The sequence below is a fragment of the Notolepis coatsorum genome, assembly GCF_963971535.1.
Source record: "Notolepis coatsorum genome assembly, chromosome: 6".
Classification (NCBI taxonomy): Eukaryota; Metazoa; Chordata; class Actinopteri; order Aulopiformes; family Paralepididae; genus Notolepis; species Notolepis coatsorum.
The window spans coordinates 74105880-74230788 of record NC_140170.1 but is presented as its reverse complement, the minus strand read 5'-3'; the positions used below and the strand labels follow the sequence as shown (position 1 = coordinate 74230788).

Genomic DNA, 124909 nt, shown 5'->3' with positions numbered 1-124909 from the left:
AAGCTTTGAATTATTAAAAAATTTTAAACATTACAATTTAAAGGTTCATCGTCTGTAATGTGGTAGTGAAAGGGTTAACCTTCTGTAGTGTGGTAGTGAAAGGGTTAACATTCTGTAGTGTGGTAGTGAAAGGGTTAACCCTTTGTAGTGTGGTAGTGAAATGGTTAACCTTATGTAGTGAAAGTGTTAACCCTAGTGTGGTAGTGAAAGGGTTAACCTTATGTAGTGTGGTAGTGAAAGGGTTAACCATTTGTAGTATGGTAGTGAAAGGGTTAACCTTCTGTAGTGTGGTAGTGAACGGTTAACCTTCTCCTTCTGTAGTGTGGTAGTGAAAGTGTTAACCCTTTTTTAGTGTGGTAGTGAAAGGGTTAACCTTCTGTAGTGTGGTAGTGAAATGGTAACTTAACCATTTGTAGTGTGGTAGTGAAAGAGTTAACCTTCTGTAGTGTGGTAGTGAAAGGGTTACCCCTTTGTAGTGTGGTAGTGAAAGGGTTAACATTATGTAGTGTGGCAGTGAAACCCTTTGTAGTGTGGTAGTGAAAGGGTTAACATTATGTAGTGTGGCAGTGAAACCCTTTGTAGTGTGGTAGTGACCGTGTGGTATTTTCAAGGATATTTGTCTGCGGTCTATCCTAGCAACTATAATGAAATACCAGTCATGTTTCTCTTTTTCATTCGGCACATTGAGGTTCAGACGGAGTAGCAGAGAGGATTATGGGGAAGACTTTTGACACAGGAAGCAGGAAATGATTCGTGAACGAGGGCGGTGTGCTACCGATTCCACTCATATGGGACATTAAGCTCCTGGGCTTTGAAAGACGCTGACGCTCCGCTTAACGTGGCGTTTCCAGGTTCAAAGAGAAAATATGAATCATCACCCTCCTGTCACTGTAAGGGAAAGTGCAGATATGTGCTATTTCAGTGCTTTTTCTGTGTCCAATTTTGACAAAGTCAATGGAGAAATCAGACAGGGAAAAGTCAGTGAAATTGGACCTGTGTGCACTTTCACTTATAGTAGCAGGAAGGTGATGATTTATATTTTTCTTAAAACCATCAGGAACTGGACAACATAACACTCAGAAGTCAACTACATATCCCATAATGTGTTTGAGTCCACAGTCCACTTTTTTCTTTATTGAGACAGTAGGAAGGCCGAGAGGGAGACAGTAGGGGAGACACAGGAGAGATGGTTCTTTATTGAGAGAGTATAGGAAGGCTGAGAGGGAGACAGAGTAGGGGAGACATAGGAGAGGTTCTGCAGGGTCTCGATCACATTTAAAAAAAAATATATATATATATATATAAAGGCCATAATGTTTTCATTTTCACAATTTCACTGAACTGTATTCAGTACTTTCTGGAATATGTTAACATCATAATGACATCAATCACACATCCCAACTCTTTTAACTTGATAAATCTCAATCCAAGTCATTTCTGGGATATACATGAGATTATATAATAACAAACAATACATCTGCTTTATTATTTTTAAGTAATACTTTTTGAGTGTTCCTTTAACCGTCATCCGTTGTTTGATTCCCGTTGTCTCCCAGGTCAGTGTTGCCATGGGCTGCGCTGCGCGCGAGAGGAACATCGTGTACGCCAGCACCCTGGCCTACCTGTTCAGCCGCGCCTTCGACCAGCTCCGCATGGCCGCCATCTCAGAGAGCAACATCAACCTCTGTGGCTCCCACTGCGGCCTGTCTATCGGTTCGTATCCGGCCCCGCCCCTGGCCCGTCCCCCTCTCCGCCCCACACCAACCACCCCACCTCCACACACCCCCTCATACTTTAACCACATCTAGTCCCATGATGCACTCGAGCCTCACCTGCCTGTTGACTCAGTCCTCTCCTACTTACTGCATTAGCCAAAGTGATTCCTCTGTGAGTGGTTTGTTCCAATCCTTTCTTTCTCTCCCTCTAATGCTGTGTTCTCCCGACCCTTCACCTCCTCCTCCTCCTCCTCCTAGCCCTCAACCCCTCCTCCCTCTTTCACCTTCCCTGTCTGTCCCGGAAGCTGTCACCATGGGAACCAGGTGTTCCTCTATTAGTGCAGGTACCCTGCTTGCCGCTCTCTCTGTCCGTCTGTCTGTCTGTCACTTTTATGTCTGTGAAAACTAACAAAGAAAAGAAAACCTATATGCATGAATCCCTCGAGTCTGTTAATTCTTTTGAATCTTTGAGACAAAGAACCGTCCAGGTTTTTAGGTTATCGAGATGAATGACGCTTTCAGATCTAAGTATGTGACCGTGAATTGGAGTGACGTGTAAAAGTTAACCGTCTGTAGTGTGGTAGTGAAAGGGTTAACCTCTGTAGTGTGGTAGTGAAAGGGTTAACCCTTTGTAGTGTGGCAGTGAAAGGGTTAACATTATGTAGTGTGGTAGTGAAATGGTTAAAGGCAGGAGAAGTTGTGGTTACTTTTTGTCAGTTTACAACAATAAATACACTTCCAAGATCTTCAGAACAGACTGCTACACTACGCTGGGACATATTAGCTGAAAAACACAATGGGACCATAGCCTGAAGCCTTACCTAGTTCAAGTTCAAAGTATATAACAATACCATAGAAAATGAATGGTTTACACAGGTTTTTGTATATGTCTAGGCGTGTAAACACACAGATGTGGTGAAAATGTGTGACACTGTATTAATATGTTGTGGGTCGGAGTGCAGGGTTCTTCGTCTCAAGGGTTCAATTGTAATGTGGGGAGAATGGGATCATGTCACAGTCTGTGTGTGTGTATCTGTATTCCAGGAGAGGATGGACCCTCTCAGATGGCTCTAGAAGACATAGCCATGTTCAGGGCAATCCCCACGGCGACCATCTTCTATCCCAGCGACGGTGTCGCCACTGAGAAGGCTGTGGAGCTGGCTGCCAGCACAAAGGTACTTCAAAACCTAAAAACACAAGTGTCTTGGTCCCTCAACATATTGTGACCGAGTGGATTTGAACCTGGGACCATAGGATCCACAAGCAGCCACATTAACCAGCTGAGCTAAAGGGTCCGACCCATTTAGCAGGTGCTGGTTGACTGTGACCAACTTCTCAGTTGTTTACAATACCAATGAAATGTAATGTACTGTATATTATTTTATTTGTAAAATTGTCTTTTCCCATTGGAAATGTGTTTCATTTCTGTTTTTCTGTTTTAAGGGTATTTGCTATATCAGAACTGGACGCTCAGAGAGCACCATTATCTATAACAGCAATGAGGACTTCCACGTTGGCCAGGCTAAGGTGAGAACACCAACATGTGTGCTTCATTGAGGTATAAACTACTGTAAAACGGACTCCTTGTGACCATAAATATGTGCGTAAGACAAATTAAACGTTTGTCCTGTGAGCAAACTTTGATTGCCTAAAATGTAACCATTGCAACAAAGAACCATATACATGTAAGTCTATTTTAGTTTTTTTGATGAACAATATTTTCAAAGCTAAAATCTACAGTTTGTACATCAGAGTGTTGTGTTCATTCATAGTTAAAGACAGTAGAGGTTGAGTACTTTATTTTCTAAAGATGGTAAGTTAGAGTGTTGTGTTCATTCATAGTTTAAAGACAGTAGAGAAGTACTTCATTATCTAAAGATGGTAACTACCCACTCTACCAGCACTTTACTCCCCTTCCTTCTGGTCGAAGGTCTAGACTACCCATGTGCAGAAAGACCTTCCTTCTGATCAAAGGTATAGACTAACCATGTACAGAAAGACCTGTTTTAGCAAGAGCTTTGTTCCCACAACCATACAAGCTTTAAATAAGTTATGTGAAATCCTGTCTATAAACTGAACTCTCACATTTTATGAGGTATTTAGCAGATGCCTTGCACCACTAAATGACAACACAAAGTGCTGTGTTACCTTATGGTATATAGTGTCAGGCCATGTCTCTACTGTGTGAAATCTTTATGTTCCTGTAAATTCTGTATTTTGTATAATTATTAATTATATTTAAATTAAATTTAAGAATTTCCTAAATAAATGTGTGACTTTGACAAATTCTCCCATTTAGCAGATGCCTTGCACCACTGAAAGACAACACAAAGTGCCTTCTAGCCACTTCATACCTGACTGTTAACATGGACTCTCCCTCACCAGGTTGTGCACCAGAGCAAGGAGGACCAGGTGACGGTGGTGGCTGCTGGCATCACCCTGCATGAGGCCCTGGCAGCCGCTGAGCACCTAAAGAAAGGTACAGACACAGTAACTCACCGCCCACTAGCATGTGGTACAGACACAGTAACTCACCCCCCTCTAGCATGTGGTACAGACACAGTAACTCACCCCCCTCTAGCATGTGGTACAGACACAGTAACTCACCCCCCTCTAGCATGTGGTACAGACACAGTAACTCACCCCCCTCTAGCATGTGGTACAGACACAGTAACTCCTCCCCCTCTAGCATGTGGTACAGACACAGTAACTCATCCCCCTCTAGCATGTGGTACAGACACAGTAACTCACCCCCCTCTAGCATGTGGTACAGACACAGTAACTCACCCCCCTCTAGCATGTGGTACAGACACAGTAACTCACCCCCCTCTAGCATGTGGTACAGACACAGTAACTCATCCCCCTCTAGCATGTGGTACAGACACAGTAACTCACCCCCCTCTAGCATGTGGTACAGACACAGTAACTCACCCCCCTCTAGCATGTGGTACAGACACTGTAACTCACCCCCATCTAGCATGTGACCAGTGAGAACATTGGAAGGTACAGACACAGTAACTCCTCCCCCTCTAGCATGTGGTACAGACACAGTAACTCCTCCCCCTCTAGCATGTGGTACAGACACAGTAACTCCTCCCCCTCTAGCATGTGGTACAGACACAGTAACTCCTCCCCCTCTAGCATGTGGTACAGACACAGTAACTCACCCCCCTCTAGCATGTGGTACAGACACAGTAACTCCTCCCCCTCTAGCATGTGGTACAGACACAGTAACTCACCCCCCTCTAGCATGTGGTACAGACACAGTAACTCATCCCCCTCTAGCATGTGGTACAGACACTGTAACTCCTCCCCCTCTAGCATGTGGTACAGACACTGTAACTCCTCCCCCTCTAGCATGTGGTACAGACACTGTAACTCACCCCCCTCTAGCATGTGACCAGTGAGAACATTGGAAGGTACAGACACAGTAACTCACCCCCCTCTAGCATGTGGTACAGACACAGTAACTCCTCCCCCTCTAGCATGTGGTACAGACACTGTAACTCCTCCCCCTCTAGCATGTGGTACAGACACAGTAACTCCTCCCCCTCTAGCATGTGGTACAGACACAGTAACTCCTCCCCCTCTAGCATGTGGTACAGACACAGTAACTCATCCCCCTCTAGCATGTGGTACAGACACAGTAACTCCTCCCCCTCTAGCATGTGACCAGTGAGAACATTGGAAGGTACAGACACAGTAACTCACCCCCCTCTAGCATGTGGTACAGACACTGTAACTCCTCCCCCTCTAGCATGTGACCAGTGAGAACATTGGAAGGTACAGACACTGTAACTCCTCCCCCTCTAGCATGTGGTACAGACACAGTAACTCATCCCCCTCTAGCATGTGACAGTGAGGATATTGGAAGGCTACCAAAACAATTTTTTTGGTACAGTAGCGACAGTAGTAGACAGTAGTGACCAAGAAATTATGTAAATGCCAAAAATAAAATAGGTAAGACACAAGATATGCATGGTAAAAAAAAAGGCAGCGGACATGACCGGTTAGCCTTCGGGAGAGGTGTTAGTTGGACAATGCCTATTAGGCTAACCGGTCATGTCCGCTTCCATTCATTGTGCTAAGCTAGGCTAACATGCAGCCAGATAGCTTTCTACTGAACGCACAGAGAGGAAACTGGTATCTATCCTCTCGTCTCTCTCTGGAGAAGACGGTAAGTTAATTTCCCAAAATGTTGGCGTGTTCCTGGCTATGCTGACAGACCCATGAGTTTACAATACGCATCCAAGTCCTGTAGCCGCTACGCTGATTTCCCTCAAGTCGACTATGTTTAATCCAGTCAATTCATTAGCGGAGACACTGGAGCTTAGGTTCCACGTGTGACTTGTGTCTAAGCTCCTTCCTGTCTGGTATCAGCCCTGAGCTGCACGTCTTGCTTCACATCCACCCGTTATCCAGGATATAATGATCCCAGTGACGCTCCCAGCTCACTTCATTCATGTCGGCCTCGTTGACCCACAGCTTAGTATGATCAATACATCTATGCCCTGAAACTACCCAGTGCTCATACAGTATATCTGACTCTTGCATAATGCATATTTTTTTGTCTACAATAGTGCTGTGAAGCACTTTGGGGTGCCGTTTTTGTGTGAAAAGTATACAAATAAAGATGACATTTATTACCGGCTATGACATTTACAGTGAAATATATACACGTTTTGTCTTGTGATTTGATCATATCCGGAGGTTCATGCTAAATATTACCCGGCCTCTTAGCTGTTCCAAACTGAAAACACGTGCCATTGCTTTTCCAGAGAGGATCTACATCAGGGTGATTGACCCCTTCACCATCAAACCGCTGGACGCTAAAACCATCATCGACCACGCCCGCTCCACCAGGGGCCGCCTCATCACCGTGGAGGACCACTACAACGAGGGTAGGCTCTCGCTATTTTAAGAGCGTTTTTTGCATAATGCATGCCCGCGAACCAACCCGACGACCTGCATATCTCAGCGTCATACAGTTGAAGGGCTCCGCTCATTGGTCCAGATGCCATGGCGTCTTCCTATTGGTTCTGTGACAGGGACGTTGGTACGGTGGCATGTCCTCATTGGACCACGGAGAGCACTTTTCGCTGTTCGTTTGTGGCGCATTCCGTTTGCCGGGGAGGGCGCGTGTGTGAGGGCCACAGAGTGCTGTCAGATTCCCTTAGCTTAGCATGTGCCCATGGGGCTCACTGTGACCTAGATAACACAGACGGCCCTGCCCATGTGGGGGGGGGGGGGGGGGGCTGGCCCAAAGATGGCATCTGTAATCAGTCACACACAAGCCTGACTGCCATGTACCAATAGGGACTAGTATAGAGGGACACATGGTATACAAAGATAATATTAGGATAGGAAGGGCAGCACTGTACAGCACTGTACAGGGTTTGTGTGTGTAAATATAATGACGTGAATAGTCTACATGCTGCATGCTTTGGTACCAAATGAGGACTCAGATATTTTTAGATGCAAACACCTCACAGAATGGCACTGTCACTCACTCATATTCAGTCAGTCAGTCACTCTGGGGGTCTGGGGGACAGGTAGAGCGGCCATCTGGTAATCTGAAGTTTCCCGGTTCGATCCCAGCTCCTCCTGGCAGCGAGTCGAAGTGTCCTTGAGCAAAAACACTTAACCCCTAACTGCTCCCAATGAGCAGGTCGGCACCTTGCACGGTCGCCTCCGCCGTCGATGTGTGAATGTGTGTGAGAGGCATAAATTGTAAAGCGCTTTGGATAAAAGTGCGTATATAAATGCAGTCCATTTACCATTTACTCACGGTTAGCCAAGCTGCCCCTAGTGGCGGCTCACAGGTATTAACAGGTATCCTTGTTAAAGCATTTGTTCATCTCCTCATCCTCTCATTCTCTCTCCCTTTCTCTCTCATTCTCTCTCTCTCACTCTCTCTCTTTCTCTCTCCCTCCCTCTCACTCTCTGTCTATCTCTCTCCCTTTCTCTCCCATTCTCACTCTCTCTCTCTCTCTCCCCCTCTCTCTCTCTCTCTCTCTCTCTCTCTCCGCGACACGGTAATTGTTCCACAGGTGGCCTGGGGGAGGCGGTGTGCTCAGCAACCATCAACGAGTCGGGCTTCAACCTGCAGCGCCTGGCCGTGTCGCACGTCCCGCGCAGCGGCAAGCAACACGACCTGCTCAAGGTCTACGGCATCGACCGCGAATCCATCGCCCAGGCTGTCCGCAAGATGCTCAGCGCGTCCGCCAACGCCAAGTAACTCTCTCGTCCTCCCGCCCCTCTTCAAATCAACAGGAAGTGTTTATGTTTGAAGTCACATGACACCCACCCATGTTCAGTAAAATAATTATAATAAAGCTCCCCACTCACTGTGAACCAACCCCCCTATGTGTTTCAACTAAAGTGATGTGAGTTTGTGATGTACATTTTTAAGTAAAACTCCCACATTGTACCTTTCTGTCACTCATCCACGACAATACACACACCGGAACAAGTCATACACGGATACAAGAAACACCCATATCTCCACACACCCCTTGTACTCCCTGCATCACCGTGGGTTCATTACAAATCTCAGAAATCACAAGTGCGTTCGCGGCCGCCCGGTTACAAGTGGGACATTCACCATAATACAAAGAAAAAACAATACTAAGTTATGCTTTCCTGTATTTGTTGCTCTCCTGCGTGTGTTATTTTTGTTTTTAAATGTTATTTGATAATGTTCAACCTAATGCAACTTACAACAGTCTATTTTAATACTTTTTATATTGTTCTGATGTAGCTCTGAAAGCCGGGGCGGGGGGCACTGTAGTGAAAGTAGTCTCTCATGACAACAGTCCGATTGATTTGATGTTTGTAGAAGATAGTCTTGGGAAAAGAAAAATGAAAAGAGATCAAACTGAAATGTAGTAGGTAGGCCAAAAACAAAAGACCAGTCATGCTCAAAGTCCACTAATGCTCGACCAAAATGTCCACCGTACCACAATTTCACCATGACCGGTTTGTTTCGGTTAGCACAAGGTTGTAGCATTTCTTTTTCCAACACAATTGTCTTTTGTCAACAGCCTTGTATGAAAAGTACCACCTCACAATGAATTTGCGCTAACTAACCATGCAGTGTGGGACATTCCGGTATAGTGTGACAGCCTTCGTGTGAGTAGTGGCATATATAGTCTCTTTAACATGACAGGTGAGGCCTGTTAGGAGGACTATGGAAGAATGTGCTCATTGTGGCTGTGAAGGTGTTAATGCTGCATTCATTTATGGTGGGAAGTTGGACACAGGAAACACGTCATCTCCGACCTACGCATGCAGTTTATGACAACATGTAGCTAATATCCTTACAAATTTACTCTTAAAACAGCAAATAACAACATTAAAGTTTATATTATGTGAGTAGTCGTGTTGAACTGACGTCAAACAACACCAAGGCTTGAGAAATCATACCCGAGTTTGCGACTAGAAACTCCATGTTGATGCACCGTTTTTCTTTTCCAGTAGGAAGTCGGAATTTCCAACCTCTGGCTCTGAGTTATAATTGAATGCAGCATTAGTAGCGTGCAGTTGTGTCTGACTTGTGAAAAAAAACCTAGAACAAAACACCTCCTTTGTTACTTGAACTTTTGTATGTACCTTTACTTTCATGGAATAAAGCCCTCTGCATTTGAGTTTGAGAGTTCATGCGTGTTCAGTGTTGTTTTTCCCCCTCCCCACCAGCTTGTTTTTATGTGTGTAAATTGTATTTATTCAAATCAGTGTATATTTGACTCTGTAAGAGGACATTTCACACACAAGTGTATTTTGGTCCAATGTTTCAAATGTACGATGGTGTCAAATATACATTATGCCTATATATATATAAATATCCTGTATACAAAAAAAGGATTGGAATCATAAAAAAATTTCCTCAATAATAACGGAGACTCCAAGGATACAAAGCAGTGTCGGCAGATATGACGCAAATGTATGTGCACGTTTAATAACTTCTGAAGACCATATGAAGTGATACAATTATATCTGTTTTGTTACCTCATATCCTAGGATGTATTGTAGAGTGTTGGGGGAATAGTTACATGTAATTCAGTCACTAGTTTAACAAAAGATTGCATTAGTTTGGTGGTAGTTTAACTACATTCAAATATTAGTAGTTTGTTGAGAAGTTAACTACTTTTGGTAATGTGGGTAATTAATTAAAAACTACACATTTCCTTAAAGATTTATGCATTTTCCTGATTCCACCTCAAAACCTTTTTCCTGTCCTCTCCTTAACACTTTGATTGCCCAAGGTTAAATTCATGATATACCATCCCTTGCCAGCTCTATTTAACATGGAGAAGTTCCCCTTCTTTGCAGGGCTATAACTTTTTAAATTCTATTGCTAGATTGCCATTATTAGGGCCCATTCAATGTCCTATATGTATTGTTCATGGTGTAGCAACGTTAAACTTTTTCATATTCATACTAAAATATGGTCTAAAGTATAAGTATGTTTTCATCTCTTTCTGCAGCTTTCTCCAGAATGCATTATAACGCAAATGCATTATATTGATGATCAAATACAGTTTGGTAGGAATCTGTGCGAGATCAAAAATTTCAACTGGACGTACTTCTAGAATTTACTACACGTCATCTGATGTTGACCGGATGGGCGAGGGGGCATTTATAATTCCGTGGGCAACGTTATACCATTCATCTAATGTGGGTCATATGTTCATCATAGCAGTTTATATCGAACACGGTAATACTACACGCTAAAACTCACCCCAGTCTCCTCGGGCCGTTGGGCGATCAGCGTGGAGTAGACAGTTTTCGATTATGGGATGTTGAAATGCCCAATCTATTTCCAGGTTGTATAATAGTATATACGTCCAAATCATGTTGTTTTTTCGAGTTATTTCCACCGATCGATGTTCACTGTGTGAAGACAGAGTCTCTCTAACATTAGCGAGTGCCCGGACCCCATATGGAGTGAGGTTGATATCCGGTTTCGATCTGCCGATCGGCCACCAGATGGCGCTTTTGAACCGCTAGAGGGATTGATTGATTGAATTGATTGATTGATTGATTGATTGATTGATTGATTGATTGAAAAGTTTATTAACAGATTGCAGAATGGGTACAGTACAGTACATCTCAATACATACAATTGTTAAGGGGATGCAGACCAGAGAAAGACTTTCGTCTTGTTTCCACCAGGGTCCCCCATTTTCAATTCATCATAACATATATGACATACATGACATACAGATAGACAGTACTGCTACATCTATACATTTATGACATATCAGATTTGCAAATACAGTACTGTTTGTGATACAAAAGTGTCCAGAAAAGGAGTGTATATACATTTGGCGTAGAAACTGTACATTGGAGGAGGTTGGTGGGGTGGGGTTGGGTGGGTTGGGTGAGGGCTGTACATTGGAGGTGGGGGGGGGGGGGGGGGGGGGGGGGTTGGGTAGGGGACACACACACATTTTACACTGTACATTGGAATGTTGACAAAGCCTTACTTGGTCATTTACTGTACAACTAGGTTAGGACATTTGTAGGGGCCAGTTTCGAATTGCAGTCTCACGTAGGTGTTTTTTGAGAGTGTTTTTGAAGGTGGGTAGTGATTCACATTCCTTTACAGCTTTAGGCAGGGCGTTCCACATTGATGTGGCATAATTGCGAAACGTGTTTAGTCCCTTGTTTGAGCCGAATCTGGGTTTTACATGATTTGTGGAGCTCCCTCTGGTGTTGTGATCGTGGTATTCACTGACCTTTGGGAAGTATTTTGACATGTACATGGGTACCTTGGTCGCGTAGTGTATCTTGTAGACCAGGCCCATTGCAAGTTGCTGTACTCTGTCGTCTACTCTAAGCCATCCTAGGTTGTCAAAGTGGGCAGGGGTGAGGTGGGTTCTAGGAGTCAGGTCAAGTAGTAGTCTGACTAGCTTGTTTTGAGATGTTTGTAATTTGTTTTTTAGTGCCTTTGAGGTGCTTTGGTACCATGAGGTGCAAGCATAGTCGTAGTACCCTTGAATGAGTGCTCCTGCTAGAGTCTTCAGGGTATTCTTGTTTACCAGAGAGGAGATCCGGTACAAGAATCGCGTTCGTTGGTTGACTTTTTTTATTACATTGGATGCCATTTTGTCACAGGAAAGATTAGCCTCTAGGATGGAACCCAGGTAGGTAATTTCATCTTTCCTTGTGACAATATTGTCACCCACTGTAACCGAGAAGTCGTCAGTCTTGCTGAGTTTGTTATTTGAACCGAAGAGAATGGACTCTGTTTTGCCCATGTGTAATGATAGTTTGTTGTCGGCGAGCCATATGCAGATTTTGCCTAGTTCCGAGCTGAGGGCTTTTTCAACCTGTAACTTGTTCTTGTCAGAGACCAGCAGGGCTGAGTCGTCCGCAAACAGGAACAAGTTGCAGTCACAAGCTGACGACATGTCATTTGCATAAATTAGGAATAGTAGCGGTCCTAGTATGCTTCCTTGTGGAACACCACAGCTCACTGTGAGGGGGGGGGATAGGGTACCGTTTACTTCCACCATCTGTTCCCTCCCCTCCAGGTAGGATTGTATCCAGCTCACTGATAAACTATCAAAACCAATTGCTTTTAGCTTGTCAATCAGAATGGTGTGATTGACAGTGTCGAAGGCCTTTTGTAGGTCCAGCATGACCATGCCGCAGTATTTGCCCGCGTCCACCTCTTGTTTGATGTGGTCGTTCAAGTAGAGAAGGCATGTGTCAGTGGAGTGGGATGTTCTGAAGCCAGATTGGAATTCGTAGATTAGATTTTTTTCCGCGAGGTATTTTTCGATCTGTTCGTATACTATTTTTTCCATGACTTTCGAGATGGATGTAAGGATAGAAACAGGGCGGTAGTTACCCGGGTCTAATTTGCTGCCCTTTTTGTGCAGGGGTGTTACTCTCGCAATTTTGAAGTCCTTGGGGACGTGTCCCTGTTTTATGGAGAGGTTTATTATGTGTGTGATGACTGGGGTGATGGCTGCTGCTGAGTCTCTGAGGAATTTGGAGGGGATGTTGTCATGGCCAGTGGCCTTGTTTGGTTGGAGGGCGCTCAGTTTTTTGAGTACCTCATCTGTAGTTACTATTTCCAGTTTGAAGTCGTCTTTGTGGACGCCTAGGTTCATGTAGTATGCTACTATGTGTTCTACCCCATACTGCCCTGAGTGGGAGGGTAGTTTGTTTACCAGTGTTGTGGCTATGTTTGTGAAGAAAGTGTTTAAGTAATTGGCTACATCCAGCTTGTCTGTGATGAGCGTGTTGTCCGTCTTTATGTTTATGTTTGAGAACCTGGTTTTGAGTTTTTTACTGCAGCCTAGTTGATTGTTGAGTAATTTCCAAAGTTCACGTGGTTTATTTTTGTTTTCCTCGGTTTTGTCATTGATGAAATTTTTTTTTGCAGTTTTGATCATGGAGTTTACGTCATTTCTTAGTCTGTTTCTTTCTAGTTTGAGTTCAGTCACGTGGTCTTGGAGTTCACTGCTCGTGCTTTTGGTAAGCTTTGACTGACTTTTACGAAACTCAGAGCATTTTTTGTCTCTGGCTTTCATAGCGGTCAGTATTTCAGTGTGCATCCATGGCTCAGCGCGATTTTTTACCCTGGTGGTTCTTAGGGGGGCCATTTTGTTTAGTATTGATGAAAATTTGGTTTTGAAGCCAAGCCAAGTTTCTTCAACCAGTGTACCATTGAGTTCATCTGACCAGTCCAGACTCTCCAGTTCCAGGTTAAAGGCCTCGCTAGAGTAGGTTTTGAGGTCTCTAGATGTGACTGTTTTGTGACAGCCAGCCTTTAGTTTTAGCTTTTTGCGGGTACAGAATATCATGTAATGATCACTTAACCCGCATGCTATAACCCCTTTACTGGAGATCTTGGACTTGTCAGAGGTCAGTATGAGGTCAATGGTAGTCTGAGTTGATTCACATATCCTTGTGGGTTGGGTGATTAGTTGGCTGAGGCCGTGCAGATCACAAAACCTATTGAAGGATTTGAAGACGGGTGCATTTTTTTGTTGCATATCCGTGTTCCAATCCCCAATAAGAATTTTTTCCGCATCCTCAGCTCCAGCTAAGCACACATCCAGAGTATCATAAAAACCAGTCTGTTCTGGTGGTCTATAGATTGTGCCTATTAGTACTGATTTTGCCCTTTCAAATAAGATTTCAATCCATACAGTTTCAATCTCGTCATGGTTAAGGTCAGTACGGTTGCTGAATTTGGTATCTTTGTGTATATACACACAGGAGATCAGCACTGTGTGTCAAGGCTCCAGAACGGAAATATGATTTCGATCACAGATTTTTGAAATATTGATATCAAAGACGAGTTACGGCGTCCTCGGCAACTTGAGCATGGCGGGGAATGACGAGTTCCGGCGTTTTCGGCAGTTAAAGTGTTAAAACACACCTTCAGGTACACCCAGGTGAGGATTGGTCTGTGCTGGCCACTAAATGGAACATACCCACACTTTACTCTGCTTCAGTCTAGTTGTTGTTCCATGTAGGCCTATATGACATGCCAGATGCAGATTATGATAATATTACACAATGTACAGTAGTTTGGATCAAGGCAAGTCAAGTCAGGTGTAGTTGAACTACCTTTTCAAAGTAGTATTAATTTAGTACTTGAACTACTTTCATTGTGAAGTAGCTTGTCGTTTTAGAGTAGTTTCCCCAACACTGGTATTGTATAGCTTCACAAAATATAGCATTTTATTTTATTTCATAATTATGTCATAATTAAATGTTTCAGTCAAAAATACATTCTGCTCCATCTCTGATTTAGTTACTGAGCCACCCCGCAATTATTTACATAATTCCAAAATGTTTGAGATATCTCAATTATATATCCAACATGGCTACCTGTAACAGCAACTATTGTTTTGTACATGGCAATATATAGCAATATAATTGATATATGAGAAATGTATCAACAAAAACATTATAATTTGTTGTCTTATTACTGGATCTTGTAAACAACTCACAATGGTACAGTAATGCCATGCTTTCAGTGTTTACCTACTCTACCACCTCACAAAAATGAGGTATTTTCTTTTGAAAGTGGTTACCAATGGTTACAGGCAGCCATATTGGAAGAAAGAGAACTACAGTACACAAACATTCCATGCAAGGCCTCTATTAAGCACATACAGTATTAGTTTCTGTCTGTCTTGCTTTATGATGCTAAAGGCACTTTCTATACATCTCTAAGGTAACCGTTTGAGTACCTCAGACAAAGAACCATACATCACATTCACACTACCAAATGATTTAGATTAACTTCACAACTGCAAATACACAGGCTGTCCCAATAATCTCAAAACGGACTTGGTTCTTCAGTGTGAGGGTTAAATTGTAGACTATACCTGTTCTATTTGATAAACACAACAAAACCCACCAAAACCGCCCAGGCTTTGATGATAAAAGGCTCCGACAGATGACCGTATAAAGATTCCATTGGTCTCCATGGTTACGTAGAGTACAATGAGACGGTATGTGCCTGAAAAAAGGATGAGGTCTAAAGTTCAGTCCACCGCTTTATGACATTGCACCCATAACACATGTCACTGCCCGTTTATTCAGTCCTGTGTGCCAACAACCTCTCAGCAACCTCGCTTTACCACCTACCAGGTCTCAGTCTCATCTCCCTGGATTAAAAATAAAATAGACATCTTTTGATGAAATAATTTGTAGAATAATCAGTTACAACTGTTTCTATTCAACATGTTTCTTATCTCAATCCAAATAAATTATCTTTAGAAACCATGTTGGCCAACATTAACCCTTTCACTACCACACCACAAAGGGTTAACCCTTTCACTACCACACTACAGAAGGTTAACCTTTCACTACCACACTACAGCAGGTTAACCTTTCACTACCACACTGAATGAATGAATGAATGAATGAAAACTTTATTTAACAGATTGCAGAATGGGTACAATACAGTACGGCTAAATACACACAATTGTTAAGGGGATGCAGACCAGAGAAAGACGTTTGTCTTGTTTACATCAGGGTCCCCCATTTTCAATTCATAGTGACATTTATGACATACACAACATACATGACATCATGACATTTATGGCATAGGGACATACATGACATACAGGTATATAGTACTGTTACATTTGTGACATATATGATATGCAAATATACAGTACTGTTACCCATAGATCCTGACAGAGCGTATATACATATGATGGGGAGGAGACTGTACATTAGGAGGGGGTGGGTGGGTGGGAGAGAAATATACATACGATGGGGAGAGAATATATACATACAGTGGGGAGGAGACTGTACGTTAGGAGGGGGTGGGTGGGTGGGAGAGAAATATACATACGGTGGGGAGAGAATATATACATACGGTATGGGGAGGAGACTGTCTATTAGGAGGGGGTGGGGGGTTTGGACATTTACGGTGGCCAGTTTCTAATTGCAGCCTCCCGTAGGTGCTCTTTTAGAGCGGTTTTGAATGTGGGTAGGGATTCACATTCCTTTACAGCTTTGGGCAGGTTAACCTTCTATAGTGTGGTAGTGAAAGGGTTAATCTGCTATAGTGTGGTAGTGAAATGGTTAACCTTAGAAGACGTGTGTTTGTATTATGGATGTGGGGGAGGGCAGGACACCACAGGCAACAAGATCATTTCTAGCTTCATAGAGTGTTCCAGGGATTCCGTTTTCTCTCCTCTTGAGACATATTATTAATTCAGCTCTAGAAATGTGACTTTTCAAGAGCTTAAGATTTCTATGTCAAAACCACATAGTGCAGAGGTCATATATTTTGACCTCAGCCAATGTCAAACATAGGCGCCTAGTAGGCTATATAGTTACACCAGATGAGACGGTTTTACAATTCTGTTCACCTGTACAGAATCAATGCGCCCACTCTGGGCTTGTCTGAACATGTCTGAACATGTCTAGAAAACATGTCTAGGGGGCGCGTCTCTGGCGCCTAGTCGTTAAGGATGGGATCTACCATAAGCGAATGGAGAATACTGTTAGGCAAACAGATGACGTAAAGATATATATCTTATATATATAAACAATATATAAGTTATACAAAATAATAAACGCAGACTTTCAGTGTTAATCTGGACCTTCAGAACAGCCGCCCCCTAATTAGTCCGAACCTAATTAGTAAATAAATGTGGGGCACAGATTAATATTAGGGGTCAAGTCAACTTCCCCATAATGGGCTGAGGGGGGTTGTAAGTGATCTACAAAGTCGGTGGGTTATCGTCGTCGTCAGGGGGGTCAGGGAACGCAGGAAGCTCTATCAACTTGGCTACTGGTCTGGTATAAGTCCGCCCTTGGACGATGACTTCTGCCGCTCTGACCTTCCCATCTGAACCATTAATCACTCTGCTCACACGGCCGGCTGGCCACGTAGCTCGGGGTAGTGACTGGTCTATTATCATCACGACGGTACCCACGGTCAGGTTGTCCCTGTCTTTAACCCACTTCTGACGGGCTTGAAGGGAGGGTAGGTAGTGTAGGAGGAAGCGGGCCCAAAACTGGTCGGCCAGTACTTGGCTGTGTTTCCACATCCTCCATCCGTTCATCTCGTCCTGTCTGTACACCGTCTGAGGAAGGGCAGGGTCCAGCCGCCCCATCAAGAGGTAGTTTGGGGTGATGGGGTCGATGTCAGCTACGTCGCTTGAAACGTAGCCGAGGGGTTCAGAACTCCCTCAATCTCTGTGAGGACCGTAGCCAGGACTTCATCGCCCACGGTCTGGGCTCCAAGTACGGTGTACATAGCAGTCTTTATGGATCGGACCTCTCTCTCCCACGTTCCCCCGAAATGGGGGGCATTCGGGGGGTTGAACTGGAAGGTGACCTGAGCAGGAGCGAGGCGGATCTTGAGTTCTTCATCCATTGTCAGGAAGCTGATGGAGTCCCTCTCCTCGCTTGGAACCTCCGGAATGACATGAGGAACGAGTCTGTACTCATCGACTGGAGGAGCTCAATGTGAACAGCTCGGGTGGTCATGCACTTGTACACGATGCCCCACCTCTTCTCTGTTCCTCTTCCCTTCTTGACGTTGAATGGGCCGAAGCAGTCCACGCCCGTGGAATGGAAGGCCCGCTCACCAAGTCGGAGGCGGCAGGGGAGCAGGTCTGCCATCTTCGGAATACTAGGCTGTGCCCTCCACTTGCGACAGGTCGGGCAAGTCCGCTGGAATCGACGTACAGCTTTTCTCCCTTGGAGTATCCAGAAGCGCCGTCGGATTCTGAATTCTCACAGAGTGCCGTGCTAGCTTCAGTAGTGTTGTTGTTGACATCAGTGCCCACTAGGGCTGTCCCCGACTAAGGATTTGGATAGTCTACTTTGATTGTCCAAAAAAATTTAAAATTTAAAAAATCTTTTTTTACCAGGGTGGGCACAGCTGACTCAGTGGGCGGGCCCGGCCCCCTAACCGGGTCTGCCTGTACCTTATCTTGACTTCACTGTCCTACCCTCCTCTGCATATGATAGCCTACCTTCCCTTCTCACCTTTTGAACCACTACCTCTCTTTTCATCACCTCACAACCCCTAAACGCTACACTATGCTCCTTTCCACAACTACAACACTTCGGCACCACTCCCTCCCCACACTTCCCACAGTCATGTTCCCCGCCACACCTCGCACACCTCTGCTTCTTCCTACACGTAACGGCTATATGCCCAAACTCCTGGCACCTATAACATCTCAGTGGACTCTGAACAAACTCCCTAACCCTAAACACCATATACCCTACAAACACCTCATTAGGAACAACCTCATCTTCAAACTGAACCACTACTGTCTCTGTCTCTGTCTTATCTGCTCCTCTCTTCATCCTTTCTGCACTTTTAACTTTCCCATTACGTGAGTCCCCCTTTAAATCTCCCACCAGCTGCTCTACGCTAACCTCGACCGGTATCCTAGCTATCACCCCCTTCCTTACACCCACCCTCCCTCTTCTCCCCTACTCTTACTACTCTATACTAACTCCACCAATGCTCCTCATCTTCCTAGCTTTCTCCACCTGCTCCACACTTACACACCCTATGGCCAGATTCCCATCTCCCAAAACTCTTGCAAACTTTACCTCACCCAATTGCTCGCGTATGAGTTTGGACAACTCGAACAGCCTTATCTTTCTCACTCCCCCCTCCCCCTCAAATCTAACCACTACATGAATCACTTCTGCAATATCAATTCCTCTACCCTCACCATCTGATCCACTTGAGCTATCTCCCCTACCCTTCTTCCTCTTAAGCCCCTTCCCCTGCTCCTCTTCTCCACCCTTCTCCCCCGCTCTCACCCCCCACACCACACTCCATACTGTATCTCCGTATCCCAGTAAACAGTTCTCTCGAGGACCAGGCATTTAACTAACTTCCACCAACCAGCCCTGACGGCTTCCAACTCCCAAAACAAAAATGTCCTTCACGCAAGCTGGAGTTTATTACAGCGACAGAGTCCCGGTGTCACAGAAGCAAATAAAGCCACCCTAACTAGACACACCAGGTGCCAATGAAGAATGCAACCAGGGCAGATAGACAGGTCAATTAAACAGCTGGCTGACTGATTCCACGGTCTTACACCTAAGGAATGCAGTGAAATTGTTAAAAGTAAACATAATGTAAATTTGAAAGAAAGGAGAATGTGCTGTTTTTTTTATTTGATAAAGGAATAGATCATATTTTATTATGCCCAGTCAGTTGGTTAGTTTACACATGTTGATCAATTTACCCATAGCATATATATCTACCATAGCATGGGGAAAGTTGAGCCAGAGGACCAACTGTATCCCTTTAATGCAGATGCATCTTATGATTTCCGTATTTAGTAAACACCCTCAAATAGATGTACTTGTTTTACTTCTGTCTCATTCCTTGCTGAGAGGTCATTTAATTTAACTCTTGACTTGACTAGGATGCAGGTTACAGCTCAGACTGCATTAAGCCCTCTGGCATCTGAACATTCAAGAGGGGATGTGTCTAAAACTGAACACTTAAATGGATGGAATATTGTAGTGACGATGCTGCTCAGAGTTGTAGCTAACAACACTTTTGCGTGACACTATTTAACAGTCGGGGCACATGGTCAAGTTTAGACCATTGGAAGGGCACCAATGGGCACATCCTCTGATGAATGAATAATTGAAAATGGGGGACCCTGATGTAAACAAGACGAAAGTCTTTCTCTGGTCTGCATCCCCTTAACAATTGTGTGTATTGAGCTGCACTGTATTGTACCCATCCTGCAATCTGTTAATAAAGTTTTCAATCAATCAATCAATTCAAAACTATTTTTTTCACTCAAAAGGGCATTTTAGCGTGATGTTTTCAACTGTGGGGGCACATGGTCAAGTTTAACCATTGGAGGGGCACGTCCTGCCCCCCTGAGTCCGCCAGTGTGATGCCAGTAGACATGATGATCAAGTGACCATGTAAATATAAACAAAGTTTCACTTCACCTTTCTGGATGTAGATATAGTCTCTGTCATCTCCTTTTATATAAAACCAATAAAGCGGTTTCCACTAAACAAGGTGTTTTTAGTTTGTCTGTCAAGATAGATAGATAACAGTTGAGCTGGAGAGGTTCCAGTGTGACTGGTCTGAAGTCAGATAGATAGATAACAGTTGAGCTGGAGAGGTTCCAGTGTGACTGGTCTGAGGTCAGATAGATAGATAACAGTTGAGCTGGAGAGGTTCCAGTGTGACTGGTCTGAAGTCAGATAGATAGATAACAGTTGAGCTGGAGAGGTTCCAGTGTGACTGGTCTGAGGTCAGATAGATAGATAACAGTTGAGCTGGAGAGGTTCCACTGTGACTGGTCTGAAGTCAGATAGATAGATAACAGTTGAGCTGGAGAGGTTCCAGTGTGACTGGTCTGAGGTCAGATAGATAGATAACAGTTGAGCTGGAGAGGGTCCAGTGTGACTGGTCTGAGGTCAGATAGATAGATAACAGTTGAGCTGGAGAGGTTCCAGTGTGACTGGTCTGAAGTCAGATAGATACTGTAGATAACAGTTGAGCTGGAGGTTCCAGTGTGACTGGTCTGAGGTCCAACCAGTCAGTGAGAACAGTGCAGGAAGAGAAGAGTTACTAGTGTGTTGCACCATAGTGTTCTATATATATCTATGGTTGCACCAGGCTGCTGTAGCTTCTTCTTCTGTATTGGTGGTTGACATCCAGATGTGTTACATTACTACCATCTAGTGGTCAACATCAGTAACTGAAAAACCCCTTTCTTTACAATCATTCTTAGTAAATCTGTATTTTTCAAACATTCAGTTAAAATTACATTATTCCTTCCATCTTCTGCTGGATCCCCTCGACTGTAAACTAATAATAATAAAATTCAATTACAATATCTGTGACAATCTCAAAGCGCTACATGACCTAACGACAGTGTCATAGATGCAAAGCGTGCACTGGTCTCACTTGGCCACTACTAGGGGCAACATGGCTAAGTGTGATTGAATGACTGACTGCTTGAATGACTGAGTGAACGAGTTAGTGACGTCACTGGCAGCACACCGGAATCTGTGACTCATCAGAAATGGTGACCTGACAAAAGCAACTGGTGGCACTTTAACCCCAAATTCAGTATCTGAGACAATTTGAATATTACATAGTTCAAATAAATAACTATATACATTATAGAAATGCCGGCCTACTGAAAAGTATATTATGCACTCAATACTTGGTCAGAGCTCCTTCTGCATGAATCAATGTGGCATGGAGGCAAACAATATACTTCCTCAAGATTCTAATTTATTGAGATGCACCGGTACATCCTGTACAGCAAAGATATTCTTTTAACCCTTTCACTGGCACACTACAGGTTAGCCCTTTACTATCAACTACCCTGCTGTTGTGTGGCAGTGAAAGGGTTAACCTTCTGTGTATTGTCACAGTGAAAGGGTTAAACCCTGCAAACACTGTTGTATTTATTACGCTGCGGTTACTGTATCTTCTGTAAATCACTCTTCAGTCCAATAACACAATACCTCCAAAACATCTTTATATATAATTACACTTGTTTCATGTTTTACATTTTCTATATTTCTCTTCATATTTAATTCTAGTTGTGTTGTTTTTGTGGTATTTGTGTGAGCAGGCACAGAGACCAACGTACTTCAAAAAACACTTTATTTTGCCTTCATAAAAACATGAAGAAAATCGAACCAACCGCAACAAACATAATTAAATAACAAACAATGCATTTGTAACAAACAAAAACTGAATGTTATATATAGCAGCATTAAATATTCCGGTACTTTTAATAAGAGTGGTGTAGTCCTGGGTGCGGTCAGGTGGCGTAGCGGAGATTGCGCTCGTCACCAACACTGGAGACGCTCACAGCTCCGGCGTTGTCACTAGCTTGGCTGGCCGTCTGCACTAATACAATTGGCAGTATTAGAGGGTGGGAAAGCTGGCGGGGTGGGTCTGGGTCGTTGTAAACAGCGACTCCTACAGTTCAGCGCGGATAGGATCTAAGGGGGGGTAGTGTGATCCTTCCACACGCTACGCCCTCTCAGTGAGAGTCCGCGCTGCCAGGTGAAAAGAAGCGGTTGATTGGCTGGACGTGTGTCGGAGGAAGCACGTGATAGCCTCCACTCTCCCAGACCGACTGTGGGGGGTAAGTGCGCAGCGACCAGGAAGGGGATTGGGAATTGGCATAACGACTAACATTGGGATGGGAGAAAATCGGAGGAAAAAGGAGGGGGAAAAAGATCAATAAAAAAAATAAAATAATAAAAGAGTGGTGTAGTCCTCTGACAGGCTGTCAGAATAAGCAGCCCGGAGGTAGAGGCCGTCCGGTAATCGGAAGGTTCCCAGTTTGATTCCGGCTCCTCCCGACGAAGAGACCCTGAAGCTAACTGCTCCAGGTGAAGTGGTGGCTGTAGGCCCCCTGGTGGTCAGGTGGAAGGTAGCTGGATCCTGGTGGTCAGGTGGAAGGTAGCTGGATCCTGGTGGTCAGGTGGAAGTCGTGGCTGTAGGCCCCCTGGTGGTCAGGTGGAAGTTGTGGCTGTAGGCCCCCTGGTGGTCAGGTGGAAGTTGTGGCTGTAGGCCCCCTGGTGGTCAGGTGGAAGGTAGCTGGATCCTGGTGGTCAGGTGGAAGTAGTGGCTGTAGGCCCCCTGGTGGTCAGGTGGAAGGTAGCTGGATCCTGGTGGTCAGGTGGAAGTCGTGGCTGTAGGCCCCCTGGTGGTCAGGTGGAAGTCGTAGCTGTACGCCCCCTGGTGGTCAGGTGGAAGTAGTGGCTGTAGGCCCCCTGGTGGTCAGGTGGAAGGTAGCTGGATCCTGGTGGTCAGGTGGAAGTCGTGGCTGTAGGCCCCCTGGTGGTCAGGTGGAAGTCGTAGCTGTACGCCCCCTGGTGGTCAGGTGGAAGTCGTGGCTGTAGGCCCCCTGGTGGTCAGGTGGAAGTAGTGGCTGTGGGCCCCCTGGTGGTCAGGTGGAAGTAGTGGCTGTAGGCCCCCTGGATCCTGGTGGTCTTGGTCCACAGTCTTCCTCAGGTCCACGTCCTGGATGCACACAAACAAACAAAAACACACACAGAAGCCAGGTGAGTGAGCGACAGGAGGTAGATCCGGAGGTTCGCGGTTCGATTCCCGCACCTCCCGGGCAGTGCGTCGAAGTGTCCTTGAGCAAGACACTTAACCCCTAACCCGATGAGCAGGTTGGCACCTTGCATGGTCGCCTCCGCCATCGGTGTGTGAATGAATGGGTAAAATGTGGGTAAAATGTGAGGAACAAATCGTAAAGCGCTTTGGATAAAAGCTGTTATATAAATGCAGCCATTTACCATTTTAGTAGACATGAAACAGGAAATGCCCTTTGAATGGTTAATAGGAACACGCCAACATTATAGGAAATGCGCTTACAGTCTTCTCCAGAGTCAGACAAGAAGATAGATATACATTTCCTCTCTGTGCGTTCGGTAGAAAGCTATCCGGCTGCAAGCTAGCCTAGCTTAGCACAAATGAATGGAAGCGGATATGGACCAACTAGACCAGCTGTTGGCCAAAACACCTCTCACTGAGTTTTATGCTAGGCTAATGGTCAGTATCTGCTTCTATTCATTTGTGCTAAGCTAGGATAGCTTGCAGCCGGATAGCTTTTAACCCTTGTGCCTCCTTAGCAACTATTTCCTGTATTTAGCCTTTTTGTTGTGTGTGTGTGTGTCATGTGTGTGGCTGTAGGCCCCCTGGTGGTCAGGTGGAAGTCGTGGCTGTAGGCCCCCTGGTGGTCAGGTGGAAGGTAGCTGGATCCTGGTGGTCAGGTGGAAGTTGTGGCTGTAGGCCCCCTGGTGGTCAGGTGGAAGTAGTGGCTGTAGGCCCGCTGGATACTGGTGGTCTTGGTCCACCGTCTTCCTCAGGTCCACACACGTCCTGGATGCACACAAACAAACAAAAACACACACAGAAGCCAGGTGAGTGAGCGACAGTGGGTCAGGAGGTAGATCCGGAGGTTCACGGTTCGATTCCCGCACCTCCCGGGCAGTGTGTCGAAGTGACCACCAGCAACTATTTCCTGTATTTAGCATTTTTGTTGTGTGTGTGTGTGTACAACGGTGGCTGTGTTGATGATTATGTCATGAAATTGGGTCAGTTTGCTTATTTTGTATATATTTACAGAATTTGAGAAGATTATATTTTGAAAACCTCTAAAAAAAAAGGTTACCAATATTAGAGGACAAAACGACCCCAGTGGTTTATTTCATGCATTAGGGGTTAGGGTTAAGGTTAGGGTTACCCTATCCCTAACACAAACGGGAATATAAGGGGTTACAATTCTGAAATCTTTGATAGATATGTTGAGTTAGGTTCATAGTGGTATTCATAAAGAAATTGGAACGAAATATTACAAATTACGTTTTTTGACCTTGAACGTGATGCAATCTTTTCATGCACTGATGTGCCAACTCTGTCAGTTACCCAACAAGGCAGAAGGGTTAAAAAATTCAATTCAAGGGCGGCTAGGTGGCGCAGTGGGCAAGGCGCTCGCCACCAATGCCGGAGATGCTGAGTTCGAGCCAAGCTCTCGGCATTGCTACCAGCTTGGCTGGTCGTTCATACTACTACAATTGGCAGTATTAGGGGGTGGGAAGCTGGTGGGTGGGGATCGGACGTTGTGGACAGCGACTCCTACAGGTCGGTTGGTGCGCCTGCGCAGTAGAATCAGGAAGCGACGAGAGCGCCGTGTCCCTCCCACGCAGACCCCCGCCGCTGAGAGATTGCGCTGTACAGGTGAAAAGATGCGACGGCTGCCTCCTCGAGTACCGGAGGGGACACGTGATGCAAGGCTTCGTCCACATTGCAGCCGGCTTGTGGGAGGCATGGCCTAACAACGTTCGAGACAGGGGAGGGGAGAATTGGACAATGCGAAATTGGGGACGGGAGAAAAATAGAAAAATGGGGAGAAAAAGTAGATTAAAAAAAATTCAATTCAATTAACTTTTAAATGCTGTTTTTCATAGAAAAAAAATCAGATCCAATATGTATGGCTTAAAACCAATTTCTGACAATTAGTTAGACTTTAAATAAAAAAAATATATTTCTTAGGGCCGGCTGGGTGGCGCAACGGACATTGTGCTCATCACCAACGCAAGAGACACCGGGTTTAAATCCGGCTGTCGGCGTTGCCTCCGGCTTGGGCCGGCCGTCATACTGGCTCAATTGGCAGAGTTAGCGGGTGGAAGTCGATGGGTGGTAATCTGGACGTTATGGACAGCGACTCCTAAAGGTCGGTGGGGGATGCCTGCACAGCAGAGACAGGAAATAGCGGGGGTAGTGTGAGCCTTGAAAAATGTTATCATGGATGAACAAAACGTTCAATGTGAATGGTTGATTTGAATTTCAATTACTTTTTAAGCACATCGTTAAAAAATTGTAAAAAAATTGGCTGTTCAAGGAATTCCAGGCCTTGACTTTTTTTTTGGTATCAAGCACTTTAAGCACTTCAAGGACCTTGTGCAAACCCTGCCTACCGTGCCTGCTGGCTGGGAAGACAGGAGCACATGACCACAGCACCATTCAAGACGGCACTAGTCAAACGGTTGGAACACGGCCTTTAGGAACGGCTTTTATGCAGAGTTTCTGCAGGGTCCTAAAGTTTTAAATTTTCAGAATGTTAGGCCTTAAAAAGTATTTAAAAAAGTCTTAAATATGATTCTGATATATATATATATATACATATATATATATATATATATATATATATATATATATATATATATATATATATATATATATATATATATATATATATTAGGGCTGTCAGTTTATCGCGTTAATTAGATTAATTAATTACACAGCAAATAATCGTGTTATGAAAATTAACTCAAAATTAATAACTTTTTTTTTAATAATAATATTTTTTTTGTATCTCATTCATTCCATAAGCATGTAGAATACACATTTACACATTTTTTTTTAATATGGTCCATTTGCATATTCTTGGTATCTGATTCTAGGGACATCTATGAATCTCAGGGAATGTATTCCCAGTGTCAGAAATACTGTGGGCTAGATCCATAAAGAATGGATTGCACGGTGCAAGTTGCACCCTTACTTACAATTCATTATGAATTGAAAATGGGGGACCCTGATGTAAACAAGACGAAAGTCTTTCTCTGGTCTGCATTCCCTTAACAATTGTATGTATTGAGCTGTACTGTATTGTACCCATTCTGCAATCTGTTAATAAAGTTTTCATTCAATCAATCAATCTGCGCGGTGATTGATTGAATGAAAATTTTATTTTGAGTAAATTGTAATGAACCAAATGAGAATATCAATACATTTTTTTTTTTTTATCTTTGACTGTGAATAACACCATGCTCAAATTGACCAGACCTGAAAAATCTAAGCAAATTAATAGATGGAAGATGATTAAACAGAAGGTTTTGTAGATACAGTACTGAATTCTGCCATCCGGACACATGCAATTTGAAATATGATTATAGAATATAGAATACGAGGCATAAAATGGTAATGCGATTAAAATGCGATTAATTAGATTAATTAATTACAAATCCTGTAATTAATTAGATTAATTTTTTTAATCGCCTGACAGCACTAATATATATACATACAGAACCTAGAGGTGTGAGAGCTCACCTTCACACTTGTGTTTCTTCAGATTGTTAGACCGGCTGAAGCTCCTCCCACACTGGAGACACTGGTGGGGCTTCTCTCCTGTGTGGATCCGGTGGTGGGCCTTGAGGTTAGACAACACACTGAAGCTCCTCCCACACTGCTCACACTGGTGGGGCTTCTCTCCTGTGTGGGTCCGGCGGTGTTTCTTCAGGTCAGGTAACAGACTGAAGCCCCTCCCACACTGCTCACACTGGTGGGGCTTCGCTCCTGTGTGGGTCAGCATGTGGACCTTCAGGTGACCTACTTGACTGAAGCCCCTCCCACACTGTTTACACTGGTGGGGCTTCTCTCCTGTGTGAGTCCTCCGGTGTCTCTTGAAGTCACCTGACTTACTGAAGCCCCTCCCACACTCTTCACACTGGTGGGGCTTCTCTCCACTGTGGGTCAGCTGGAACAGAAAACAAGGAGGGGTCAGACTGCTAGGAATAGAAAACAAGGAGTGGTTAGACTGCTAGGAGCAGAAAACAATGAGGGGTCAGACTGCTAGGAGCAGAAAACAATGAGGGGCCAGACTTCTAGGAGCAGAAAACAATGAGGGGTCAGACTGCTAGGAGCCGAAAACAAGGAGGGGTCAGACTGCTCGGAGCAGAAAACAATGAGGGGTCAGACTGCTAGGAGTAGAAAACAAGGAGGGTTCAGACTGCTAGGAGCAGAAAACAATGAGGGGTCAGACTGCTAGGAACAGAAAACAATGAGGGGTCAGAGTGCTAGGAGCAGAAAACAATGAGGGGTCAGACTGCTCGGAGCAGAAAACAATGAGGGGTCAGACTGCTAGGAACAGAAAACAATGAGGGGTCAGACTGCTAGGAGCAGAAAACAATGAGGGGTCAGACTGCTAGGAACAGAAAACAATGAGGGGTCAGACTGCTAGGAGCAGAAAACAATGAGGGGTCAGACTGCTAGGAACAGAAAACAATGAGGGGTCAGAGTGCTCGGAGCAGAAGACTATGTCTCCTGGTCACCACTAGGGGCAGAGTGGGTAACATCTTAAAACAACAGGAAAGAAATAGCTCTCTGAAAGAGACTAGTGGACACACATAGTAAAAGTAGCCAGCTGACCGTGTTCCATGTAGAGAAACAAAGCCACAGATGATGGACCTGGACCAGATAACTGCTGGTGATTATGATCAGAATATTTCAGATATTGTCAAGTAAGCTGAAAGTTATACTGGTAAACTAGTCAGATTCCTAGTCATGGTTGTATTGTATTGACCCATGTTGTAAACCACATACCCGGTGCTCCAAACTGGATGAAACAAACACTTTAAATGAATTGCAGATACTATTTGACTAATGACCTTCTTTCATTGAATTACCTTGCAGGGGGGCGGGGCAGACGGGGTCCCAAAGGAAGTGTACTGACACTCTGCAGGACATGGAAACACTGGAGACTGGGTCTTCACTCCTGAGAGAGAGAGAGAGAGAGAGAGAGAGAGAGAGAGAGAGAGAGAGAGAGAGAGAGAGAGAGAGAGAGAGAGAGAGAGAGAGACATACAGGGATATGGAGACAGAGCAGATTAGGAGCGAAGTCAGATGAGTAATGGAAATGATTGTGTAATGAATCAATACAACTACGACAGACATTAGGATTTTTGTTGGTGGGGTCTATATTATTCCAGACTGGCAAATTAATCATGTGATTTACAGATCTCTGATGTGTTACACCCCAAATCAGATGAATGGACGTAAGGATATGTACACGCACACATACAGACAGATTACCTTCAGTAGAACTCTTATTGTCCCAAAGTTCATCGAAGTTGATGGTCAGAAGGTCAGCGTACTCATCTTCATCCCAGACCAGCACCTCCTCTCCCCATTCTGCAATCCACTGCAGGTCCTCCTCCTCCTATATGAACATACATTAGAACAGGTTAGTGTAGTTAGATTCATACATTAGAACAGGTTAGTGTAGTTAGATTCATACATTAGAACAGGTTAGTGTAGTTAGATTCATACATTAGAACAGGTTAGTGTAGTTAGATTCATACATTAGAACAGGTTAGTGTAGTTAGATTCATACATTAGAACAGGTTAGTGTAGTTAGATTCATACATTAGAACAGGTTAGTGTAGTTAGATTCATACATTAGAACAGGTTAGTGTAGTTAGATTCATACATTAGAACAGGTTAGTGTAGTTAGATTCATACATTAGAACAGGTTAGTGTAGTTAGATTCATACATTAGAACAGGTTAGTGTAGTTAGATTCATACATTAGAACAGGTTAGTGTAGTTAGATTCATACATTAGAACAGGTTAGTGTAGTTAGATTCATACATTAGAACAGGTTAGTGTAGTTAGATTCCTTGGTGTGTTATTTGATGAAAAGTTGACCTGGAAAGAGCATATTGATAAAGTAAAAAATAAATGTAAAAAGGTCAATAATCTGTTAAGATGTCTGTCAGGGAGAGATTGGGGAGCAAACAGAGCATCATTGTTTAATGTGCATCAGGCATTGATGAGGGCCTCTTTAGATGATGGATGTTTAGTATGTCAGCAGCAGTAAGTCACCTGAACAAGTTGGATGTGCAGCAAACACAAGGACTTGTCTATTTATTTAACTGTATTAAACTATATAAAACGAATTGGCCATAATTGACTGAGCAAACTAATGCTTACTGCTGTAACCTACAGTATAACACTTAAGTAAATCTGAAGATTATTATATAGCAGACAGATGCCTTGGAGGATAAGTCGTGGACAACTGTAGCGTGTGCTTGTTTATACATAACCCCTTTCATGACTGTGATGCTTGAATACAGGGGCAGGGCTTGCATCACAGTCATGAAAGGGGCTAGTTTATAGGGCTGGTGGTATGACTTGCTGGCTGAAATACGGACAGGGAACTAGGTAGCGGGCTATATTACTTTTAACATGTGCTTAAACCCAGTGTTCTCGACAACGGAGTATGGTCGCAGATCTGCTGCTATAAAAACACCTATGGCGTTTGTTATTGCGTTGGCCCGGTTGCGAGTAATCGATTACTCACGCCCATCCCTAGTATGTGGGTCTTATTTATGGCGGTTACCACAACAGTTTGAATTGCTTCACTAATTTTGCAGCAAGACATTTTTTTATTTCACTCCCTCCCTCCCGGTCAGCTGGTGCTAATAAAGGATTATCGCTGGCTCACGCGTGGGATTCAGTCAGTAATGTCAACTGAACTGGATAACGTTAACTTTGTTTGCAAACGTTAACGGCCGTTAGCATAGTGACGTTAGCTCTTAGGCTAGCTCGTTATTAGCTATCTATAACATTAAACATTATCCAACATGTTTAAAATAGTTTAAAATACCGCGACAGCCCTAATTATTATAAAGTATATTATATTTAGCTCCCAAATGTAAAATAAATGTAACTCACTTTTCCACAGATAAACCACGACATGTTGCTTGAGAAATAATTCAATCTGTTGTCAGTTGGTTCAGTTCTGTTGCAAAAAGCTACTGTATTCAGTTCTGTTAAGTTCTGAATACTCGATGAGTTAACCGGGAACACTTTTATATCTGACTCTTCGCAAAGCCACGCCCCTAAATTCCCGTCATATTCGATCACGTGAGGATGGCTGCGTACCTAACGTCATAGATATCTGTGTTCTATTATATATTATATTATATAATCTATGCCTAACGTAACCTCGTTCACAGCTTTTTTTAAATTCATCAGGAGGGCATCCGAACAGCCAATCACGACACGGTGTTCAAGAAAATCCCCCCAGAAACCTCGTTCACAGCTTTATCTCCTCCGTGACGTCATCCCTTACGTAAAGCATTTTAAATTCATCAGGAGGGCATCCGAACAGCCAATCACGACACGGTGAAAATCATAGATATCTATAGTGAAAATCCCCCCAGAAACAAGCTCGTTATCGCCGCCTCGTCCAGCCTCGCGATACAATTGCTGCAAGAAATCTGCTATTTCTGGATTAATAAAGCATCCGATTCCTATATGACAAGCATGTTCTTGAATTTGTGTTTTTGAAACTCAATGCCTCTTAACACCTCTCTGTGGGGGGTGAGTGGGCTAATCAATTATATTGTGGTGTAGGTATGCTAGCTAAACAGGTGTGAATTGAGTCATTGTTAGTATAAATAAGAATAATACATTTTGTAATGTTGGGCAATAAGGCATAACAATAGAGCCTCTTGAGAGATATTTAGAGAAAGAATATAGATTTGGGGGGGGGGGATTAAGTTAATTCTACTTAAACTTAATGCAACATCTATAATATAGTAAATATAGAGTTATATTCTATTCCTTTTATTACCCTGCCCATACTGCTATGACGCCTGCATTTCTCCAAGGGGATCAATAAAGGAATATCTTAGCATGTCCATCAGAATATGCAGGTAAACTGGGGAAGTAAAAGTGTCAGTCAGCAGTGAAGTCAGACGAGGGAGACTTTTGCCCCCAGTTCTTTGAAAGCCTGTAATACTGGGTGCATGACTGGCAATACTCTATAGTGAACCATATAATGTATGCAGATGATCTTGTGGTCTTTAGTCGAAGTAGCGACAGTGGCTCAGGAGGTAGAGCAGTCGTCTGGTAGTCGGAAGGTTTACCGGTTTGATTCCCGCTCCTCCCAGGCAGCGTGTCGAAGTGTCCCTGAGCAAGACACTTAACCCCTAACTGCTCCTGATGAGCAGGTTGGCACCTTGCGTGGTCGCCTCCGCCGTCGGTGTGTAAATGTGTGATTGAATGGGTGAAGTTTTAAGTTCAAGTTTCAAGTTTCTTTAATAGTTGTCATACAGAAGTACAGAATACTTTCATACAAAATGCTTCTTACTGTTACGCTCCAGAGACTGTGCTAGACAAGATAGTATCAAATAACATAGCATGTAAATTAGAAGTAGAAAATGAGGTCACAGTGTTCAGTATAGACATATGTACAATGTTCGATGCAGAATAGACGTAACTGAGTTACCATATAATATACAATACTATGCAGTGTACTAATGTACAATACTATATAGTGCAAAGCAGAAATGGGATGAGGTACAATTTAGGTACAATTTACAGTAAGGTGTACGAGTTGTAGTGCAATCCTTCATCAATAAATATAAAGTGTGGGGAGTGGGTACTACAGTGTGTTTGTTTAAAGTGAGTGTGTGCTATAAAGTGTGTGGAGTGGGTGCTACAGTGTGTTTGTTTAAAGTGAGTGTGTGCGTGTGGATGTGTGTGCTATGTGCGTTTGATGGTTGTTGTTGTGTAGTGTTTGTTGTGAAGGATCAGATTAAACCGAATATATATATTTATTTATGGATATATATTTAATAGTATTTGTATATCGTTTGATATCCCTTGTATATTCCTTGTACATATACACTGAATATCCCTTTAGTCTACTAACAGCCCATAATAGTTTCATTCTCTCATTGGACAAGAACTTGGCGCCAGCAGCCAAGCCCCTTGGTTCAAGTTCAATCGTGCCGACGAACATGTCGTTACTAGCCCGGTTCCGCGTAGGAATACGTCTGGCGAAATACGAATGGTACTATTTGTTCACAGCGCATATATATATGGCGCAAGTAAAGTAGAACTTTCTTTTTAGTCCCTTAGCCCTTAGTTCTTTACCCTCCAACCTAGTGGCAAGACGTTAAGCCTCACCCACGATACACGTGTGGTGCAGTATGGTCAACTTGGCCTCAGAATGGCATTGAGACATCGTGTGGATTAATAGTTGAATTGTCATAGTTTGGCACTATACCGTCGAGTGGGACGTATTTCTATTAAGTTAATAATAGTCTATTATGTATGGTGCATCGTTCGGTTAGAGTTATAAAGTGAGCAGTACCCCCATCGTTTCCTCGCGTTATCTAGAGTCTTAACCAGGCTGGGCAGACCACGTGTGGTGCTTTCATCCGAGGAGTTCTGGGCTAGGACGAGTGGACCTGCACATTGGATTACCTTACCCGGACGACGGCGAGCCCTACACGGCTTGGATTATCTACTTGCTTTGGGTGCTTTGATTTATGCCATGGATAACAGCCAACACTGGTGAGTGTTGGAACTACCCCCCGAGAGGAGTCTAGGTGAGATGGCGCTCTACCCCGAGTGAGGTCGCCTCACGTCTCTTCGTTGTGGACCGGCAGCTACCGTCTACAAGAGGGCCCAGCTGTATTCATCTGTGGACCAAGGTTCTGTGGGCACCGTGTTCAGCACTCTGAATTCTCCCAAGAAATCGTTGGCCAGATGGGATATCGCCAGCGGCTCTCCTAACCCCCCCCCCCCCCTACTGACTTACAACCAGCGGGACCCCCTTTAGTGTATCCAGCTATAATCATTTAAGTACCATCGCTATAGTTCCCTAAAGAACCAGGTTGTATACTTGCTTCCTGCGTAACCAGAGATTGGACATTCAATGTTGATTTGCCTACGAATACTCATTTGCCTTACAAGTGCATTCAAATCATAAATGTCATTAAGTGAACGTTGTATATACCCTTTGCTATATATTAAATATTCGATTTATACATTTGTGTGGACTTGGTTTCATCAGGTGGGAAAGTGTTCATCATATCTATATCATGTACTGTGTGGCCAGTAGTTAAAGTACATAAAGCGGTAGTGGTTTAATGATACCATACTTATCAATACAGTCAGGGAATTGTACCCCTCAGTTACAATTGGTCCTTCGAGCCGGAGGGTAACTAGTGTAATATTAATATAGTGTTATTAATATTGAAATGGCCTATGATGAACACTCCACGAAACGGTCCTCCTAACGTAGAACGCCCGCGGCGCAGACGACAGACACCTCAGTACTTAGAGGATTACGCTGTCAGTCAACTACCTAGCCTTCTACAAACGGTAAACGCGGTAAAAGTAGAAAGTAAAATTATGTCTGACCTTAACGACCAGGTTACCCCGACCACAGAGGCCCTAGTGGGTTCTAATGTAACTGACCAAGCTCACGGTGGGGACCAGGAGGGAGCTGACATGCCTTTACCCCCCGCCAATACCGAAGAAGTAGTCCCCGACCAGCCCCGGGAGGAAGACAACCCTACAGAGAGAGAACTCTGCACGGAACAAGATGAGGAGAGCGCCGAGGAGATAGAGCTCCAGGACTCCCCAACGAGTACAGCCAGGAGCGGCTCACCTCTACAACCGTCTTCCCCCAGCGAAGCGGAGAGGATGCTATCACAGGCGTTCCTCGTCAGCCTGACAGCCTCTACCGAACGCGATCGACTCCAGGGTGAACGCGATCGACTTCAGGGTGAACGCGATCGACTCCAGACACAGCAACGGAGCGAAGAAGAGCGCATACGCCTGGAGATGAGACGCCTTCAGACGGAAGAGAATATGGCAAGAGACCGAGCAGACACCCAGCGTGCCGCTGCCGGTGCCCAAAGAGAAACAGAGCGCGACCTCGCTCTCATCCAGCGCGAAACAGAGCGCGACCTCGCTCTCATCCAGCGCGAAACCGAGCGCGACAGACTACAGGGCGAGCGCGACAGACTACAAGCCGAGCGCGACAAGTTACAAGCGCAGCTAATGGAGCAGCTGATCACCAAGGCAACACCCTCTCCCTCCGCCAGGGGTTCAAGGAACTCGTCGAGACAACAGTCAAGGGCAGCATCCCCTAACCGAGCAAGCGACCCTGAACTTGACCAACAGACCAAGCCTATACCCCCCGCAGACCCCCTTCCCCGACCGGTCCAAGCGAGACCCAGCTACAAGGAAGGAGCAGCATACACTGCGGAGAAGCTAAATAAACGACTACAGGATCTAGAGGACCTGATAGAAGAAGAAGAGGGAGAGGAGGAGAACCAAGCCCGACGACAGCACAGTACTCCACCGGACCAGGAGGTCCAGTACAGCCCAGGCTATACCCCCGCGGCGCTGCGCTACAGACCCCCGACTCTATTCACGGGTGAGCATGACGCACGACCAGCCCCGAGGAATAGCACCTGGACCAGCGGGCCATGGTACCCTGCCGGTACCAGCCCACAGAGAGGCGCAAGAGGAGACTCGCCTAGGAGGCCTCTCCCCCAACGCTCGCCGATGTATCAGCCATCCACGGCGTCATACATTGGTACACCGACGTTTCCAGACTTCACCTATGAGAATCGAGCACAGTACACGGAGCTCCGGATGTGCTTAGAGACAATGATGGTGGATGTCGCTGATGAACGCCACAAGTATGCAATATTACTGAAGCACCTGAAAGTACCCCGAGCGCACAATATAGCGCTAGCCTATGCCACCTCTATGACCCCATACACCGCGGCTCTAGCATCGCTGGACCAGAGATATGGACGTATATGGGATTACGTAATCCAAGAGATAAGGCATATTGACCGCCTACCCCCAGCAACAGACAATCGCTCATTAGACGACCTGTCTATAAAAGTGCAGTCCCTGGTAGGGATGCTGGGAGCGCAACGAGAAAAGGGTATGCACGAGCTATACGCCAACTCTAACGTCGAGAGGATTTTAGAGAAGCTGCCACCCGCCAGACAGGAGCGCTTCAGGCGGCAGAGAGACCACCGTGATCCTGGCGGCCCCGAACCATCCCTCCTCGATCTAGCCGACTTCCTGGCGAGAGAAGTCAGCAGCTTACGACTGGATACGTTCGTGCGGAGCACACCAAGCTCCAGAGAGGGACCCAGGAGAATAAACGATGGAAGAAGATCGGTGACTGTCATGCACCAATCAGAATCAGTACCGAGCAGTAAGAACCACAGTACCCCCTCGAGGAAAGAGAAGTGGAAGATGGTGTGCCCGTACTGCGAGAAGGAACACTGGCTGTCACAATGTGACCTGTTCACCAAGATGAATGCAGAAGAAGTGAGTCAATGGATAAAGTCCAACAGGCGCTGTTACCGATGTGCGCGCAGTCACATGGCAGCCGAGTGCCGCCTAAAGAAGAGGTGCAGTCGGTGTGACGGAGCCCACCTAGATGTCCTACACGACAGTAACAGAAGAAAGCCTGCACCTGCACCATCGAGCAGCACCAAGGCAAGTGTCATGTACATTGACCCCGCCAGCAGCAGCGGCGCCCAAGTGCTCTTAAAGGTAGTCCGTGTAACATTGAGCTACCAAGATAAAGTCATGGACACTTACGCCGTCCTTGATGACGGGTCAGAGAAGACCCTTCTGCTCGCGTCCGCTGCGGCCCAGCTGGGACTGCGGGGGAGCGAGAACCAAATGACGATTCGGACAATAAGAAGAGATTTAAAGACGATAAAAGGCGAGAATGTCTCCTTCACTATCGCAGCAAGCGGGCAGCCAGAGCGACGGTATAGGATTACAAATGCTTTCACCAGCCAAGAAATAGGACTATCACAGTACACCTACCCCATCGCCAAACTGATGGATAAATATGTGCACCTGCGTCAACTACCTATCCCGCTCATAGACGGCGCCACCCCGACCCTGCTGATAGGCTCCGACCATGCAGACCTCATAGTCCCGATAGACCGGGTCCATACAGGACCCAGAGGCTGTCCTGCAGCAGTCGAGACCCGCCTAGGATGGACACTACAAGGCCCCCTCGCTAAATCTCTCAACCGAACAGCAGCCACTAGCTGCCTCCACTCCAGAGTGACAGAAGAAGACACCACTCTCCTGCAGCATGTCGAGAGGCTATGGACACTAGAGACAATGCCCTTTAAGAACGAAAAGAAAGACATTCGTTCTAAAGAAGACATTTACGCCATAAACCTCCTCGAGCAAGGGACAAAGAGAGTCACAGTCGGCGGAGTGATGAGATACGCAACTCCACTCCTGAGGCGAGAGGGAATGCCCACCTTTCACGCAAAGAAAGACGCTACGGAGCGGTATCTATTGAACACAGAGCGGCGCCTAGCCAAAGACCCCGCTCAAGAGAGTGTGTACCGCGCTGAGATTGAGAAGCTAATCACAGCGGGACACGTGACAAAGATTGACATTAAAGAGGCCGATCAGACGACCGAATCATGGTACGTGCCGCACCACAAGGTCCACCACAACGGCAAGGATCGCATTGTGTTTAACTGCAGCTACCAGATCGGATCCCAGAATCTGAATAAAGAGCTCTTGCCCGGCCCCACACTCGGCCCCTCTCTACTAGGCGTGCTACTACGCTTCCGCCAGGACAAGGTGGCTATCAGCGGGGATATCAAAGGGATGTTCCTGCAGGTGAGACTAGTGGAGGAGGATAAGCCCCTACTGCGGTTCCTATGGAGAGAGAGGATCGGAGATGAGCACCCAGCCATCTACCAATGGGAAGTCCTCCCCTTCGGAACCACATGCAGCCCGTGCTGTGCTACATTTGCACTACAGAAACACGTCGCAGAGGACCCAGCAGCAGATGAAGAGGTCCGACACAGTGTGAAGAACAGTTTCTACGTGGACAACTGTTTACAAAGCGTTTCGACTCAAGAAGAAGCCGAGGCTCTCCTACTCAAGCTACGCGTCTCCCTGATCAAAGGCGGCTTTGATCTCAGGCAGTGGGCCAGCAGCGACCCGCACGTATTGCGCAGCCTCTCCCCCACGGACAAGGCTGCCAGCAGCGAGACCTGGATGGCGACCATCCCAGGAGAAGCCCAAGAAATGACACTAGGACTAGTCTGGCGCTTCAAAACAGACTCGCTCCACTATAGACACAAACCCCTGACCACGGAGCAGGGAAGGTCGACGGCGATACCGACCACCAGACGGAGTGTGTACAGAACACTCGCCAGACAATATGACCCGTTGGGGTGTATTCTACCTTACACCACCAGGGCAAAGATGATTGTACGAGCACTATGGGACAAGGACCAGGGCTGGGACGACCCAATACCCGCACCCCTTGCCTCCACATGGAGAGAGTGGGAGACGGAACTCCGCTCACTCCCAGGCGTCAATATACGCCGCAGCTACTTCCCACCCACAGTGAGGCCAGAGACATGCAAGATGGATCTACACGTCTTCAGTGACGCCTCCGAAGTAGCCTATGGATCGGTGGCCTACTTGCGTGCCCAAGAGAAGGGAAGAGAGATACACACTGCTTTCATCCTGGCTCGCTCAAGAATAGCCCCACGAAAGCAACAATCTATCCCGCGTCTAGAGCTCTGCGCAGCCCTAGCAGGAGCGCATCTAGCCACGTTAATCCAACGTGAACTCACCATTCCGGTGCACAGAACAATCTTGTGGTCAGATTCCACGACAGTACTCACATGGATCAAGTCTGATTCATGCAGATACAAGGTCTTCGTGGGAGTCAGAGTCACCGAGATTCAAGAGTTAACAGAAGCAGCGAGCTGGCGGTATGTGGACACCAAACACAACCCAGCTGACGTCATCACCCGGGGAATGTCCCTAGATGACCTCACCCGTCGCAACATCTACAGTGACGGACCAGAGTTCCTCAAGCTCCCGGAAGAAGAGTGGCCTACGCCCACCCCACGGGAAGCGAGTAAAGAGGAGGCTGAGAACAAGAAACCTATGTTCTGTGGACTGAGCACAGTCGCCTCCACAGACCCCAACATAGATGATTGCATTACCCTACAGAGTGCGCAGCTAAAGACATTCCTGTGGCACCACCCAGAGATTCAGCCCACTGCCGACATTTCAGCAGCTGACTACGAAGAAGCAGAACTTCTTCTACTACAACGAGCCCAGAGAGACTCGTTCCCCGACGAGCTAGACTGTCTACAGGGAGGAAAGCCCGTCCCATCAGACAGCAGATTGCTCCACCTGGCACCCGAGAGCGACGCCCATAATCTCATCAGAGTGGGTGGTCGTCTGCGGAGAGCCCCCGATCTACCGGATGACGTTAAGTACCCGATAGTCTTGAACAGCCGACACAAGGTCACAGAGCTGATCATAAAGAAATACGACGAGGATGTACACCACGCAGGAGCAGAGAGAGAGTCTTCGCGGAGATCAGACGTCGCTATTGGATACTTCAAGGGAGAGAAGCAGTGCGACGCTTCCAGCGAACCTGTCTAGACTGCCGAAAGTGGCGCGCGCAGCCCAGCATACCCCGGATGGCTGACCTACCTCCCTGTCGCCTCCGACTCGGCGACAAGCCATTCCACTCCACAGGCATGGACTGTTTTGGCCCGTTGTATATAAAGAAAGGAAGAGGAACCGAGAAGCGGTGGGGTATTGTATTCAAATGCATGACCACCAGAGCGATACATATCGAACTCCTTCCAACCATGAGCACAGACTCATTCCTTATGACCTTCCGAAGATTCACATCACGGAAAGGAAAACCGTCTACATTGTTGTCTGATCACGGGACAAACTTCAAAGGCGGAGAAAGAGAGCTGAGAGAGAGCTTCCAAGCTATGGGCCCAGAACTTAAGACCCACCTCGCTCCATCCCAGATTGACTTCCAGTTTAACCCCCCGAACGCACCCCACTTTGGTGGAACCTGGGAACGAGAACTACGTTCTATAAAGACAGCCCTGTACGCCGTGCTTGGGGCCCAGACTGTAGCGGAAGAAGTCCTAATGACAGTCCTCACGGAGATCGAGGGAGTATTGAACTCCAAGCCCCTCGGCTACGTCTCCAGTGATATAGCAGATGTCGACCCAGTCACCCCCAACACACTCTTGATGGGGCGGCTGGACCCCGCGCTACCCCAGACAATGTACAGGCCTGAAGAAGCGAACGGCCGAAGAATGTGGAGGTACAGTCAAGTACTAGCTGACAAGTTTTGGAACAGCTTTCTACTCCACTACCTACCGTCTCTACAGACCCGCCAGAAGTGGGTAAAAGAGAGAGACAATTTGACAGAAGGAACAGTCGTCATGATTATCGACCAGTCACTACCCAGAGCTATGTGGCCGGCTGGCCGCGTAAGCAAAGTGATCACCGGTGCCGATGGCAAGGTCCGAGCAGCTGAAGTGCTCGTCCAAGGGCGAACTTACACACGACCCGTGGCGAGGCTGATAGAACTGCCCAGACTCCCAGACACTATCGATGACGACCATGACCCCATGACTTTGTGAGTTGACTGACCCTTACAGCGGACCTTGAGTGGTAGACAGTGCGGTTAATCTGTCTCTGCTTAGCTAATTAGGTGGGACTAATTAGGGGGCGGCTGTTGTGAAGGATCAGATTAAACCGAATATATATATTTATTTATGGATATATATTTAATAGTATTTGTATATCGTTTGATATCCCTTGTATATTCCTTGTACATATACACTGAATATCCCTTTAGTCTACTAACAGCCCATAATAGTTTCATTCTCTCATTGGACAAGAACTTGGCGCCAGCAGCCAAGCCCCTTGGTTCAAGTTCAATCGTGCCGACGAACATGTCGTTACTAGCCCGGTTCCGCGTAGGAATACGTCTGGCGAAATACGAATGGTACTATTTGTTCACAGCGCATATATATATGGCGCAAGTAAAGTAGAACTTTCTTTTTAGTCCCTTAGCCCTTAGTTCTTTACCCTCCAACCTAGTGGCAAGACGTTAAGCCTCACCCACGATACACGTGTGGTGCAGTATGGTCAACTTGGCCTCAGAATGGCATTGAGACATCGTGTGGATTAATAGTTGAATTGTCATAGTTTGGCACTATACCGTCGAGTGGGACGTATTTCTATTAAGTTAATAATAGTCTATTATGTATGGTGCATCGTTCGGTTAGAGTTATAAAGTGAGCAGTACCCCCATCGTTTCCTCGCGTTATCTAGAGTCTTAACCAGGCTGGGCAGACCACGTGTGGTGCTTTCATCCGAGGAGTTCTGGGCTAGGACGAGTGGACCTGCACATTGGATTACCTTACCCGGACGACGGCGAGCCCTACACGGCTTGGATTATCTACTTGCTTTGGGTGCTTTGATTTATGCCATGGATAACAGCCAACACTGGTGAGTGTTGGAACTACCCCCCGAGAGGAGTCTAGGTGAGACGGCGCTCTACCCCGAGTGAGGTCGCCTCACGTCTCTTCGTTGTGGACCGGCAGCTACCGTCTACAAGAGGGCCCAGCTGTATTCATCTGTGGACCAAGGTTCTGTGGGCACCGTGTTCAGCACTCTGAATTCTCCCAAGAAATCGTTGGCCAGATGGGATATCGCCAGCGGCTCTCCTAACCCCCCCCCCCCCCCCCTACTGACTTACAACCAGCGGGACCCCCTTTAGTGTATCCAGCTATAATCATTTAAGTACCATCGCTATAGTTCCCTAAAGAACCAGGTTGTATACTTGCTTCCTGCGTAACCAGAGATTGGACATTCAATGTTGATTTGCCTACGAATACTCATTTGCCTTACAAGTGCATTCAAATCATAAATGTCATTAAGTGAACGTTGTATATACCCTTTGCTATATATTAAATATTCGATTTATACATTTGTGTGGACTTGGTTTCATCAGGTGGGAAAGTGTTCATCATATCTATATCATGTACTGTGTGGCCAGTAGTTAAAGTACATAAAGCGGTAGTGGTTTAATGATACCATACTTATCAATACAGTCAGGGAATTGTACCCCTCAGTTACAGTGTTCATTGTTCGTTTAGCAGCCTGATGGCCTGGGGATAGAAGCTTCTTCTGAGTCTTTCTGTGCTCGCCTTGAGACTCCGGTATCGCTTGCCTGACCGCAGCAGTTCAAAGAGGCAGTTGTTCGGGTGACTGGAGTCTTTAATGATTCTCTTGTTGTAAATGTTCTGGAGGGTGGGGAGCCCCCCTCCAATTGTGCGTTCGGCTGAACGTGTCACTCTTTGTAGTCTGCTTCGGTCTTGTGCAGTGCTATTCCCAAACCAGGAGGTGATGTTGCCAGTCAGGATGCTCTCTATTGTACATGAGTAGAAGTTCTTAAGGATCTTCTGACTGACTTGGAACTTCCTTAGGCGCCTGAGGAAGTAGAGGCGTTGTCGTGCCTTCTTCACAACACTGTCAATGTGTGTGGTCCATGTCAAGTCCTCGGATATGTAGGCTCTGAGGTACTTAAAGCTGTTGACTCTCTCAACCGGTGCCCTGTAGTCCTTGACCCTTGAATGTGAGGAACAGAAATTGTAAAGCGCTTTGGAGAAGAGATATATAAAATGTACCAGCAGCTCCTTACTATAATGTTCTGTGTCTGGCGTAGAACATGACATCAAATTAGGGCTGACCCCTATTAGTCGATTAGTCGACTAATCGGTCGAAAGGAGCCGTAGTCGACTGCCAACCTCTTAGTCGAATAATTTTTTTTTTTTTATAATATATATTTTTAAATCATTCTTTCCAAAATAAAAGAGGCCTGAAAAGTGGCTAACGCTAATGGCACGCATACCAGAGGCTAACTGCCTAAGAGAACGTTCACAGAGGCACTGAAAGAGGATTTCACCCATCTAATGAACACACTAGACTAGACAAATATCAAGATGTATCCATCAGTGGACCAATTGCATGCTTTTGCAGAGGACAAGAAGCCTTCAGTCGACTCCTTCAGACATTAAGCACCCCCCACCAGACCAGGCTGCAGAAACAAATGAGTGGGGGGGCATAAAATGTTCTCGGGGGGGCACAATGGTTTTTCAACACAGGTTCCCTTTTATACGTTTCAGCTGGGACAACAGCGCTGTGGCTTGCTTGGTGCTGCCCACGGTGCTGAACTAAACCGCAGAGAGGCAATTGAAAAATCTAATTTCTCTCTAAGAACATTCACTTATACAAAAACAGACTGAACGGATATATATAACAGACCTGCTGGGGCAGCGAACTGAGAGCAGGGGACACAAACAGGCTGGATAAGATGGTCAGGAAGGCCAGTAGCGTGGTTGGGGTGGAGCTGGACTCTAGCAAGGGTGGCGGAGAGGAGGAACCTTGCTAAGCTCCAGGCCATCAGGGAAAACCCCTCCCACCCACTATACACAGACTTGGCTGACAGGAGGAGCATGTTATAGGCTCACACTACCTAAATGCAGCACTGAACGGCACAGGAAGTCCTTCATTCCGACAGCCATCAGACTATACAATGCATCACTGTGCCTCACTGCATCACTGAGCACAGAGTGACAGTTACCATCTTCCTGGACTCTTACTTTTTAAACACACCTTTTATTACACCTACTGTAGACTTCAGTATATTTTTACTGTATTTATTTACTGTATCTTTTATTCTATTTTTATTCTATTTCATTTTATTCTATTCTATTCTTAGGCCATTTGTTTTGTTATTCGTGACTTGTTCTGTCTAAATGTTTAATGTTGATGATTTGCAGTGTCAAATTTCCCTCAGGATAATAAATTTCTATTCTATTCTATTCTATTCTATATCTTTGAAAAGTCTCCATTTATTCAACACTTCTGAATTCACTGACAAACTGAACTGAACTGACAAAAATAAGGTGCATAAAAAAGCTAACAAAATTCCTCCACAGGCTACTCATTAGTAGAGTGGCAAGCAGCGTTTGGGGACAGAGTGAAATCTTCTTAAAACACTGTCCCTCCACTCATTCCTGAACTTTTTTGTTAAGTCCTTCTCAAATGCCAACTGAATTAAATTGGCCTTGCGTCGATGAAGCATACTAAGGCGATGTTCTGTAAAGACGTTCTTGAGGGTAGAAAACGAATTCTCACAGAGTGCCGTGCTAGCTTCAGTAGTGTTGTTGTTGACATTTTTTTTTTACCAGGGTGGGCACAGGTGACTCAGTGGGCGGGCCCGGCCCCCTAATGCCCGCCCATGGCGCCAGGTATGCTTGTGTAGCTCTACTGCCCAGGGAGACAGTCACATCGCCATTCGCCAAAACTTTAGTTTCGATTTCGCAGCGAGCCTCAGCTTATGGGTAATATAGTCCTGCGACGTTCAACAATAACTCGAGGTCGAAAATACCGTCTTCGTTCTTATTAGAAGAAATCTAATAACACCCGTTCATAGTTCCTAACATGACACAAATAAAAACATACCTCACTGCACATAACCACGAGGGAATGAGTCAACTTCAGCAAAAACAAAGCCAATAAATAAACACAATCAAAAAACTATCCCGGAGTCCATAATTAGCAACAGGTGCGTTGCTCGCAGGTGCGAGCCCAACACCCAAATCATGTCCTGACTCCTGTTCAACACGAAATGAAAACAAACTTTCCGCACACAGTCCCAATACAAACAAACAGAAATATTCAAGAAAATAAATGTATAAACATAGGAAATTATGACTGCCATACAATATTTGTTTCAGTTAAAAAAAAGTAGGCTATCTAAAGTAAATGTAATGTTACCTTCCAGGCGTTCCAGCTATGCGTTTTTGGGAATGTGAAAGTGTGCAAGGTTAATAAACTAATAGTATGTTAACTTAGTTTAGTTAAATTAATTAGAAGATTATGCTAATCAGGAACATAGGGGTTGGTGTTGGAGATGACCACTGGTCTACAATAATCCACAAGGGCTTGCTCACGTTTAGGAATAGGGGGCAGGTAACTGGCAGGTACCTGGAGGGGAGAGAACAGATGGTGGAGGTAAACGGTACCCTACCCCCCCCCCCCCCCCCCTCCCAGTGAGCTGTGGTGTTCCACAAGGAAGCATACTAGGACCGCTACTGATCCTAATTTATGCAAATGACATGTCGTCAGCTTGTGACTGTAACTTGTTCCTGTTCACGGACGACTCAGCCCTGCTGGTCTCTGACAAGAACAAGTTACAGGTTGAAAAAACCCTCAGCTCGGAACTCGGCAGAATCTGCACCTGGCTCGCTGATAACAAACTATCATTACACCTGGGTAAAACAGAGTTCATTCTCTTCGGTTCAAATAACGAACTCAGCAAGACCGACGGCTTCTCAGTTACAGTGGGTGACAATATTGTCACAAGGAAAGATGAAACAACATACCTAGGTTCCATTCTAGAGGAAAATCTTTCCTGTGACAAAATGGCATCCAATGTAATTAAAAAAGTCAACCAACTAACTAGATTCTTGTACCGGATCTCCTCTCAGTCTCTGGTAAACAAGAATACCCTGAAGACTCTGGCAGGCAGGAGCACTCATTCAAGGGTACTACGACTATGCTTGCACCTCATGGTACCAAAGCACCTCAAAGGCGCTAAAAACAAAATTACAAATATCACAAAACAAACAGGTCACTGCTTGACCTTACTCCTAGAACCCACTCTCAAGGAGCACCTACGGGAGACTGCAATTAGAAACTGGCCCCTGTAAATGTTGTTTCAATTAAAGAGTTTTATTTTATCAAATGATTCGATGTTCAGTTTGTTATGGCTGTATATTCCCTATCTATATGTAGTAAAATGATTTGCACTACATCCCTACCTTATTTTAGCATTTTAAAAAGTTTTCATTTTGTACTTTATTGTTTGCACGTTGTACTTTAGGAGGTTATACTTTAGTTTGTATATTGATTGATTGATTGAAAACTTTATTAACAGATTGCAGAATGGGTACAATACAGTACAGCTCAATACACACAATTGTTAAGGGGATGCAGACCAGAGAAAGACTTTCGTCTTGTTTACATCAGGGTCCCCCATTTTCAATTCATCAGGACATACATGACATACATGACATACTGATAGACAGTACTGCTACATCTATACATTTATGACATACCAGATTTGCAAATACAGTACTGTTTGTGATACAAAAAGAGTCCAGAAAAGAGAGTATATACATTTGACGTAAAAACTGTACATTGGAGGAGGTTGGGTGGGGTTGGGTGGGTGGGGGGGGGGTTGGGTAGGAGGGGTTGGGGGGGGGGACACTGTACAACTGTACAAGCAAAACTGTATATTGGAATATTGACAAAACCATACTAGGTAATTTACTGTACATTGGAGGGGGTTGGGGGGGGAACACTGTACAACTGTATACAAGCAAAACTGTACATTGGAATATTGACAAAACCATACTAGGTAATTTACTGTACATTGGAGGGGGTTGGGTTAGGACATTTACAGGGGCCAGTTTCGAATTGCAGTCTCCCGTAGGTGTTCTTTGAGAGTGGTTTTGAAAGTGGGTAGTGATTCATATTCCTTTACAGCTTTAGGTAGGGCGTTCCACATTGATGTGGCATAATTGCGAAACGTGTTTAGTCCCTTGTTTGAGCCGAATCTGGGTTTAACATTATTTGTGGAGCTCCCTCTGGTGTTGTGATCGTGGTATTCACTGACCTTTGGGAAGTATTTTGACATGTACATGGGTACCTTGGTCGTGTAGTGTATCTTGTAGACCAGGCCCATTGCAAGTTGCTGTACTCTGTCGTCTACTCTAAGCCATCCTAGGTTGTCAAAGTGGGCAGGGGTGAGGTGGGTTCTAGGAGTAAGGTCAAGCAGTAGTCTGACCAGTTTGTTTTGAGATGTTTGTAATTTAGTTTTTAGCGCCTTTGAGGTGCTTTGGTACCATGAGGTGCAAGCATAGTCGTAGTATAGTGTTTGGACTTTATTCTTTTTACTTTTTTTTTTACTGTATGAAGCACATTCTCAGGAGGAGGCTTAATACAGAACCAAGCATTGCACTGTAATGTTACTGTACATGTACCTTATTATATAAACAAAACTTGAAACTTGAAACCTATCAAACCTCTAGATGGCAGTGTTGTTTTGAAATCTTTCAAAGTTTCTCTGGACAGTTTCCCCCCATAGTTTCTCCTCCTACCAGACTTACGGAAGAAGCAAAGCACTCTGGTAGTTGAAGTCTAAATGCAAGACGACGCACGTAGTCTTCCACACGATTACAGTCTACACAAAACTACATTTCCATTCCGACAACATTGGGATTTTGAACGACAAGGTAGCCTATTCTAATCGATGAGCTCAGCTTGCTTAGCTCCCTTTCACACTCACTTGTCTCATGGAAAGGCAAAAGAAACCCAGCGACCGCAACTATGGACATATTTGAGAACCATCCGGGCTAAACACCGATCTCACGTAGACTTATTAAGAGACGGAAGTGCGACAAAAAAAAACTTAACAGCCATGCACTTCAAACACAAAAAACACACTGATTTCTCGCTGTAGGGGATTTTCCGGCATTCCCTCTCTTGGGCTGGGTCCGTTATTATCGTTGCGTGTGTAGTCGCCGGCGGATCCCCGCGGAACCGACAGGCCCAAGATGTCTATGGAGGAGCAAGGATATCCCGAGGCGACCCTGGTGACAGAGTCCGGCCCGCAGTGGCTCCGGTCGGAGCTGGAGCGTCTGTCCCGGGAGCTGCAGGAGGCGAGCCGGGAGAAGATCCAGGCGGCGGAGTATGGGCTGGTGGTACTGGAGGAGAAACAACAACTCAAACAGCGCTTCGACGAGCTGGAGACGGAGTACGAGACGGTGCGACGGGAGCTCGACCAGCTCAAGGAGGTACCGTCCGTTATTCAATTATGATGAATTGAAAATGGGGGACCCTGATGTAAACAAGACGAAAGTCTTTCTCTGGTCTGCATCCCCCTTAACAATTGTATGTATTGAGCTGTACTGTACTGTACCCATTCTGCAATCTAAAGTTTTCAATCAATCAATCGGGTCACAAAAAAATGCAGCTGTTATAAATGTATTGTTTTTAAGCTTTCAGGGCTGACTTTGTAACCAAGAACACGAATATATAATATTGCCACTTGGACCTCCTGGAATGTATAGCATTTGTGTTGACACACACACACAAGATGGAAACAAAACGTATAATAACAAAATGTAGTTCACATCTAACTATTATAATAATCAATATGTGGTATCAGAGAAGCAGTTGGGACACAACATATGGAAGTGACTTATTTATTGTATGGATTGGAACCATACACTATGATGACAGGACAGAGCCAGTTTCACGTGGCAGCAGACCCGTTATTGACATGTTAGAACATATGCAAATTAATATTTTATTTAATAGAACAAAATCAGCCTAGTATGAATGAGAGGAGGGCCTCTTGGATGTGTGTCGGTGGTGATGAATGAATCCATCGGAAACTGAAGGACGTCCCCTCCTGCCTCCTGGCTCCTGGCTCCTGCTCACTTGTCCAAACTCGCCCCTGCTATGATGCAGCCTAGAGGGGGTTGTCAGACCTCTGCTTGACACGGTATGTCTGGCGGACTGCTCCGCTACCTACAGCCGACACGTTAGTCCAGTAGTTAACAAACAGTGTGTTGTTTAGTGGAAAGGTGGCATTTACGGGCCTCAGTTTGAGGGACCAGCACGCGTGTAGCTTTATGCCAAGCAAGCAGTGCAAAAACTTACCGTAGTGGCATGCAGTAATGCGCCTTTCATTTTCCGCCGCCCAGCGCCCAGGTCGCGCGGAAATAGGCTGTCTATTGCCATTCTCTTTGACAAACTCTAACCTTAACCAGCTCCTTAACAACGCCTAAACTTAACCGTTCTAACCTTAACCAACTCCGAAACAATGCCTAACCTTAACCATAGAAATTATATTGCCATTCTCTTTGACAAACTCTAACCTTAACCAGCTCCTTAACAGCGCCTAAACTTAACCGTTCTAACCTTAACCAACTCCGAAACAATGCCTAACCTTAACCGGCGAAAGAATACACGTTAAAAAAAAATCACGTTAAAAAATATTTTCGATGGGATTCGAACTCGCCAGCAAACAAGCCATAGGATCCACAGCCATGTGTCCTTGCCAATTGAGCTAGTGCCAGATAGTGAATAAGAGGCGGTGACTTATATATATTGAGCTCCAACCAAGGCGGGATCTCATGCGCATGCGCGGGCACCTCGCGCGAGCACGCCGGCGCACGCACGCACCTGAGCGAGCACGCCGCCGCCGGTGCACGCACGGTAGCATTTGTCTGAAAAGAAGGGCGCTTTACCGCACTAGCGTGCGGTGACGAATGCGGAAGCATTTTTGCACTGCTTGCTTGGCATTAACGTACAGGCGACCAGCACATACCTCCTCCATCTTGAACGGATATTCCGTCAGTCGTGAATCCAGAGACTTTCTGACAGACATAACCCGGTGTCTGTGGTGCATTGGGGGAAATCACTCTTTTCTACAGGCATGGAAAACCGGGAGTTCTGGTTAGTTATGTCTGTGCAGGCCTGGAAAAGTTATTATGGAACACAAGAGACCATAAAGGCAACCATTAAACAGTGCACTTGAACACAGATATATATAGACACAGACGGATCATGACAAATTGTGCCATTTGTCATAGTATGCATTTGATGAAATGTGTACTAGGAGCTCAGAAAAAGTGTATTTGTCAACCTAATGAATGACATTGGAGTGCAGGACACAGCGCATCTCTACCCTTCTAGCGGCTATAGACATCTGAATTGTGAAAGGATTGTGAGGGAAACAATGAGGGGAAATGAAAGTCTAGGAATAGACCTCAGCAGTCTTCTATAGACTCTTCAATCAACATGGTTTACATTTCACACAGACAATGACTTTACATACATTTATTATTATAACAAGGCCCATGTGAACAAACCATAGAAGTATTATGATATTATTACAATATTGTTGTGATTATATGATTCTGTATGGAACAAACGGTTATATACAATATATTATATATATATATTGTGACAAGCCTGGTGGTGTTCAGACTCATCATGGTTCAAAAACAAACAAATTCAAATGTCCACACAAGTGCAATATCAATCAATACGAATATTTATTGATTTACAGGCAGAATAATAGTACGATGGGCAAATAGAAAACACAAAAACAGGCTCTCGTACAAAAAGTAGTCGTCTGGTCCAGGGGCAGTACACAAGGGGGTTTATCAGCCAGTCTAGGGTCCAGTACACAATGAACACCTTCTCGCCTTCACCTCTCCTCTCACTACCTCTCACCTCACAAAACTCCGTACACAACAATCTCTTTCTCAATACAATAACTCCAACCTCACCTCCACTCAACTCAACTCTCTCTATCCTAGTGTATTTGTAGTGTGTGTGTGTCTGGGGTGTGTGCGTGTGAGATGTGGGTGAACTAATGATGCACAGGTGTGTTCTATCTGTACTAATCAGCTACCTAATTGTTTCCACTCCTTCCATGGCAGTAATATCTCCGGTCCTTCACATATCCATGAGAGGGGGGTTGATATGGAGCACTAGTAGCATAGCTTAAAACCTTTTGACCAACAGCTAGACTAGCTGGTCCATAACAACACTGGTCCATGCAGATGTGTCTTCATATGTTCTACTATACATTGTATCAAAAGTTAGGTGTTTTATAGGTCAGTTACACACATGTAACGGGGCAACTTCGATATCACAAAGCCTAGGAAACCTTCGATACAATGTATAGTTTGCATCAACCATTCCCATGAGATTGTGATTGAGCCTGGTGAGAGGATGCAGAACAGTGCTATGTTTCTCAATACTAAAGCAACCAGTGAAATGATGGCCTATACTAGTTAACATCATGCCAGACAGACAATGTTTAAATAGAAGAAGGTTATTTCATTGTCAATGTACACAAGGCAATTGACATCTGTCTTTTCCCATATCCCTCCTTGTTTACACATACACACAGTCCCCCACACATATGCATTTCATCAGAGAGGTCAGAGCGCAGGGTCGCCCACAGTGCAGTGCCCCTCAAGCAGTTTTTTTGGGTTTGGTGCCTTGCTCAAGGGTACGTAGGCAGAGACGGTGCGCACCGTAGATGTAATACCAGCCGCCCTTCAGTCACCAGCTCACAGCTGGAATACCCCCTCCTGTCGGGCCGGGGATCTAACCAGCAACCTTTTGTTTTGGTTACTGGCCGCAGTGGCTGGCCAGGCCTCTTTACCTCTAGGCCATCCTCAAATAGAGCCTGGGTTAAAAAAAAATTTAAAGTGTCTTTTTAATATAAATTGAAATGGAATAACACCCCCACTGACCTTAACCCTCAATGAAGATTATGTAAAAACTCCCATAAAACCTTAATAGGAAGATGGATGGTCAGGCGTGTGGCACTGAGGTGGGCAACTGGAGAACTATAGCCAGGTACAATGAGTAAGCAGTGGTAACAGGGCATCGGTAATGTTAATTTTCTGGCCATTTTCTTGACACTGATATATATTTACCCAGTAATTCCGGAGAGTCTGAGTCTCTGACCGATACCCGGACTGGAGCACAAACAGAATAAAGTCTAACATTTTATATTTATATATTAGTTCTAATATAAGTGGATCTGTCGATTAGATTAGATTCTTTAATGACCACCCAGCCAGGCTGGTGGAATTTGATGTGGCTCTTGAGAAGGTTACAGTGTGGCCTGGGCACCTGCCCAGAGCAAGGTGTGTGTGTGTGTGTGTGTGTGTGTGTGTTGCAGCTACACGACCCAAAGAGCATTGTGTGTGTTGCAGCGACATGACCCAAAGAGCAAGGTGTGTGTCTGTGTGTGTTGCAGCTACACGATCCAAAGAGCAGGGAGTGTGTGTGTTGCAGCGACATGACCCAAAGAGCAAGGTGTGTGTCTGTGTGTGTTGCAGGTACACAGCCCAAAGAGCAGGGAGTGTGTGTGTTGCAGCGACATGACCCAAAGAGCAAGGTGTGTGTCTGTGTGTGTTGCAGGTACACAGCCCAAAGAGCAGGGAGTGTGTGTTGCAGCTACATGACCCAAAGAGCAGGGAGTGTGTGTTGCTGCGACATGACCCAAAGAGAGAGTGGGTGTTGTAGGGTTGTACTAGCCAGTAGAAGAGAGCAGTTGTAACGCACATATTATCATGAGAAAACATGACATTAATCCCATCAGCGCTTATTGAATCGTCTATAGGTGAGACTGCGTTACTCATAAGATTTTAAAGAATTTGAGTTTCAGAGAACCAGATGACACAAATTAACTGACATGAATGCTGTTGTCAGACTATCCTTTTTTTTTTTTTAAACATTACATTAAATGTATTTTTGGTACTTCTTATGTGCTTTCATGTACTAATTCAAAGCACATGTTTAGTATGAGGGTCATTCATATGCTGTAAGTGTAATCTGAAACTTGTGCTGTTATACCAAACCTAAGTTGTACTTAAGTAAACCTATTACAAATATTTTTTTGTCCTGGTCCTGATCCCCTTCCTGGTCGTTGCGCACTCTACCCCCTACCGTCGGTCTGGGAGGGCGGAGACTATCACATGCTTCCTCCGACACATGTGTACCCAGCCCACCACTTCTTTTCACCTGGCAGCGCAGACTCTCACTGAGAGAGTGTAATGTGTGGAAGGTCACACTACCTCTCTTAGATCCTTCCCTCGCTGTGCAGGCTGCCTATTTTTTAATCCCAGCCCAAGAGTGCTGCCGAGTGCTTCCGCGTTTTCCCTGATTGGCCGCGACAACGCCTAGCACGCCCCCGCGGCAGAGCGGAGCGGCAGAGGCGCATAGGTTGCCGCGGCATTATGTAGCCGTAATCCCCCCTGTTTTAACATCGACGGTTAGCTCAACTCGTTCGTCGCTTTGCTGTGGAGCCTGCGGTGGGTTGGTGACAAGTTCGAATCACTTAAATTTTTTTTTACGTTTAATTAATTTATCATCTCTCTATATAAACGTGCATTCTTTCGCCGGTTAAGTTTAGGCATTCTTTCGGAGTTGGTTAAGTTTAGGCATTCTTTCGGAGTTGGTTAAGGTTAGGGTTACGTTTAGGCATTCTTTCGGAGTTGGTTAAGGTTAGGGTTAAGTTTAGGCATTCTTTCGGAGTTGGTTAAGGTTAGGGTTAAGTTTAGGCATTCTTTCGGAGTTGGTTAAGGTTAGAGTTTGTCGCAGAGCATGGCAATAGAATGCCTGTCTGTCTTTCTTGACGCAGAGGCAGCAGCCTATTTCCGCTCTACCGCTCTGCCGCGCGCCGCGGTCACATGGGCGTCGTGGCCAATCAGAGAAACGCGAAGCACTCTTGGGCTGGGATTAATATAGACGCGTGCAGGCTCCCCGACCGAACTGTAGGACTCGCTGTCCACAACGACCCAGACCCACCCACCGGCTTCCCTCCCGCTGACTCTGCCAATCGAGCCAGTATGACGGCCGGCCAAGCCGGAAGCAACGCTGACAGCTGGATTCGATACCAGTGTCTCTTGCGTTGGTGACAAGCGCCTTGTTCGCTGCGCCACCCAGCTGCCCCGATACTATATGAATTGTTGTGTTTTTAAATGGCAGTCCATTCACATAGTCAGTAACTGTAATATACCGAATCCCATTACCATTTACCAGTGTGTCTGACTCCCACCTAAAAAGACAATATAATGTATGATGTATATCACGGCATACATACCTTATGCATACTGCACCTTATGTGTATACTGTATATGTCATCAGAGCATATATTTAGAATTTTTTTTATTATATATTCGATTATTAGATTATATATTGTAACTATATTTATTGTAGGGCAAATAGAGTTAATTATATTGTTATATTGTTTACACTGTCTTTTAATATATATATTTTTTTACTGTACTATAATTCTATGACCTGTACCATGTCTTCTACCTGTACCTCCCCTCCCCCCTCCACCCTCCCCCATGCTGCTATGATACCTGAATTTCCCCAAGGGGGTCAATAAAGGAACATCTTATCTTATCTTATCTTACCTCTAATATACCCAGACCTTTCGGTTGTGAGGTCAGTAGGTCACATGGCCTCTCTAACTCCCCCTCCTTTGCTATGGGGGTATATAAAAGATTTTTTTTTTATATATATATATATATATTTTTGGGGGGGGGGGGGGGGGGGGGGGCTTGTACAGCACTTTGTTCAACTTTGTCAGTGGTGTAAAGTTTAAACCTTTTAAAATCTTAGACAAACTAAACACTTTGCTTCCATGAAATATTGTAAGCCGTCATTTGAGGCTTTATAAAAACAAACACAAATCTGTCAGTGCCGAGTTCGACCTCATCTTAAATAACAAACAGCATTGATTGTTGTAGTTAACAAAGAGAGGCAGAGTTGATTTTGCAAAAAAAAAAGAAAATGTCATTTTTTTCTAAATTTATTTTCATATTCGAATCCCATGCCCATCGAACGAAGCTTCGAAGTATTTAAGACAGCCCTAATTGCAACCAATAACATGGGCATCATATAGCTTACATCCTGGTCCCTGCTGGGACGTACCAACTGAATACACCACTGTGGGGGTGGGGGGTTGTATACAAATTCTAGGTTGATTTGATTTTGTATACATTTTAAGGCTCAAGGAGCTGTTTGACTGCCTACCTCAAAGACTGTTCTCTTATTTTGCACATTTTCAGTAAATATTTGATTGAAATTGAAGTTTTATCTGGTGATTATTTGAGTGATTGTTTCGTATTGGCTCAGCCAGCTTATATAGGATGCCAAGTCTACATCATTTTGGTTGTTTATAGCACAATAACATCTGATTTAATGTGATGGAAGAAGTGAAATTATCATTTTGAGTAAATATTTAATTTACCACAGCCGCATATGCTGGAAAAGCTTGAAAAGGCACCTTGAAAAAGCTTGAAAAGTGCTTGAATTTTGCTTTGGAAAAGGTGTAAGAACCCTGAAAAAACAATGCATAAATTGCAGACATAAGAATAAGTATAAAAGACAATAAAAGTAGTGCAACGTAACCGTGCAGACTTAAGAATAGGCATAAAATAAGTACAATAGACAATGTTGCTCGAAGGCATGTGAACCCCCCTGGAACAGCCAGTCCCCCAAACACCCCACACATCAATCCCCACCACATCCCCATCCAGGACACACCCCTGATAAAGCATGTCATGACCGAAGGAAAACACAAACAGCCCGCACGCCACTCACACCGCCATGCGCGTTAGCATTAAGGTAAGGGATAGGTTTAAGTTTACAACCTTTTAGGTGAAGATTCTCATGAGTTATGGCTTTGCAGCTGGGTCAGAGAGTGTCTATCCCTGTGGAAACATTCTTCCAGGCCATGGGATCTAGACACGACCCTGGTGGAAAGTTCATCTGGTAAAGCTGTCTGGTACCCAGCAAAACCTGCCTAGTAACGGCTCTAGTCCTGGACAGAGACCAGCCTTTGTTTACATTTTGGCAGCAGGGATTGGATGACGTATAGTGTGAGTGTCAGGGTTAAGGGTTAAAGTTTAATGGTTAGGGGCGGTAGACCTTGAGCCAGGGCTTCTGATTTAACACTTTCATTTGTTTTGGAAGTTTTTATTTGGACTAACTTCTTTCTTTCCTCCATGGGATATTTACTCTCACATCTTCTGCCTGACATGGAAATAGAATAGTAGTTGCCCTAAATGCAACTTAATGACCTCATAGTGTTATGATGAAGTGACTCTGTAATACAACTTAATGGCCTCATAGTGTTAATGAGGTGACTATAATACAAATGAATGACCTCATAGTGTTGTGAGGTGACTATAATACAACTTAATGACCTCATAGTGTGAGGTAACTCTATAAGTAAGGGATAATGTATAGCTACGAGGTCATTGTCGCAAAATAATTGACCGACACAGCGTTCTGGAACACAGAGGCGCAGCCGAGGTGTTCTAAAACGTAGTGAAGGTCAATTATTTTGCGACAATGACCGAGTATAGCTATACATTATCCCGCTTATTACAGGGCTAACTTACTAACATTTACATTTACATTTAGTCATTTAGCTGACACTTTTATCCAAAGCGACTTACAAGTTCTGTATGACAAGTCATCAGGAAGGGCACAACTCTATCAGCTGAGTAACAATGTTCATCAAAATGTTGAGTGCTACAGTGTAGGTTAGTTTATTAGGACAAGTGCATGACAGTAAGGTTAGTTAGGGTTAGATATATATATATATTTTTTTCCAGATAATGGTTGAAGAAGTGCGTCTTTAGTCGACGGCGAAACTAACAATATACGTAATTCATTTTACACCATCGACAAGACGAGATCAAATGCAGACGCAGTTGTTCTGTTGCTCCTCTGTCATCGCCGGCAGGTGTGTGGACTTGATTGCACCTGATGTAGTGCAGCTGTGCATAATGGTAAAGCTTAGCTTTCGTGACTGCGATCAAAATGCTTGATTGTGATTGGTCAATAGCGCTCTGTTGCCCCTAACAGCGGTCATTATTGCGCGTTGCCCGTAGCAGCAGTGAATTATCGAGAAAGAATTGACCGCTGTTAGGGGCAACCGAGCGCTATTGACCAATCACAATCAAGCATTTTGGCGAATGTTAAAACGCCATGTAATAATACAACTTAATGACCTCATAATAGGGGTGGGAATCACCAGAGGCCTCACCATACGATATTATCACGATACTTGAGTCACGATACGATAGTATTGCGATTAAAAATATATTGCGATATGCTGAGTATTGCGATATTAATATTGCCATATATTGCGATTTATTACCTTTTTTCAACTGCAAAGTAAAACTTTGTCAACATGTTTTATCTAACTGTCTGTTCATCTCACTTCAATCATTTGTATTGCAGCAAATGGGATTTTCTCAAGCAGACAGTCAACACTGTAATCTGTGTTGCATGTACCTTGTATTACTGAGTCATATTCCAACTTAAGTGTGTGTGTGTGTGTGTGTGTGTGTGTGTGTGTGTGTGTGTGTGTGTGTGTGTGTGTGTGTGTGTGTGTGTGTGTGTGTGTGTGTGTGTGTGTGTGTGTGTGTGTGTGTGTGTGTGTGTGTGTGTGTGTGTGTGTGTGTGTGTGTGTGTGTGTGTGTGTGTGTGTGTGTGTGTGTGTGTGTGTGTGTGTGTGGACTACTGTACTATTACAGGTATTGAAATGAAAAATGCAACTTCCTTATAATTTTTTTTATAAAAGATTAATAATAAAATATCTATACTTGGTGTCCTTGTATCGATACAGTATCACCACGCAAAGTATCGCGATAGTATACTGTATCGATATTTTCCCCCACCACTAGTGTGAGGTTTTGTGAGGTGACTCTGTAATACAACTTAATTACCTCATAGTGTTAATATGAGGTAACTCTGTAATACAACTTAATGACCTCATAGTGTTATGAGGCAACTCTATAATACAACTTAATAACCTCATAGTGTTATGAGGTGACTCTCTAATACATCTTAATGACCTCAGAGTGTTGATATTAGGTGACTCTATAATACATTTTAATGACCTCATAGTGTTATGAGGTGACTCTGTAATACAACTTAATGACCTCATAGTGTTAATTAATATTAGAGTTGTTCCGATACCGATACCAGTATCGGAAATGCCTCCGATACTGCCTAAAATGCTGGTATCGGTATCTGCGAGTACGCTGAAAGGCTAGCCTCCGATACCATATGACGTAATTTATCAACAACACGTGCGGTATTCTCCTGCTGAGAGTGAGCATTATAAAACAAACGTGTTTTAATCGACCGTGAATTAAAGTGTCAATGCTGTTTGTCATTTTAACAGCAGATACTTTCTTAAATGCCATCGCCCCGACAGAGCAGTGTGACGGGGAGCTCTGATGGGTTCGCTTGCTGGTGTTATTAGCATTTGCTGAAGAGCTAACCGAAAAGCTAGTTTTAGCTTTAACGTTACCTTGGCTAAAGTTGGGGCTATTCATAATCCAGCAAGGCCTAACAAAAATAATAGTTGGTTTCAGGTTGCCGACCGACCCTGCCGATTTAGGTGCGACCCAATATATTTTATGAGTTTTTAAAAAAAATTATATTTTTTAAGAATAAAGTTTCATAGAAATCTTAGTCAAACATTTAGTATTATGGATATTAAACATGCTGGCAGAGTACATGCATCCATGTTGTTGTGAACATTTTAATTAAATAAAGAAATTCCCTATCCATAGTCGCCATGGGAAAGAATAAAATAAAAAAATAAAATAAAATAAATTCCCTACCTACCCATGGCCAAACTGACAACCAACCTGAAACCAACTATTAATTTTGTTAGGCCCAATAATGGCTGCAGACCTGCAAGCAAAGTACAGCAAGTTGACAAAGGAGTATTCCAAGGTAAATCACTTTTTCACCAGTAACGTTATATTGTCTTGTTTCCATCTAACGTTAGCTCACGCTAACCTAGCTCGCGTTAACTGCTAGCTCATGCTAACGTGGCTGATCAACCTCTCCCACACATGCACGCAATTAATGACATGTTGCGGACAGCCATACCGGTGACAATGTTTAGCTTTTAGTGCCAAATGATAAGAGTCTGAGGCAGAGTCTCAAAAGAGAATGTTGAATATTTATTGTGCATTAAAAATCACAACAGAGCCTCTACTACTAGCTAACCTAAACGGAGCCATCTGGCAACAACGTGCAACAACATATAACGTCCATGCGGAATCAATGTCCCAACATCCTTTCCGTGGGTGAACTCATTTAGTTGTCAATTAATGATACTAATACAAATCTATACAATCACCTGTTGTTGAATAAATACCATTACTTTATAGTTATTACTAAAAAACAGTATATATAAAACAGTAGCTGAAAAAAAAAAAGAAATGTATTCACTGGTATCGGATCAGTATCGGTATTGGCCGATACCCAAAGCTTAGGTATCGGAATCGGATCGGGAAGGAAAAAATGGTATCGGAACATCTCTAGTTAATATGAGGTGACTCTGTAATACAACTTAATGACCTGTGTGTGTGTGTGCGTGTGTGTGTGTGTGTGTGTGTGTGTGTGTGTGTGTGACTGTTAATAAATGTAACATTGTGCACAAGTGTATCAAGTTTGCATAGTTTAGCATGAGTGTGTAGGATTGTCTCTTTGCTCTCTAAAGGAATATCTTATCTTATCTCCATGAATTGGGGCTTGAACATCGATGTTCATGGACAACACTAGTGTTGCACCGTATTGCGATACTAGAAAGGTATCACAATATCCTGCTGTTATAAACGCTACTATACCCCATTTTATTAGTACCAGACCAGTACTTTAAGAATGACAGTATTTTAATAACAAGAGCCGTATTTATTTCCTGTGTGTGGCACTCTGACTCTGCTTCCACCGTAGTGGCCGTGCCGACTGTTTTTCCAGCTTTGACTGTGACACGAGAGGCTGCAGTGCTCTTGTTGACACAGCAGACTCACAGAGCGAAATATGGCATTATTTCTCGTACATAGCCGACAGTCAGGGCAAAGCGCCTGTCTGTAGAAGATGTTTTAAACCCACGCAGGCCGAGGGAGCCGACACCTCCAACCTGGCAAAGCATCTCGCTGACAGACATGCCGACCTGTTCAAGGAATTCAAAGAGCGACATGTTATAAATAATAACAATACATTACATTTATATAGAGCTTATATAGTACCCAAAGAGTAAAACATGACAAAGAAATATCAATGATAAAACGTAAATTATTTATGTAAAGAATGTAAAAATGTAAAGCTTGAGACGGAGGGAGGATGATGATCAGGTGGAAGTGAGATTGAAGAGGCCGGTCTTGACGGCCTGTTTGAAGGAGGGGAGGGTGGTTGATTGACGGATGTGGGCTGTGCCATTACCAATTACACCCTGTCGCCCCAGGTCCAGAGCTCGGTCCTCAGGACTGTCGAGCTGTTCGTGTCCGCGGACCTGAAGTGATGAGCAGGCGTGTGATGGGGGAGGAGGTTATCAAATGTGATGGATAACATAATTACATGCCCTCAAATATATAAGTAAAACGAGTGTGATTTATGTATAATTTCAGTATCTGTATCGAGAATCGAGATATAAAATTTTAGGCAGATATCGTATTGACGTCATACGTTTGGTATCGTGACAACACCACACACGCACACACACGCACGTACGCACGCACACACACACACACACACACACACACACACACACACACACACACACACACACACACACACACACACACACACACACACACACACACACACACACACACACACACACACACACACACACACACACACACACAGCTGAAAATATAAGATGATCAGTGTGCTACTGGATGTGTGTGTATTGGGTCAGTATCAGCCCAGCCTGCTGTATTAGACAAGCTGTTTAACACTGATCTTGCAGCAGCTGTTCTGGTAGATGTCTTACTGAAAGTAGGCAGTGGTTTGTTGCCTGATCGCCAAGCATACCGTGACTGAGTCCAGGATTCAGTCATGAATGCCACCTCTAGTGTCTGTAGCTGGTTTTGTGAGTCAGGGATTCTTTTTATAGGGCTGCCCTCGACTAAAGAATTTCTGTTATACTAGCAGTGGTTCTCAACCTTCTTAGCATGAAGGACCTCCAAATTAATACACATTATCTGTTTTTATCTGTTTTATGTGACATTGCATATGTTTTTATTGTGTGCTTTTATCTTTTTATGTTTTTATCTTATGTTGTGGAACTTTGTTGTTTTTAAATGTGCTTTATAAATAAAGTGGATTGGATTATCTAATAAGATAAAGTTTTCAGTCTGTTCACCTCACTCCAATCATTTTTGGGATTGTCAAGCAAAGAATATATATAATAGTATTGATTTATTCTCCTACTGTCTTGTGCAGGGGTTCTCAAAGTTTTTTATACCACGACCCCATTTTATTTAGGATTGTTTTTGGCGACCCCACACTGTATTGCCTAATTTCAATGTGGAATTAAGGAATATCAAAATAAAAGCACACATTGTTGAACTTGATCATGCATATTTATTAGAACATTTTATTACTATGTTATCAAAAACATTTATAAAACGAGGCATATTTTGCCAAAATATGTTGCCAGAACATAAAATATATATATTTTAATTGGCCAATGCACTGCACTGCCGCAACCCTTAGTTTGAGAACCGCTGGTCTATAGCTTACTGTAGTTGAGGAAACAACAGTAGAGAGATTGAAAACTATGATCAGAATAGTCATTCTTAAACGTTCTCTCATTGGACTAGTAAATAAAATGTTAGTGAAATAAAATTATTCCCCATTTTCTTGTGGAACCCCCTCAAGGTCCCCAGACCCCGAGAACCCCTGGACTATACTCATCATAGGATTGTGTCGACTAGCTTACCGTAAATGTACTGGGTTCATTTATTGAAACCAAGTACTGTATGAAATAGTAAACAGTGCAATTACAGGTGGTCAATGGTCATTTCAACGTTTTCAAAGTGAAATCAAGTAACTAGCTCAGTATGCAGCTCAGTATATTAGTAACCCGGCTTGTATTAGGAGGCCGGCTTATAATTGCTTAGCTCAAGAGCGCACCCGGCCATTAATAGAGACCCGGCTTGTATTTGAGACCCGGTTACTATTAGAGGAATTACGGTAATAATTTTTTTTATTTAATGGACAAATATGTAAAATAGTGTTTTATACCATTGTCACTCTGCAGATGAATGCAGCATACGGTGGCCATTGGGTGCACATATATTCATATAGTTCATAAGGTGAATATTGTTGTAATATCCAGAGATGTGCGTATGCTTTTCCAGTAATGACTAATGTTAAATTACTACGTCAACCAACACAGATCTTACATGAAGATTGGTCAACTGTGTGCCGCTTGTAGAACAACTCTGAATCCTGTCTCGTTGAGTCATCGCTTCCTCTGTGTGATACGTCAGTCTCATGATGACTGTCCAGTGTGCGTCAGGAATGCTGCTATGAGTAATGGAGCATCATAGCGCTGGGCGATTATGGGGGGGAATATCAATTTACACCATGGTGATTCAGCACTTCGCGCTGCAATTCTTGTATGAAAGGTGCTATAAAAATAACATTATTATTATTATTATTATTATTATTATTATTATTATTATTATTATTATTATTATTATTATTATTATTATTATTATTATTATTATTATTATTATTATCTGCTGCTCAGGTCTGGTCTGGTAAATAATGGAAAATCCAATTGATAGTTGGTCATGGTATAGGATTGCAGGGTAATGAGGAGCGTGATATAATATAAAAATTATACATTGTTTCAAACCACACAATACAATTACACAGATAGACAACAAAGGATAAATATTGGTATCATATTGGTATCATATTGGTATCATATTAGTATCATATTAGTATCGTATTGGCATCATATTGGTATCATATTGGTATCATATTAGTATCATATTGGCATCATATTGGTATCATTAGTATCATATTAGAATCATATTAGTATCATTGGCATGATCATATTGGTATCATATTGGTATCATATTAGTATCATTGGTATCATATTGGTATCATATTAGTATCATATTGGCATCATATTGGTATCATATTGGTATCATATTAGTATCATATTGGTATCATATTAGAATCATATTGGTATCATATTAGAATCATATTAGTATCATATTGGCATCATGTTAGTATCATGTTAGTATCATGTTAGTATCATGTTAGTATCATATTGGTATCATATTGCAGAGCTCTAGAGCATCAAACGCCCACTGTGCATTAAGGCTGTCCCACGAAGCCTGTTTTTGGGATTCGAAGTTCGTCAGGGTTTTTCGAACGAACGTTCGAACCTTCGCTTTTAATAAAAATATATATATATATATATATTTTCTTTTTTTTTTCAATATATATATATATTTTTTTAAATATCCTCAAACTAAATCCTCAATTTGAATAAAGTGATTAATCTGATTAAATGAGGCTTTCTTTTTTATTAAATCAACTTTCTTTAATGAATATAACTTAGCAGTTTTTTTAATACTATAATATTAGTGTAGCCTAATCTTTATCTGCAACTGTGAAGAAAAACCCCATTGGTTTAAACAGAATGAATAGACACATAAAAGAAATATATATTTTTTTTTTTTTTTTTTTTTTATTAAAAATAAATAATTCGAATTTTGATTTAGAATTAGAATGTTAACGTAACGATCGAACATTCGGGCTCAGCCTTACTGTGCATTAGGCCGCTGGTCAGTCAATATCAACCCTGGCCATCACTGTGCTGTTGCTCGACATACTAATTATTAGCTTGAGTCCAAACTGTGTGGAGGCAGAGAGAGAGCCGGAGAGCTGTGTCTCTGGTGGTGGACTGATCTGGACAGGAGGCCCAGTGTGTTACCTCACCAGCTGGCAGAGGGTCTCAGGAGAGCAGCCTGGGTGGGTGCTATAGAGGGCTGGGGGTCAGCTGACTGTGGGAATCTGAGATCAATGTCTTCAGCCATTTTAGTCTGTTTAATATTGGCTCTGCTTCTACCCGGAACCCCGTGGTGGCTTTCCGACGGAAGATTGCATTCATAGTGCAGCACATTTTCACTTAATGTCGATTCCCACTTTTCCCGGGCAGCATGTCGAAGTGTCCTTGAGAATAGACACTTAACCCCTAACTGCTCCTGATGAGCAGGTTGGCACCTTGCATGGTTGCCTCCGCCGTCGGTGTGTGAATGTGTGAGTGAATGGGTCAAATGTGAGGAACAAATTGTAAAGCGCCTTGGATAAAAGCGCTATATAAATGGCTCTGCTTCTACCCGGAACCCCATGGTGGCTTTCGGATGGATGATTGCATTTATATAGTGCATTAATGTTGCTTCTCTTACTCTGTGCCACTACGTCCACGCAGGCTCGGTCGGCCCACAGCGCCACCATGAGGATGCCTCGCTGAACTGCAGCGACTTGCATGCCTGATGCTGTCCACACTCCACGCAAGCAGCGCCGACAACAGGGCATTTTGTCTATTTTGCACAGTACCTTGTGTCTGAAGATAGAAAATTGTCTAGGATGACGCTGGGCCTCTCTGCTCACGCTGGGCCTCTCTGCTCACGCTGGGCCTCTCTGCTCACGCTGGGCCTCTCTGCTCACGCTGGGCCTCTCTGCTCACGCTGGGCCTCTCTGCTCACGCTGGGCCTCTGCTCACGCTGGGCTGGGCCTCTCTGCTCACGCTGGGCCTCTCTGCTCACGCTGGGCCTCTGCTCACGCTGGGCCTCTCTGCTCACGCTGGGCCTCTGCTCACGCTGGGCCTCTCTGCTCACGCTGGGCCTCTGCTCACGCTGGGCTGGGCCTCTCTGCTCACGCTGGGCCTCTCTGCTCACGCTGGGCCTCTCTGCTCACGCTGGGCCTCTCTGTACGGCCCATGGGGACATTAACGTGTGTTGTCGGGCCTTATAAATAAATTTGATTTGATTTATTTGGTCTGCTCACGCTGGGCCTCTGCTCACGCTGGGCCTCTGCTCACGCTGGGCCTCTCTGCTCACGCTGGGCCTCTCTGCTCACGCTGGGCCTCTCTGCTCACGCTGGGCCTCTCTGCTCATGCTGGGCCTCTCTGCTCACACTGGGCCTCTCTGCTCACGCTGGGCCTCTCTGCTCACGCTGGGCCTCTCTGCTCACGCTGGGCCTCTCTGCTCACGCTGGGCCTCTCTGCTCACGCTGGGCCTATCTGCTCACGCTGGGCCTCTCTGCTCACGCTGGGCTGGGCCTCTCTGCTCACGCTGGGCCTCTCTGCTCACGCTGGGCCTCTCTGCTCACGCTGGGCCTCTCTGCTCACGCTGGGCCTCTCTGCTCACGCTGGGCCTCTCTGCTCACGCTGGGCCTCTCTGCTCACGCTGGGCCTCTCTGCTTACGCTGGGCCTCTCTGCTTACGCTGGGCCTCTCTGCTCACGCTGGGCTGGGACTCTCTGCTCACGCTGGCTGGACCAGCACTAAGATGGACAAGCAGTTGGATAGGAAGCGGTTTAGTTGTTTTAGGAGTCAGTGTTACAACTCCTCAGCCAGGGGGCCCTGGACACTTTGATAGAGGAATACTACTCATGTGCCAATTACCAACAATTAAAATGATGATGACGCAATTTTTGTGGGGGGCCTGTACCAAACAAAGATGTTTGGCTGTCAAAGTTAACAGGGTATTAACGCGTTATCGCCCGATTCTACTACAATTTTTTTTAACTTTTAAGATTTTTATTAATTTTTTTTACTTAATTTTTTTCTGGACTTCACTCAGGTGTATTATTGATGCTCTCATTGATACTGTGTGTGTGTGTGTGTGTGTGTGTGTGTGTGTGTGTGTGTGAGAGAGATATAGAGAGAGAGAGAGGGGGGTGAGAGAGATGAGGAAGGGGCAAGAGACTAGAGAGAGTGCTGGGAGAGTGTGTGAGAGAGATGGGGGGGTGTGATTCCTCAGCCCTTGTGTGGGTGAATGTAACAAGTTCCTGACGTTTTCTTTCCCCTATTATTTCATGCACACTTTATTCATTGTTTTAAATTATTATTTTCTTTTAAGTTATTTTGTGCATCACTCTGTTTTGAATTTGATGCAAATTTGCAATGCATGAGGGTCATCCTTTTGTGTTAAATGGCTGCATAAAGCAAGCATTTGTTGACTCATGTTGATAAGAGTATTAAAACTTGGAACTTGAATAATATCTGTTTAACACTTTGGCTGCCTAAGGTTAAATTCATGATATACCATAGATTGCCAGCTCTATTTGTCTATGGAGAAAGTCCCATTCTTTGCAGGGCTATAACTTTTTAAATTCTATTGCTACATTGCCATTATTAGGGCCCATTCAAAGTCCTATATGTATTGTTCATTGTGTAGCAACGTTAAACTTTTTCATTCACATATTCATAGTAAAGTATGGTCTAATGCAGGGGTGCCCAACCTTTTTTGAACCAAGATCTACATTTTAATTTGCCACCTAGCCGAGAGCTACCAGCCCAAATTTGTCCTACTCTCGGCTAAGATAAGATAAGATATTCCTTTATTGATCCCCTTGGGGAAATTCAGGCATAATAGCAGCATGGGGGAAGGGGGGGTACAGGTAGTAAAAACAACACAAATGTCAATATAATTTACTATCTAACTAACTGAAAAATATATTCAGTGTCATAAGGTGCATAAGGCTAGTATTAGTAGTAATAGTATTACCCATTCAATATGCACATGACAGAAAATATTATATGCCATATAATATTTTCTGTCATGTGCATATTGAATGGGTAATACTATTACTACTAATACTAGCCTTATGCACCTTATGACACTGTGAATATATTTTTCAGTTAGTTAGATTCTAACTAACTGAAAAATATATTCACAGTATTCAGTGTCATAAGGTGCATAAGGCTTTTTATCTGTTTTTTTTTTTTTTTTTTTTTTTTTTTTTAATGTCTCTACCTTAGTGAGAACGCTGGCACTGGGAAGAGGTAGCTAGTTTTTCAATGTCTGGGTTGTAGGAGCTGGTTGCAAGCCTCAGGCAGTCCACAAGATGGTCATCTGTTAATGTGGTTCTGTACTTGGACTTGATGATCTTCATGTGAGAGAAAGCAGACTCACACAGGTAGGTTGATCCAAAACATGCTGTTAAGTTCATGGCACATCTCCTGAGATTGGGGTACTTCTCAGGCAGCAGTAGCTCCCAGAACTCTGCCTTCATCCCTTGTGTTGCCCTGGCTTTAATCTCAATGTCAGTTTGAAGTGTGAGGATCTCGTTCTCCACAGCATGGCTGTCCAGATTAAACAGTGTGGCCACTTTGGATGTGATGTCATCCACATCTACAGTTCCAAATGGAAAACACATGTAGCTTGCAACAGGTTCAAGTATTGAAAAGTCTGTGAAGCGCTTATCAAACTCTGACAAGATGCTTTGAACTTGCTCCTCATAATGTGTGCAATCAAACTGTGCGGTGTCCTCACCCTGACGTTGAAGTTCTGCTTGCATGTGAGGAAAGTCGCGTAGGTCACTGCGTTGCAGCCTTCTCGCCCACATGGTGAGCTTGCTTTTAAAAGCATTCACTGAGCTGATCATGTTTATTACACATTTATCCTTTCCCTGCAGCTCTAAATTCAGGTTATTCAGCATGCCAGTGACATCGGTTATGAATGCCAAATTCAAAAGCCAGTTGTTGTCCTCTAGATGTGTATAGTCGGCATGTTTAGCAAGCTTGAGAAACTCTTTAATTTCAGGCAGCAACTCGCTGAATCTCTCCAGAAATTTACCTCTGCTCAGCCACCTTACATCTGTGTGCAGCAGCAGGTCTGTGTGCTCCGCCCCTGTCTCCTCCATATGTGCACGAAATAGCCTCCTCTGTAGGCTCCTTGCCCTGACAGAGCACACAATCTTCATAGCGATATCCATAACTTCCTTCATATTTAAAATCTTTGCACACAGCACTTGTTGGTGAATTATGCAGTGGTAATTAAGGAAGTCCGGGAAAGCGTCGCTTTTTTTGCACAGTCCGATGAACCCATTATTACAGCCAACCATGGCTGGTGCCCCATCGGTTGTAATAGAGATGAGTTTATGGAGGGGTAGGTTGCTCTGCTTAGCGAACTCCATGAAGGCTTGAAAGATGTCTTCACCTTTAGTGTATCCTTTAAGAGGCAATATGGTGAGCAGCTCTTCTTTTGCGCTCATGTCGTCAAAGGCCATTCTAATGTAAATACATAGCTGTGCCACATCTACCATATCAGTCGATTCATCGAACTGCAGGGAATAACACTCGCATGTATTAATGTCCCTCATGAGTTGCTGGTGGACATCTTCGGACATTTCCTCACAGCGCCGGGTCACAGTATTACGTGACAGCTGAAGGTCTTTAACAGCATCCATAATCTCTGTGTGATACTTGGAATTACCGAAGAGTGAATCGGCAGCGGCAGTCAATGCCTCTTTTACACATTCGCCGTCTTTAAAGGATTTTTTCTTTTTAGCGAGAATGTGACTGACACGATAAGAAGCAATTGTTGCAGCTTTTGCCTTGGTGCTGTGCTTCGTAAAAGTAGACTGTTGTCCCACTAGTGAAGACTTCAGCTGCTGGAGTGCTGTTCTTCGTAGTACTGTTTTTGGAGGAAAATCCGCGCGGTGTTTCTTGTGCATCGTTGTATAATGCCGCTCCAAATTACCCTTTTTCGGCACAGCCACAGTTTGTTTACAAATCAGACATACTGACTTTGCGTTGAAATAAACAAAAAAGTAAGCCTCCTCCCACTCTTCATGGAAATTATATGTTTTTGGTCTTTTGGCTGCTCCGGTTCTGCTTGCGGCGCTGACGCTGGTGCTATCCGGCAGCTCATCGGAGGCGGCGTTGGAGCTGCTCCCTGGCGGCGGCGGCGGCAGGCGCAGCTCGTCGGAGGGTCCTGGCGGCGGCGGCAGTGAAGTCTTGCTTGCGTTGTTGAAAACGAGCGTCCTCTGAATGAACCTCTTTTTAGCTGGTGGTGTTCCATTCATCTTGCAGTTTCGAGTGACTGGTCTCAGAGCCACGTTTATACTGTACCTGCCAGGTGATGGGCCCGACCCCCACTCATGCCACTCCATGAAAACAAAGGCATCAATTTGCATCCCTATGGTGAAGCTCGCTGTCCGGAATGTAGACGGTATCGATTGGCGCAGGCTGCCTTTTATACACAGGACTGCTCGAACGTGTATTGTCCTCCCCTCCAAATCAAATCAAATTAAATGATTTTCCAAAATAATCTCGCGGCCTACTTGAAACCAGCGCGCGACCTACCGGTCGATCGCGATCGACTGGTTGGGCACGACTGGTCTAATGTATAAGTATGTTTTCATCTCTTTCTGCAGCTTTCTCCAGAACGTGATATATAGCCCCAAATGCATTATATTGATGATGAAATACAGTTTGATGGCAATCAGCGCGATATAAAAAATTCCAACTAGACGTACTTCTAGAAGTTACTACACGTCATCTGATGTTGACCGGATGGGCGAGGGGGCGTTTATAATTCCGTGGGCAGCGTTATACCAATCATCTAATGTGGGTCAAATGTTGATAATAGCAGTTAGTATCGAAGACGGTAACGTTACACGCTGAAACTCACCCCAGTCTCCGCGCGCCGTTGGGCGATCATCGTAGAGTAGAAATCTTATCATTATGGGATATATTTTTACCCGGTCCATCTCCAGCTTGTATAATGGTATATACGTCCAAATCATGTTGTTTATCGAGTTATTGCCAATCGATCACTGTGTAGCGTGACGAGCCAGAGTCCCATGACCTATAGCGAGCGCCCGGAAGTACTACGGACGTCTAGCACAACCTCTATGGCACATCCTGTTTGGCGATTGCGCCGATCGGCCACCAGATGGCGCTCCTGAACCGCCAGAGAGCTCAGTGGGTCCTGCTGGTGGATCTCAGGCCAGCGGAGGGGACATATGAATCAGATCGCAGATTTTTGAAATATTGATATAAGGACGCTGTACAGCGTCCTCCGGCAACTTGAGCATGGCCCGCAATGACGTCAAAAGACGTTTCATGGCAGTCAAAGTGTTAAGGTAGATACAATAAAAAAAAAATTATTTGCGATTAATCGCGAGTTAACTATGGACAATCATGCGATTAATCGCGATTAAATATTTTAATCGATTGACAGCACTCTTTCCTAAGTCTGTACAATAGGATTTGTAGGCCAGGGCATCTCTGCACCACCACTTATTGCCTTATTAATATTATGTGGTATTTTCACCCAATTTCTTATTTTTCCAAATATTGCCGACCTCTTGCGATTCAGATCAAAGTTAGATTTGAATTGTTCTGGACGTTATCGAGCCTGACGATCTTCTCCACCGCATCTGTTCCCCAGGCCTTCGGACAAGCTCACTCCACCCACAGGAAGGTGGCTGAAGACGGCGAGAGCAGGGAGGAGTCACTGATGCTGGAGTCGGCCAGTAAGGAGGCTCTCTACCAGCAGAAGGTGCTGGAGCTGCAGAATGACCTCCGCCAGGCCAAAGCCACCCTGACCAGCACGCTGGCTGAGAACGAACGCCTGGTCTCCATCGCCCTGGAGACGAGAGAGGTGAGCCTTGGAATTGGTACAATACGTGGTTTCCTCACATTTTCAAGTCTGATTTAGTCGAATGTAGTGTTTTTTTTTATTTATGTTTTTTTTAGGCTCATTGAAACACATTACAACCATATTACCACTGTTGTCATTTACATTTACATGTAGTCATTTAACTGACTCTTTAATCCAAAGCGATTTACAAGTCAGCAGGAAGGGTACAACTCTGGCAGCTAAGGGTAAGTAAGATTGTTTGTCAAACAGTGTTGAACTGTTTGTGTTTACTACTGAGTGCATAGTAGTAAATACATGTTAGCATAGTAGGAAGTAGTATAGGCAAGGTAGATTCCTTAGTAGCAAAGTGCATAACACTAAACACATGGATCTGCAGAAATGTTGTTGCTGCATGTGGATTTTGAAGTAGCATCACTGGTATGAGAGAGAGGTTGGAGGTAGCAGTGACACAGCGGTGTTGGACCTGCTGGGAGGGTGGCTCCAAGACAGAACTGAAATCCACTGTCGAGCCTCCTTGAAGTGTCATGGACCTAACTCAACAAGTCATCTCTGACGGTGGAAGGTGCCCACTTGATAACTCCAATGTCCACTCTCTGTACTGCTCAACCCCCTCAAGCCTCAGTCTTTTTACACGTGATCCAGACTCGCACAATTTCACTTTTTCATCGTTGGTTATTTGGGTGGTCTGAGCAAATAAAAGTCGGTGTGTGTGGGGCCACATTGTGTGGCCACGAAGGCTAGAATAGATAATGGGTAAAAAAAAAAAAAAAAAATCTCACCACGGTATATGCTACTCTTCCCTGGAACTTGTCCTCATCATGCTAGCTAACTTTACTAGCTAGGTCGGTTGCCCTCACTTGTTGCATGAATAGATGTTTTCAGAAGTCAGCCTTGTGGACATGGTGCCGCTGCAGGACAACTCTGGTCCACTTGTCCCACACTAGACAAGAGTTTCATTCAGTTTTCTTGAAGAACGCCACAGGGCTACATTGCAGACAGCTACAGAGCCATGGAAGAATAACAACACAACGGCGCATGCAGGCCAGAGGCCAGGCAGGAACAGCCTTGGCAAAGTGGAGGTGGTGATTAATGACACAACACTCCCTGAACTGAAATTGACTGACATTTCAATAACCTCAGTAACAACCATATTACAAAAGTCAACTTTGATCTGTGACCTTTTGTTATTCTGTTTTTATGACCCATCCCTAGTAGTCACCTTAGTTTATGGCACGAGGGATAATTAGATCATATACTGTGTATATTGGTATAGTTCCGAACTTCCTATGTACATGGTACAGCCAAACCATTCAACCGAGCCATTAGAGGCCAATTCTGAAAATTGGTTGGAACACTGATATTTACGCATTAAGCCACGTTTGCGCCAAAACTACCAGGAACTCTTATCTCATTCAGCGCCGGGGATTAGTCGGGCCGTGTGGTCGCATTGCCAAACGTTAAAATATAGGACTGAGTCACCTTGTTTGTAGTGCTATAACTATATTCTATATTATAGCTATGGATACAATACTATGGCCCATTTGACAGGGGGGGGGGGGGGGTCATTTCTGATTATTTGATTGTCAGTAACGGCATTCACATTGAACACTAAAAGCGGTTATCAGCCCGATCGGTATGAAAGCATTGCAGGATCAAGCTAAAATTGACGTCAAATCGCCCTTACCTGTGGCCGGGAGTAATCCAAAAACAATATTCCAATTGTTTGATCGCCATCTGCGAGTATACTCATCGATGGCGGGGAATGAGTTAATTGCCAGGCACTGCATTGGGCAGAACTTTAAGTTCCTTTGGCCCATTTGTTCTGCGTTTGTGAAAATATCTGCGAAGATTAGGCAAATCAGTCCGGTGACGTGTGGAGGTCTCTAGACATTTCAGCATCTCATTAGAAATTAGAACACGGAAGGACAACTTTCTCTGATCAGATCTTTAAGATCACGGTTAAATGAACAGACCAATGTACCTTGCATACTCATTTACCATATATTGGTCCTCGCATTGAACAGGAACGTGCAACAATGCACTGGCATCTCAGAGAGTCCAGATGACATGACTATTTCCAAATGAGGCACGCCCGAATTGCCTACTAATAACGAACATTAAATACTTGAGCTGCAAACATTTCACCTGCTTTTGTGCATAGATCACTAGATATATCAGTTTATAATAGCAAGGCTGTAGTGCAATCTTCTCTGTCAATAGGGAATTGCGATCTTTAAATGCTTGAGCTGCAAACATTTCACCTGCTTAGTTCATGCAATCTAATTCACTAAGTGATTTGCTGGAAAAAACAATTCCTTTTGTGCATAGATCACTAGATATATCGGCTTATACGCATTCCACGTTTGGCATTTCCTGGTTGAAAGCAGATGACATTGGTGAAACGGATGTTAAATGTCACATTACATACCCTTAAGCTACAGATCTAGGACTGTTCTGACGGCACAATATTGATGTAACCAAAAGATTTGCGGGGGATGGGAGACGGGATGAACTGCATGTTCCTGAACAAGTCCCTAGTTCCGGCGGGGGGGGGGGGTTCCTGCAGTGCAAACGCGGCTTTACTGTCACTTAGTGGAACGAGTGATGGGGATCCTCATTACAGAAGGAATCGGAGCCTCTACGTGGCGATATTCACATGAGAACAGTAAGTCTCCCCTGCACACGTTGTGGAAGAAGATAGTCTGACTCGCATGGCGTTGTGCCGCGAGGAACAGGACACCGTGTAAGTGCACATCTCTATGGCCAACTATCAGTCCCCCACTCCCTCAAATATACTGATCTGCTGCGTCCACAGGAGCTCAGCCCAATCTTGAAAATGAGTTGGGGATACCAAAATGAGGCTTAAAATGGTATAGTGTGGCCCTAGCATTAGTATGTGTGTGCCTGCAGTGGGGGGATGGTGGTGGTCTGCTGGCAGCGAGCTCACAGTGTAGCCAGCAGGAAAGATGATGTAATGGTCCTCTCTATGAGTGACACAAAGGACAGCTCCAGCAAGGCTCTCTGTATGGGTCCTAGACCCGTAACTGGATCGTGTCCTTGTTCCAGCAGCCTGCTACAGTATGTCCTGGGTTGTGTCTGAAAAGTCCTCAGTAACGACAGAACCCACTAACCCTACTAACCACACTCTTGTGCTTTTAGAACCTACTGCCTGCTCTGTAGGTTCACCCAGTAGGTCAAAAGTCAGCTCCTGCTGTGCAGTAGGGAAGTTCCATTTTTGTCCCGCCCCTCGTAAAGAAATAATAATAATAATCACATTGCATGTTATTTGTGTCAACAGTAGCAACATGCAGCATCTAACTTGGTTGGGTGCTACATAGTTTAAAATTGTGGGAAACATTAATAACTTACTCAGTCGAATGGATCCGGTTAATACGATTTATTAACTCTGAATGATCAATACATACAAAATAGTCAGAGATATGGCTGGATGGCCCTCATCCAGGCTACTAGCTAAGAGACCCGGAAGTAAGAGAGATAATCAGAGAGAGGGTGGACTCCTTTATAGTCAGGAGAGGGGGGGGGAAGACACACACCATAAACTGTAGATTTGGGGGAAGGGTGGGGATAAACAACATGAAGGTTGAAAGACCTCAACTATAGGGAGAGGACAGTATTATTCCTCCACATGATGAACAGACAAAAGTAAACGGTTAATCAGCGTACACTGTTGGAAGGCGCAATGTCGGCCTGGGGGTTCCATGATTGTTTTGGCTGTAGAGAACATCAGTGAAGAGTCACGCCTTTTATTGTAATTTTTGTGAGGAAAGTATGAATTCACTTGCTGATAGTAACCATGCTAAGTATACTCAATAAAAACCTTCAAGACGGTAGACATCTGGCCATTTTAACGGTACTGAAGGGGTACACAAAGGAACGCCTACTGAACTATCATAAAGTTAAGACTATAAAACCGGCATACTGCCGTACTGCGGGGCTTTCCAGACGCGGCACGTTGTGGGGAACATGTTGACATGATGCTCGCACTACAGGAGTCCATTATATGGAAGGAATTACTCTCATGTGAGAGACTTTTGGCAAACTAAACATTCTAATGATGACGTAGTAATGGCTATTGGTCATAGAAAGTCAGAGTTTTCTAGAATTCAGAGAAAACGTTGCTGAAAGTGTTGATATCATGATAATCAAGGATTTCTTTCAACAATTCTTGATAGTACTGCCATGGTAAAAGTCACGTATCGCCATGGTACCAATTACCAAACTTTGTGTTTAAATAACACCATGGTGTAATCCAATTTAAAACTGGTACTGGTGCTCAGTCATCAAGTGGCGTTTTCGGGTCCAGCCATCAGTCACTCACTCAGTCATCAGTGCTTCGTGAGATGGCCTCTAGAGGGCGTAGTATTCGATACCCTTGTTTGCGCTGAACTCATGTCTCATGTGCGTACAATGACAATAACATTTAATTGTTAACCACTGGCAATGAACACGGGTGCCATGGGGCCTGTATAGGATCTGTGCTTGTTTGGAAATATCAGGATACCTTTTCACAAGGGCTACACTTGAATGAATGAATGAATGAATGAAACGGTCATCGGTGTTGTTAGGAGGTTTCCTCTCGTAACGTAACTGTCTCGTCTTCCCTCTCTCTCTTGCCCAATGTGTTAATTCTGAATGACTTTTCTAATTTGATGTTGTCACATGAAAAACACATGAAACACACACTCTATTTGCTGGGCTGACAGCAGCAAAGAAGCTGATAGCTATGCACTGGAAACCCCCTCATTCGCTTGCTCTCAGGGTGTTAATTTAGATGTAATTGGACATTTGGAGCGTTCGACAGCTGGCGTACATGGAGTGGGGGAGGCAACCGTTGCAGTGTGGCGTGGTCTGGCAGTGTAGTTGAAATACTTTATAGATTGAGGGGAAGATGGTGGTGGTGGCTTGGACCCTGAAGGGGGGTCAGTGGGTTTTTACTTTATTTTAATTTCTATAAATTTTTCAACTTGTTTTTTTTATCAACTTTTTCTCCTTATTTTTCTATTTTTCTCCCATCCCAATTTCGTATTTCCAATTCTCCCCTCCCCTGTCTTGAACGTTGCTCGACTATGCCTCCCACTGGTCAGTTGTAGGGAGGATAGAAGCCTTTCATCACGTGTCCCCTCCGGTACACGAGGAGGCAGCCTGTCGCATCTTTTCACCAGGCAGCGCGGACTCATTGGCGAGGTGTAACACATGGGAGGCTCACACTACCCCCGCTACTTCCTGTCTCTGCTGTGCAGGCGTCCCCCATCCGACCTGTAGGAGTCGCTGTCCACAACGTCCAATCCCCACCCATCGACTTCCACCCGCTACCTCTGCCAATTGAGATAGTATGACGACTGGCCCAAGCCGGAGGCAATGCTGACACCGGGATTCGAGACCGGAGTCTCTTGCATTGGTGACGAGCGCAATCTCCGCTACGCCACCCAGCCTCCACTTTATTTTAATTTCTATATATTTTTCAACTTGTATACTTTTTTCAAATTTTTTTCTTTTCCTTTTCGAAAAAAGTGAATGCTGTTGTTTTTGTGTGTGTTTATCCTAAATAAATAAAAAAAAAAACCTGTCTTCCCTCCCGCCCCTCTTCTCGCGCTGTAGAGCTCGGAGCTGGTGGAGCTGCAGAGGGCTCAGCTGCGTGACGACATCAGGGAGTACAAGGTGCGGGAGAGCCGTCTGCTGCAGGACTACAGCGAGCTGGAGGACGAGAACATCTGCCTGCAGAAACAAGTGTCCCTGCTCAGACAGAGCCAGGTGAGGAGATGGAAGCTGTGCTGGGGATGTAGATTACTCACGTAGAAGTGGTAGCTGTTCTATGAGTTTAAAACGTTATTTCTGCAGGGCTTTCTCCAGGATTTTCAAAGAAGATGGTGCTGAGGCGCAACCAGGGGGTGTGGGAGGCCAAACAGTCGGCAATAAAGAGAACCATTTGTTGTAATTTCCTGCAACTTAAAAACATAATTTCAATAATATAGCAAACACTGTATTTTAGTACAGTGTATAAGGTTGGTTGCACAACATTTAACATTAATAATACGAAAACATACACACAGTGGAACAGAGGACTGAGCAATCATGTATTAGACAATCTAACAACCAAAAAAGTCTGTTTCTAAGCTGATCCCAAGCTTTCACTGCAGGGAAAACAGTTATTTTTAAAACATTTACAAACGCATGGCGGCGCTGTGCCCATATACCATTGTTTAGGGAAAGCCCTGTTTTTCCGGAGTCTGGATTTTTAGGATTCACTGCATTTAAAACGATCTTATCAAGCCTATGATGATCCTTTTGAAAACTGACCCCTCCAACTATTTTCAGTTTATTTAAAAAATATTGCCCTAGGTTTGATGCTGAAATTTAACGTGCTGAATCTTGAAAATCAAAAGGGAGTGACGTGCATGAAGAACTTTACAAGTGCTGGAATGCAAGTGCTCAGGGCTTTTCCCCCAGGATTTTCAAACAAGATGGTGCTGAGTCGCAACTAGGGGGTGGTCCGAAGGGGGGCTGTGACCCCCATGCAGGAGGCAAAATAATCTGTAATAAATAAAGCTATTTGCTGTAATTTCCTGCAATTTAAAAAAATTATTTCAATAAAATGGCAAACAAAAGTTCCAAATAAGTTATTTGTTTAAATACAGTGTATAAGGTATAAGCTGGCCCTCAGATTCCCTTTTTCTTTTTTTGCGCCCCTATACCATTGTTTAGAGAAAGCCCTGAGTGCTGCTGTCTGAGCTGAAGACCAAAGCGAAGAGTATAAGTTCCTAGAGCATCAGCGGTGACATCAGAGGACTGCTCACTACATTAGTGGCAAAATAATCATCCATCGCTATATTTGAATTAAAATAAAGAAAAAGATGGTTTGTCATGATACACGTATGCGAGTGCCAGTCGATCATAACGGCAAAGGGAGGTGGGCAGGGTGAAGTCTCCATCTATGAAATGGATTAAAGAACTGGCAATAGGCTCTAATGGAAGTGACATCAGAGCTGACCTAGTGCTCCACCCGCATTTCTGATGGCAATATATTCTGAAATCAAGCATCCTTTTGTGCCTTTTTCCCCAAAGATACAGGCTACATAATGAAGTAGCCTATCAAATAGAACATACTTTCATGTAGAACATGTATGGGTTCTCCTCACTTTTTTAAATTAATCTAAACCACACAATCACTATCACATTCAAATCAATCACAATGTTATAAATCACTATAGCCTACATTGTGCCTTTTTTATTTGTACATACACTAAATTCAGTATTATACACTATATCTATTTGTATGTAATGAATGATATATATTTTTTTAAGTTCACTAATATTAAAACAAGTGTTTCCAAGGGTAAGGTAAATAATTTATTGACTCCCTTCATAAAAGTGTGTTTGAGGAGTGTGTGTTTCAGTACGCAGCAGTCTCAGTCTGCAGCGCTATTAGATTTTGATCATACCGGCGACAAACAAATCTAAAATAAGAGGAAAATGGTGAATGTTCGTACTATGAACAATTTCAGATCATATCTGTGCATATGCACGGTTCTCGCATGAGGCCCATTGTTTCTCCTTGCCAATTTAGTTAAATTAGATGCTTAAAACATTTGCAATGAGTGCCCACTACTGAAGTGACTCTAGACTACACTACTGATGTTTATCTAGTGCTCTAGCAGAAACATTATGGGTCAAGGCTGGTTTGATGATTGAGGCCGTTCTTCACTGTAGTCAACTATGTACTTTAATCATAGTTATTTAGATGAGGTCCACTGCTGAATGGTCATTGAGATAAAATACAATACAAAAAAGTCTGTGAATAGAAAATAAAATGATGAGTTTAGTAGGGTGCAGGTTTATAGTTTATAAACCCTATTGTAATTGGTGGTTTTATTGATTATTCAGCTACCGCTGCATGTAACTCAATGCGTGCGTTGCTTTTTTGTGCAAAGGCTTAACTCTTTCAGTGCCACTCACGAGATTTCTCGGATTTTTTTTTTTTTGCGATCTGAAAAATTATTGCATCACCCGAGCCTACCCGAGTATAGCCGAGCTGCGCCGGTGATCACTGTGGAAAAAAGCGCCCCCTGTCGTCTCCCAGATGACATAAGTGATTTTGGAATGGACTCAATGAAAATGAATGGGGAAAAAAATCCGGTACTCCACATTTTCCAGTTCACTGATCCAGCCGGGGTTACCACAGTTCATTCTGGAGCCTCAGATCCCCGCGGATCATGGAGCTCTACAGTGTCGCGTTGGATCCATACACGTATCGATTTTTTCGAATGGTGATCAGGAATTGGAATATACCAGTTGGATACCATCTGATGTCAGGTAAGGACTCTATGTTATCAGTGGTAGGATAATCGGAGTAAGTTTGATGAAGTTATAAGCTGTTTTGTGAAATGTCTTCTTTCGGTTTCACTGTAAAAGTCTGTGAGGAAATCAACGGAGCGATTATCAGTGCGCGGCCGTAATGTGCTTGCGTGCACGTATAATATTGATCATCTAGCGTTTATTTGAAAACGATTCATAAAAAGGCCGACGAATATCAACGTTGTGGAATATTCCACTAAAAGACGATTTTCATAGAATGCTCCAGAATGAGCTGTTTTTTATATCAAAACGGGGGCTTTTCTAACTGCTCTGAAACGGAAACGATGCGATAAAAAAACAATCTGCCTTCACAGCACTGACTGGAAAATAGTCTTTGATAATGCGATGGGCAGATTAGACACATAGCCATAATTTAAAACATAGATTAGGCGATATTAACGTTAACATTGGCGCCGATGGTGGCATTCAAGCGGTAAAACGGAAAACCAGGCGTGGCACTGAAAGAGTTAAAATGCATGCATGACCACATGAACATCACTAATTGCCCACTGCTCAAATTACTTTTGTTTCCAATACAGATACGTTCAGTAATGTCTGTAGTTTGCAGATCAGAATGCCAGAGATAGACATTTAAATTTGTACACGAAGCCCATGACATCCCAATAATTTGAATGGCAATTATGGGTGATGGGGTATTGTGGGCGATAAGGTGTGTGATTTTAAGTAGCCGAATGTTACACTATAAAAACCTACTGGATAGTTGATGATAATAAATATTTCACTTCATTAGCTATATTCTAAAATCATTAAGTCTGCTATAAGGCATTCACACTCTTATGAGTGTGTGTACATTTGCTAATTATCTTTAACAATCCTGATGCAGAAAGAGCCTATTTTATTCAAAAGGAAGATACTGATTTATATCTTAAAAAACTATAATAATAGTGTAAAGCGTAATATAGCTAATCCTCACACAATCATAGCATCAAAATCTCATTTTACATCCCTTGCACTGTCACACACCACACCACCACCACAAGTCAACTCTCTATCTGTGAGAGACACTGGATTAGGAAGTTACTTCTATGATGCGATAACTTCTCTGTATCTCGTTTAAATGTGAAATGTCCAGGCTAAAAAGTAAGCAGTCAGTCAGTTCCCCCCCAACAATTTGTATGGGATTACTTCTTTTATAGTAATTTTCCTTAATATTTCCTTGCCAGTATGGCTGTGAAATAGGTATTACATTCTATTCAAAGTGGTCTTAAAAAGTCTTAAATGTAACTTGTTGAAACCTGCAGGAACCCTGAGGGTGTTTTAGGTGATAATGTGTTTTGGGTGAGTTTTTTTGTCCAACCAAACTAAATCAGTGGTGCTGCGAATAAAACAAGGTTTGTGGAAATGGTGCAGATGTCACATACATTTTGTGGAAATTATTTCTTATTTTTTCCAGTTCACAAGTCATGACATCAATATAAGTGATTTCGCTTTCAGCTCTATTACGTTGTTGCTTTTGACGACATGCTAAAAACTACTTATTTACTGAATATAATCAGTTCACTTAACTTATCCACATACTTCTGGCACTCTACAGTCTACACTCAGGCTGTAATTCCTTTACATCTTTAACCGTTTGTCGTTTGAGGCATTCCCAAATTGCCGTGTTTATTTTGTTAACTTGGGGTCTGTCCGTTTTATTGAAAGTCTTTTTAAAGTATTTTTAAAATTATTAAAAATTGCGTGGTCTTTGCAATTAAATCGTCTTGGCACTCGTGATGATCCTGGGAGCTTTGTGGTACTTGTGACTCTGTTAGAGGGATCAACATGGATAAATTAATTGTGGAGTGAATTGTGTTTATCTGCTGTTATGTATATATATCTGTACATATACCTTACCTACTCTTACTAGTTATGCTGCCGGCCAGTATGACTTACTACCATAGTGTCTTTATACCTGTATCACTGTACATAATAATACTACAACTCTGTAGGCCTACATACATCTGATTAGCACTATACTCAGTAGTACTAATTTATATAATTATTTTATACCCAGTTTAATCACCTGTACATTGTATATTACTATTGCACTTTACTGTTACATTTGCACTCTTGAGGTCAAATCTTCATGGTTGATACAAATATATTGTTAAAACATTGCTAATCAAATACAATTTGGATCAGGAGTTCAGTAGAGGACTTGACTTTCTCTGGCCAGGAAAAAGGATCATATCCTCTCATTCTGTGAGTTTTAAGCTTTCTGGGAGAAAAGGGGGCGGGGGAGGGACGGCCAGGTGAGGGGAGGGGAAATGGGGGATACAGTGGGGAAGGGGAGCCGAGGTGTGAACAAAAGGCCTTGAAAGGACCTTCCATAGCTCGATTGATTGATTGATTGAAAACTTTATTAACAGATTGCAGAATGGGTACAATACAGTACGGCTCAATACACACAACTGCTAAGACGATGCAGACGAGAAAAATACTTTCGTCTTGTTTACATAAGGGTCCTCCATTTTCAATTCATCATGACAATACATTTGAATCTAATCTAATCTGTCACTGTGCAGGTGGAGTTCGAGGGTCTGAAGCACGAGATCCGCCGTCTGGAGGAGGACTCGCAGTGCCTGCACAGCCAGCTGGAGGAGGCTATGCGTCTGCGGGAGATCGCCGAGCGCCAGCTGACCGAGGCCCTGGAGACCATCAAGACGGAGCGCGAGCAGAAGGCGGCGCTCCGCAAAGAGCTCTCCCACTACATGACCATCGGCAACTCCATCTACCACAGCCCGCTCAGCCTCTCCTTCGACAACCTCAAGCTCCACGACGAGTCCTCCTCCGCCGCGACCGAGCCCGACAACGACGACCTGATCCGCGGCTTCGAGAACGGCCTGGCGACGGAGGACAACAGGGTGACCAGGAACAAGAGGGGGGAGGTCATCACGCCCGCTCCCAGCCTGGTGGACGACCTGCTGAGTGAACTCAACATCTCCGAGATCCAGAAGCTCAAACAGCAGCTCATGCAGGTAGACGTTCACGAGACGCTTTAAACTCTTTCAGACTCTTTCATTCTAAAACTCTCCAGGTTTCATTGGCCAGACATCACATTCATTAGAGATTCATTAGAATCTCAAAATCCTAGTCTCACTCACATGTGAGATTGTATACCTGAGTGTTAAAACTACACAACATCATTATTTGTTGATTTGCCCAATCTAAATAATACTACTGTAAGTGAGCAGCTTCACTACAATAGCATTGTCAATGTAGTAGTAAGCACTGATTAGTTACTTTTACATTTTAAATGTTTTGAGTTACTTTTTATGTACAGTATTGCATTTCAATATTGTGTCAATAAAATGTATTGTTGGTATTGTGAACACACCTCATTGAAACCACGGACACAGCTAGCTGAATTTGAGATATGATGGTAAAATGACATAAAGTCAGTAACCCTACTAATGAAATGTCTCTGCGTGTTCCCTAGATGGAGCGAGAGAAGGTGGCTCTCCTCACCTCCCTGCAGGAGAACCAGAAGCAGCTGGAGCAGGCCCACGGCACCCTGTCCGACCAGCAGGAGACCGTCAGCAGGCTGAGCGAGAACCTCAGCGCCATGAGGAAGCTCCAGGCCACCAAGGAGCGCCACTCGGCCCTGGACACCGAGAAAGAGAGGGACAGTCGCGACGACGAGGACGGAGACTACTACGAGCTGGACATCAACGGCCCCGAGATCCTGCAGTGCAAATACACCGTGGCCATGTCGGAGGCCGGCGAGCTCAGGCGGGAGCTGAAGACGCTGAGGGCCGAGTACCAGGAGTGCCGGAGCCAGTACGAGGAGGAGCGCGCCCGGCTGGAGGGCGACGTCCAGGAGCTGAGCGAGAAGCTGGCCTCCCTGGAGAAGATCAGCGAGACGGACAAGGATCAGGTGGCCCGCCTGGGGAAGGAGCTCCATCTGGTCAGCGAGACCGCCGGGGAGTCCCTGGGCAGCCTCAACGTGGCTCAGGACGAACTAGTGGCGTTCAGCGAGGAGCTGGCCAACCTCTACAACCACGTGTGCATGTGCAACAACGAGACCCCCAACCGTGTCATGTTGGACTACTACAAGGATGGCAAAGCCAGCGTGGACGGCGGACGAGAGGCGAAGGGACGCCGCTCCTCCCCGGTGCTTCTGGCTAACGGGCTGATCACCGAGACGGAACCCGGGAAGCCCGGAGAACCTGCCCCGGCGGCACCAGTGGCCCCGGCACCGGAGCCCCGCCCGGAGCGCATGAACATCTATAACCTGGTGGCCATCATCCGCGACCAGATCCGCCACCTGCAGAGGGCCGTGGACCGCACCACGGAGCTGTCGCGCCAGAGGCTGGCCACCCTGGAGCTGAGCACCGTGGCCGACAAGGACAAGGACTTCTGCATGGAGGAGATCCTCAAGCTGAAGTCGCTGCTCAGCACCAAGAGGGAGCAGATCGCCACACTGAGGGCCGTGCTCAAGGCCAACAAACAGGTCAACAATAGTCACATGTAATGTGTATGTGTATCCTCTTGTTTTCTTGTTCTTGTGGGGACCAACTATCTCCACAAGGAAGGAAAACAAGGATTTCCTGTCCTTGTGGGGACACTGGTCCGACTGTCTGTCTGTCTGTCCGACTGTCTGTCTGTCTGTCCGTCCGTCCGTCCGTCCGTCCGTCCGTCCGTCCGTCCGTCTGTCTGTCTGTCTGTCTGTCTGTCTGTCTGTCTGTCTGTCTGTCTGTCTGTCTGTCTGTCTGTCTGTCCGTCTGTCTGTCTGTCTGTCTGTCTGTCTGTCTGTCTGTCTGTCTGTCTGTCTGTCTGTCTGTCTGTTTCCCAGAGAGGAAGTATGCATTTTTCAGTATTCAAATAGACCAGGACACAGGATGATGATGATTAACAGACAGTGGCTCAGGAGGTATAACGGTCTAGAGACAGTGGTTCAGGAGGTCGAGCGGTCGTCTGGTAATCGGAAGGTTCCCGGTTCGATTCCCGCTCCTCCCGGCAGCATGTCGAAGTGTCGCTTAACCCCCTAACTGCTCCTGATGAGCAGGTTGGCACCTTGCATGGTCACCTTCGGTGTGTGAATGTGTGAGTGAATGGGTGAATGTGAGGCATACGCTGTGAATCGCTTACTAGGCTACACTGACTGATGGCACTTTACTACCAATACAGATTCTGACTACTTACACTTGGACTCTATTGTCCCCAGGGGGAAATTCCTTCTCACAGTACTGTACTCAACAGCACATAGAGCATAATATCAAAACAGTACATACAACAGCACACAGTAACAACATACAATAACAGACAGTATACACTCAGTCCTGTTCAGCGAGGCCTTTTGTTTATGGCTGCAGGGATCAGGGTTTTCCTAAAGCGGAGCTTTCGGTACTAAACCTTTAAATATTGTCCCATCCGGCGGCTGGGTGGCTCGTCACCAACGCAAGAGACACCGGTCTCGAATCCGGCTGTCAGCGTTGCCTCCGGCTTGGGCCGGCCATCATACTGACTCAATTGGCAGAGTTAGCGGGAGGGGAGTCGAAGGGTGGTAGTCTGGTAGTTGTAAACAGCGACTCCTACAGGTCGGTCAGGGCGCCTGCACAGCAAAGACAGGAAAATGGCGGGGGCAGTGTGAGCCTCCTACACGTTACTCCTCGCCAATGAGAGTCCTCGCTGGCAGGTGAAAAGATGTGACTGGCTGCCTCCACATGTATCGGAGGGGACATGTGATAGGCTTCTATCCTCCCTACAACCGGCCAGTGGGGGGCACATGCGAGCAACGATCAGGACAGGGGAGGGAGAATTGGCACGAGAGGAAAATTGGGATGGGAGAAAAATCACAGAAAAAGGGGGAGAAAAAGTAGATAAAAAATATATATATCGTCCCATCCAATCAGATCCAGTGCTTTTATTGACCTTTTAGTTTGGGGTCATTTAACACATCCAGCACCAAAAACGCTGTCCAGCGTTATTGCCCGCCATACGTTGACCGCCAACATCGCTGTACAGTGTTTTTTAGATCAATATTAAATTTTTTCGCCATGGCATTCATAATTCATCCACCCAACCCCCGGTGCTGCAGCGGGACCCTAAATGGGACTGCAACGCCTCAATACCGCCGCCTGGTGGATGGTCGGGCGAGTTTACACACTCAAAACCGGATAGTGTGGAGGGCGGCTAGGTGGTGTACTAGTGGGCAAGGCGCTCGCCACCAATGCAGGAGACGCTGGGTTCGAGCCCAGCTCTCCGCATTGCTATCAGCTTGGCTGGTCTTTCATACTAACACAATTGGCAGTGTTAGGGGTGGGAAAGTTGATGGGTGGGGATCGGACGTTGTGGACAGCGACTCCTACAGGTCGGTTGGTGCGCCTGCGCAGCAGAATCGGGAAGCGACGGGGGCGGCGTGTCCCTCCCACGCAGACCCCCGCCGCTGAGAGATTGCGCTGTGCAGGTGAAAAGATGCGACGGCTGCTTCCTCGAGTACCGGAGGGGACACCTGCATTAAAGCGTTCCGTCTCCAGACGGATTTCAGATTTTTTTTTTTTTTTTTTTTTTCCAATTTGATTTGGAGTCTGACGGAATTGGCTACCTGGTAATGGTATAATATGAAAAAGGGCATTTTGACCATTCTAACCAATCAAACGTGAGCTTGACGCACACACACGCTGCTCGCAGTGCCCTCCCCCTCACAGACCCGTCTTGTCACAGACTCGTCTTGTCACAGACCCGTATCATTTGCACCGAAGATAGCAAGCGTGCAGGTCCTCTTTTAACACCACTGAAGCATTAAACAATGGCCCAGTAAACTATTCACTTTAGTTTATTACACGAGGCGCTGTCTAACGTTATCTAGCTGGCTAGCTGATAGCTCATAACATAATTGAAATTCGTTTTTGAAGCTGTGGCTAACGTTAGCTAGCTACCGATCTTCGGGTGGCTAACGTTAGCTACCTAGCAACTGTAGCTTGCTAATACGGGCTGTCCTGGCTGGCTAACTTTTAATTCGCAATGGAGTGGAGCTAACTAACTGTACAAATCGATGTGATTGGCTGAGACTGTATTTTGTACGGTTGGCTGCCTGGCTGTTGTGGATTCGGGGAGCCAGCTAGCAGCTAACATCAGGCGTGTTCGAGATGGGATAGGCGGACGCAGATCTGCGCAGGTTTTACTACGGCCTCGCCAAGCGCGTTGCATGACGGTTAGAATATTGTCCGACTTGCTCTGAAAATCTGACGAGACGAGGCGCGGAACTCTCGCGGAAGCGAGCCACGCACAGCCTTCAGAGCGAGGCTCCACAGTACCTCTCAGCCGGCTGCTCCCGGCTGGGAAGCGACTTGCTACGGTTGCGCAAAGCGCCTATTGGCTCAGAAAAGTTGTCAGTCACCAGCCACGTGACAGCCAGGGAGTTATGAGACGTTTGATTGATTGATTGATTGAAAACTTTATTATGTTATGCGTTATCATCATATCATCATGATAAACTTCAAGCTGTCAGACACACACACACATACACACATGCGTCGTCTGTTTTGCCTCAATACTGTATATATAATTCTGTTTTGCCTCAATATACACAGTATACATATATATATTGATGCAAAACAGAATTATTCAGCAGTGTGTTGTGTGTGCGTGCGGCCAGGAGCGCGCAACAAGATGGTATACATTATGGTATATGAATAGTATATTCCACTATAGCAGTATATGTGCTGTACATTTGAATCTGATCTAATTTTGCACACGGCCATCGCATTATAATGAGCTGGACAGGTGTGTAATGTGTGTGTGGTGACGTGAAAGCGTATCTGCCATGCGAGACTAGGCGAGAGGCTCTCGTGAAATCGGCAGTGTCCGCCTTTTTAACTCCTCCCCCGGCTTCACTCGTCTACTAGTCGAGGCGAACCGAAATCCATCTCGAACAAGCCTATCAACTCAACATCAACACTCTGTTGACACTCTGAGCGAGTTTGCCGACAGCAATGTAACAAACAATATGGTCCGTGCGGAACCATTATCCCCAACACATAGTTCCGTGTGTGAATAATGTTGAGCCACCACAAAAGATGAAACCAAAGTTTAATATAGTAAGAATAGTAACTAGGCTATATTATAACACATCTTTGCAAGTAGATTACATTAGCAAAATGCCCTTTTGACATGTAGCCTACATATTCATAATCATGAAAGTTTATTTGGAAGTATTTTATATTCTGTACTTAGTTTTAAAGTGGTCAGACAGTTCCCTCTGTGTGTAATACAGACAGTCTTCACACATTCATAAATAACACTTACAGAAAAGCTTATTGTGCACTGTAATACGTTTTGTTCAATGGGGGATTTTTTTATGTACCGAATACCGTGAAACCGTGGTATTTTTGCCCAAGGTTATTGTATAGTTTAAGGCTACTTTCACTGTTTTACTGCATTACAGTACTGTTATATTGTCATTTTATCAATACAAAAAATATATTACATATATATTGTTGGTGCTCCTTACATTTAGGTGGGTGCTCCTACATTTTTGCTGGTGCTCCCAACTTTTTGAAGTTGGGAGCACCAGTGCTACCAAGTAAAAATGTTAATTTCGAGCCCTGCATAATTTGAACTATACCTAATTTGAACTATAGACGAATCACGATACATAATTTGAACTATACACAATACATAATTTGAACTATACACAATACTGAATTTGAACTATACACAATACTGAATTTGAACTATAGACAATACATAATTTGAACTATTGACAATACATAATTTGAACTATACACAATACTGAATTTGAACTATACACAATACTGAATTTGAACTATACACAATACTGAATTTGAACTATAGACAATACTGAATTTGAACTATACACAATACTGAAAGGTTACAGTATGTAGATTTGTTTATTTGTATAACAAAGTCAGTCAACCCTTGCAATCAGTTTCATTTAATGAATTGAAAACAGCATTGATATTATGTAAAAGCAATAGAAAAGATGTTCAAAATGATCTAGTTCCCTTAAAACGCTAACGCTATTAAATAGAAATATATAGTGGAGGTTAAAATAAGAATATGACTTGGCCTGAAAAAAGTTCAGTCAGGAGATTTTTTTTTGCTTTAATCACACGTGATGTAAGGCTTCGTCCACATTGCAGCCGGCTTGTGGGAGGCATGGCCTAACAGTGTTCGAGACAGGGGAGGGTAGAATTGGACGATACGAAATTGGGGGATGGGAGAAAAATTGAAAATGGGAGAAAAAAAGTAGATAAAAAAGAAAAAATACGGATAGTGTCATCGGTGCGTCGAGGAAATTCCTCCGGCAGTCACATCTCGCTACAGGACTACAGACAAACACTGGCGTGCATATGGATCGCTGCCATAACGCAATAATCGATAATGATTTTGGCGTTTATTGCGCCATACAAACCGGAAATGGATCTAGGTGATCGGCGTCAAATAATTGGGATCTTTCTCCGCCAGTCTCATCGGCGCACGGTAAGAGGGCAGTAACGTTATTTTCAACCCGATTGTTTATTCATTTCACTGCAAACAGTCTGATCAATATATCAACCCATAGTAAATAAAGCCGTTACTGATGATCAAGGAATTATAAACGACCCCCCCCCCCCCTTTCCTCCATGCATGATGAAGCATAATGTATACCGATCATATACATTTGAATTTTTTAATATAGCGTGTATTGGAAAGAAACGCCAATCGATAATCTATATATGCTTCAGGGCCTATAACTACTGTTTTTGGAATTACAGAAGATTAAAAGATTAAAAACATACTTATATTCTCGAAGGTATTAACACAACAATGTATGAATGAAAAATATAACGTTCCCACACCCTGAACGATAGATAATCGATGTTGAATGGGCCATAGTAATGTCAATATAGCAATACAATTTAAAAAGTTATAGCCCTGCAAAGAAGGTAAACATCAACGGTGGCAGACTGGGTATAATGATGGGCATACTGCGTGGCAATCAATGTGTTAATAAGAATTATTAAGATATAGTTAGTATTCTCCATTATAGACAGCTAACATACTTCTATGTTGCTATGAAACTGTGGAAACTCAAGAGGCTTTGATTTTGGCTTTGATTTCTGAGATGTTACACATGGCTCTTGTTGTGGGGTTTTAGTATTAGGGGAATATCGACCCGATATCTGCTACCAGCATCACACTTAACACATAACTTGAATGTGAGATCTTAATAAGTATGTATATACATATATATACATTTTATTATATATTTATATTTACTGCATATATTATATATACTGTATATGAATATACCTGCAAATCCTACTATATACCTCCTTATACATGTACAATAATGCTGTATATATATATATATTCTTACTGTAAATATATCTATCCACATATGTCTGTACACTTTTACATATATGTAGATACTATATCTATATATCCCTTACCTACTCTTACTAGTTACACTGCTGGTCTAGTGTCTTTATAATTTTATCACTGTACATATTATTACTACAACTGTACATACATCTGATTAGTACTATTACTCGGTAGTACTAATTTGTATATTTTGTACCCAGTTTAACCACCTGTATGACGTTGTATATTGCTGTTGCACTTTACTGTTACATTTGCACTCAAGTTGGATGCCAAACTTCTTTTCGTTGTACTACTGTACTTGTGCTGTATGATGATAATAGATTTGAATCTAATGTAATGTAATGTAACTCCCGGCCCCTCCAGACGGCAGAGGGAGCACTGGCCAACCTGAAGATCAGGTACGAGGTGGAGAAGGGCATGGTGACGGACACCATCAAGAAGCTCCGCAATGAGCTGAAGGGCCTGAAGGAGGACGCTGCCACCTTCTCCTCGCTGCGCGCCATGTTCGCCACTAGGTGAGACGTCAGCCAGTGCCAATCACACGCTCTAAAATGGGAGAATTGAGAAACTTCAGTCTTGATGATCGCTCACAATAAACATTTAGGTAGTCAAAAATCAAAAAAAAATAGATATACAGCCAAAATATACAGTAAAGTGCACCATAAAACATTTAAATGTAGATGTAAAATGTCCAGGAAGATATGCAAGATTTATACTGTTACTCTGTACTCAGTGAGGCACAGTGAGGTGTTATATAGTCTGATGGCTTTTTGAATGAAGGACTTCCTGTGATGTTCAGTGTTGCATCTTGGGAGTCTGAGTCTGACACTGAACGTGCTCCTTCTATAGACCACCGCAACACTTCCGGGATTCTGAAATCATGGGAGGAGAGAGAGCGGGGGGGGAGAAAATGAATGATCTAACTCACTATCTTTAGATAATACAGTACTCAACCTCTACTGTCTTTAACTATGAATGAACACAACACTCTAACTTACCATCTTTAGATAATAAAGTACTCAGCCTCTACTGTCTTTAACTATGAATGAACACAACACTCTAACTTACCATCTTTAGATAATAAAGTACTCAGCCTCTACTGTCTTTAACTATGAATGAACACAACACTCTACCCACGAGATACCCAATTTACTCAAATATATTTCATAATAGTGTCATTTTTGCGATTTTTATTTTCACGTTACTTGCATCAATCTATATCTATGATATTATACTACTTACCATAATCTATACGCTATGAATAGGTGAGTTTATCCTCCACTACACCCCTGGTATTATTTCATCATACAGTCTTTATTTAGTATTCTTTTTTTACAGAAATAGAAAAACAGACTTTAGAGTCTTTAGGGGCAGATCTGTGGTCAGCAGCACGAGCGACTTCCGTGCTTGTGTATGAGGAGGAACAGAGGATTGTGGGAACTGTCTGATGTAATCCTAGAGTGATTCACAGACTGCTGGCAGGGTCCTCATCCCACCAGAGCATCTGGAAAATGTAGCAGGCTGGAGAGAATTGAGAAAACATGTGACAGCGGCTCCAATACCAGGCATCTTCTGCCCCCTGCTGGAGGTAGTCAATATGACTTCTGTTCAGCTGAGTTTGACTCTACCTCTCTCCTATGTTGGTCCAATTAGTAAAAAAGAAAAAAAAAGACTTCTCAAGGTAAGGGTTACGGTCAGATACAATCTCTTTATCTTTCACAATCAATCACACAATCGTAGATTTTTTTTTAATCAGTTGTGCAATAGTCAATTTTGGTGCGTTTCTATACAATTCACCTATGACAAGTCATAACGCTGCGCGAGTCTCTCTCTGTGTGTGTGTGTGTGTGTGTGTGTGTGTGTGCGCGCGCGCGTGAGAGAGAGAGAGAGAGCGCTATTTATTATCTACAAAGCAGGCATGGCCAGTCCACCCTCATTTCACTGTCTGTATGCTCCCCCGGACATCATATTTGAAGACCCTGATCAGATAGGCCAAATTTATTTGCTTGATCGATACATTGGCCTGAGCTATTGTTATGCAAAGACAGGTAGCCAGGTGGGCACTTGGCGGCTTGGTTGTTTATTCTGAGACAAAGAGCAGCCACCTCTGTCTGGCGTTCAACTACAACACGGCAGCGCACGTCACAAATGACACGCAAATTAGATGATTTTGTCACAAGCCAAGGTATGGTGAGTGCCATACCAAAACGACGCCCCTGGAGTGCACCCTCCGGTGTAACACCCTCTTATACCTTCCCACAGGTCAGCCCCTGCCCCCTCCCCTCTACCAACCCCGGGCTCGTGTGACCAATAGCGTCGCCTGCCAGCCCCAGGTTGGTAGAGTGCAGTGCAGAGTGACAGCTCGGCTGACCAATCACCCAAATCCCAGGGTCGCTACAATACCATTGTTTAGGGAAAGCCCTGGTTAGTGACATTGCCAGTTACCGTAATCTTCGTACTATAAGCTGCGCCTATTCCCCCCATTTTTCGACCCTGCGGCTTATATAACGGTGCGGCTTATATGTGACTCGACGTGACCAAACCCGAAAATTTTTAAATCTAAATATTGCTTTTTTGACTGCATTGAAATGTTATTTGTCTGTTCCCTTATTTGCTAAACTTAATACAACTTGTAAATGAGTTAATTCTTGTTATTTGTCCGACAGTATTGTGTCCCAATACTGGTGGGAAGACTGTAATTAAACATTAAAACACCTGCGGCTTATATACCGGTATGTACACATCATTCAATTTAGCTGCTGCGGCTTATATTCAGGTGCGGCTTATAGTGCGAAAATTACGGTATATCTTTTTGAGGTTAGATGTAGGTGTGTGAGGTCTCCGGTGAGGTAAAGGTTAGGTTTACATACAACTTATTTTAAATGCAGACCATAACGAGTCCCAGCATCGCAGCTCATAAAGCCGACATGTGACGCCTCTCCGTTCCCCCGCTAGGTGCGACGAGTACGTGACCCAGCTGGACGACATGCAGCGGCAGCTCTCGGCCGCCGAGGACGAGAAGAAGACGCTGAACTCCCTGCTGCGCATGGCCATTCAGCAGAAGCTGGCGCTGACGCAGCGCCTGGAGGACCTGGAGTTCGACCACGAGCAGGCGCGGCGGAGCCGCGTGGGGGCGTCCGCGGGCGGAGCGGCGAGGTCCAAGACTTTCAAGGGCAAAGGAGCCTCCGCCGGCCACCGCGTAAGTCCAAGACACACCCTGCGGTGGTTCTCCAGTGAGAAGATCTTAACTGTGACCTTTCCGACGACTAACCTCCATCTGCACCTTCATGGCTTTGCATTACACTCATCCCGTCCGCCACAAAGCTCTGCTGTGGTTGCTATGGTTCTGTGGTTGCTATGGTTATGGGGTGTGGTCATCAACACGACAGGGCTGCGTTTACACTGTAAACACTGTGTGCGTTGATGTTGATGTGATTCTATACCAGCTTGTGTTTGATGCTACCCTGCTTTTTAATTTTTTGCACTGCTAGAGGTAGTCTACTCTCTCCACGTGGAAATGACTGTAGGGAGTTGTAAAGGTGACAATCGGATGTGAGAGAGGTTAAAGAGGACAGATTGTTTCAGGGATAATGTTTTACACTTTTTACCTTACCGGCTGCTAAATAAAATGGCACTTTATGGTTGTTTTTTTGGGGTATTTGTTTTAGATTGTTATTTGGCCTGAGGGTGGGCTAAAAGCCTGCAGAAACTAGGCTTTAGTATAATAATATAATATAATAATAATAATAATAATAATCTGCCCATAAATATCAGCAAAATGTGGCCACTGCTAATGGTAGATGAATGGCAGCTATAGGAACAAATGTCAAATGTCTTTAATCCCTCGTCAAAACTACTTGAATTATTATCAACAAGGTACTTAATACTGAATCATCTCAGGAATCATTATGGCTGGAAATGTAATACCGGTGCATATCAGTTTAAATTGGTTGTCAGACTACGCCAAAGTAATATCTCAATATACAGTAACAACAACAAAAATAAGGTAAAAAACCTTTATTTATTTAAGTAAAGGCACTGTAAGACTTTGTGTTGAAATCTTCAAAACAAGTGAGGGATAGTGTTTAAACAGTGTTTTGCATTATTAAATCATCAGTGTACATCTTCCTTCTTTGTCTCTAACCGCATGGGTGTGTCCCAGTTATCTGTGGTCTATCACTTTCTGTTACCCAGCAGAAACAGCTACCATTACCATAACAATTAAGTAAAAGTAAAGGTGGTGAAACAAATGCATTTTGTGGTCAGGGATCAAGTGAAGCTAAAGCTCATACAAATATATATAATATAATAGATAATATATTTTTTTAAAGGACCAATTTGTATTGAACTAATTAGAGGTTGATTCTATTTTCTATACTTGATACTATGATATTGTATACAGTTTAGGAAGGTACTAAAGAGTACAACACTTTAAAGAAGGGTTACGATGGAGTTTATAAGTGAGTGTACTCAGGGCCGTCCCTGTGTAATGCCTGTGCCTGGGACAAAATGGTCCCACAGGGCCCCTCTCACCACCTCAAACCATAAAACTATGGACCATTAGAGGACCCTCCTGATTGCCCCCCCCCCGCCCGCCCCTTACCATCCAACACACCCATAATCACCCCTCATAACCACTCATGACATCCTAAACATGCATGTTACCATAATATCATACCTGAAGAAATATCATGGTAGGTCAAAGTTATGTATCACCATGGTGCCACTTTTGTACCTAAATAATACCATGGTATAATCCAATTTAAACCATGTTACCAATGGTAACCAGTCACCATCATCGTAGTGACCAAGGAATTATGGAAATACCATGATACTTTCTTGGAAATACCATGATACTTTTATAGAAATACCATGATACTTTCTTGGAAATACCATGATACTTTTATAGAAATACCATGATACTTTTATGGAATTACCATGATACTTTTATGGAAATACCATGATACTTTTATAGAAATAACATGATACTTTTATAGAAATACCATGATACTTTTATGGAAATACCATGATACTTTTAGGCAAGGGGAGTCCTCATCTTCCTGCAGCAGTGTGTGTAACACTAACCCTCCTAAACGCCACCACGCTGCACACTAACTTCATCTCACTCACACTACCATCCAATGACAAACCGACTCATTCAGACTCTAAATGTGATGTGATTATTTTCTTTCTCCATTCACAGTAAATGGCTCAAGCCGCGTGTGTCCTTACCTGCCTCCCTTCAGAGTATCTGTGACAGTTGCCAATCACCTCGCTGGCGATTCCTTCACTATCCCGTCAACTAAGGTTTAAAGAAATTAGACAATAATACAGAAGCATCTGCAGTGTTGTCATTGTTGTTTTGACGCTGAGGGCCTTGTTTCAGACTGAAAAAGACACAAAACTGCCCTGGACCTTCCATGGGGTTCAGTCTAGCCGTTTGACTGCAGAAAGCATGACTTCCCCAGCAGTGGAGCCACTGTCCTCCACTCAGTCCTCTGCCCATGTTCACCACTATGATCACTGACTCAAGAAGACGAATCAGATGTATGTATGTATTATTATTATTATTATTGTTATCATCGCCTGTGTTACCTTGATGATTGTGCACTTTGTGATTCACTTCTCTTGCTTTTAGGCCATACGTCTTCTGTTTCTTAAAGTCTCTTAAATGTTAATTATTTTTAACTACTAACTTAACTTGATGTCGTTTTCTTTTCATAATGTGTGCATGGTTTAGCTGCAAGATTCATAACATTATTTGAAATATTTCCCAACACAACTTGTGTTTTATTCATTTCATGAAGATCAGCACGCTAAATCAAAAGGAAATTGATACGCTCCGTTTCTGGGGTCAGTCGACAAGCGAGACCACAGGCAAAGCGGTTCTCTGCGAGGAAAATCGTGACTTTTTAAATTAAACAAAAGTAACACGGCCATGGAGGCATTGTCATTTGCCATCGGTCATAGATATATAGGAGTGCCTTTCTGACTGTCTCTATAGACACAAGGTAGATCTTTGTTTGCCGAGTCTCCTATAGGTGGACTATTTTCCCTTAGCTTAAGGGAAACGATGATAGGAATTGTGAGAGGTAGTTTGTAGCGATCCTGCGAGCATGCCGCTGCAAATTCAGGGTCTGAATCAGGTTTTGTACAATTAGGCTACCGCTCTACTCTACTTGATACACTGTTTGCCGAGTTGATACGAGCGGTTCAGACGCGTTTGTTACGAATGACGGAGAGAGTATTGTTGCAATACTTATTTATATAGAAGCTTTATGTTACAGCGAGATGATAATAGTATTCATTAGGGATTATTCATGAAGGAGATTTCTTTTTTAGTTGTAACTGTTTTAATGCAACTTTATGAAAACCTTTTGCGTCCTTAAAACATGCATTTTCAGCAAATGGAGAGAGTTACTGTGTCTAACGCCTGTGGTGCCATTTTGTAAAGTGGTTTGTTTGGGATTCATACAAGTGCAATTTGAAAGCATCATGGGGTGAAAACACACACAAGGGTCTGTTTCGACGCTAATGTATTGTTAAACATTACACATTGTTGCTCACACTCCTTGATGCTAATTGAGTTTTATATCTTTTTACAATAACTTTGACATGTTTGTATTTATTTGTTGTCAACCTGTTGGAAACGTGGATTATGGTGTATGCGTCGAGTGTCGAGTTGCGTATGAGTTTCAAGGGAATTTGGGTGGAGATGGTGGGTCATATTTTCAAGAAGCTGATGCCTGTGTGATAATACACTGGTAAGGTACATGCTAGTCTGTGTCTCTGCTTAAAGTTTATTATGCCTCGTGAACAAATAAATCTAACTTACCAATTCTCATGTGGCCTGTGATGATTTCTTAAAGACAATGTCATATACAGTACATATAAGACACACAAAGACAATGTCATATACAATACATATAAGACACACAAAGACAATGTCATATATAAGACACAAAGACAATGTCATATACAATACATATAAGACACAAAGACAATATATACAATACATATAAGACACAGAGACAATGTCATATACAATACATATAAGACACAGACAATGTCATACAATACATACAGTATAAGACGCAAGGACAAAGACAATGTCATATACAATACATATAAGACACAAAGACCATGTCATATTCAATACATATAACACAGACTCATACAATACATATAAGACAGGCAATGTCATACAATACATATAATACAAAGACAATGTACAATACATATACTGTAAGACACAAAGACAATATAATACATACAGTACAAGGACACCCAAAAACAATGTAATATACAATACATATAAAACACACAAGGACACAAAAAGACAATGTCATACAGACATACATAAGGAGAATGTCATACAATACTGTAAGACACACAACAGTCATATACAATACATATACGACATACAAGGACACACAACAACAATGTCATACAACACAAATAATGTCTAAGACAAGGACACAAAATAATATATTTTATTTGTAATGCACTTTTCCTCCCATTCATTATTATGGGGGACATGTGTTTTTTTGGGGGGTGAACTGCCCCTTTAAGGAAATATGATGTTGGTTAGAACCTAATGAATACATTTAAACGAAATGTCTCTCACTTTATTAGTAGAAATAAAACTTGGTTCGTTTTCAGGCTGTGTCACTTTGATGTCCTGTGTAAAAAGAGATGGGTGTTGCTCTTTTTGCTACATTGTCATTTTATCTTTCATTTCCGGTGAAAAGTAAAGCCACTCCCTATTCGTCGATGACCTCAAGGGGAGTGGCCAAAGAAAGGACAGAGGAGACTCTACAATGGGAGGTTTGTTGCTTATGTAAACCGAAAATATGAATATTATTGTACAGTGTAGTATGGCGTTTTCCTACCTATTCATAACGACGCTTTCCTACATTCCAGTTAAACAATAAAACGACGTTTGCATTGTGGAATATTGACACGCTTACTTACAACATTGCATTCAACGTCGACTTGAGGTTTCAGTGGCTGCCACTAAAGTTTCTAACCACCCTTGCGAAGAAGTGTTAAGAAGACCTTGCATTTTGTCGAATAATTTACTCACAACATTCTTTCCGATCATTACCCTACATTGGAATTGCGTGCGAGAAATTCCTAGCAAGTCACTTTCCCTCGCCTCGTTTGCAACAAAGCCATAGTGGCTCTCACGATATGGAACTAATCGGAAAATAGACCCATGACCATATAAATAATGTTTGTTGAAAGGGCACACTGATGTGTTATGATCCCCTGTCAGTAAAGCATGTTATCTATAGGAAGCTAGTGTTCAATCTTCTGCGCGGCATGGTTACACATTGAGGCATGTATGTGAAACCTGAAACTTGTCCCCAACAGACAGCTTCCATGAGCAGCTCCTTGAGGACAGTCGGTTCCTCAGGATGGACCGCCGACTGGACACAGAGCTTGTAGATAAACTCATCCTGCAACTCAATAGGATCTACCCACAGATCCTCACAGACAAGGAGGCCACCAAAGTAAGTTTGTTGTATGTGAATGTGAATACCAAAAGGATTCTATGAACAAAATGAACTTCCAGGACATGGCTCTTGGACATGAAGGTGTTGATGATATTCAAAACCTAGTCAACATTCCACACAGCTGTATACAGCAGGGAAATGGCTGATAGGTCAGGTTTAAGCACTGGGCGGTAACATGGTCATAACTACACGCTAAATTAATCCTCCAAGTAAGTACTGTACCTAAGTACATTTTCCACGTACTTGTACTTGAGTATTTTTCATTTTAAGGAACTTTGTTCTTCCACTACGTTTCAAAGGAAATATTGTGCTTTTTACTCCATTATGTATCTGAACCAATCAGTTTTACTTTGACAAAAACTCTTGGTATAAGTTGATGAAGAAAATGTTAAGCCTTCAAGAGCACATAATCAGAGTCATAGGCGTAGTATTAGGGGGGTTGCAGGGGAAATACCACCCTCAATATTAAGAATAGGTCCATTTGTCCCCCTCAGAAAAAGCTAATATGAAAGATAACCCCCTCCCCAAAAGAGTTATATCATAACTAACTGTCATGCACAATATGAGACCTGTAAGAGTAGCCTAATCTTTAAAGATGGGATTTCGACTGAATGTGCAGAAACAGTACAGGAAAATTATATTTATAAATAAGCGGGTACCTTTACATAATAAAGATATTTTCACCATAAATTGATGCAGAAAAGGCACAAATTGGTGCAGAAAAGTACACACGAATCCAGCAAATGAAGTGTTTGATGCTCAGAATCTCCTGGGGGGAGGACCCACAGACCCCCTGTTGAAACTAAACCTAAGTCCTTGATCAGAGCCAACATAGCTGGACCACATACCACTCTTAACATAACTGACCTTTAGAGGTCAGTGGAATCAAAGACGGAATGCTCCCAAGCTGTGAAATACAAGAACGTCATATCGAATAATTTTGATACCAAAGTACATTTAACATCAATTACTTTCTACTTTTACTTAAGTATACTTTTTAATGGGGGACTTTTACTTTTACCAGTTACTATTTAAAGGTGCTGTAAGTGGTATTTGTTTAGTTATTTATAAGTGGTCTACATGAATAGCTCTACATTCAAATAGCCATCACTGATACAGAGATGTTTGGTCAATAACATTGGTCTCCAGTCCCTCCGCTCTGCAGTAAACAGAGAAGTCAGGAGAGAGAGAACTCCACAAAGCAAAAATGGTCAAAAATAAGAAATAAAAACTTGTTTTGTACAAATATGTTGAAACAATGAAAATAATATCAGTGCAGTAAGTAAACATACATGTTCTGGTAATGGTAATAATAAATTGGATTTAAAGAGAGAAGCGCCTTTCTCAGACTCAAGGACACTGTACAATGAGAGAGAAGCTATATAAAAGAAAGGGTAATTTTTTTTATGTGTATAGTAACAACAGGGGGGAAAACAAATAAGATAAAAAAGGAAGCAAGGTGCTGTCCAATTGGATGAAACAGTAACAAGAAAATTAACAAACAAAAACAACAGGATCTGTGGCTTAAAAGAAAAGAGTCAGGGGTGGGCTACTTGGGAGCAGGGCCGTGTTGCCTGAAGGCAAGTGTGAACAGGTGTGTTTTTAGGTGGGTTTTGAAGAGGTTGATGGTGTCAGAGCCGTCGGATGGAGGTGGAGAGGGAGTTCCACAGCCTGGGGGCAGCTACAGAGAAAGCTTGGTCTCCCAGTGTGATACGCCTGGTGCGGGGGATATTGAGGAGGTTGGAGGAGCGGAGGCCTCGTGCTGGAGTGTAGGGGTGGAGTAGGTTGGTCAGGTAGGAAGGGGCCAACCCATGCAGGGATTTGTAGATGAGGAGGAGGATCTTGTAGGGCAGCGGTTCTCAACACGGGTGCCAGGGGTGCCTTGAGATTTAAAAAAGAAACGTTTATTTTATTTTATTTTTTTATTCTTTTTGGATTACAGAAAATTATCACTAAAGTGCTATCTGTTGCAACTCCACTGTTTTCCATGAAAATACCATATTTGGATAAGTTTGACCATTTTTCAAAATCTGAAAATCATTATTTAATAAAACACAGAAAAGGATCACCAAGTTACTCTGGATAAAAAATACTTTACAGACAACGCCTCACAGCAAGAAGGTCCAGGGTTCGATTCCCGCTTGGGGACCAGGTTTCCATGATGCCAGGTGGGGTATCTCCCAGGCCTTTCTGTGTGGAGTTTGCATGTTCTCCCCGTACTCGCAAGGGTTTCCCCCCGATAAGATAAACCCAATGGAAAAACATGCACGAAGACGGACAGGAGCACTTGGATTGGTCCCCGGGGGCGCGGCTCACGTTGACGCCCTATCTGCTCCCGGCTGCCCATGGGGGGAAGGACAACGGGATGGGAAAAGTGCAGAGAGACATTTCATCGGCGACTCAGTGCATGTGTGTGTGTGTTCCTGTGGGTCGCCCATCTCGCGTGTGTGTGTTAAACTGCATGACAAATAAAGACTTCTAGTCTAACAATTACATTGAGACAAAGCTTCCTGACACATCTCAATCCAAACTCTTGGAAGAACTAATTGTAATCTCATCTGGAGAGAGCTCGTTTCAGAGTGTGGTGCTGAGTACCAAGTATCTCATGATGCAGCAGTTAAGGTGTTGATACCATTCAGCACCAATCTGTGTGAACTGAAGCTGGCTTTTCATCCATGACGGCTCTGAAAACAAAATATAGGGCCAAGTTGAGCCTTGAGGATGACATGCGTGTTGCCTTGTCAAAGATCTCCCCACGTATTGACCGTATTATTAGCCAGCAGCAGCAGACCTCGCATTGAGCTAGAAATGTCCACTGAGTGAACAAGTGCTTATTTTCTGTATTTATTTATATTTTTTGAGAAATGGTAACTTGGTGATCCTTTTCTGTATTTAAAAAAAATACATGATTTTCTGTTTTTGAGAAATGGTCAAACTTATCCAAATATGCAATTTTTATGGAGAACAGTGCAGCTGCAACAGATAGCACTTTAGTGATAATTTTCTGTAATTTTATTTAAAGAAATATGCTATTTGATTTACTACTACAAGCAGTGTAATGTCAACAGTACTAAGCCATTTAGACCTGAAACACCTGTTAATAATTATATAGCCTGCATATACACACATGTGTTTCCCGGTTTCTTAAATAAACATTCTTTTGAAAGCAAGCACCTTTGTCATCATTGTAGCAAAAAAGACAGGACCGGAAAAGTCTTTATCGTATGTAGGGGTAGGGGTGCCCTGGAATATTTTATTGAACACAGGGTGCCTTGGCAGCAGAAAGGTTGAGAACCCCTGTTGTAGGGGATTCTGTAGTTGATGGGGAGCCAGTGGAGTTTTTGCAGGGTGGGGGTGATGTGCTGCCAGGGTTTGGTGCGCGTGAGGACCCTCGCAGCAGAGTTTTGGACGTACTGTAAGGGATCCAGAACCTTCTTGGAAGCACCAAGAAGTATTCCGTTACAGTAGTCGAGGCGGGAAGTGATGAAGGCATGAATGAGTGTTTCCGCTGAGGTGTCAGAGAGTGAGGGGCGGAGGCGGGAAATGGTTCTGAGATGGAAGAAGGCGGATCTGGTGACAGACTTGACGTGAGGGTGAAATGAGAGGGTTGAGTCCAGTATTACGCCCAGGTTCCTTACCTCCGTGGAGGGGCAGATGGATTAGCCATCCACGGAGAGAACAAGGCGGTCGATCTTTTGGAGGAGGGCTGGGGAAGCTACAACTATTAATTTATTCTTGCTGTTGAATTGAAGGAAGTTGGTTGTCATCCATGTTTTTATGTCCTGGAGGCAGGCAGTGAGGGAGGGGGGAGGGAGGGGAGCAGAGGGTTTGGTGTGGAGGTAAAGCTGCGTGTCATCTGCATAGGAGTGGAAGTGGAGGCCATGTTTCCTTATGATATCACCGAGTGGGAGGAGGTCGATCATAAAAAGGAGCGGACCTAGCACAGAACCCTGTGGAACACCCTGTTTAACAGGTGCTGGAGCTGACCTGGACCCCCGAGAGAAACATACTGCCACCTGTTGGTTAGGTACGATGTGAGCCAGGACAGGGGGGTACCAGTGATGCCAAGGACACTTTCCAGGCGGTCTAGGAGGATTGAGTGTGAGATGGTGTCAAAAGCAGCTGAGAGGTCCAGGAGGATGAGGATGTTGATGTAGCCAGCATCAGCAGCCATGAGGAGGTCATTTGTTACCTTGATCAGGGCGGTCTCGGTGCTGTGTTTAGCCCTGAACCCAGACTGGAGTGGTTCGAACAGGTCATGGTGTGCCATGTGACATGTACCTGTACCTCCCCTCCCCCATGCTGCTATGATGCCTGATAAAGGAATATTTTATCTTATCTTATCTTATCCCAGAAAATTTATGTTTAGTTCACTGCAGAGTAGAGGGACTGTGAGACCCATGTTACTGACCAAACACTCTATATCAGTGATGGCTGTTGGAATGTAGAGCTATTTAACACTTATCTTAACAAAATAAATACCACTTACAGCTCCTTAAGTAAAGGAATGGTGTCCTTCTTCCACCACTGTTGTCCAGTTCAGGGATCTGGACGTGCCCACCTCTGTCCGCCTGTCGGAGCTCCTGATACACCTGCAGGGGAAAGGTGAAGAGGCATGCCGGGAGTTCTACAGGGCGCTTCACCTGCATGTGGAGGAGGTGTACTTCAGCTTACCCACGCGCCTCCGCCTCAGAGGTTAGTCCTCGTCACGGATATCTCATCTGTGCTATGAATTAAATATGAATTTACACCCACACACCTAAAATCACTATTAGAACATAAGGGATTGTTCTGATTTCTGAAACCCCACCCCTGTTTTCTACTTACCAATGATGTTGTCGATTTGGTAGAATCCTTACTCGGCACAATCCATGCTGTTCCTCATACCGCCTGCAGCTGATTGAATTCTACCCCACAGTGCACACAAAGTGCATTTCAGTGAGCTTCAGTCAGCTTGTACAGACAGGCGCTCGACCCCATTGGCTGTGCATACCAACATAATTATCGGTAAGAAGGAAATGGGGCCAGGGTTCCAAAAATCACAACTATTGTGTGATTTTGTGTGCCACAGTATGTGTAACCAATTCTGTACACGGTAAAAAGTTGACCTGTTCTACCACCAGATTCTGCCGTTCCCTTCTCCTCTCCGGCTGTCTATAACCAGAGATATGTCCTGAATGACAAAGGTAAGCTGTCGTGAATTAAGAAGAGTGGACACAATGACAAGTTGTATGTAAGTGAGTATATTTACTGGTATAGGATAATGGGCAGATATCAGGCTAAAACAGATACTGATGTAGGATATTGGTGCAATACCAGGCTAAAACAGATACTGGTATAGAATATTGTGCTGATATCAGGCTAAAACTGATACTGGTATAGGATATCGGGCCAATATCAGGCTAAAACGTATACTGGTATAGGATATTGGTGGGATACCAGGCTAAAACGGATACTGGTATAGGATATTGGTGGGATACCAGGCTAAAACAGATACTGGTATAGGATATCGGGCCGATACCTGGTGAAAACAGATACTGGTATAAGATAAGAGTATTGTTTCAGGAAGCTGAAAGCTGTGGAGCATGGATCGTACACTTACCGTGAAAAGTTTGTTAGCTTAGCATTATCTACATTTAAAAGATAAAAACAACGGTTCATGTTTGTGCATTTCCAAATTGTGCCAACAACATGTCACCCACTTTGCCTAGCGTTCATAGACTATTGATACAGACATGCCGTTCTATGAGCGGAGAGACATGCTGCAGACAGAGTGGAGGTAATGTAATTATTACAAATGGTAACTGATTGTTTTGACCAACAATATGCAGTAAGCATTGTGTATATTGCTGTTCATTGTTATGTCCACCGAGCAGTGAGTGAGTGACTCCATGCAATATCGTGTTACTGCTCCTGCCATGCGTTTTAAGATGCATTCTAAAAATAGATTCCCCCAATTGCTCAACCACTAATTGAGTAATTCAAGCGAGTACTCGATCTGGGAAAACATTAACACAACATTCCTAGTATCAAGAAAGATGCCTAGTGGAGATTTTGCTTCATACAGGCCATAAGTGAGTTTAAGGGTTTAAGGACCTGTTTACACTGCTGACATAGAGTGGAGAGGTTTAAGGGCCTGTTTACACTGCTGACATACAGTAGAGAGGTTTAAGGCCATGTTTACACTGCTGACATACAGTAGAGAGGTTTAAGGCCCTGTTTACACTGCTGACATACAGTAGAGAGGTTTAAGGGCCTGTTTACACTGCTGACATACAGTAGAGAGGTTTAAGGCCCTGTTTACACTGCTGTGCTCTCTTTCTCCTTCCAGGTCCGCTGTTCTTTCTGGGCTGTTTCGGTGTTGCTGTAGGAATGGCCTTATTGTATTACTACAGCGGTAAGTCTCTTTCCCTGTTCCTCTTTTGTCCTCATATCACACAGCAGTGTGAGAATAACCACAACACTAGACTGGAAATGTAATGTAAGCAGCAGGTTTTATAGTTCCGTCTGAGTTTCACAGAAGATGTTGCACTGGTGCTCACTTCCACACTCATCCTGTTCCCTGCCGTCATTTGTAGCCTCTAGTCTAGTGTACAAGGCAACATGCATCCCACGACCAAAACTATAAGGTTGGAGCCAGGCTTGGGCGAGAGGATGATATTATGGTTACGTATCGTGCACATAGCCACGATAATGGCCCCCAGGTATCCCCGATCACGGAATTATGTTTAATTATGCAACACATAACACATAGTCTCTCTCTTTCCCTTTCTCTCTTGCTTCACCGCATTGTTGTAGCTGATCAGAGAAGGTAACATTATGTGCGTTCTGACCCTGTATATAACTTTACGGCATGTAGCCTAACTTAGTGGAGAACACTTTGGAAAGAAGACGTTGGAAAGATCTCCTCTCGTTAGCAAAATAATGCAACAGAACAATCACCAACTGAGAGGGTTTAGTCAAGATTTAAGCAAACACGATACATTGGATTCGCAATATGACTATATAGAGATGACGTTACGTCGTGTCTGATGTTGGGTATAGTTCTATGCACTCACTACAGACATGTGGAGTGTTAATTCACAGCACCATATGTCCATCAGGGCCCACTTTAATGCTTGAATCTTCCAAGATTGTAACATGAACTTTGTTGCAAAGGCCTGTGTCAAGCTAGCAACAAAAACAATAAGAATTTTAAATAAAAAGCTGCAACATATCCGTCTTTTCGGCTTTCTTTGGACGATGATATAATTGATCGTTGTTTTTCTTAAAGCAATATCATCACTAGGGGAATTTCAATATGGACCAAGCCTAGTTGGAGCGCATTTGAGTGCAGCGCTGCTACTGGGCTGCTGATGTAGCATCCTGTCTGATTGATTAACATGGCAGCATGTCCAGTTCCCTGCCAGTGTTGTTGGGAGGTTTGATAAGTCAGCAGCACAGGATACTTATGTTACCTAATGTACATGCTCGGTCGTACTGTATGTAATTACTTACACGTGCATTGTGATTGGACGAGAGACAATCCATGAGTGCTTCTAGCCGCAGTATAGGAACTGGTACCTTACACTCTGCTGAAAGGAACACTTATTTGCTATCTTCCCCAGAATCACATGAGAAGATTGATATCAATTTGATCTCTGTGTGTCAGTTTTGGAGTTGTGAGCCGTTGTATTTCTTCACGTAGGTCGTGCTATATGATATATCGCTCCCTCTCATATGATATAGCTTAAAGGGGACATCTTATGGAAAATGCGTTTTGTCTAGTCTTTGTATGGAGTTGGAATCTGAAATGTTATTTAGGAGCCTTGCCAGGGTTTGAAGTCTTCAGATTGACAAGCCTAAACAAGCTGTACATAATTATTGGTTGTTGTGATGTCACAAGGGAGAAACGAGCAATAAATTAGCTAATCATTACTTAGGCTAATCAATCAGCTGTGCCTTTTGGAGCCAGGAACCCTACCTACCTAACGTACTGCTCCGTTTGTTAAAGTGTTTTGCTCTTGGGTGTGTGGTAGCCAGGCATGGATGGAAATAATTAATAAAAAAAACGTGGTATGTTGCTATAAACACCAACATTGTGTGTGTGTTCAATACAAGGGAAGAAACGGATGCTGGGAAATAAATAATGAAATAATTCATAATAAAATAAATAATAAATAATGAAAATGGATAATAGTTTCTTTGCAAATAACGTAAATATGTTCCACAGATTCAAGGAAGTCGTATAAAATGTTTGGAAATATACACAATATGTCCAGTTTAGTGATGTTCATGCGCTTATAATCAATATCTGGGGAAAGAAAAAGAAGAAAATCCAACCATCGTACTTTCTTCTACTATTATGCACTCTGCTACTAAGGAATCTACCTTGCCTATATTACTACCTACTACTGTATGCTAATATGTCTATACTACTATGCACTCAAGACTGTAGCACTGTTACTGTACCCTTAGACGCCAGAGTTGTAGTACCCTTCCTGCTGACTTGTTGTACAGAACTTGTAAGTCACTCTGGATAAAGGCGTCAGCTGAATGATTAAATGTAAATGTAACTGAAACTATTACCTAAGACGCTGTCCTTGTTCTGCAGAGTCCAAGGTGGCAGGAGGAAGCCGGGCCCTGGGCATGGCCGCTCTGGGTCTGGGCAGAAAAGCTCAAGAGGTTCTCATATGGTACAGCGAAGACGACATCAGGAAGTAGGGGATGTGTCTTCCATCACCACGGCAACTCCAGGAATACTGTTCGTCCAAATACAACTACTACCAGACCACAGCACATTATACCAGTCCGGTTCAGGGGTTGTATCCTAGATTTGTACATAACTGTATATATTGTTTTGCTTTGCAGATATACTTTGGGCACTTTCTTATTTATGGCCTTCCATGCCTGGGTGTACTATATCTATTAATGGGTTAAAGGGACAATTGAAGGTGCTGTAAGTGGTATCTTTCTTTGTTAAAATAAGTGTTAAGTAGTTCTACATTCCGACAGCCATCACTGATATAGAGTGTCTGGTCAGTAGCATGGCACCACAAAATAAATGTTCTGGTATCCCGTTCCCACTTCATCCAATCAGGAGAGAGAACCCTGGATATTTTTCACTTATTTCATGAAATCTTGCCAAGCCAAATTAGCTTACTGTACTGGCAGATTATTTTACTTGTTTCAAGCACATTATTTCCTTAATAGTTCTCTCTCCTGATTGGATAAAGTGAGAACAGGACACCCGAAAATGTATTGTCTGTTTACTGCAGAGCAGAGGGACTGGGAGATCCATGTTACTGACCAAACACTCAGTGATGGCTCAGTGATGGCTGTCGGAATGTGGCGTTTTAACACGTAGACTAGTTATTTTAACAACAAAATACCACTTGCAGCACCTTAATCTTCTGGAATCTCATCGAGGGTGTCTGTCCATGTTTTATAAACTAAAGAAACTTGTGCAACTCAAGTTTACAAGTTAACTGTTTCACCTTCAATGGGACATTTTCTATTCCGTCTTTTCGATTTCTTACACTGTATATTGGCTATTGGCTTAGAAATGCATTTGACTACAATTCTGGGTGGGGATATGCGTACGTACACTATAATAGTATATAATACTTAAAATTAATGCTCAGTTGAGAGGCATTCAATCTATGGACAAAGAGAGGTTCCCAGCATTCCAGCTAGCGTGCATACTATGTTATATATAGTATCAAGTCAACTACTCTCAAATCTCCAGATGGTACATTGGTACAGATTATTTTTTGGCCGAACCCAGAGGGTCAGCCCAGTACGAGCCGGAGCCAATATCGGTTATTAAGTGACTGACTGGCTGACAGACGGGAGTCTCGCACTGGCTTCTGTCCAGATCCGGCTTAACTAGACTGGCCTAGTCTCGTATTGTTTTTTAATACTTTTAATATACTGTATAAAAAGGTTTTAGCTCAACACGTTGACTGTGACCTGACTTTGTCCATAGCCTTCAGGAAGGCTTCAGAAAGGGTTCAGGAAGGTGTTAGAAAGTGAAAGAGTGAGCTACTATTCAGGTTTTGTCATTTATGGACACATTGCAATTCACATGATAAGTTGTTGAGGCTACGATGGTTTTTACATAGCAGTGCTGTTTATCTCCCATGGTCAAAATACTGAAGGATTGTTCATCATTTAACTCAAAATCTCTAAAGCCAATCTGTTGGACACTGAACACACGTCACTGTCCTGCCTTTGTTACTTTGCCTTAAACCGTGAACCTCTACTGGATATGTGGCCATTGTTGTATAAAGTTCACTTTGATATTTTGATGAAGAATATTACTGAAAAGGCAACTGGACTATGATAGGTTGAATTTAGGGCTGTCCTCTACTAAAGAACATTGGACTTTGTCGACTAATCGGATTAGTTGTTCTGATGGATGCATCTTTAAACGGACCTCTTTAAATCTAGTGCTTAGCGGAGATGTTATCATGTTTCAGGAAATTACTAATTCAACATGAAAATAAAAACATTCAAATTAACTAGGGATGGGCCCGGTTGTTTGGAATGGCGTAATTATTGGACTATAGCTGATGGTTTTATTCTGCACTGATTCAGACTTTGTTCCAGGTTCAAAAGATTGGATTTATTAACTTTTTATAGAATATTAGAATATTTATATGCCCTCAAATGGCCATCCCTAACATTAACAAAGATGAACCGTGTCTGAGGGGACAGCCCTAGTTGGAACGGTCCCACGTCCCAACCTGTTGCTTTACATGAAATGTATACGAGTGTCAGTACAACTGAATGTCACTATGTACATGTAATGTGTACCAACGTCAGTACAACTGAATGTCAGTATGTACATGTATACTTACTGTCTTCTAGTGACGCCTTTGTCTTCTAGTGCCGCCTCTAGTGCCATCATTTATATATGACCATATTACTTCTCTCGTATGTACAATAAACTTAATGCATGTAAAAAATGAATACAAATAAAATATCTTACAGCAACAGTTTATTGCAGTTTTATTTACAAACTTCATTTTAAAATAGCTGTCTTTAAATTTTTTCTACAGTGAAGGTACAAGAGTGGGGGGAATAAGTTGGTCCTATACTTAAAAAAAATTTGGGGAGAAAAGCTTAAAAAGAACACTATAGACTTAGGCCTAGAGAAAGAAAACACAACACAATAAACATTATAAAAATTAACTTCAACTCTACACACTATATTTTGCATAGATCATAAAAAGGCAGCACGCACAGTCCACTATTACAGTGGATTGAAGTTTGAAAATTGTAAACTGTACAGCTGTTACTGGCCACTAGGGGCCGCTGTAATACTGCCAGGATAAAGCTGCTGCTTGCTGGGACAAGGCCTCATGCTAGGGCAGTAGGAGAAGGTGACTCCTAATGCACTCCACAAAGCTGATATTGCAGTTCACTGTCATGGTCTGTGTGGCCAGACAAACGCAACTTTGGTCCCAAAATATAATGTATATCATCAACAGACCTCACTGATTCTTGAGATACGACAGTGCTTTGGGCTTACGCTATGGAGGTAAAATCAAGTTGTTTTTCAAGAATAAAAAAGTTCTACAGACACGGATACTTTTAAACTACAACAAGGATAAGAGCTACAGAGTAGGCCTACAGTTAGTATTATTAGTACAGAAACAGCTAATGATGACTGATATGTCCAGTTTTTGATATGTAGCTTAGACAAGTAAAGGCAATACATGAAATAGTTTGCAGCAGTACATGGAGCAAGTCAATGCTCTAAGAAGAGGTAATACATAATACCGAAGACCTGAAACAATAGTAAAAGACCACTTAGTTACAGACGCTCACAGCCAGAACTAGAAAAGTGAAAAGTGTCTTCTAACACACAAATACGAAGGGATTCGCTGGCCACGTAAGGCTCAAGGTGGATCCCTTCGGTCTTCAGAATGCAGCTTGACGATTGGTTTCTAGAACGTTTTCCACACTTATAATTGTTGTAGGCAATTTGTTCCGTGTACGTCGACAGCGGACCCGGCCACCGGGAGAAGACCCAGTGGGCCGGTTGAGCAGCCCGTGATGAAAGAACAAGAGCGATACAGTGGTGTCGGCCCACTTTGATTCTGCACCAGCACCAGCCCACGTTCTCCCCGGCAGAAGCCTAGAGAAAGCTTGTCTTAACTCATCATCACGAGTTATGCATGTCAAATTGATTATATTTACAGTATCATTGCATACGTGCGCCTTTGGAGACCTATTTCAGAACCACAACCCGAGACGCGCTGCTTCTATCCGCCTACGACTCGGGAACGGGGGTTTAAACGCACGTGCGTGGCGGCGTTGTGCCGCATTTGCTTGGTTCAGTGTAAACAAGCAAAGCCGGCAGAATGAAGGCTCTTCTTTGTGGCAGGATTTGTCTACGCAATAATGTGTAGAAAAGGCTTCTATCTGGGGGAGAGCAAATCTAAATCTGCAGTCATGGTCTGTAGCCTACTACATTATTCTATTCCTAGTGGTAGTAGGCTACTACTGGAACACTTGAGGCATTTGAATTGCCAGGGGAAATCATTAATGCCAATAATTACACACTCCTTGTGATTTTGCCATATGTATCAATAGTTAAAGTTGCCATGGTAATACTAATACATCTCCTCATGCATTTTCTTTGCTTATTAGTAGCTGGTTAGTAGTAGTTGGTTTGGCTGAGGAACGGGGGGTCTTTCTGTAATGTGGCTCTTTCTGTAAATATTTGTTGTCAATGTGGGTCCTGGTTTGGCTAAGTCTGAGTAGCGCTGGGCCGCTGGCCCAGAGTATCCATCCACTATGCTCACAAGTGGTGGTATCAAGGGCCGGTGTGTTTGTAGAGTGGCGATGGGGTGTGGTTTGGTGAAGTACCCGCGGGCTGGTTCCGGTGGGCCATCAAAAAGTCCAGGGCCATTTTTTTAAGTCCCAGTCCGTCCCTGATGTATAAACGTTTCCATATATATACGAACATGATGCTCGCGTGCTTACAGGTGTTTTTTGTCAGTACAAGTCACAGAGACACAGAAACGAGGAAGAGGAGGAGGGGTGGTGATCAGGCACTTGGATTAGGCCGCTGGACACCGAAGGCCGTGATGAAAATGTTCACGACGACTATGATGAAGACGAGTGCCGTGGCGACGTTCTCCATGATGTTCAGCCTGGCGTGCATGGTCTCGTCGTTCAGGTTCCACTTCACTGTGGGGAGGACAAAAAAAATTATGTAATCCTTTTTACATATCTGTACATTCTATATCTGTACTACATATCCCTTACCTACTCTTACTACTTACGCAGCCAGTATGACTTAGTACAATAGTGTCTTTATACCTGTATCACTGTACATATTAATACTACAACTCACATACATCTGATTATCCCTATACTCAGTAGTACTAATTTATATATTTTATACCCAGTAATCTCCTGTACATTGTATATTACTATTGCACTTTACTGTTACATTTGCACTCTAGTTGGATGCCAAACTTGTGCTGTACTTGTGCTGCATGATGACAATACATTTGAATCTAATCTAATCTAAAGAGTCACGGTTGGTTTTTTTTAAGCTTAGTCACAGTACTACTACCCTCAGGTCTGAATAAGGAAACCACAAGGGGGCGCTACAACAGTAGTGTTTCACACAGAAACCTTTCTTTTCGGATGAGTAATCCCACTACTAATCGTTACTGAGTAGTGCGACGTAAATAAACCACATCTCACATGCGATGTCATCAGGTCAAGTGAATGATTCCCTGAGACATTCATTATGGTATTTACATGCATCACTGCCACATAGTGGGAACATCTCTCCTGGGGGAGTGAATGAGATTCAAGCTAGTTTAGCACAACATTTTCCCACGCCAGCTCGTTGCACGACACGTTTTGTATAATGTGAAACATTCCTCACTCTGCACATCAGAGCACTTCTAAGCTCAAAGCAAAAGAGGATGTTGACGAGCTAACATGAATCCATTCTCTGACTGTCATACCCCTTTAGCTCCTCACACAATGTGTTCCTCCTGGCACAATGTGTTCCTCCTGGCAGGAGGAGATAAGGATGCTATAGGAGGAGGAGGAATGGAGAGGGGTCACTCTTCTCTTTGTCTGAGTAGATAAACATTGTGCCGGCGAGGCTAATCTCAGACCAACTGAGGAATGCACCAAAATTGTAACAATTTACCAACAACAGTAACAGCAACGGTACATTGAGTTGAGATATTTGGTGGAGTATGGTCCCAGTTTAAGAGAATGAGACACAGGATCAGTTGTTCATACTGTTGGGGGTTGGAACAGCTCCTGTCCTTGAAGGCCCATGGTGGGTTTGTTTGGCTTATTGGGATCATCAGGATAAACCTGTTTCAAGGCAACATGCCACCAACCATAATCTCACACATATTCCCTGTATAAATGTACAGTTGTACAAATTAATTTGGTTTTAGAGTTACTGAGTTAAAGTGCTGTATTCAAAGTATTCAAATAAATCTTATTGAAATGATGAGAATAGAAAAAAGAACAAATTTGAATAACCCTCAAAGTCCAATGATAAATGTTGGGAACTCTATAGCTGACATTTACGGTATATACCGTTGGCTAACCTAGCCACAAGCAGAGCCAAAAGTGAGTAGAGACCGCACAATATAAAAGACTATCGCTAAGATTTCATACACATGTGGGCCACAAACATTACATTTATTTTACTTTTAATATGTTTTTTTCTTCTTCTTTTTTGGCTTGCAGCTTCTTTTTTTTATTATTAAAAAGGGGTGCAGATACAGTAGATGCATTTCATCATAGTAATTTCTTAATTTCATCAAAATTTCACACAAGAAATTACAACATGAAATCATATTGCTACAATCCAGTAAGTACCCCACCCATCACCCCTGCTCCACACCATCCTGAATACCCACCCAGGCTTACATAAATAACTTAAAAGAAAAGAAAATGTAATAAAAAATATTATAAAAAAAAAGGTTGAGGATCGGTAGAACTATACCCAACAGCAGACCACCCAAACACCAACCACCGCCCCACATGAGCAGCAGACAGCCGTGCACCAAACCAAAAAGCACATCAGGTCCCTGCAACCCCAAGGCAGCCTCCCTTAATCCTCCACTAAGAAATATTTTGTATATTTATATATACTTATTATATATTATACTTTTAATGTGTTTAGTAAATTAGTAGGTTTGGAGATGTATCTGAATAATCGATTGTTAAAATATTTGATAATAGTAACTGACTAATTCAGTTACAAATTTAGAAGTCGGTTTGTCCTTGTCAGGCTTTCAGACTTTGAACTTTTAGCCTTTAATACATTTTGCTGGATAGAAGGAAACGCTATTTCCATGTTTCACATTTATAAACATACAAAGTGGACAAAGTCTATATAAACTGAACTACATGCACTGTATTCAATGTAAACAATGATAATATAAACATTGTACTCATGTCTAATGATACCTATAATACACAGATAATTCATAAAAGTAAACAAAGACTGAATAATCTATTATAATCTAATAATCTATTATTCAGTTATAGTAATAATAATAATAGAATAATAAACCACAAGTAACTTGAAGTTTGGGAGCAATGCATTGAACACAGCCCCAGACCAGGGCTGGGCAAGATACCAATATTTAGTGTTCTTAGTGTTTATCATCTATCTGTGTTATCATATCGTACTGTGAATCACGATACACTGTGTTGTCTAAAAGTAATCATAAGAAGTCAGATTTTTCACAAAATGATTGCTGAAATATTAAGAAAATATAAAACTAAATCTATTTTTCACTCAAATGTTTATTTAGTCTCGAAAGATCGTTGAGAGCAAACTCTCATTTACAATGACGTCGAGAGGTACAATACATAATACAAAAACAATATAGAAACAGAATCAATTAAACAATTTAAATGAATTAAAACAACTACAGACTGAGGTGAAATGGTTGGCTATTATAGCTTCAAACTGACCAATTGGATACTAAGGTATTGAGTTTTAAGGTGCTTTGCAAAACATTCCACAGAAGCTGAAAGCGGATTTTCCTAATTCAGTGCGAACTCTGGGGACCTTAAGTGTAAGCCAGTCACCAGAGCGAGTGTGATAAGGTCCAGAGTTCAAGTCTAGTAATGATGTAATGATGTAGTAATTAAGTGATGTAGAGTGGAAGATCATCCATAATGGCGTCATACAGAAACAGATACCAGTGCAAGTCACGTCTCTCTACCAGGGAGGACCACCCAACCTTATCATACAGGATACAATGATGGGTGCCATAACTGTCACCGAGCAGAATGATATACAGAAACTAAAGGCAGACAGAAAAATAGCTTCAACTACGAAAAATAGCTTTTGCTAAGCATAGGAAAATATATATTTTTTCTGTTACCTTCTGTTGCAGTTTACTTGAAAGATTATCTACATGGCATTTAAATGTAAATCTCTCATCAAGGCAGATGCCACGGTATTTAGATTCTTTAACTCTCTCAATAATAAACCCATTCACAGTGTATTTGTAAATCCGTACCTTTGAGTCTAGAGAACAGCATGAACTTTGTTTTGTTTACATTGGGTACTGTACCAGTTTAACATTAACAAGTGCATCCTGCAAATTATTGAAATTATCTGTTTCAGTTTGTTACTGTATCACAGCGGTTCTCAACCTTCTTCACGGCAAGCGCCACCCACATTGATACACATTAGGCCACGATTAAATACATTAAATAATAAAAAAATAAAGAATGAATCATTAATGGATTTAATAAATAATCAAATAATTTGATTCAATAATGAGATTAAATAATAATAATAATGCAGGACTTTTAGAGAGAAGAAGAAAATAATGAGATTTAATGAGTTTTTTCTCAGGGAATCCCCATCTGATAAGCTCTTTGTTGTTAGCTATGGCTATGTCCAGAATGAATTCTATAGATACCAGTGGAGAAAATGAACGTCAGGCTGCTTTTGTATATAAGAATTTGTTCTTACTTGCTTGCCTGGGTAAATAAAGGTTAGATAAAAAAATCTAAAATATAGTCACTCATTTTTTCATTGGCATAACCTCTTGTGAAATAGTGAAAAAAAAAAAAAATCTGGGGACCCCCTGGAACCCCCTCAAGGCCCCTGGGAGGTCCCCGGACCCCACCCTGAGAACCACTGACCACACAGTCCAATGTGACCATCATTTAGAATCATCTAACATGTGGTTTTCCATAACTAAGCATATATCGCGATCACAGTGTTTGATTATTTCCCCACATTGCCCGGCCCTTCGCCAAACTCACCGATGAAGATGAGCATGACGCCCACCGTGATCTGCAGGATGATGGAGATGCTTATGAGGGCGATGAGAGGCACGTAGAAGGTGAAGTCCGAGCCCTGGTCCATCACGGCCTTCAGCTGCGAGGCGTTGGCCATCAGCAGGGCCACGTCCAGCATGCTCTCCGCCGCACTCTTCTTGTTGGCATAGTGGTTCATGTTGAGGGGCCCCTGCCTCGACCAGCGGCCCCGCATCGGCGCCACCTGCACACACATGAAGTAAGCGAGTCAGTTTGAGGGGAGAACGACCAGACGGCCCGGGATGCAGATGAAGTAAGCGAGTCAGTTTGAGGGGAGAACGACCAGACGGCCCGGGATGCAGATGAAGTAAGCGAGTCAGTTTGAGGGGAGAACGACCAGACGGCCCGGGATGCAGATGAAGTAAGCGAGTCAGTTTGAGGGGAGAACGACCAGACGGCCCGGGATGCAGATGAAGTAAGCGAGTCAGTTTGAGGGGAGAACGTCCAGGTGGCCCGGGATGCAGGACAGGAAGCTAATGTTTTATATGTCTTTCTGTTTTAAAACTTTTTGTAATGTTCAAGATTTTATTCATTTTATGTCCTTTTGGTGTCATCCGTGAGGATTTTAAGTAGGGATGCACGATATGAAGGTTTTGACGATACCGATGTTAACATGCTAACCGATATTACAGATGGCCAACATTTCTATGATAATTGAATTTTGTATACTATATTTGTACATATTGAAACAATGTTAGACAGAGAAACAATCATCAGTTGTTCACATCAGCCCAGTTTTTCTCATCAGACCATATCAATAAAGAAAATCACCATCACCTGCCGATATATGTTTGCCGATATATATCTGACTGCCCAGTTTTGCTCATCGGACCGATACCGATATGAACAATCACTATCATCAGCCGATACTGATATGGTCACAGATATATATCGTGCATCCCTCATTTTAAGATACAGGTATTCCATATGCTCTAATAACTGTCAATTAACTCCTTCTCAAGGACACACTTCTTCAATCAATATCTGAAATGAAAATAAATAAAATACATATACAGTATATAATATACGAACCTTCGTACTGTCTTTTACTATCATGCACTTTGCTACTAAGTAATCTTAGTTTGACGAACAATATTACTTAGCTGCCAGCGTTGTACATTTTCTGCTGACCTGTTGTACAGAACTTGTAAGTCGCTTTGGATAAAAGCATCAGCTAAATGACCAAATGTAAACATTTATGTAAGCAGGGGTCCTTCAGGAGGTTCCTAGCAAAATGAGGAATAGCTTGTTTTTAGGGATGCTCGATATTGGCTTTTTTACCGATACCGATATACCGATATTGTCCAACTCTTAATTTCCGATACCGATATATGCAGGGTCCCCCCCCCCCCAAACGGAATAATTTCAGGTAATTAACATTACATATCTCTTGTTGTGGAATTAACACAACATTATGCATACTTTTGACAATAAATAAAATCATAATTTGTTCTTACTTGCTTGCCTGGGTAAATAAAGGTTAAATAAATATAAAAAATAAAAAAAACGATACAGATAATTTCTGATATCACATTTTAATGCCAATATCGACCGATAATATCGGACATCCCTGCTTATTTTCACTATTCATTGACTAGAAGTTAAACCCCAATGAGAAAATTCTGACCACAGGTTCTCTCTTCACTGTTATCTCTCCACAAGATGAATCACATCTAACACAAACCTGCTCAAATGAGGAAGCTCAAAACAAGAAGTTCCATAACTTACATCATCATCATGAGAACAAAAGCATTGTGCACATTCCCAATTCTCTACAGCAGACTGATCAATAAGCAATGAATTATTGATTAACTACAGATGAATCAACCACTACAGGAATAGGCAGTTACAGAAATCCCTCCAGTCCAGCGTGTCTTGCTCCACCTCTGCAACTCCACCTGTGTTGTCCCTGTGTATTTATTATGAGTAGCAAAGGAACACCTCAGGGTCCGCCGCTGCCCTCCTGATAGTGTGTACACTATATATTTACGTATACTGTATACGTTAAGGTTATTATAGTTAACTAAAACTAAACAAAACTAAAACCAGGTGTGGAAAAAAATTACATTTTAGTTAACTGAAATAAAAACAAAAACTAGACTATAGAAAAGGAAAAGAAACAAACTGAAACTAACTCAAATAACTCAAAATAGTTTTGTTTTTGTCAATTTGGTCAACTTTGTCAACACAGCAAGCATGAGGAAGCATAATAATGTTTATTAAAACTGTCGGTCGATTGCGTTCACAAAGTGATGTGTTTGTATTGCAAAAATGTATGAAAAATACAAAACTATAATAACCCTGGTATTCATACAACATTCTCTACACATTAAGGTATTAAGTGTTTTCGTGTTTTAGTCTATTGTCTCTATGGACGTCCTTCACTGTCCTGTATGTCCTTGTGCCACGTTATGTCAGCTGTCTGTGTAACTAGGTTAGTGTTGGTATGTCACGGGACCTCGGGTCAGAGACGCACTGTGTCACAGAATCTCACCATCTACGCCGTGCTTCCATTTCCTCTCGTCAGCAATCTCCACGTATGGAAATGAAAGTATTGGAGATAGAAGATAGTAGCCGAGTCCTATAACACTTAAGGGTCGTAGTGACCTGGCTTCAGAGAGGTCAAGAAAGGGTAATTTGCCAAGCATTTCACTTTGTTTCCTGTTCACCAGGATATACGGCCCGGGAAGAGGGTGAAGTCTCCACCCATGAAGCGTGAAGGAGACGAGGAAAGCGGAAACTCTGAGAGAAGCCACAGAGCAGAGGACAATGTTAAAAGCAGCTTTATATACCCTTTTGGGTGTCCCAGTAAATTGCTTTAGCACAACAAAAGTAGACTTTTCACTTTCACATCTCTAAATTGTTGATTGCGAGGCTAAGACTAGCGCTCGTCTCCCTATGCTTTCTCTTTTGTTGTTGTTGTTGTTCTTAGCTCTATTCTATTTAAATCTTTCAAAAATGTTCTTATGTACCCCAGTTGCTATTGCATGTACATATTTGTGTTTTATTACACGTATATTATGTATATACATACCAACTATTTCACCTGTTTTATTCTCCATCCATCGATCATCCATAGCAACACTACTATCACCGACATCCAAGAAGGGGGATCCCCCCTTGAACGGCCCTCCTAAGGTTTCTCTCCTCCACATGGCCTGTGGTGCTTTTTCCTATTGCTAGGTTTTTAGTGAGTTTTTCCTTGCCTTCGCTGGGGTTTGTCTGGGAGTGTTGTTTTGGATTTCATGATGGGTTGTTTTGTTCTTGATTTATTGTGATGTTTGTTCTTGACTTGTTTAAAGAAGACTTGTCCAGCCCATGGGGACATTAACTTGTGATTGCGGGCTTTACAAATAAATTTGATTGATTTGATTTGACTTTATACCCTTTTGGGTGTTCCAGTAAATGGCTTTAGAGAACAACAAAAGTAGACTTTTCACTTTCACATCTCTAAATTGTTGTTTGCGAGGCTACGACGAGGAAAGGAGCAGGGATTTCACACGATGCCTATGATTTTCATCTGTAGAATCAAGAATGTGAATTGAAGAGCTTCCCTAAAGAGGAACCGATGTTTATACCTCCTTTCCTTCCTTCCCTCCTCCAACTAGGCAAAGGCAGGAGCGAGTTGAGTTCCTACAGCAAGCATATGGTTAATTTAAGAATATAGAGGAAGCATTATAAAGATAGTAATGAAACGTGTGGAGGGTTACATCACAGGAAACCGTTGCCCACCTAAACCAAAACATTACCGAGTCTCTCTCTCTCTATGGGCTCACGTCCCGAGTCTCGAGTGTTGCTTTTGGGTGGAGCGCGGTCCGCTGTCCAACAAGGACAGCCTTGTGTCCAGGTTGGCATCGTCACACGGTCAGAGGCCAGACTGTGCGTGCCTCTCTCTCTCTCTCTCTCTCTCTCTCTCTCTCTCTCTCTCTCTCTCTCTCTCTCTCTCTCTCTCCAGGTGTGCACAGTTCTCTCTGAGAGCTGCCAGGCCACAGGAATGAAAGGCTGTCTCATGGTAGACCAACGACGAGTAGTTGGGGTCACACTTGGCTGTGTGTCCCCCGTCTCGTATATCTACCAGTGTTTCTTCAACTCATCTCAGATTTAATTAAAGGTGTTTCCCTCCAGGGGTTTCTTCTGTTGTGGTTTCTTTTGGAATCTGACTGACATTCTTCTGACTGTGTACTTGAGGTGTGTGCTAACTGGGAGTTCAGTCACGTTCAGTACAGTGTGTTGACATTTTGATCTGTTTTGACAATTCTTCTCTCATTGATTGATTGATTGAACATTTTATTAACAGATTGCAGAATGGGTACACTACAGTACAGCTCAATACACACAATTGTTAAGGGGATGCAGACCAGAGAAAGACTTTCGTCTTGTTTACATCAGGGTCCCCCATTTTCAATTCATCATAACATATATGACATACATGACATACAGGTAGACACTACTGTTACATCTAGACATTTATGACATACCAGATCTACAAATATACAGTACTGTTTATGAGTACAAAAACAGTCTAAAAAGAATATACATTTGAGGGGGAAGGAACAGTACATTGGAGGAGGTTGGGTAGGTGGGGGGGGGGGGGGGGGGTAACTGTACATCGGAGGTGGTTGGGGGGGGGGTTGTACATTGGAGGGGCTTGGGTTTGGACATTTACAGGGGTCATTCTTTTCGCCGCCTCTCGCATTGTTCCGCAGTTGGTTTATAATGTAGTCGTCTGCCTGCATCCTGTCAGCGTAGACTGTAAGGGGGGAGGGGACTGGAGGCTACACTACTATACACACACACACTCACACTTGCACACATACACTTTTACTTTATTGTGTGAGTGTGTGCATAGTGTAGCCTACCCTACTTATGCAATAGGTCCTATTTTTAACCCTGCTCTCACTGTTTTATATGAGTTGTGTGGTAGATTATTTCATGCAACCTCTTCTTACTTCTTGCAACCTATCTACTTATTAAAGACATGAATGACAGGGTTCAGGTCAGTGTAAAATATAAGTGTATAATATGAGATTGCAGTATATTTTTATGTAGTTTTTTTTTACTGTAATATAGATTAACTTGAAAAACAACATTAATTTTACGATTTCTATATATATCACTGACAATAGTATAGTAAAGATCCATATGTTTGCATGGATCCGTGACGGAAAACCTTAATATTCAGTATATACCTCCAGGGACCCTAAGTATGAGCTCTCTTCAAGTCATCTTATCATATTTGGATGACAGGTGTGGAGTAGTAGCTACGAGTGCAATGACCCTCCACATGGGAGACACAGGGTTAAAATAAACAATGAGTAGAAACAGCAAACAATGAAAGGAATGTGGTGAAAGAAACAATGAGTAGCTCGTCTGTGTTTAGCTTGGATCTCCCACGGTAACGTACTGTGTAAACTATCCTAAATGTTTATCTTACTCAACAGGGAGGCCACATATTATGTGGCTTACTTCCTCTTTATCTAGAAAAATGGATAAGACAGAATTCATTAAATGTGGTCTTGCCCAATTGCAGGAGGAATTGCCAGAATGAGAGTGCGAAGCAAATGAAAGGACAATTCCACCGTTTTTCTGACACCTGTATACTTTGTAATTTTACCTTGATAGGATTTAGGCCTAGTATGAATTATTGTTTGGCATGTTTGTCATTACTTTGATATAGGCCTATAGTATCCATTTATGCTGACTGTACCATCATGCATTACTACAGTGCCGACAGTGGCTCAGGAGGTAGAGCAGTCGTCTGGTAATCCCAAGGTTCTCGATTCCCACTCCTCCCGGGCAGCGTGTCGAAGTGTCCTTGAGCAAGACACTTAACCCATAACTGCTCCCGATGAGCAGGTTGGCAGTCACCTTGCATGGTTGCCTCTGCCGTCTGTGTGTGAATGTGTGAGTGAATGGGTAAAATGTGTGGAACAAATTGTAAAGCGCTTTGGATAAAAGCTGCTATATAAATGCACCATTTACCATTTTAAGTACCAATATAAAACTAGCATGTTGAATTCAGTGACGTCACTTTTGTATTATGGCTCAGTGAAGATAATCAGTTATGTCTACAAGGGGGATGCGTGACATATCGGTGACCGTATCAGTATCGGCCGATGATAGTGATCGGTATCAGTTCAATGAGCAAAACCGGGGAGATATATATCAGCAAAATATCGGCAGGTGATGGTGATTTTTTTATTGGTTGCATCGGTCTGGTGAGAAAAACTGGGCCGATGTGAACAACTGATAATTATTTCCCTGTCTAGCTGCTGTTCTGTGTGTTTGTGTGTGTGTTCCTGTTTTGGGCCATGCAGAGTTTGTTTGGGTAACGTTACTTGCATGTGACAATGCACAGGATTGTGGGCTAACATTATTTCAGTATGTATGTATGAGAGAGAGAGACGGGCAGATGGATGGACGGGACAACACAGTACAAACTGCCACACAGGCTCAAAGGACATTGGCCCCAAACAGCCCAATATAGAGAACAGAAAAACAACAACAACACAAACAAAGACACATTAGATTGTTGTAAATGGTGGTGTATGAGCCTCAGGGTTACACCCTAATAGAAAGGAGATGTTTGAGTCATCCGTGGAGAGAGAGAGAGAGAGAGAGAGAGAGAGAGAGAGAGAGAGAGAGAGAGAGAGAGAGAGAGAGAGAGAGAGAGAGAGAGAGAGAGAGAGAGAGAGATTCACCATGGTTGCAATCAACAAGTACAACAAGTAACACCACACAGGCACAAAGGACATTGGCCCAATACATAGAGAACAGAAGAAAAACAACAACAGCACAAACACGGACAGAGCTTAGGGTCCCTAACCAGTACCATGGTGAAAATTAAAAGCTAAAATTTCATCAGAGCAATGGCATGTGGGATGAAAGACCTCTTAAATATGTTTTTTGGGGTTAAGGGAACGCCTTCCAGATGGAAGCTTGTCAAACTCACCATGAAGGGGGTGCAAAGTATAAGACAATATTTGCTGAGCCTTGTCCCTATTCCAGAGTACATATCACAGACTAGGAAACGGCCCGATCCTCAGTGACTGTTTCGTCTACTCTTTTTTTAGGCAACAAATCCATAGATGCCACACAAGAGGTTCAGTGAGAAGAAGTGAACTGTCTAGGAGAAGTAGGACAAATAGTTGTTTTTGACAAATAAACTATAAAAGTAGAAAGGGTCATTATGTCACTGGGTAGCGCGTGAACGCACATTGTGCACAAGTGTGGAAACTTTCAGTTCAGCCTCATTGAGTTGAATGGAATCATCATCATCTCCTCGTTTATGACCTGTCGTTTAAACAGGTTATTACCATTACCATCATTAACTATACTTCTTGTAGTGTCACTATAGGGAGGTGTAGTCTGACGTCACTGGTTGTTCCACCCGTATAGATTTATCATTGGGAAAATGGATTATCGGCTATTGTAACAATTCTGCCGCATGGAAATTGAAAAGATTTCCATTTTTGCATAAAATGAGTTCCCTTTTACCACTAACATAATTTTTTAAGCATTTCTGGTTGAAATCTAATTTGGCGATTTTTTTTATGATTAATTGCGAATATTTTCATGTTGAGCTATAGCTTGTGGATGAATAAGCACAGAAAGGTACACCATGCAAATGGTAATGCTTTATTTGTTTTAAATGAGACGATTTAGAAATGGGCAATGGGGAAATGCATTGCGTTGGACAGAGGGTGGAACATGAAAAACGGCAATGACCACTACACCTCCCTATAGAGATGCTACAGATGGGCATTAGTGAGAATCAAGTGAGCGGTTTAGGAGGGGTAAGGAAAACACGTGTTATTGAGAAATCATAATAGTTTCTGCGGGATATAATTACATTACAATGTTATGATCTGGTCTAGTCATACTATTCATGAATTAACTATGTCATAGGCAATATTATAGATCAGCAGTAGATTACCTCATTTCTACAGGATTAAAGAGGAACACTATTAAGTAGATTAAGTATTCAAATAGGCCTGTTATTTCCATTTTGTAATAAAGTTCCATTTGTGAACATAGCCTAAAACCAGAGAACACTCAAACCCGTGATGTCATCACCGGGTGTAGGCCTGAAGCTGCTCCATAATAAGAGACTGATTCTGTCCACAGGATGTCAACTTTTTTATACCCAAATTAGCTTTATTTATTTATATGGTAGACTGGTAATGTTCTTTTTTTTATATACACTTTTTCTCCTATTTCTTCTATTTTTCTCCCATCCCAATTTAGCCGTGCCAATTCTCCCCTCCCCTGTCTTGATCATTGCTCGCATGTGTTTGCCCCCCATTGGCCGGTTGTAGGGAGGATAGTTCCCATCGCATGTCCCCTCCGATACATGTGTAGGCAGCCAGTCGCATCTTTTCACCTGCCAGCGCGGACTCTCATTTGGCGAGGAGTAACGTGTAGGAGGCTCACACTGCCCGCCGCCATTTTCCTGTCTCTGCTGTGCAGGTGCCCCAACCGACCTGTAGGAGTCGCTGTTTACAACGTCCAGATTACCACCCATCGACTTCCCACCCGCTAACTCTGCCAATTGAGTTAGTATGACGGCCGGCCCAAGCCGGAGACAACGCCGACAGCCGGATTCGATACCGGTGTCTCTTGCATTGGTGAAGAGCGCAATGTCCGCTGCGCCACCCAGCCGCCTAGACTGGTAGTGTTCGCAGTTCAGGAACAGAAAATGTAGCCACACATAACATTCCCCCTGGTGTGTAGAACTCTAGAGATTAACATGTTCGCAAATAGTTTGGACTGTCCTAAATACTTCTTAAATTGTGTTGTGTTCCCCTTTAAGGGTCTACACGTGGATTACATCAGAATAAATATGGTACTTGCTGTCTTTGTTTACTGAGGTCCCATAAGGAGGAGGCCCGCCACACCTCACAGCTGTGCTCTGTTGCGACTTTGCAACTTTGGGGCATTTTCAATTGAAACAGGAGGGGGGTGGGGAGGGGATTTCCTTGTGCAAGTGAGTGTGACCACTGACCACGGCACTGACCACTGACCACATTACAAAAGTTAGAATTTTGACCAATTGCTAAATCCATTAATCCTACAATGGCCTATTTTATCATTCATATAATTCACGCCCTGAGCAGTGAATTCCCGCCCAGATCAATAATAGCCTATTTGTTAGACGTCTTTGCGTTGAATATATAGACATAGTATACTCTGTAATTTGGTGTAAAGCGACCCTCTTCGGCGAAACCTATGTATGTAGACAGCAGATGCATTGGTGTACTTACAGTACTTCTAACACAAACACACATGCATTCCTTAACCCTGTGTTTATGTAATTCCGCCTGGATTATTTTGGGCTGTAAAATTGTCAAAGAATGTCCTATAGGAGTAAGTGCTTTTGCCATTTTTTCCTTTGTTATTTCATCTTTCAATATCAGTTATTTAACATTACTTTGTTATGATGAGTATGTATTAATCGGCGATCATCTGCATTGTGTGTGGGCTAGTTGTATGTTCACTCGTCCAAGTTCAATCAACTAAACTACATGATGATCAACATACAAAATGGATTTTTGCATTATCGTTACCACCACGTGCATATTTTCGAGTGGATCAATAGATGCCAGTAGATCAATAGATATAAGCGACTCCGCTGAGCAAGAAAGCATTTGATGGTGATGATGATGGCCACGGGGGCTAGACTTACTATCCTCTTGTTATAGTTACTGGAGATATCTTACCTCTGCCTCGCCGTTTCTGTCAGCATCACGGTCAGCATCACCGTTCATCTCCAAGTGTCCAGTAGCCATGTTCGCTTCCAGTCGGTTACCGGGCGAGAGCGAGGTAGATACCGGTAGACCTATATATCCACTCTTGGCACTCTACGAGTTTAGTCGGGACGAGTATGCCTTTTGTGCCCAGATCAGTGTTCGGTCCAGTGGGCACTGCTGCCGCGGTGACAGAGAGAACAGTGACTCCCGCCCCTCGAACCTGGGGGGCGTCTGTCTCAAGGCTGTGGAACTATATACTCGAGACAAGCATAGACGGCTGATTCTTGGATATAGTTATTATGTATTTTTTTTTTACAAACAATCTTTATTACAGAGAAATAAACCCCCTTTAGCCTAGGTCAAGTAAGCACAAGAAGGTCAAGCCGGTTTAATTACGGAATTATGCTTCCGGTCTGAAATTGACTACATCTTCCAAAATAAAGGTCCCCATTGCAATTTCATTGGAAAAGTTTTTCCTGCATAAAATGTTGATGGAGCAGTACTGAGAAGGCTGGTCAGTGGTCATCGTAACTGGTAAATATAATGTAAAATAATAATATAAGTGTTCATATAATATATACATTTGATTAAATACAGTATATTATGTAACTCATTAGCCCTGACCTTACTCCTAGAACCCACCTCGCCCCTGCCCACTTTGACTAGGAAGGATGGCTTAGAGTCTACGACAGAGTACAGCAACTTGCAATGGGCCTGGTCTACAAGATACACTACACAACTAAGGTACCCATGTACATGTCAAAATACTTCCCAAAGGTCAGTAAATACCACGACCACAACACCAGAGGGAGCTCCACAAATCATGTTAAACCCAGATTCGGCTCAAACAAGGGACTAAACACGTTTTGCAATTATGCCACATCAATAAAGGAATGTGAATCACTACCCACTTTCAAAACCACTCTCAAAGAGCACCTACGGGAGACTGCAATTCGAAACTGGCCCCTGTAAATGTACAGTAAATGGCCTAACCTAACCCAATAATAGGGGAAAACGGGGGACGTTGTCACACTTTTTACTCTAGTGTGAATTGCTCATAATCAAAACATCTTTCAATAGTCATTCCTACATTAAATTGAAGCTTAAGATGTTGGCTTGAAATGTGTATCCCTCTAATTTTCCAACGTATTGTAACAAAGAGTTAATCACCTATCAAAGACACTCTGACACATTGTGACAACCAACCCCATCATGGGGATGGTTGTCACACACTATGGGGTTGGTTGTCACCATGTGTTTTAATGGGAAAATCTTAAAAAGAAGACAAGAAGGCAGAACAAAATTTGAAAGTTTAATT

The 124909-nt window shown here is 43.4% G+C and overlaps 4 protein-coding genes across 4 annotated transcripts in view; 3 read left to right on the top strand and 1 right to left on the bottom strand.

The window, feature by feature from the left end:
- The window catches only part of tkta (transketolase a), a gene marked incomplete at both ends in the record, with an annotated part of 18587 nt that extends 10634 nt beyond the window's left edge, over positions 1-7953 (top strand). Inside the window, 6 exons of the mRNA XM_084316407.1 lie at positions 1557-1713; positions 2760-2890; positions 3159-3242; positions 4101-4194; positions 6494-6616; positions 7766-7953. Coding sequence (XP_084172533.1) covers positions 1557-1713; positions 2760-2890; positions 3159-3242; positions 4101-4194; positions 6494-6616; positions 7766-7953 — 777 coding nt within the window. The remainder of the gene's footprint in view (positions 1-1556; positions 1714-2759; positions 2891-3158; positions 3243-4100; positions 4195-6493; positions 6617-7765) is intronic.
- A 38610-nt stretch (positions 7954-46563) lies between these two features.
- On the top strand, positions 46564-94835 carry LOC311231192 (bicaudal D homolog 2). Its single transcript, XM_084317721.1, has 8 exons — positions 46564-47070; positions 69075-69287; positions 74907-75059; positions 80189-80641; positions 81103-82116; positions 88359-88510; positions 90951-91194; positions 93199-94835. Exons 1-8 carry the CDS (start codon positions 46831-46833, stop codon positions 93199-93201), a joined length of 2472 nt encoding a protein of 823 aa, XP_084173847.1. The 5' UTR covers positions 46564-46830; the 3' UTR covers positions 93202-94835.
- A 915-nt stretch (positions 94836-95750) lies between these two features.
- card19 (caspase recruitment domain family, member 19) lies at positions 95751-107483 on the top strand. The gene is made up of 6 exons (XM_084317201.1): positions 95751-95822; positions 96372-96511; positions 101053-101209; positions 101638-101700; positions 102846-102911; positions 105108-107483. The coding sequence occupies exons 1-6, from the start codon at positions 95816-95818 to the stop codon at positions 105215-105217; spliced, it is 543 nt and encodes a 180-aa protein (XP_084173327.1). The 5' UTR covers positions 95751-95815; the 3' UTR covers positions 105218-107483.
- Positions 107484-107538: 55 nt separating this feature from the next.
- On the bottom strand, positions 107539-123746 carry LOC311230403 (ninjurin-1-like). Its single transcript, XM_084316672.1, has 3 exons — positions 123562-123746; positions 113789-114026; positions 107539-109696 (listed from the first exon to the last, which is right to left on the bottom strand). Exons 1-3 carry the CDS (start codon positions 123628-123630, stop codon positions 109554-109556), a joined length of 450 nt encoding a protein of 149 aa, XP_084172798.1. The 5' UTR covers positions 123631-123746; the 3' UTR covers positions 107539-109553.
- Positions 123747-124909: the final 1163 nt, after the last annotated feature.

Bases quoted from the DNA above. Each gene is read 5' to 3' on its own strand.
- LOC311231192 (XM_084317721.1), top strand. From the start codon at position 46,831: ATGTCTATGGAGGAGCAAGGATATCCCGAGGCGACCCTGGTGACAGAG. The intron at 69,288-74,906 runs GTGAGCCTTGGA...CTCGCGCTGTAG, and splicing joins TCGCCCTGGAGACGAGAGAG to AGCTCGGAGCTGGTGGAGCT. The intron at 75,060-80,188 runs GTGAGGAGATGG...GTCACTGTGCAG, and splicing joins CCCTGCTCAGACAGAGCCAG to GTGGAGTTCGAGGGTCTGAA.
- card19 (XM_084317201.1), top strand. The intron at 101,701-102,845 runs GTAAGCTGTCGT...TTCTCCTTCCAG, and splicing joins ATATGTCCTGAATGACAAAG to GTCCGCTGTTCTTTCTGGGC. The intron at 102,912-105,107 runs GTAAGTCTCTTT...CTTGTTCTGCAG, and splicing joins CTTATTGTATTACTACAGCG to AGTCCAAGGTGGCAGGAGGA.
- LOC311230403 (XM_084316672.1), bottom strand. From the start codon at position 123,630: ATGGCTACTGGACACTTGGAGATGAACGGTGATGCTGACCGTGATGCT. The intron at 114,027-123,561 runs GTAAGATATCTC...ATGTGTGTGCAG, and splicing joins ACAGAAACGGCGAGGCAGAG to GTGGCGCCGATGCGGGGCCG. The intron at 109,697-113,788 runs GTGAGTTTGGCG...TCCTCCCCACAG, and splicing joins CGTCATGCTCATCTTCATCG to TGAAGTGGAACCTGAACGAC.